Source organism: Heloderma suspectum, chromosome 4 (assembly GCF_057233095.1).
Source record: "Heloderma suspectum isolate Gila_16-S chromosome 4, 16-S_ref, whole genome shotgun sequence".
Taxonomy (NCBI): Eukaryota; Metazoa; Chordata; class Lepidosauria; order Squamata; family Helodermatidae; genus Heloderma; species Heloderma suspectum.
The window spans coordinates 187,900,835-188,045,013 of record NC_139461.1 but is presented as its reverse complement, the minus strand read 5'-3'; the positions used below and the strand labels follow the sequence as shown (position 1 = coordinate 188,045,013).

The 144,179-nt window shown below is 42.9% G+C and overlaps 2 protein-coding genes across 2 annotated transcripts; both read left to right on the top strand.

The window, feature by feature from the left end:
- Nucleotides 1–33,863: 33,863 nt before the first annotated feature.
- Nucleotides 33,864–52,147, top strand: DDX59 (DEAD-box helicase 59). The gene is made up of 8 exons (XM_084851557.1): nucleotides 33,864–34,025; nucleotides 37,280–38,106; nucleotides 40,867–41,034; nucleotides 42,420–42,509; nucleotides 44,054–44,305; nucleotides 46,302–46,454; nucleotides 47,079–47,207; nucleotides 49,240–52,147. The coding sequence occupies exons 2-8, from the start codon at nucleotides 37,291–37,293 to the stop codon at nucleotides 49,495–49,497; spliced, it is 1,866 nt and encodes a 621-aa protein (XP_084707683.1). The 5' UTR covers nucleotides 33,864–34,025; nucleotides 37,280–37,290; the 3' UTR covers nucleotides 49,498–52,147.
- Nucleotides 52,148–54,211: 2,064 nt separating this feature from the next.
- Nucleotides 54,212–108,799, top strand: KIF14 (kinesin family member 14). Its single transcript, XM_084851556.1, has 30 exons — nucleotides 54,212–54,267; nucleotides 60,162–61,406; nucleotides 62,852–63,103; nucleotides 64,391–64,481; nucleotides 66,520–66,618; nucleotides 67,621–67,673; nucleotides 70,080–70,110; nucleotides 71,846–71,953; nucleotides 74,117–74,233; nucleotides 74,622–74,740; nucleotides 77,124–77,296; nucleotides 79,652–79,799; nucleotides 81,354–81,417; nucleotides 81,579–81,763; nucleotides 82,698–82,800; nucleotides 83,510–83,670; nucleotides 85,033–85,180; nucleotides 87,090–87,242; nucleotides 88,789–88,906; nucleotides 90,845–90,938; nucleotides 91,313–91,451; nucleotides 92,727–92,827; nucleotides 93,632–93,717; nucleotides 94,422–94,643; nucleotides 94,792–94,976; nucleotides 95,187–95,345; nucleotides 99,027–99,149; nucleotides 100,424–100,498; nucleotides 100,946–101,084; nucleotides 106,417–108,799. Exons 2-30 carry the CDS (start codon nucleotides 60,286–60,288, stop codon nucleotides 106,806–106,808), a joined length of 4,959 nt encoding a protein of 1,652 aa, XP_084707682.1. The 5' UTR covers nucleotides 54,212–54,267; nucleotides 60,162–60,285; the 3' UTR covers nucleotides 106,809–108,799.
- The last annotated feature ends 35,380 nt before the right edge of the window (nucleotides 108,800–144,179 follow it).

The following is a 144,179-nucleotide window of genomic DNA, read 5'->3' as shown; positions in this document are numbered from 1 at the left end:
CTCAAGGTCTATGCCCACTTCTGCCCATTTTTCTGAGAGAGAAAAAAAACATTCAGGATGGTTCACACCAGAGCAGGGAGAAGTCCTTATTTCAGTAGATGTCAAGAAGTCATGAGTTGAGATAGAAAGTGGTCCTGGCATGCAAAATATTGTGGAAATATTACTGGAACAACAGGTCCTAGTACAGAAACATTTGGACCATTCCTCCCTGCAACTAGTTCTGACATTTGTGCTTTAACCTCGCTGGGTGTTCCTCTCCACAGTGGCACCCAGGCTTGCCTTAGTCACAGCTTAACAAAGTTGTCATGGGTGATGGGTAATAACACTTCTTTCCTGTTAACCATCATGATTTCTGGGAAGGAACCTACTGCTGTCAGGTGGGACAAGCTTTCAAATAGTGGTGGGAGGACCCTTCTCCCAAATCCATCCAAGAAATAATCTGGAGTAAAGGAGTCTATTCCAGCCATCCCTCCCTCCATGAAGGCTCCTCCTCCCTCAGCTTTCACCACCAACAGTCATTCCAGCAGGCTGCAACAGAGGAAGATGGGAAGCAGGGCCATTCTGCCAGCCCTGTTCCAAGACCACTTGCTTTCTTCCTCTTCCCTCTCCATCCTGTTTTCCTTTTCTGTTGTGTCTGTTTAGATGGAGGGCAGGGGCTGTCTTGTTTTTATTGATTATGTGTAAGAGGCTCTAGGACCCTTTTTGGCTGAGGAACAGGATGAAAATGCTTCCAATAAATAAAAAATTCCAGGCATCAGTAAAGTTAAAATGGCCATGATGTGCAGCAATACTATCAACATGTTGTAGTTGTCTGTGGGCTTTGTCAGCTTCTCTGAATGCACTTGTGCATGTGTGTCGGTATCCACCTCTCCTCCCTCCCGCCCCGCTCACTGCACAACCATGCGCATGCTGAGACCTTAACTGACAAGAACTTAATCCTTCCAGAAGTTCCCCTTTCCTCTGGGAAGTGATGCAAATAAAGTGTGTGTTGTAGTGAGGGCTCCATCTGTGATGTGCAGGAGATAAGGCTGGAGCCCTAACAGCCAAATATCGTTCCATTTTGGACCAACCCTAGTTCTTGAATGCTATGGGTGGAAGAGAGCATGTGAAATGGATCCACAGGGCAAGCTCCTCAAATCTGGATTTTAAAAATCCAGCTTTGACAGGATTAATTGGTACTAGGTCTTAGAAACTCATTGTGTAATAAGGGCTCGCTGACAGAATGTAATGAAGGGTTGAGGTTCCTGAGGTGAAGGGAGCATTTAAATCAGTACTTCACCCTGGATATACCTGTGACTGAGGTATAATGTATTATCTGGTGTGTCACCCCTCTAAGAAATGGGACTCTTGTCTCCTGACAGGAGAAGATTGAAATAGTGGAAGCAAATGAGCTCCTTGTGTTCCAGGTAAATTCAGTTTATTTTGTTGTTTGTTCTGCTACACTTGGCCCTCACAACATATGGTCTGTGAATTGATTGTGGCTTCCTCTATATATGTGTGTGTGGAGGGGGCGGGGGGGGGGAGAGAGAGAGAGAATATGAATGCACTATTGTTTATGACCCGTTGCCACATCTTTGTAGGAATATCTTAAAGGCCATATTAGCCATAATATTGGTGGACTAGTATGTCAGAAGAGGGTCTGCTGTCAATTCCTTATAAAATGGGGATCGTTCAATTTAAAGTACATTCAGGGTGAGGTGGGGGTGCTGACCCACATTTGTGCATTTTTCCATGTAATTGTTTTTTCTTAAAGTATTTTTCTTCCACTGGGGCTCCGAGTCTGGAAGTAAGCCCCACCAGGAAAAACACAACTCAAAAGTGCTTTCTACTAGAGAAAAGCACAGCCAGTAGAAAAGTTTAGCATTTCTAATGCTAAATAATCCCTCCATGTTGCCTAATGTACTTTAAATCTCCCCTGTCCCCTCCTTTATAGGGATTCAGTAAGACCTGAAGTGGGTCATGCTGCTCTTATATCTAGTTTGGCTGGAACTAGAGATGACAGATGATTAGAAATCCATTGGCTTCATCCATTTGTTAATTGGCTTTAAAATTTTACAGCAGTGCCATTGTTTGAACCAATGGAAAAGAAGGTCTCCCTTTTAAACCTCATTTTTGAAAAAGTTGCCATTTAGTTAATGTTACGTGTATCTGCGCGTAATATCTAACTTGGTCCAAAGTCCCTGCTTGAGGCAATAAAAAATAGTACACCATTAAAATGGGATACATTTTTAAAAGGATATCAATTGGACCAAGCACATCAATATAAGAAGATCACCTGGTGAGAAGAAATCTCAATTTCGTGTCCTGTTGCAATGTTTCAACGGTTTCCAAGTAACAGCTGTAGAAATGTTGGAATTTAACAATAATTAATCTTATAGAATGTACTCATTCTCTTGAAATAGTTTGCAGAGTATATTTGTCAAAAATAGAATGCATTCCATCAAGAAAGGATCGTTAATTATTTGAGAACAGAAAACACCCATTTCCCTTTTTTCCATAGAAAAACCTCAGACACATACTAGGATATGTGTTGAGAGGTGCACAATAATCAGAACTAGCACACCCCATGTTTCTGTTGTAGGCAGGATTAATTAACCATTTCCATGTGGTTCTAAATGTATTTATGTGACCTTAAATAATTAACTGACAAAGAGAAACTTGCTGTTGCTAAATTTAATTTTTCAGCCCTAGCCCTATGAAATTTTAACTCTGGGAGATTTCCATGTCAAGACTCACTGAAGCATAGTTTTGTTTCTCAAGATGAAAGGGCTGGCATAGTGAGATGGCCACCTCAGGTGGTAGATACTTAAGACATTCTGACTGAGCCTTCCCTGGTGGTGTTATCCTTTGACCATGATATCCTTCTGGGTCACCTCACTGGGGTAGAATTGGGGATCACAGTGTTATGATAGCTGCAATCCTTTCTAGAGAGGTGTAACCAGAAGGTGGTGATGGGGGATTCCCGTTCATCCTCATGGCCACTGGTGTTTGAGGTGGTTCAGGGCTCTATCTTGTCTTCCATGCTGTTCAACATCTATTTGAAGCCACTGGGAGAACTGAGAAGACATCTAAAGGTCTGGGCTAAATTGTCATCAGTATGTAAATGACATGCAGCTTTATCTTTCATTTCTTCCAGTTAGTCCTGGAAAGTCTGTACGAATCCTGAACAGGTGTCTGGAGGCAGTTTTGGGATGGATAAGGGCAAACAAGTTGAGGCTTAATCCAGGTAAGAAAGAGGTGTTGTGGGTGGGGAAACCTGCTGAACTGGATGGAAGTGTGAGGCCAATGTTAGATGAAGTTGCACTCCTCCTGAAGGACCAAGTGCACAGCTTGAGGGTTTACTAGACTTGGTTCTCCTGGACTCGGCACCATTTATGGATGCGCAGGTGAGTGCCTTTTATCAACTCTGGCTGATTCTCCAGCTGCATCACTATCTACAGAAAGCAGATTTACTATGGTCATTCGTGACCTGGATATATCCAGACTGGTCTACTGTGACGTGCTCTGCATGGGGATGCTTTTAAAGATGGTTCAGAAGCTTCAGCTGGTGCAGAATACAGCTGCCCAGTTCCTTGCAGGTGCCAGGTGATCAGAACATATAACACTGATTCTGTACCAGATGCAGTGGTTGCCACTGCATTTCTGGGAGCAATTTAAAGTGCTGGTGATTATCTTTAAATCTCTATATGCCTCGAGACCAAGTTATTAGAAGGACTGCCTGTACCCCTATGGACTTGGACCTTAAGATGGCCACAGAAGTCCTACTCATGTCACATGCCTGCCAGTAAGATCTATCAGGTTTGTGGGCACAAGAGACAAAGCCTTTCCTATGGTGGCCCCATCATTATGGAATGGCCTTCCATGGGAGGTGGTGGTGGTGGTGGTGGTGGTGTTGGTGTTGGTGGTGGTATTATTATTATTATTATTATTATTTCTATACTGCCCCATAGCCGAAGCTCTCTTGGCAGTTTACAGAAGTTAAAACATTAAATACAACATAAAAAGTTTAAAATCCATTTACATAAAAGCACACAGACACCATATAACTAAAAACAACTTTGAATTGTCAGTCATAGCTAAAGACATATCCAGGACCGATTAAAACTCATCATGTGATGCCAAATGCCTGGGAAAAGAGATAGGTGTTAACCTGGCACTGAAAAGATACTAATGTTGGCACAAGGCAGACCTCATCAGGGAGCTTTTTCCACGATGGGGGGCCATCACTGAGAAGGCCTTCTCCCTTGTTGTTGCCTTCCAAGCTTCCCTTGGAGGAGGACTTTAGATGCTGAATGTAACATACGGGTAGGTGCATTTTGGAAGAGGCTTGCCATCAGCTATTGTGGTCCCAAGCCATGTAGGGCTTTATAGGTTAAAACCAGCACCTTGAATTGAGCTCAGAAGCATACAGGCAGCCAGTGCAAGCAGACCAGAACCGGCCTTATATGTTTGGACCTTCTGGTCCCCGTTATCAACTTGGCCACTGCATTTTGCATGAGCTGCAGCTTCTGAACGATCTTCAAAGGCAGCCCCACATAGAGCGCATTGCAGTAATGTAACTTGGAGGTTACCATAGCATAGACAACTGAAGCCAGGTTATCCTTGTCTAGATAGGGGTGTAGCTGAGCCACCAACTGAAGCTGGTAGAAGGCACTCCATGCCACTGAGGCCACCTGAGCCTCAAGTGACAAAGATGGTTCCAGGAGGACCCCCAAGCTATGGACCTACTCCTTCAGGGGGAGTGCAACCCCATCCAGAGCAGGTGTAACACCCTCCATCCAGTCAGCAGAACCACCCACTAACAGCATCTCAGTCTTGTTTGGATTGAACTTCAGTTTATTAGCCCTCATCCAGTCCATTGTCGCAGCCAGGCACTGATTCAGCATGTCCACAGCCTCACCTAAAGATGAAAAGGGGAAATAGAGCTGCGTGTCATCAGCCTACTGATGACAACACACTCCAAAACTCCAGATGACTTCACTCAATGGTTTCATGTAGATGTTGAACAGCATGGGGGACACAACCAAGCCCTGTAGAACCCCATATTGGGGAATCCACCAGGCTGAGCAGTGTTCCTGAAGCACCATCTTCTGGAGCCGACCCTCCAAGTAGGAGTGAAACTACTGCAATGTAGTGCCTCCCACTCCCAGCTCAGAGAGCCATCTCAGAAGGATACTATGGTCGATGGTATTGAAAGCAGCCTACAGATGAAGGACAATCAACAGGGTCACGGTTCCCATCTGACATAGGTCATCATACAGGGTGACCAAGGCTGTTTATGTGCCAATACCTGGCCTGAACCCTGATTGAAATGGATCCAGATAATTGGTCTCATCCAAGAGTGCCTGGAGCTGGTTGGCAACCACTCGCTCAAGGACCTTGCCCAGGAATGGAACATTCGCAACCGGCCTATAATTATTAAGGTTTTCCGGGTCTACGGAGGATTTCTTCAGGAGTGGTCTCACCACCGCCTCTTTCAGGCCACCCAGGACCACTCCCTCTCGCAAGGAGGCATTAATCACCTCCCTAGCCCAGCTGGCTGTTCCCTCCCTGATAGTTTTTATTAACCAAGAGGGGCGAGAATCCAATATGGAAGTGGTTACACAAACCTGTCCAAGCACCTTGTCCATGTCCTCAAGTTGTACCAACTGAAACTCATCCAAGAAAACTGGACAAGACGGTGCTCTGGATATCTCACCAGATTCACCTGCAGTAATACGGGAGTCCAAGTCCCAGCAGATGCAAGAGATTTTATTCTGGAAGTGCCTAGCCAATGCATTACAGTGGGTCTCAGATGGTTCTATAGTGTCCTTAGGGCCAGAATGTAAAAGGCCCTGGACAACCCTAAAAAGCTCCGCTGGTGGCATATGGACAATTAAATAGAGGAAGTGAAATATTTTTATCCTTGCTGCCCTCACTGCCTTTGAATATACCTGGCTATAGGCACGCACCAGGGTTTGATTGCATCCACTAGGAGTTTTTGTCCACCTGCACTCAAGCCGTCTCCTATTTTGCTTCATCACTCTCAGCTCCGGGGTATACCACGGAGCCATATGAGCTCCACTCTGGAGGGGGCTCTCAGGAGCAATTGTGTCAACCTCCTGGGTCATTTCTGCATTCCACAGATCGACCAGGGAATCGGCAAGAACGCCAGCCTTATCAGCCAGAAACCTCCCCAGAGCCCTCTGGAAACCATCCAGATCCATTAGCCTCTGGGGGTGAACCATCTTAATAGGTCCCCCAACCCTGCAGAGGGGGAAAGCTGCTGTAAGTCTAAACCTCAGCAGGCAGTGATCTGACCATGACAAAGGGACTGATGCAAAGTCCCCAACCTTCAGATCACCATCTCCATGTCCAGTTGAGAAAACCAGGTTTAGAGTATGCCCTGCTACATGCGATAGGCCAATGACATGTTGGGACAGTCCTGTGGCTGTCATGGAGACCATGAAATCCTGAGCCACCCCAAACAAGGTGCCCTCAGCATGAATGTTGACATCCCCCAGAACCAACAGTCTCAGCAGCACACCCAAGACCACCTCCATCAGCTCACCTAGGGAGTCTATTGAGCAGTGGGTGGGCGGTACACCAACAGAATCCCTAATCTGTCCTGCTGACCCAACACAAGGTAAAAACACTCCAGACCAGTAGTCACATGGACAGGGAGCCTGCAAAAGGAGATGGAATTCCTGTAGACCACAGCAACACCCCCTCCCCGGCCCTCAAGCCTTCCCTGATGCTGGACCAAGTACGCTGGTAGGCATAGCTGGGAGAGACTGACTCCTCCCTGCTTACCCACCCAGGTCTTGGTTATACATGCCGGTTTGGCTGCCTCATGCACTATTAAATCATGGATAAAGGGGGCCTTATTCTGAACTGATCTGGCATTTAAAAGCAGCATCTGGAGACCTGAAGGCAGGCTGATAGGGCAACCACCAAACCTGCGGGTGCGGGGAGGACCAGAACACGGCACAGCCATTAACTGTCTGGGCCGCATTCCCCTTACCTGGCAAGTCCTCACAATGACATATCTCCCTCTACCCATCACTACACTGATTGCTCCCCACTCAGTTCCCCCCAATTGGCCCAATAGTCTCACTCCCAGGCACATACTCAGGCCACCAGAAAGCCAGGCAGAGGTACATCTGACTCCTTCCCTTCCTACTTTTAAATTAGTCTTAAAGACTTGGATGTTTCCATCCTCTTTTAATTGATGCTGGCCTGGATTTCATCTTTTATATTTTGTGGTTTTAATCTGTTGCTGTTATTTTTCTTAGAATATTATTTTAATGCTGCTGTTTTAGTTAATTAAATTTATATAAATATTTTACCGTGCTATATTCTAGTTTTAAAAACCACCTTAAGAAGGTATTTATCTTGAAAGGTGTCATAAAAATATATTAAATAAATATGTTTTCCCTTGTACTTCCCCCACCCATCCCCATCCTCTGGAGCTGGTACCCTGGGGGCAGCGATACCCACTTGCTGCTGGCCTGGCTGGCTGTTTCGCCTAGTTGCCGTCTCCTAACACATCATTGACGGCGCCATTGGGAAAGGTCCCTGACTGAGTGAATAGGCAGAGAGGCAGCCAACCACCCTATCCCATACAACCCAGCAGTCATCATATGTGTGCATGCTTTGCCCTGCTCCTATGAGGCATACTAGTGCCACCACTGCATTTGTTTGAGCAAGCATTGAGCAGGTGCCAGGTGGAACAGTGACTGAGTAGGGGTGAGGTGATGGAAGATAGAGCTGTTTGTGTCATGGACAGTATCCAATGCTGCCACAGAAACTAACACTAGAAGAATGGAGAACTAGCGTTTGCTGGGAGTGGAGCTCGCAGAAGGGAGCTTTGCTGACTTGTCCCATTCTGGAAATGCTAACTTGGGTTAGTGTCTGGGGCTGTATTAGCAAGTGTTAGTTTCCTGTTGTGCCAGCATTAGTTTCTGCAAGCGCAATATGCGTAGTGGCGGCAGACTGCCAGCACTGGCTACTCCCCTGTGTGATGCGCTCTGCTCTCCTTAAGCTAGCCTGTTGCGTTCAGGTGTGGTAAAGGATATTGCCACATGGCCAGTGTTGAAGCAAGGTTCAGTTGCCTGCCCAGTCAGCTTCTGTATGTGGAATTGTGGGAGTGGCATCTTGTCGTTTTCCTCAGGCAGCAAAATGTCTTGGGCTGGCCCTGAACTGTGCTCTGAAGCACAATAATCCCTATCTATGAGCAAACAGGAACATGATTTGCATACAACCACATGGGAAGCTAGTTTTCTCTGCATGTGACGAGAACCCATTCTCCCAAATTACTGACTACTTAGTGACATTCTCCATGCCAATGGAAGTTACATACCACTAGTTTCCCATGTGACTATATGTTATAATTACAGTATGGTCAAAATATATGGTCACACATGTTCACTGACTGACCATCGACTGATCTTCCAAAACACTTTATATGTTACATTCCACAGTGAACAAAAACTGAATGCGACAAGAATGGATATCTAAAAAACATCTTATAAGGCAATGGTAGGCAACCTGGTGCCCACCAGATGTTTTGGACTACGACCCCCACAATGCCTGACCATTACCCATGTTGGCTGAGGCTTGTGGAAGTTGTAGTCCCAAACATCTGGAGGGCACCACATTTTTCTCCTTGTTATATGATCTTGTTTCCAAGTTTTACTCTGGTCTGAAAAAGTACATTTCTAATCACTGCAAATGGTGTTAAGATGACCGATTTAAATACGCCCCATTTCCCACTTAGGAGTGGTTTGCTTTAAGTATATAATATATTGAATCTTTCATCCTTCACCCTACAGTGTAGTTAGCTGACAAGCCATTTGATACTTGCTATAACCTGCTTTTTTAAGTATCAGCTTATCCTGGCTTGCAGAAAACATCACTTTTGTGGTGGTGATGGTGGTGGTGGGGATAGTTCAGAATGACCTAATGCCCAAACTTGCTGAGATTTGTTAACAGAAAGCTTCAGTATTGTTAGTTGACTGACTTACAACAGCTACTTAACAGCTAGGTGTTAAACTGTTAATACACGACATAGGCAATGCCCAGAATACATTAATTCCTATGTTCAAACTTAAATGGGGTATGAATAAGAGAAAGAGTGTTTCCTCTCGCCATTTTACAGCTAACTAAGAGTGACACAGGAGGTAAGTTGAGTGACTGCTGACATTTTTAAAAACTTTAATGTAGTTGTTGAAGGCTCTAAATTTTGCATGGAGGGACTGGGTGTTTTAACTATTTCCATATGGGACATTTTTTTTTTGATAAAAATCATACACCCCATGCTTTTTCACCCATGGGGAAAGTTACTGGGTCCTCTGTAGAGAGAAAATCAGTGTGGTGGAGGGAGTTTTTAAACACACACACACACACACACACACACGTTATTGTTTATTTCAGATTTATAGGCTGCCTTTCAGGGATTAACCCTCCTAAGTGGCTCACAACATATTAAAAACATTTAAATTAATTATAATGTAGTAAAACTACAATCTATCAAACAACTAGAACATCTAAAAATGTTTTAACAGCAGCAGTTTAACAAAGTCAGCAGAAAAGCAATATTTAAAAAACCAACCAGCAAAGCATACAAGTTAAAACAGCAGAAGTCAAATATAGAACAGCTAAAATATTAATTCAAAGCAGTCTGGTACAAAAAAAGTCTTCAGGACCCATTTAAAAGTCATCTTATGGACCATACATACCTGCCTAGGGAAAGAGTTCCATATGTATGGGTCACCACTGAAAAGGCCTCGTCTCTAATGCCTGTCAGTCTAATATCTCTGGATGTTGGGCTTGTGGATACAATCTCAAAAGCTCATCTTTAAGCCCAGGCAGGTTTGTATGGGTGCAGGTGGTCTTTCAAATAACTTGGTACATTAAAAGTAATTAACAGCACTTTGAATTGGGCTCAGAAGAAAACTGGCACCCAGTGCAGCTGATACAAAACAGGTGTTAATATGCTTCAGCCTGTTTGCCCTCACCCATCCCAAACCTGCCCCCAGACACCTGATCAGGGTTTGCACAGTTTCCCTAGGACTGGAAGACAGAAACAGAGGTAAAGCTGCATGTCATCCATGTACTCATGGCACTTTAGATGATTTCTCCCAGTGGTTTCATTTCTATGTTAAACAGCATGAGAGACAAAATAGAAAATTAGGCACCCCAAGAACCATTGGCTATGGGGTAGAACAGTAGCATCTCAGCACCACCTTATGGATCCATCCTTCCAGGACGAACCATTGCCACTGTGCCTCTGAGTCCTAACCTACCTCAGTAGCCCCAAAAGATGCCATAGTTGATGGTATCAAAAGCTGATGAAATATCCAAGAGGACCAATAAGGCTGCACTCCCTGTGTTCATTCCCTGGCATATGTCATCTACCAGCATGACCAAATATGTTTCAGTTCCATAACCGGACCAGAAAACAGATTGGATTATATGTAAAGACTGCCATCCATTTTTAGCAGATAAACAGGCCTTGGGGATGGAGTTAAGCACCCTCCCTTCTGCTGCTGCTCTGGTCAAGGTTTGAGCCCCCTGTGGCTGCATTGAAAAATAGCCCCAAACAACTACAAACCATTGGCAGTGTATCTGCTGTGTCATATCTAATTTGGTTATTAGATGCCAGGGCTGTGAGATCATAGAATCATAGAATAGTAGTAGGGTTGGAAGGGGCCTATAAGACCATCGAGTCCAACCCCCTGCTCAATGCAGGAATCCAAGTCAGAGCATCCCTGACAGATGGCTGTCCAGCCTTGTCTTGAACGCCTCCAGTGTGGGAGAGCCCACCACCTCCCTAGGTCATTGGTTCCATTGTCGTATTGCTCTAACAGTCAGGATGTTTTTCCTGATGTTCAGCCGGAATCTGGCTTCCAGTAACTTGAGCCCATTATTCCGTGTCCTGCACTCTGGGATGATCAAGAAGAGATCCTGGCCTTCCTGTCTGACAACCTTTCAAGTACTTGAAGAACGCTATCCTATCTCCCCTCAGTCTTCTCTTCTCAAGGCTAAACATGCCCAGTTGTTTCAGTCTCTCCTCATAGGGCTTTGTTTCCAGTCCCCTGATCATCTTTGTTGCCCTCCTCTGAACCGTCTCCAGTTTGTCTGCATCCTTCTTAAAATGTGGTGCCCAGAACTGGACACAGTACTCCAGATGAGGCCTAACCAGTGCTGAGTAGAGGGGAACTAGTACCTCCTGGGATTTGGAAGCTATGCTTCTATTAATGCAGCCCAAAATAGCATTGGCCTTTTTTGCAGCCACATCACATTGCTGGCTCATATTCAGCTTGTGATTGACAACAATTCCAAGATCCTTCTTGCTTGTAGTGTTGTTGAGTCACATATCCCCCATGTTGTAACTGTGCATTTAGTTTCTTTTTCCTACGTGCAAAACTTGGCATTTATCCCTAATAAATGTCATTCTGTTGTTTTCTGCCCAGCGCTCCAGTCTATCCAGATCACTTTGAATTTTGTTTCTGTCTTCCAAAGTATTAGCTATCCCACCCAATTTTGTGTCATCTGCAAATTTTATCAGCATTCCCTGCACCTCATCCTCCAAATCATTAATAAAAATGTCAAAGAGCACTGGGCCAAGGACTGAGCCCTGCGGTACCCCACTCGTTACCTCTCCCCAGTTTGAGAAGGTTCCATTGATAAGCACTCTTTGAGTCCGATCCTGTAGCCTACGGTGGATCCACCGGATTGTTGTTTCATCTAGTCCACTTTGAGCTAGTTTGCTCATCAGGATATCATGGGGCACTTTCTTGAAAGCTTTGCTGAAGTCGAGGTATATGATGTGTACAGCAAGGGATCAAACAATGAGATCAGATTCGTCTGGTAGGATTTGTTCTTGACAAATCCATGTTGGCTTCGAGTTATCACTGAATTGTTTTCAAGGTGCTTACAGATGGATCGCTTTATCATCTGCTCTAGAATTTTTCCAGGGATTGATGTCAGACTGACTGGTCTGTAGTTCCCAGGTTCCTCCTTTTTGCCCTTTTTGAAGATAGGGACAACATTAGCCCTCCTCCAGTCATCTGGCACTTCACCCGTCCTCCATGATTTCTCAAAGAGAATAGACAGCGGTTCTGAGAGTTCTTCTGCCAGTTCCTTTATGACTCTAGGATGCAGTTCATCTGGCCCTGGAGATTTGAACTCATTCAAAGTAATGAGGTGTTCCCTGACAATATGCGTATCGATCTCAAGCTGCAATCCTGCTCCTGCAATCCTGAGAGATATGCTCTCTGACATTACGCATTCAACATTTGGATTGATTTGTAAAAGTTCACAAAAGTTAACTACACATTCAGGATCAGGGGGAAAGGCTTCTAAATTAAAGGGTTCTGTTTCAGAAAGAAAAAGAAAAAATGACCAAGGTCAAATGCTTTTTGAAACAGCACCCTCTGACGTAGAAGCTGCCCTGCCCCCTTTGACAGACTGATATAATTCAGATGTTTCTGCTGTTTGGAATCATAGTTCAACAAGTATGAAAGTTGTTTAAATGTGTAGTGTAATTGCATCTTTGGTTTTAAAAAAAGGATTAATTTATACTTTTTAGTTCATGGTACTTCAGAAAACAATTGCAAGATCATCCCATAGCAGCAACAAATGATGGCAGATTTCAGGCTACCTTCATCTCCAAACTGCACTGTTATTTATAATCAGTAAATAAGTCAAGAATTTTTGCAGATCAGCACCAGATGCAGCAACAGAGGCAAGTGTTATAGAGACTCAATATGCAATATTTGTCACACCAACTCCAGCCTTTAATTAAGCAGAGATTGCAGCACACTCATAAAATCAGCCACTTTTACAAGCTGAAAACAATGCTGCCAAAGAACAATTAATTTCAACTTTTTTGGCCAGGATCCAAAGAGGCACACATGGACACACAAACTGCTTCCCTGAACACATATGCATTGGGGGAGGGGATTCTCACTATGCAGTAAACACATTGGTTTTATTTTTAAATGATTTGGTCATTTTTAATATCAAACAGCTGGCTTTCAAAAGTACTAATTTCCCAAATGTTAAAATCCACAATGACGCATAAAAGCTCTGAGATCCAATTTCTTAGCCAGACTGCAATAATCTATGCCAGGTAGATAGGGATATTTGGTAGATTATACCTAGCCTTAGGTTAAAATTCAGTGTACATTGGCAACTGGATCTTATAGTGAGAAAACTGTACAGTGCCAACTGAACAGGTACACTTGGAGGGTGTACTATTTGAGTCATGAAATCTGCATTAATTGCATTGATTTTTGTGTGGTTAGTAAATCATTTTTATTACTTTTTCAGTGCATATCTACTTCATCCCCCAAAAGCTTTGATGCATGATATATGTTCAAAGTGTGGCAAAACATCATTTTAAAATGTATATTTAAAAAGGGAAGGGCATGGAATTAATTGGGGAGGGAGAGGAGTCTCATTCAATTCAGTGGGACTTACTTCCAAGTAAACATGCTTAGGATTCCACCGCATTTCTAGGACGGTGGACTTAGACAAGCCATAATGGGCTAGATATTCCATGCATAGTAAAAGGACTAGCTCCTCTGCTAATAACCAGATCCCTATGTTTAGTGGTTCTTCTAGGAAAGGCAGCTTCAGTCAAGTACATAAGAACACTGCACAGCACGCACCCTACAAAGACTGAATAAATATCTGAAAATAACAGACACAGTTAGGGAAAGATGCACAGTAACTGAAATTAATGTGACAGTCAACTGTACAGCTGCTGCTATTTAACATTTGCAAAGAAAGATAGGTACATTTAATATGCTGATATATACCTGTATTTAAAGCACTGGTTACTTCTTTCCCCTAAATTGGATGGCTATAACATTTTCCTGGCATGGAGAGTTAGAAAGCTTTACGTACTCACTTTCTTCCTATCATGCCACTGTTAAAGGCACAGCAACCAAGCTGGGGTGGTGGTGGTGGAGCGGTAACTATATGTTCCTTAGAGATAAGGAGTGGGAGGTGCGAAGCAAAGCCAGTTTGTAAGTGTTGCTCACCTTAATAACTGAAGAGAGATGACATGGTTAAACAATATATAGAGTACAGTAGCACCTTTAATTGCCTCCTTGCAGCAAGTGTGGGTTTCCTAGGCAACAATCAGCCTACTTCACCACATACATGAGCTGGATAAGGTAACACGTTATAGGACTAAACTTCTGTAGGCGAAAGAATTATGCAAGTTTTCGAGCTGTGGAGAAATCTGGTATAGGTAGAAGAAATTCTGTGTAGCTAGAAAGCCGAGTTAAAAATTACATCATATTTTCATTCATTCAGATGACCATGCAAATCCATGGTAGAATCATAGAATAGTAGGGTTGGAAGGGGCCTACAAGGCCATCGAGTCCAACCCCCTGCTCAATGCAGGAATCCAAGTCAGAGCATCCCTGACAGATGGCTGTCCAGCCTCGTCTTGAATGCCTCCAGTGTGGGAGAGCCCACCACCTCCCTAGGTCATTGGTTCCATTGTCGTATTGCTCCAACAGTCAGGAAGTTTTTCCTGATGTTCAGCTGGAATCTGGCTTCCTGTAACTTGAGCCCATTATTCCGTGTCCTGCACTCTGGGATGATCAAGAAGAGATCCTGGCCTTCCTCTCTGTGACAACCTTTCAAGTACTTGAAGAGCGCTATCATATCTCCCCTCAGTCTTCTCTTCTCAAGGCTAAACATGCCCAGTTGTTTCAGTCTCTCTTCATAGGGCTTTGTTTCCACTCCCCTGATCATCTTGGTTGCCCTCCTCTGAACCCTGTCTGGTTTGTCTGCATCCTTCTTAAAGTGTGGTGCCCAGAACTGGACACAGTACTCCAGATGAGGCCTAACCAGTGCTGAGTAGAGGGGAACTAGTACTTCCTGGGATTTGGAAGCGATGCTTCTATTAATGCAGCCCAAAATAGCATTGGCCTTTTTTGCAGCCACATCACATTGTTGGCTCATATTCAGCTTGTGATCGACAACAATTCCAAGATCCTTCTCGCTTGTAGTGTTGTTGAGCCACGTATCCCACATCTTGTAACTGCATTTTGTTTCTTTTTCCTAGGTGCAGAACTTGGCATTTATCCTTATTAAATGTCATTCTGTTGTTTTCTGTCCAGTGCTGCAGTCTATCCAGATCACTTTGAATTTTGTTTCTGTCTTCCAAAGTATTAGCTATCCCGCCAAATTTTGTGTCATCTGCAAATTTTATCAGCATTCCCTGCACCTCCGCCTCCAAGTCATTAATAAAAATGTTGCAATTGAAAACCTTAATGTTGCAGTAGAAAACCTTAGCAATTGGTAAAACTGATTGTCTGTATTGGGTCAGTATTGCTTCAACAACTGTGAATATAGGAGCACTAAGCAGGCAAGCTAATGTGCTCCCTGCTCTAAGAATGCAAAGGCAGCAACGAGTTAGAAAGTAAATGATCCTCAAACAGAAGAGGCAGGGAAGACAAACTGGAACTTTAGAGGAGAGCAGTGTGGTGAAGGGGCTAGAATGTCGGACCGGGACTCAGGAGATCAGGGTTCTAGTCCCCACTCGGGCATGAAGCTCTGGTGACTATGGGCCAGCCACTGACTCTCAGCCTAACCTACCTCACAGGGTTGTTGTGAGGATAAAATGGAGGGAGGATTGGGTTACTTGGAGGGAAAAAAGGAGAGCTATAAATGTAATCATACATAAACAAATTAATCATCATCGCCATCACGTAGTGTAGACTCATTCCCCGAGTGCCGATCTTTACAGAGCCAAAACGGCACCATCCACCCATAAGAAGGAGGCATCAGCTGGTTTGGGGAAACCCCAAAGTCTGTAGAACCTGAACAATTAGGGAGGGGAAAGGGCGGTGTGAAACCCTGAAACAGCCCAGTGAGGACTGAACCTGCCCAGTGGCCACAAAACGCTGAATGTCTTTTGGCAGGAGGACCGGGGGTGGAAGCGGGGGAGAATGTAATGGGGTATCCTTGAAAAGGGCGTGTGTAGCTGGCACCGTGGGTAGGAACACTCCACACGGCAACATTTTGCTGCTCGTGCAACTCGCAGAACTTCAAACAGCATCAAGAATTTCCTGCATCCCAGCCCAGAAGATGACCAGTGAGCGTAAAAGGCAGCCTAGAGAGACCACAGCTGTATAAAGAGCAGAGAGCCACAGAGGCCCAGAGGGTCCACAGCGTCCTTTCTCTCCTAGTGCTATCGAAGGGCAACCATCATAATGGTTTTCGAGCGAGATTTCTGCTTCCGGACTGCAGCTGGTGGAAGCGGAATTTTCCATGTGTGGAAGGACAAAACGGGGGATGGATGCACAGACATTGACCTGGGTAGGAGTACGCCCTGTTGAGCACAGTGGAGCTTAATTATGAGTAAAATGCATAGGATTGGGTCTAGTCTAGTCGAGATCCGACCGTTCCACAACCCCTTTTTCATGTTCTGACCAAGTAATCATTGCTCCTTTTGTTGTTCCTTCTAACTGTCCCATCGCAGTCTCCATTTTTTCCCCTCTTTCTGACTAATCTGAATGTTGGTTTTTAAAATCCTGCTCGTTCCAGAGCACGACTTAGATTGAGAAGAAGCAGGAACTCCCCGCTTCCAAAGGGCTTTATTCCTTGCGTTAATTGTTATACACGATTCTTTGTTTATAAACCAATGAAACGCATCTGCGGAATACGCAAGTTTAATTTTCCCCTTGCCTGCTTGCCTGTCCGTACCCAGCAACCTTTTTTCCTTTTGAAAAATTCCAGAGCCCTCTCCCCAAAGCCGGCAAGGAGCAGGCTCATCCACGGAGCAAGACATTACTTTTGGGGGGAAACAACAACGAAGAATCTTGTGGCACCTTAAAGACTAAGAAATTTATTCTGGCATAAGCTTTCGTGAGTTATAGTTGACTTCATCAGATGCATGTAAAGTCAGCAAAACCTCATGCCAAAAAATTGGTTAGGCTGCAATCCTAACCAACTCCCAGCATTTCTCAGCCAGCATAGCTGACACTTGACTTACATAAGGATGAAAAATGGGTTATTGCAAGGGCTAGAAACTTTGCACTTGCAGAATGACACTATTGGATGCAAAACATACAAAGTACAGGAGGAATAACAAACCCTACTCTGCTAGATACACAGCCCACATATGCGGTTTAAACAGGAAGTTGTCCCTTAAAAATACAGAATTGTCCCATACAGCACACTACTTCGATTCCACTCCTATTGTACTGGTAGGGGCATGTGGTAAGCTATGTGAGTAGCATGCTATGCAATCCAGACATATTTTAACCATACCAATGCAATTTGTACTCAAAGAGGAACTGCACTGGTGAGCTTGAAATGCACTGGACAGTTAGCATATATTCAGATTTGGCAGAGTGTAGCCAAAAAAGAGCATAAGTGATATTAAACTTTGTAGGATGATGAACCTGCAGCTACATTAATAGCTTTAAAATTATTGTGGTGGGGCAAAGTCCAAGAGAAATGCTGGAGGAGTAAAAATCCACTCATAAAGCAAGGTGTAGAATCAGTTTAATTTTGCCTTTGTAGTAGGTTTCCTATGTTATTGTAATGGGCTGGGAGCCATCTTCCCACTAAACAGGTCTGGCAATAGCTGCTAGCATTCTTGGGCACCTGTCAGGGTCCCAATATCGTGGTGGAACCCATTGCTGATGCTTGCCATCTTTCCACCCACTCAAATCTTTTTTCTGGCCTGGCACTCTGAGCAGCCCTGGGCAGCTGGTTCTAGCCACCTGTGACATAACACTCTCCCCCCACCTGTAATTATTATATCATCACCACTCCTCATAAATATTTTTACAACACCAAGTAGAAATACTATCTCCAGAATTTTAGTACCTCTATATTCTCCCAACCTCTTCCTTGAGATAATAACTTAGAGCGCATGGAAGGAATGCATCCATTATAACCTCAGCAACCACTATTGCTGTGTTTTTCTTTCTCTCTTTTTTACAAAAACCTTTTTATAAACCTTCATGAGGACGCTGCCACCAAATTCCTCCTCATGAGGAGAGAACCTTCAATTTGGGGGTGTGGGTGTAAATTCATAGGCAATGGCTTATTTCTTCCGTATTTTCATCTAGCCCTTTTTCTGGTAACAAGCTAGACTGAAAATGGCGTGGTTTGAAGGAACATATCAGAAAGGAAACTTTATTTACAAGGTTTAAGATGTTTCCATGCGGTTTGAGTTTTATGTAGTAAAATTCTTCTTTCAAGTTTGTATTAATTCTTTACCTACTCTACCCCTTCTAATAATAAGGCTTTAAAATAATAAATATACCTCCCTCCACCTCCCAGAGGAATCCAACCACCCCCACAGCTAGAGCCCAGTGCCCTAATCCTACCCCTCAGAAAGCTAATCCCTATATCCCCCACTAAAGAAAGCCAAGTGCCTCCAATTCCCTTGCTCTCCCAACTGAAAAAGGAACAGCCAACCAGGAGACACCATTTAAAATCTGAACATTCTAACTCCTCCCTCCCACCTACTTACCATTGCCTTTAGTAGAAAGGATATGTTAGAATACATCAATCATGCCAACAAATTTTCAAACATACAGTTAAACAACAAAACAAAATACCATTTCATCACACCACACTGTTAATTTTTCACTATGTTCCTGACCTCGTGTCCCTGTGAAGCATAAGGGAAATTTAAAGGGTTGTTGTTGTTGTTGTTCAGTCGTTAAGTCATGTCCGACTCTTGGTGACCCCATGGACCATAGCATGCCAGGCCTTTCTGTCCTCCGCTCACTCCCGGAGTGTGCTCAAGTTCATATTCATTGCATCGGTGATGCTATCTAGCCATCTCATCCTCTGCTGTCCCCTTCTCCTTTTGCCTTCAATCTTTCCCAGCATCAGGTTCTTTTCCAGGGAGTTTTCTCTTCGCATTAGGTGGCCAAAATATTGGAGCTTCAGCTTCAGTATCTGTCCTTCCAATGAGCAGTCAGGGTTGATTTCCTTTAGGATTGACTGATTTGACCTCCTTGCAGTCCAGGGGACTCGTAAGAGTCTTCTCCAGCACCACAGTTCGAAGGCATCAATTCTTCGGCACTCAGCCTTCCTTATAGTCCAGCTCTCACAGCCATACATTACTACTGGGAAAACCATAGCTTTGATTAGACGGACCTTTGTCGGCAAGGTGATGTCTCTGCTTCTTACTATGCTGTCTATGTTTGCCATAGCTTTCCTCCCAAGGAGCAAGCGTCTTTTAATTTCATGGCTATAGTCACCGTCTGCGGTGATCTTGGAGCCCAAGAAAGTAAAATCTGTCACTGCTTCCATTTCTTCCCCTTCTATATGCCAGGAAGTGATGGGGCCAGATGCCATGATCTTAGTTTTGTTAATGTTGAGTTTCAAACCAGCTTTTGCACTCTCCACTTTCACCCTCAACAAGAGGCTCTTGAGATCCTCTTCGCTTTCTGCCATTAGGGTGGTATCGTCTGTGTATCTGAGGTTGTTGATAATTCTCCCAGCAATTTTAATTCCGACCTGTGATTCATCCAACCCGGCGTTTCTCATGATGTACTCTGCATATAAATTAAATAAGCAGGGCGACAATATACAGCCTTGTTGTACTCCTTTCCCAATTTTGAACCAATCGGTTGTTCCATGTCTGGTTCTTACTGTTGCTTCTTGACCCTCGTACAGGTTTTTCAGGAAACAGGTAAGGTAGTCTGGTACTCCCATCTCTTTCAGAATTTGCCAGAGTTTGTTGTGATCCACACAATCAAAGGCTTTAGTGTAGTCAATGAAGCAGAAATAGACTTTTTCTGGAATTCTCTTGCTTTCTCCATGATCCAGCGAATGTTGGCGATTTGATCTCTAGTTCCTCTGCCTCTTCGAAACCCCGCTTGTACTTTCAGTAGTTCTTGGTTCACATGCTGCTGAAGCCTAGCTTGTAGGATTTTGAGCATAACTTTGCTGTCATGTGAAATGAGCGCAATTGTGTTGTCGTTTGAACACTCTTTGGCATTGCCCTTCTTTGGAATTGGAATGTAAACTGACCTTCTCCAGTCTTGTGGCCACTGTTGAGTGTTCCAAATTTGTTGGCATATTGAGTGCAGCACTTGAACAGCATCATCTTTTAGGATTTTAAATAGCTCAGCTGGAATACTGTCATCTCCGCTAGCTTTGTTGTTAGGAATGCTTCCTAAGGCCCACTTGACTTCACTCTCGAGGATGTCCGGCTCAAGTTCAGTGACCACACTATCATGGCTATCAGGGACATGAAGATCTTTCCTGTATAGTTCTTCTGTGTATTCTTTCCACTTCTTCTTAATCTCATCTGCGTCTGTTAGGTCCCTGCCTTCTTTGTCCTTTATCATGCCCGTCTTTGCACAAAACGTTCCCTTCAGATCTCCAATTTTCTTGAAGAGATCTCTAGTCTTTCCCATTCTATTGTTTTCCTCGATTTCTTTGCATTGTTCATTTAAGAAGGCCTTCTTGTCTCTCCTTGCTATTCTCTGGAACTCTGCATTCAGTTGGATATATCTTCCCCTTTCTCCCTTGTTTTCACTTCCCTTCTTTCCTCAGCTACTTGTAAAGCCTCATCAGACAGCCACTTTGCTTTCTTGCATTTCTTTTTCTTTGGAGTGGATTTAGTTGCTGCCTCCTGAACAGTGTTACGGACCTCCATCCATAGTTCCTCAGCCACTCTGTCTATCAGGTCTAATCCCTTAAAACTATTCCTCACCTCCACTGTATATTCATAAGGGATATGATTTAGGTCATACCTGAATGGTTTAGTGGTTTTCCCTACGTTCTTCAATTTAAGCTGAAATTTTGCAACAAGCAGCTCATGATCTGAGCTACAGTCAGCTCCAGGTCTTGTTTTTACTGACGGTATAGAGCTTCCCCATCTTTGCCTACAAAGTACATAATCAGATGTCGATATTGACCATCTGGTGATGTCCATGTGTAGAGTCGCCTCTTGTGCTGTTGGAAAAGAGTGTTTGCTATGATCAGCGTGTTCTCTTGGCAAAACTCTATTAGCCTTTGTCCTGCTTCATTTTGTACACCAAGGACATGCTTGCCTGTTATCCCGGTTATTTCTTGACTCCCTACTTTGGCATTCCAATCCCCTATGATGAAGAGGACATCTTTTTTTGGTGTTAGTTCTAGAAGGTGTTGTAGGTCTTCATAGAACCGATCAACCTCAGCTTCTTCGGCCTCAGTGGTTGGGGCATATCCTTGAATTACTGTGATGTTGAATGGTTTGCCTTGGATTCGTACTGAGATCATGCTATCGTTTTTGAGATTGTGCCCCAGTACTGCTTTTCCCACCCTTTTGTTGACTATGAGTGCTACTCCATTTCTTCTAAGTGATTCTTGCCCACAGTAGTAGATATAATGGTCACCTGAATTAAATTCGCCCATGCCTGTCCATTTTAGTTCGCTGATTCCCAAGATGTCGATGTTCATTCTTGCCATCTCATGTTTGACCACCTCCAGCTTACCTTGATTCATTGATCTGACATTCCAGGTTCCTAAACAATATTGCTCTTTACAGCATTGGATTTTCTTTTCACCACCAGACACATCCACAGCTGAGTGTCCTTTCGGCTTTGGCCCAGTCGCTTCACTCTTTCTGGTGCTACTTGGAAATACCCTCTGCTCTTCCCCAGTAGTATATTGGACACCTTCCGAACTGAGGGGCTCATCTTCCGGCATCATATCTTTTAGCCTTGTGATATGTTCCATGGGGTTTTCTTGTCAAGAATACTGGAGTGGGTTGCCATTTCCTTCTCCAGTGGACCACATTTTTGTCAGAACTCTCCACCATGATCTGTCCGTCTTGGGTGGCCCTCACAGGGTGTCCTGTGGATCAAAATGGAGGAGGAAGCTGCCTTGGTTTCCTTACAAGAGGGGGAAAAAAAAAAGAATTTAAAGGGTAACTAGACCCAATTGCCCAGTGCTGCCACAGCAGCCAGGTGAGCCTCATTCAAGGCCCACTAACAGAGGAGGAGGCTAGCTTGAGAACTCTTGGCCCATCCATAAACCTGGAGCTGGCCCTGCCACTGAGTTCCATGTTCTAATGCTGATACCTTCCCATGTCAACACACCCTTGATCGTCTCCTCCAGGGTCTCAGATAAGGATTGTGGTGTGGGGAGGTAGCTACACTGAGTTGGATCCAGGATCTGCCTCTTGCAAGAGGCAGGGCTCCACTCATGGAAGGTTCTTCCACCCAATTTTTGGGGATCCTCCTCCCTCACATGCACCACAGCTTACCCCATTCAGCAGGATCTCCTGACTGGAGCGGTTGCTAACATAAGAACATCAGAAGTAGGGAGCTGAGAAGTCCACGTCCACTAGTGCAGTTGCTCACACTTAAATCTGAATCTAATCCACTATGTCCATGGTGTCGGTATCCTTGTCGTTGGCCTGGGCTCAGGTTCTCCACAATTGTTCCCAAGGTGTTAAATGGTGTGGCAGAGAAACCCTTTGGACTCCCTTCCTATCCTGTTTTGGATGCATTCTCAGTGATTCAGTGTGAATCCCACCCTCACTCCCATCAGCGCATAGCTGGCTGCCCCATCACTGCAGTAAGCAACTCACATTTTTGAGCTGCCCCACAAAAGCTGAATTCGGGGGAAAGATTCTTAGAAGTATAAGGACTCAGTAAACACATGTGCAGAGCAGGTAGAAATTATTACAAAAGTTTTGCAATGGAAATCACATCCATCCCTTTATTCTCAAAAGCTATTAAGTAAAATGAGAAGGAGAAGCAGCACAGCAGTCTGTTGTTTGTAGGGGCAAAAATTCTATGTAATAATCAGGAAGAATGAAGCAAGTGGCAATATTGTAGAACTCCATACTCCAGGAAATTTTTGTTCTTCAAAAAATAAATTTCTCAAGGTTGCAATTGCAATAAGAGACAAATCTGTCCTAATTTCTTTTTTTTTCATGCCATTTTGATGTAACTGGGAATTTTTAACTCATTTATCTGCTTGCAAGGAGTGGAAAAATGGATTCTCAGATGGTTTTAATCTGTTGTGAGACAATCTTTTCCAGCTTGTCCAATCAGGATACTAACTAGCAAATGTCTTAAGATTGTCATTAGTTTTGCCTTCCCTATACAAACTTTCTGTTGCACAAGCCATAAACCTCAAAAAGGAGAAACCAATTTTAATTCTTGATTTCAGAATGTGTGTTTACTGTTTTCTTTCATTTCTCTGAATAAGCTAGTTTTTATATATAACTTCCGGGGGGGGGGGGGGTCATACTTCCAGTGTTGTACTCTGCCCAGTTAGTTCTCTGAACCTTTCAGCTCTACGGATAGATCATACCATGCACAATCAGTGTGGAATAACTACTAGCCTGAAGTTCCATCCTTTAAGCCAGGGGTGTCTTTCAGCCCAAGGGGCAAATTCAATTTTAGAGAAGCTCTCAGGGGCCACATTCCAGTGGTGGGTAAGGCAAAAGGAGCAGAGCAAAAATACCAGCAAACCATGAAACGATTGGTGGTTGGGGAACAGGGATTGGGCCAGGGGAAGGAGGCGTGGTCATCCAGAGAACCTCGGGGGAGGCAGATTGGGACCTCAGGTGGGCCAGATGTGGCTGGCAGGCCTAAGGTTCAACAGTCCTACTTTACGCTAAATAGAGTCCCCACTTTCATAAGTATACACTGAAATTATGTAAAGAGCCCGTAAGCCATTTTTTAACCACCTCAACTGGGAGTTTAGGCTTCTTTTAGATCCAGTCAGGGTGATCTGCATACAGAAGCAGGTTATGATCAGTGGAGCCTTTCACAGGGGCAGCCTATCATGGGAACCCCACTGCAGTAAAAGAGGGGTGTTGTTGTTTATTCGGTCAGTCGCTTCTGACTCTTTGTGACTTCATGGACCAGCCCACACCAGAGCTTTCTGTCGGCTGTCGCCACCCCCAGCTCCCCCAAGGTCGAGTCCATCACCTCCAGAATATCATCCATCCATCTTGCCCTTGGTCGGCCCCTCTTCCTTTTGCCTTCCACTTTCCCTAGCATCAGCATCTTCTCCAGGGTATCCTGTCTTCTCATGATGTGGCCAAAGGACTTCAGTTTTGCCTTTAATATCATTCCCTCAAGTGAGCAGTCTGGCTTTATTTCCTGGAGTATGGACTGGTTTGATCTTCTTGCAGTCCAAGGCACTCTCAGAATTTTCCTCCAGCACCAGAGTTCAAAAGCATCTATCTTCCTTCGCTCAGCCTTCTTTATGGTCCAGCTCTCGCAGCCATAGGTTACTGCAGGGAATACCATTGCTTGAACTATGCAGATCTTTGTTGTCAGTGTGATGTCTCTGCTCTTAACTATTTTATCAAGATTTGTCATTGCTGTCCTCCCAAGAAGTAAGCATCTTCTGATTTCCTGGCTGCAGTCAGCATCTGCAGTAATCTTTGCGCCTAGAAAGACAAAGTCTGTCACTGCCTCCACGTTTTCTCCCTCTATTTGCCAGTTATCAATCAAGCTGGTTGCCATAATCTTGGTTTTTTTGAGGCTTAACTGCAACCCAGCTTTTGCACTTTCTTCTTTCACCTTCGTCATGAGGTTCCTCAGCTCCTCCTCGCTTTCAGCCATCAAACTGGTATCATCTGCATATCGGAGATTGTTAATGTTTCTTCCAGCGATTTTAACTCCAGCCTTGGCTTCATCAAGCCCAGCACGTCGCATGATGTGTTCTGCGTACAGGTTGAATAGGTAGGGTGAGAGTATACAACCCTGCCGTACTCCTTTCCCAATCTTAAACCAGTCCGTTGTTCCGTGGTCTGTTCTTACCGTTGCTACTTGGTCGTTATACAGATTCCTCAGGAGGCACACAAGATGACTTGGTATCCCCATACCACCAAGAACTTGCCACAATGTGTTGTGATCCACACAGTCAAAGGCTTTAGAATAGTCAATAAAACAGAAATACATGTTTTTCTGAAACTCCCCGGCTTTCTCCATTATCCAGCAGATATTGGCAATTTGGTCTCTAGTTCCTCTGCCTTTTCTAAACCCAGCTTGTACATCTGGCAATTCTTGTTCCATGAATTGCTGGAGTCTACCTTGCAAGATCTTGAGCATTACCTTACTGGCATGTGAAATAAGTGCCACTGTTCGATAGTTTGAACATTCTTTGGTGCTTCCCTTTTTTGGTATGGGGATATAAGTTGATCTTTTCCAATCTGTTGGCCATTCTTGTGTTTTCCAAATTTGCTGGCATATGGCATGCATCACCTTGACAGCATCATCTTGCAAGATTTTAAACAGTTCAGCTGGGATACCGTCATCTCCTGCTGCCTTGTTATTAGCAATGCTTCTTAAGGCCCATTCAACCTCACTCGTCAGGATGTCTGGCTCTAGCTCACTGACTACACCATCAAATCTATCCCCAATATTATTATCCTTCCTATACAGATCTTCCATATATTCTTGTCACCTTTTCTTGATCTCTTCTGCTTCTGTTAGGTCCTTGCCATCTTTGTTTTTGATCATACCCATTTTTGCCTGGAATTTACCTCTGATGTTTCTAATTTTCTGGAGGAGGTCTCTTGTCCTTCCTGTTCTATTATCTTCTTCCGCTTCCATGCATTGCTTGTTTAAAAATAATTCCTTATCTCTTCTGGCTACCCTCTGGAATTTTGCATTTAATTGGGCATCTCTCCCCCTGTCACTGTTGCCTTTTGCTTTCCTTCTTTCTTGGGCTGCTTCCAGTGTCTCAGCAGACAGCCATCTTGCCTTCTTGCTTTTCTTTTTCTTTGGGACGATTTTTGTTGCCGCCTCCTGAACAATTTTGCGAACTTCTGTCCATAGTTCTTCCGGGACCCTATCTACTAAATGTAGTCCCTTAAATCTATTCTTCACCTCCACTGCATATTCATGAGGAATATTAGTGTGCTCATATCTAACTGATCTGTGGGTCTTCCCTATTCTCTTTAGTCTGATTCTAAATTGTGCAATAAGAAGTTCGTGATCTGAACTACAATCAGCTCCAGGTCTTGTTTTTACTGACTGCATAGATGTCCGCCACCTTTGGCTACAAAGGATGTAGTCAATCTGATTTCGGTGTCGACCGTCTGGTGAAGTCCATGTATAAAGTTGTCTCTTAGGTTGTTGGAAGAGAGTGTTTGTTATGCCCAGTGAGTTGTCTTGGCAAAATTCTATCAGCCTATGTCCTGCTTCATTTTGTTCTCCCAGACCATGCTTGCCTGTAATTCCAGGTGTCGTTTGACTACCCACCTTAGCATTCCAGTCTCCTGTAATGAAAATAACATCTTTGTTTGGCGTACTATCCAGTAGGTGCTGCAGATCCTCATAGAAGTGATCTACGTCTGCTTCTTCAGCATCTGTGGTTGGGGCGTATATTTGGATCACTGTGATGTTAAATGGCTTACCCTGAATTCGAATTGAGATCATTCTTTCATTTTTTGGATTGCATCCAAGCACTGTTTTAGCCACTTTATTATTAATTATGAAGGCTACTCCATTTCTTCTGTGGTCCTCTTGTCCACAGTAGTAGATCTGGTGGTCATTTGATGTGAAGTGGCCCATTCCAGTCCATTTCAGTTCACTGACACCCAAAATGTCTATATTTAATCTTGACATCTCCCCAATAACCACATCCATTTTGCCCTGGCTCATAGATCTTACATTTCAGGGGACATCACAACAAATGCTGAGGGTGACCGACTCTTTGAATTCCACTATCCCAAGACGTTTTGCTGTCTAAAGTGGAGCTCAAATCCCCCACTCACTAAAGTGGAGCTCAAATCCCCCACTCACTAAAGTGGAGCTCAAATCCCCCACTCACTAAAGTGGAGCTCAAATCCCCCACTCACTAAAGTGGAGCTCAAATCCCCCACTCACTTCAAAAAAATCCCCCATTCAATTACTGCTCCATCAGTCCCTGCTCATGGTGCTATGTGAAGCATGTTGCTTCACCCTGCTTAAAATCCCACTAAACAAATTGCGGAATAAACTTCCCACACCATTGTTCTGCAGAGCTTTAGGCACAAACTGATGTCTACCATCAGTTTGGATTTTTGCTCTGAGCTTCCTGCACATAGAGTTGAAAGATTTCTCTGATTTCTCTGGCCTGCCATATTGTACCTCACGTGGGTAGAGTATATCATTTAAGGATGCAATCCTATGCATGTTTAGACAGACCAAAGTCCTACAACTCCCAGCATGCCCCAGCCAGATATGCTCATTAGGGGATGCTGGGAGCTGAAGGCCTTTTTTTTTGTCTAAACATTCATAGGATTGCACCTTTAGCAATTTAGGAGAGAGGCTAGATAGGTAGGTTAATATTTTACATTTGACTGTGTTCCTTCATGTAGTGAATAACCTTTTATGCCTCTCTAAGCCAGCCCTTCTTTCCATACTTTAGGGCACATTTCTAAGCATGTTTAGACAGACAAAAGTCTTACAACTCCCAGTATTCCCCAGCAAGCATGAAACATGCTGCTTTACTCTGCTGAATGGTAGGGCCGGCCCACTTAACAAAAGGTTAAATAAACTTCCCACACCCTTGTTCTGGAGAGCTTTAGACACAGACTGATATCTACTGTTCATTTTTTACTTTTGCTCTGAGCATCCCACATCCAAAGTTGAAAGATTAGTCTGATTTCTTTGGCCCACCAGATTGTACCATAGGGGCTGGATCCAGGATCTGCATTCCATGAGGGGAAGGGCTCCACTTGTAAAAGGTTCATTTGCCTGATTTTTGAGGATTTACCCTTCCTTCCCCACATGACAGCTGATTCTATTAAGCAGGGTCTCCTGATTTTCTGTGAAACATTTTCAAGGGAATAGAGGGGTTGACAGCAGGGGGCAGGGAAGTCCACCTCCTTCAGCACAGTTGATCCAGCCCAAATCTGGATCCAGCCCAAATCTGGATCCAGCCCCATATGGATATATTTACACTACAACACTGAAGTGGCCTTAAAGCCAATGCCCTCCTCCCCCACTCCCAGGATCTCTTAACAGAGGAAAGAAATGAAGAGACAAGGCAATGGTGCTTTAGTTTAATAAGGACAACTACTTTATTTAACATTGGCATTTGGAGGATCTGTGCTGGGATGGTTTTACTCTATTTCTCTAACTCCTATCCCTCCGGTGTTGACGCTCTTTGGTATGAGGTAGTGGAGTCCTCCTCCTCCTACCTCAATCTGTGCTTGGCTGAGCTCCCCTGACTCAGAGCCCATGAATAGAGTTCCTCTATTCACACCTCACACATTCAGTAAGGTGATGAGAGAAGTCTGCCCACATCACCCCCCACCCCGGCCTCATAGCTTTGGGTGGGTGAATTGTGTAGACCTAAAGCAGCACTTCTGTTCCTCCTCAAGTCTTGTGCTCCTGAGGGGTAGGTCTCGGGAAGCACTCCCCTTCATCCTCTAGTGATGCCTCAGGGTGCTTGCCAAACTTTTCCTCGTCTCCCATCTTACTCATGTGATACCTATTTATGCACCTATCGATCCAATCGGGCAACATTTATTATTGGCTGCCTGCCCATGAATTGCTGCACAACCCCAGGTCAGTGTGGAGTAAATTGAATGCATAGACAAAAAGGACTTCTAAAGTGGCAAGCAAAACTCAAGGAGACAGGCAGACTTCTTACTGAAACAAAAAATGAAGGGATGGGGGAAAAGCAAACATGCTGTTCAGAAGTGCATCAGCATCAAGCAACAATTGTCTCAGACGGAGAAAGAAGGCAAGGAGCTAGAACCACCAGTTGCAGGTTCAGTTGTGGAGACCAAGAACAACAGTGGCATTGGAAAGGGAGCCACCGTTGGAAAGATCAGAGATGCCAAAGAATGGAGGCTCTGAAATTGCACCCAGACGTTGAGAAAACGCAAATTCCAGTATGCCCTGAAAGTACTGTGAATGTTACATGTATGGGGCAATGCACCAATATGAGGCTGGGGAGAGGGGTTCCAGCTCTTCTAGAACGTGGGTCAGGAGCTACATGTGATGGGCAGGAGCAATCCAAGGCACTTTGGAGTCAGGGAAGAGGAGTTAGAATAGGCTGAGAGAGAAAAGAAGGGTAAGAAAAGAGAAGGGAACCTTGGTTCTGTTTGTATTCCATTTTTCTTCCCTGATACAACACTAATTTGTCATAGCTGAACAGGAGTGTGGCTCTTTAAAAGTATGCCCCAAACCCATTTGCCCAAAATGCATTTAGTTACCTTTCATGCAGAAAACCTACAATAAAAATGTGATTATTGATCTTTTACGTGGTAAGTGGCTTGGCCTGCATGAAGGAAGTCAACCACATGTTAACACTGGAAAGAGAACTGCTTGAACATGACAGAGCTTAAAGGAATTTGCTGTCTCCAGTTTCCTTCTCTAGTGGCCTGGGACAGGGAAGGGAATGCTAAATGGGCAGGAAGCTCTTTAAAGGTTTGTTAATCTGCCCCAGACAGCATGCATTGACTTACAATAAAAAATAATTAATTTTGATCTCTTACCTGGTCCATGGCTTTGCCTGCTGGAAGGAACACGGTTAAGTGTAACATATTCACCTGACTACCTAACCTGACCACTTAGGTAACTATTCAGAGAGAGAGAGAGAGAGAGAGATACATAGATATAAATATAGATATATATTAATATATAAATGAAATGTAAAGCAAGTCATATCTGCAGATATAATTTGTAGTAAAACTATAACAGTGCAATCATGTCTGCTCAGAAGTAAGCCTCCTTAAATTCAGTGGAACTTAGTCTCCTTACATTCATTAAGGAGAATTTAAATGTGTATATAGGACTGCAGCCTAAGATGTTTAACTTCAACAAATTAAATAAATATGAATATATATATATTCATATATACCTATAGAGAGATAGATAGAAATATAGATACATATAGATATATGAATATATAAATGAAATATAAAGCAAGTCATATCTGCAAATATGATTTGTAGCGAAACTGTAACAGTGCAATCCTACACATGTCTACTGAGAAGTAAGTCCCATTAAGTTCAATGGGACTTACTCCTGGGTAGTGTGTATCGGATTGCAGCCTAAACATTTAACTTTGGCCAATTAAATAAATATGTAAATAAATTTAAATTCATCTCTCTCTCTCTCTCTCTCTCTCTCTGTATATATATATATATATATATATACACACACACACACACACACACATAGATATAAAGAGATATATGAATATATAAACAAAATATAAAGCAAATCACATCTTCAAATATAATTTGTAGCTAAACTATAAACCTAACTAAGGGAGCAATCCTATGGCCGCTAGACAGTGGCTAGATGGCCATAGGATATGGTATTTTCTAGGAACCAATCTTGGAGTCCACACTCCAAAGTCGGTTCCCAGAGAACTGACCTCCCCCCAATTGCACGCTGCCTCTAAGGCAGTGTGGAACAGCCCCATCCTCCGCGCTCGCAAGAGGAGCATGGACCGGCCAGAAAGGGGTGGAGTGGGGGTGTTGCGGGGCGGGGCAGGTGTAGCTGCCTGTATGACACATCCTATGTGTCGTACAGCAGCCTCCTTACCCGCTCCATGCTCCACGGCTAGACAGCTGCAATCGTCTGTCTACTCGAAAAAGCAGGGCAGGACGAGCGTGGAGGGAATGATCCTCTGTGCTTCTCTTGTCCTGCTTTGGATAGGCGGTTGCCTCCAAGTTCGGAGGCGGCTGCCTATCTCGATAGGATTGTGCCCTAACTAACAAATTGAAAGATGTAAATAGCAGCTTAAGAGTGTCAAAAATCATAGCTGGCTGGCTGCTGGACTGGTGATTCCCTCCAATGCCAAGGCAAGCAAGGTTAGGGGGCTGGGTATTTGTGGGGTGTGGATGACTTTATCAGCAAGACAACAACTTGAGTGATAGTAGGAATAGGCAAGCGTTGGAGTTTGCGCTGCATAGGGACAACCCCTCATGGGGACTCCAGTGAGATCAAAACTTGGGGGCAATCCATTAGTTGTCCAAGCCTCGGTCTTCTAAGGGACGAGAATTTCAGACATGTCTTCTGTTCAGTTTAGTTTTTTCTTTAAAATGCTGCACGCAAAGGGGGACGTTTTGCATCATCTCTCTCCCCCAATGTATGGGACTTGGTATGGGTATTCTATGCTACAGATTAACATAATAGTATTTGCCTCTGACCTGGGATCTGTAGTTCTATGAGGAGGGTGGGAGTCTCAACACATAAAAGAAGCCTGTGGCATTCCCTTTTCATTTTTCTTCGCTGAGGAACGTCAAGGATGCTGCAAGGGAGACACAAAGAGACAAGTGGGCTAGCTTGGCAGGGGTGGGGTGGGAAGGGAAGGGGGCTGGGCTGGGGTGGGAATGCAACTTCTCCAAAATGCACATACTTCGCATTTATGCAGAAAACCTGCAATAAAAATATGATTAGTTTTTATCTCTTACCTCGGCCTGCATAGTAAAGGAATTGTTAAATGTAACATCTCTACACAGATCAAATAAGCCATCCCTGAGAAATGTCAAGGAAAACACAAAAAGGCCAGGTGAGTTGGGGTGGGTGGGTTGAGAATCCAAGTCCTCCAAATGCTTTTATTTTCAAAAAAGCTACAATAACGCATTAGATTTGGTCTCTTAGTAGGTAAATGGCTTTGCCTACATGAAGGAATTGCGAAAACTCTCTGGAAAAGACCCTGATGCTGGGAAAGACTGAAGGCAAAAGGAGAAGGGGACGGCAGAGGATGAGATGGCTAGATAGTATCACCGATGCAATGAATATGAACTTGAGCACACTCTGGGAGAGAGCACAGGACAGGAAGGCCTGGCATGCTATGGTCCATGGGGTCACGAAGAGTCGGACACGACTGAACGACTGAACAACAACAACAACATGAAGGAACACAGTCAAATGTAAAATAATAACCTACCTATCTAGCCTCTCTCCCTAAATTACTAAAGGTGCAATCCTTTCTGCTTCCATATTAAATGCAGGATCACAATAACTCCCCTTTTCACCTACTTCCATTCCCCCCTCCCCTTCCCCCCTTCTTCTTCCCGTATCTGAGTCTTCCATTATCTTTCATTGACCTTGCTCCTCTTGTTGTCATTTTCCCTCTTTTCACGAGGGAACTCAAGCGGAACACAACGGGGTAATTTGATAGCTCATTATCTGTGATCTATTTAAAAATAGAACAAAGGGCATTTAGTGCAGGAGATGCTCTGGAGGGTCATGGCATCATGTTAAGAGCCTGCAAACTTCTGTGAAGGAGCAATCTCAATCGCAGGATAAAAGCTCCTTGTGAAGAAGGCCTCTGGGATCTCTACACCTCAAGCTTATTGCGCGTTCATGGTTGCTCACTCACTGAATTGTGTGGGTCCATTACATGACGTTGTCGTTGTCCAGTCATTGTCCGTTATGCCACTATTTCCTTCTACCTATCCAGCGTTTTCCTCAAATGGAAAAAAATGGGTATTTTTTTCCAGCCCACGGAACAGGAACGCCAAGACCTCCATGTGAAATTCTCCCATAGGGAAGAAACAGCTGTCTGCCTGCTGTGGGCGTTTGTTTTCGGTTGTTGGGGTGGGGGCAGTCAGGATGAGGAAGGCACTGAGGATGGGAGCGGGGTGTGCAGGAGCAGATTTGAGAGGCGTGAGGGCAAGAATCATCTGCCAATTGCATCTCCTGCCTCTGCATTTCTCAAATCGAGGGAGAGGAGGGTAAAATGCCTCCCTGCAATGAAGAGACACATCTGATCCCCTCAGAAGCAATGTCCTCCATTGTTTCAGAGCACCCTATTAAGTTCAAGGGGGCTTACCCGAGGGTTGCAGACTTAAGGGGTCTAGTCAGAAGTAAGTCACATTGCGTTCAAAGGGGCTTACCCCCAAGTAAGTAAGTGCCCAGGATTGGGGCTGCTGGAAGGACAGTGCTCCTTCAATTCAAACCACGTGGCTAATCCCGCAAAGAAACCGAAAGGGGGGGGGGAGGAGTGAGCGTGTGTAAAGGCAGTCAGTTGTGTTCCTGCATTTAAAACGGAAGCAGACAGCCCCGTTTTAAATGCAGGATTTTAGGCTGGTGTAGAAATGCCCTCTGTCTTCTAAAGAGCAATAATTTCAGACTGATCTATTTTACAGGGGATTTTCCCTGAAACAATCATGAGGATCCATGCCTCGGATCTCTGTTTTTATGCTGTGGAAGCACCCCGAATGGCAGATCCATAATTTGTATGGTTCCGGTCGTGGAGGCAGATGTGCTCTGTAAATTGATTGTGGTTTGAGGGGAGGGTGTCACCTTCAAAAATCATGAAATCAAGAGGACCAGTGCCTCTCCTCTATGTTTTTATGCTGTGGAGGCACCCACGAGTGGCAGATCCATTTTTTTTATGGTTCAGTTCATGGAGGCAGATGTGCTGTGTGGCTTGATTGTGGTTTGGGGGGTGTCCCCTTCAAAAATAATATGACATCAAGAGCATCCATGCCTCGGATCCGTGTTTTTGTGCCATGGCAGCGTCAATGAGTGCTGAATCCGTAATTTTTATTGTTCAGTCCATGGAGGGAGATGTGCTGTGTGATTGGTGGTTTTGTGGGCGTGCCCTTTGACAATCGTATGGAATTATCAGGCTCCATTTTTTTATTTCATGAATCCGACTTTTGCCCAGTCCCCTAAACATACATTGGACTGCGCCTTTAGTCTTTAAGGTGCCACAAGTCTCCCGGCTTTTTAATTTTTTTTTTTTGCTGCAGTAGACTAACACGGCTACCTCTGCGAATTTTCCTGCGGCGGGGGGGGGGGAGCAAGCGTGTTCACGTCAAAGTATGGTAAAGCTTAATATAGTTGCACCTTGACATTAATTGTCGTGCGCGCGTTTTCAGCGACGCTCTTGCCCCGCGGATTCGAACAGGAACCGGAAGTGAGGGCTGTATGGAACTATGTTTTCATATCGCTTCCGTCTCTAGGAGAGCGACTGGGAAGAACGAAACAAAAGGCGAAACCGGAGACGCGCCGTGGGCCTAGAGCGGCCGCAACAACTCAGAAACCCTGGCGCGTCCGAAGGAGGGCTGTGTGCTCGGCCGCCTGTAGCGAGAGGCCCCGGGAGGTTGGAGGGAAGGCATTACGGTAGGAGGATCAGCTAAAGCAGAGCCCGGAGTCGCAGGCTGCTGCTGTTGCCCCAAAGCTGGGACGAGTGTGCTGTGGCTCATCGCTGCTGTGCGCCCGAGATGGCTTTGCTTACCTTAAGCTTACATAATATCATTTGCATTTCATGCCTGTTTGGGTCCTGTTCCCCCATACCTGTGTGCGTGTGTAGATCAGCTTTCCTTACCATGGTGCCCTCCTGATGTTTTGGTCTACGCCTCTCAGGATTCCTGACCGCTGGCGATGCTTGCTGGGGCTGGTGGGAGTTGAAGTCCAGAACATCTGAAGGGTACCAGGTTAGAGAAGGCTGGCATACCCCCCCCCCCCATACACACACACACGAGCGCGCTCGCATACACTAGATAATACTTCATACATCTGATGAATGACTAGTGTATGGAAGCATATGCCGCAATCATACATACCTGTGCAAACTCCCACAAGACTTTGTTGTTGTTGTTTTGCTCCAGCAACACAGTCCTATATAGGTCTCCTCAGATGTAAGTCACATTGAGTTCAATGGGGTTTACTCCCAGGTAAGTGGGTATAGGATTGCAGCCTAACACAGCTATGCTAATAGTTGTTTTAGGGTGCCATCCTATGCATATTTCGACAGAAAAATGTCCTACAATTCTCAGCATGCTGGGAATTGTAGGATTTTTTTTCCTGCCTAAACATGCATAGGATGGCACCCTAGTGGTCCTTGTCAAGTCTAGTCTCTTTTGTCATGTCTGCCTCTCCCTCATGCAACAGTCTAGTCATGTATGCCTCTTTCCATCCTGCTCATGAGAACAGTCCTGTGGCAAATAAGTAAAAAGCAGACAAATCAACCCCCTCTCCCATATACACACATTGTATGCCAACTCTACTCATCTGTGATCCCTTAGCACTTAGATGATAATGTATTTTGTACTTTAAAAACAACCACCACCCAAGCAATATTAGTAAAGCAGCGAACTTCATAAGACTGCATAACAACCAGTTGTTTTCCGGGCCAAATTCAGGGTGTTGGTTTTGACCTTTAAAACCCTATATGGTTCCGGCCCAGCCTATCTTAAGGAGCGCCTCCAGCAGCACCAGACAGGCCGCTTAACAAGATCAGCCTCGGATGGCCTTCTCTCTGTCCCGTCAGCCAGGACAGCTAGACTGGTGAGGACGAGGGAGAGGGCCTTTTCTGTGGTGGCCCCCACTCTGTGGAATTCCCTCCCTAGGGAACTCCGCCATGCCCCTCTTTAATGAGCTTCCGTCGTGCATTAAAAACGTGGTTGTTCAGGCAGGCATTTGGGGTGGGTTAGGGTATTTTAGAATATGTTTTTATTGTAGAATTTTATTGTTTTAAACTGTTTTATTGTATGTTGTACTTCGCCCAGAGTGGCTGGGTGACCAGCCAGATGGGCAATTAATAAATTTAATAATAAATAAAAAAATAAAAATAACTTTCCCACTATCTGACCTGCTGGAAGTATGGAGTGGGCAATCTTCAGGAAACAGACTTCTTGTTTCAACTAAGCTCTTTTGAGCAGAGGTGTGTGTGTTGCCCATTTACTCTGTGCTGAATCAGGGGCCTGGATCATCTTAAGAAGAAAGGCTTGAAAATTTTGCCTTTGAGCAGTTGGGATTTTATATTTTAATAGCACAGAAAAAGGCAGCCAGTGGAGCAGGAGATAACAGAGGCAACACAGAGGTTGATTTATTTATTCAATCAAAAATGGTAGAGCCTGTCCAATTTCAAAGGTTCAATGTGGATATCATCAAATTAACTGTATTATATGATGAAATGCTACCTCCATACTATTGTCCCTTCACTAAAAGGAATCCACATGAAATGTCTGCTTCTAAGCCAAAGGTGCTTTGTAGTTTGAGGGGAAATGTATTCTCTAGACCAGCGGTCCCCAAACTTTTTTGCACCACGGGGGGGGGGGGGGGGAGGTTTCGCAGGCGGACTTCCGGCCGCTGGGATGCAAATGGCGTCCGGATAGCAGACGCCATTTGCGTCCCCGTTCTTTGCAGTAATAAGCTACGTAAAGATTTACGTAGCCTATTACTTGAAGAACGGGGACGCAAATGGCATCCGCTATGCGGACGCCATTTGCGTCCCACCGGCTGGAAGTCCGCCAGCGGCTGGGGCCGGCCAGCAGCTCTGCGGACTCACTGTGGAGCGGGGCGAGCCGGGACTGGCCAGGATTCCGGGGGGGAGGGACGGATCGCCTCCCCCCCTCCCCCACGGACCCAAGGTAAGGGGGTTTTGCACACCCCTTCACGGCTCGGTTCCTAACAGGCCACGGAGCGGTACCGGTCCGCGGCCCGGGGGTTAGGGATCCCTGCTCTAGACCATAACAACAATTTAAAAAGCCAAATTAAAAAGATGCCACCAAATGATGGCATTTTAGACAGAGAATAACTTTTTAATCTTAAACATTGGTAAACAGGAGCATTGTTGTGATGTGCTGTAGGAGAACTGCCCGTCAAGAGGTGGAGCATTGCAGCCTGTGCTAGCTGAAGGTTCTAAATAGCCATCACAGTAAATCTCACATAAACAATATTAACATAGTCTATTATTTTTCCATACTGAGGCCAGCAGAGACTGGTGGCTCCGATGTGAGTAGAGCTGTGAATCCACTCAGAACTCTAAAGGAGCTATCCAAGTTGCTGAACCTATTTTGGGGATTGGGTCAGCACCTTGAATTCTGACCTTTAGAGTTCTGACTGGTTCTAACTGAAACCCAGAGTGGATGGATAGCCCCACTGATGTCGGAGCCACCAGCCTCCACTGACTGAGGCCCTTCATAGTTGGAGCCCTTCATAGTTGTATCACAGAAACAGAAAAAATCATGTATTTTACATTTTTGAATTTGCCTGTGTTTATTTCTGGTGGTGAGAGGCTTTCTCGCGCAGAAGAATCTAGGAAAAACCACTGGTGGAGTAGGTAAAAGAGCCTAGGTGAGCTGGTTTTACTTGAAAGATTGCTTTTAAATAATCCATTCCCGCCCCATTTTTTTAACTATACAGTTCTCCAGAAGTCTCCAGATGTGCATGTCTCCTATATGTGACAGAATAAATAAGTCTAGCCACAACACATGTATTCCAGAATATGTAATAACAGTTAGTGGAGCTATTCCTGAGGAAATGGGTGGAAGTCTATTCCTTGTGCTTCTTGCTTATGCTTGCCTGAATGATTCTGAAATACAAGTTTATCAGAGATAAATAAGTCTAATTATGGTATGTATTCATGACAGGCTGTTGAAGAATGTTTGTCCCAAGATCTCTTAAAGTGAAGAGGAATGCTATCGAGGATGGGATTTGTGTAGCTAAGAAAAATAAGTCCTCTCCAGGTGAATCCTCATTTGAAAAGGCCACAGAGTCCAGAGATGCCAGGTCAGATATAAAAGACATTCCAACCTCAGAGAGTGATTTATTTAAACCAACAGAAGGATACCCTGAGCCTCAGCTCGTTCTAGATTCTGATGTGGCCTGTACTGCAGCAACCTTGGAAAAAGCAAATGATGAGGGCTGTTCTGTTGCAGAGGAGCCCATCAAATCTTTCAGTAAAACACAACGTTGGCCACAGCCTGGGGAACCTGTGTGTGCGGTCTGTGGTCGTTATGGGGAGTACATCTGCGACAAGACTGACGAAGATGTCTGTAGCTTGGAGTGTAAAGCCAAACACCTTTTATGGATCAAAGAGGAGAAGGAAAGCTCAAAACCTGCGAGCAATGAAAATGCAGAATCTCAGCCTGCTTCACATGATGGTACCTATATCTACGAAGAGAATGCCTTTCTGTTAAGCCTTCAAGATGAGCAGATTGAAAACTTAAAGCAGAAACTAGGCATAGCTGTCCAAGGTGAAGGAGTCGTGAGACCAATCGTTGAGTTTGAACACTGTGGGTTTCCTGAAATTCTAAACAGCAATTTAAAAAAGTCAGGCTATGAAGTCCCAACTCCTGTCCAGATGCAGATGATTCCGGTTGGATTGCAGGGCAGGGATATTGTGGCCACCGCTGACACAGGCTCAGGAAAAACTGCAGCTTTCCTGCTTCCTGTTATAATTAAAGCTTTAGGAGAGGTAAAGTTCAAACTGACATTCAGGAAGTTATGGGAAATGTGCAGCATGCTGCTATGCATATTTACTGAGAAGTAAGCCTCAATGCATTCAAGGAGATTACTCATGGGGAAACTCTGTATAGGATTTCAGACTTCATTACACTGAAAATTTTAGCGAGTCAGGGAGAATTCTAGAGAATTCTGCCAGTCAGTGTTGACAATCCTGGGCTAGATGAACTGATGGTCTACCTCCATATAAGGCAGCTCCTGTGTTCCTATGAGAAATTACCATCTTGTTTGTTTATTTTGTGTTTGTCAGTTGACTGGAAAGAAGTGATTAAAATGGTAGGAAAACAGTACAGTGCAAGCTGATTGGATGTCTAGTATAATTGCTAAATCTACCAATTGTCTCAGTCAACAAAAGACTCATACGCAGGGCTAGAAGAATAGAACATACCTTTAGATGCCAAATCTGTGCATGTTTAGGAGAATAAAAAATGGCAGTATTAACTTTTTGGACATCTGGGCAAGCAGAGATTTTGTCTCTACCAGCTTTGCACATCTGGATCCTGCAATTATTGCCCATTCTTGGCAAAATTGCTCAAGCTCTGTCAGATTGGGAGGGAACCATTGGTGAACAGCAATTTATTTATTTATTATTACATTTATATCCCGCCTTTTTTCCTCTTGCAAGGAACCCAAGGTGGCTTACATTATCCTCCTCCTCTCCATTTTATCCTCACAACAACAACCCTGTGAGGTAGGTTGGGCTGAGAATGTGTGACTGGCCCAAAGTCACCCAGTGAGCTTCCATGGCCGAGTGGGGACTAGAACCCGGATCTCCCAGCTCCCAGTCCAACACTCTTGCCACTACACCACACTGGCTCTCAATTTTCAAGTCTTGCCACAGATTCTCAATTGGTTTGAGGTCTGGGCTTTGACTGGGCCATTCTTAGACATTCAGGTTCTTGTTTTTAAACCACTCCAGTGTAACATTGGCTGTGTGTTTAGAGTCATTGTTCTGCTGGAAGGTGCGCTCCGCCCTAGTCCCAGGTCCCTTGCAGACTGAAACAGGTCTTCCTCTAGAATTGCCCTGTATTTGGCTACATCCATCCTGCTCTCAATTCTGAACAGTTTCCCAGTCCCTGCCAATGCAAAGCACAACATGCTGCAGCTACCACCATGCTTCCCATGGGGATGGTGTTCTCAGGCCAATGAGCACTGTTGGCTTTGTGCCACACATAGCATTTTGCAGTAAGGCCAAAAAGTTCAATTTTGGTCTCATCAGACCAGAGAACCTTTTCCTACATGTTTGTTGTGTCTCCCACATGCCTTTTGGCAAAATCCAAATGGGATTTGATATGTTTTTTTTCCGCAGCAATGGCTTTCTTCTTGCCACCCTTCCATAAAGCCCAGCTTTGTGGAGTATCTGGGTGATAGCTGTCCCATGGACAGTTTCTCCCATCTCAGCTGTGGATGTCTCCAGTTCCTTCAGAGTTACCATTGGCCCCTTGGTTGCTTCTCTGCGTAATGTCCTCCTTACCTGGTCACTGAGTTTTGGTGGACAGCCTTCTCTAGGCAGAGTCGCGGTTGTGCCCTATTCCTTCCATTTTGTAATAATGGAGTTAATGTTGCTCTGGGGGACATTCATAGTTTGGGATTTTTTTAAATAACCCAACCCTGATTGGTGTTTCTCCAGAACTTTATCCTGGACTTGTTTTGATACCTCCTTGGTCTTCGTGATGCTGTTTGTTTAGATACGCTCTCCGACAAGCTCTGGGGCCTTCCAGAAACAGGTGTCTTTACTCTGAGATCATGTGACACTTGAATTGCACACAGGTGGACTCCATTCAACTAATGATGTGACTTCTGAAGGCAATTGGTCGCACCAGAGCTTATTTAGGGGTGTCACAGCTAAGGGGGTGAATATGTAAGCAATCCAGACTTTTCAGTTTGTTACTTGTAAATCATTGTGTAAAATATGTAGATTTTCCCCCACTTTGACATTATGGACTAGTTTGTATAGATCAGTGACAAGAAATCCTAATAACATTCATTTTAATTCCAAGTTGTAACACAACAAAATGTGGAAAAGTCAAATACAGTTATGCAAGCCACTGTATATTGCAATTTTTTTTTGAGAATTCGGCTGTCTTTACAAGATCTTTATAATGGAAAGCAACGCTCTTGAAGTAATCCTTTATGAAATTCATTTTGGATTTTACTGTGCGATTCACAGTAATGATAAATGCCAGCGGAGGAATTGGTTGGTCTCACATATCTTGCAGCTTAGTTTGCACATCTTTATATGCCACACCATATAAAGTACACTACCATGTACTTGATGACTTGCAGCTGAATGTGTGAACAGACATTACAAGATTGTCCTTGATGTGTCATAGTGTGATATAAAAGATCTGTCTGTTGGGTTAGATCTGTGATGGCTCGTTCACGCATGCGTGCCGTCAGTTCATGTTACAGCCATCAAAATATGTCTGGAACACATCGCACATGGAGGCATGAACCAGTCCTTACACATTTTCTGTACCAGTTCACCCACTCACTCTTTATTTCTGTTTTCAAGGCTAAATAGCGTGGGAGTAGATTCACCAGTATCTCATGTTACCCTGTGACTGTTCTCTGTCAGCCCTATTGACATCTGGATGAAAAGGATGTTGTTGAGATGGTCTGATGTTAACTAACTGCTCTCTTTATGTTTTACTTATGAGAAATTTTTATTTGGGAATGTGGATTCATGACTTATATTTTTTTCCTTTTTTAGATAGAAACTCCATCTGCTCTTATTCTGACCCCAACAAGAGAGTTAGCCATACAGATAGAGAAGCAAGCTAAAGAGCTCATGATTGGACTACCAAACATGAGAACAGTTCTTCTAGTTGGAGGATTGCCATTACCACCTCAGCTTCATCGCCTGAAACAAAACGTTAAGGTGAAACTTGCTGCGACAATGTTTTTTTTTAAGAAAAAGAACTAGATAAATTTCAGAAATTCTATCTATGGAGTGGCATATAATCTGATTTCTTTGTTTGTTTGTTTGTTTTGTTATACACTTCCCTCGTTTCCCTGCCAAGCTCTAGCACAGCTAGCATCTGTTTTTAAAATCAGGGTTAAAAAGGGAGACAGTGTTTCCTTCTCTCCCGAATTAATCCACTCCAGATTTTTCTTCTTTCCATACAGCAGCTCCCCTTCACAACCCATGGTTCCATCCAACATCCTGCTACCAAATCTTTGCTTTTACAGCAGGATTTTGCGTTCCTTTCCTCCCACTTGCACCCCCTGTGCCCTCGCTCCTCCCAGTCTGCTCTGGAGGGACCTCAGCTCTCCAGAACAGATAAAGGAGGCTGCAGGGGGGAATAGGAATCCTTTGGTCCGGTAGTGTCCGTTCTGCTGGAGGTAGGACTCAGTTGGATACAACCCCTGGTTTTTGTTGTTGTTTCTTATCTGAATCAACCTCCAGACAACAAAACAAAACAAAGGGGGTTTGTGTTTTTTCCTTCTTTCTAGTCTGGAATGACAGAGAAGCCAGTTGCAAGTGGGGCTGGGGAATAGAAAAAGGCTGAGGGAAGTAAAAGGGAGATATGCTGGAAGAGGGATTTGAAATGGTCTTCTGCATTCTGCTGTCGTCAGTTAATTTACAAATCAAACCTTCTTTAAAAAAACAACAAAAGAACCCTGCAGTTGGAATGAAGAAGCATAGGAGCTTGTTGACTAGGCAGTATTTGGAAGGATTATATTCTCAGGGTGAGGGTTAGAGGCTGGGGTTTCAAAGGATCTTTAGCTGCTGGTGTTGCTGTCAAGTTCCAGGAAGAGGATAGTGTTATAGACAGGAGCAAAAGAGACTGTAAGCGTTAGGGAACGCAGACTCGCCTCCAAGAACGTACTCCAGGTTTTTCTGGCAACTTAGTTTAGGCACTGTCATGCAACCTCTCTCCCTGAGCATTCTTCCTTACCAAGATCAAGAGCCTTCTCACCCATGGCCTATTAGAAAGGGCCATAGGTCACTTGGTAGAGCACATGCTTTGCATGCAGAAGGTCCCGGGTTCAACCCAGGTGGGACTGGAAAAACACCTGCCTGAAACCCTGGTGAGCAGCTTCCAGTCAGTGTTGACAATACAGGGCTAGGTGGACCGATGGTCTGACTTAGTATAAGGCAGTCTTTTATGTTCCTATGGGTCTTTAAATAAATATTTTAATTGATTGCAGAGACCGATATGGTTCAAAAATTCATTTGGCAGGTGGGTTTCTTGAAGGCCGAAATGAAACCGTGTATGGATTTATTTTTCTAATATTGGTGTTTCCCCCACTTTCTGTTAGGTTATAATAGCAACGCCTGGAAGGCTCCTAGAAATTCTAAAGCAAAGCTCTGATCAACTCCATAATATCAACATTGTTGTAGTGGACGAAGTAAGTGTGCATTATGGGTCAAAACAAGCATGTTTATGTGTACTTCTTAAATTGAATCTGTACCAGCTATTACTGGAATGACTCTCTTTCTGTTTGGTGACCACATAATGTAGGCCACATACGGGTAACCTGCAAGGCGCATTCAGTCCTTGATCACTTTCTGTGCAGTCCACCAGACATGTGCCCCGCCCACTTTTCCTGCTGCCCAGCTGATCAACCATAAGCTGGGTGGTGGGGAACAGATAACTAGTGGGGAAACAGCAGACTTGATTGGGATCGCAGGGGTGGGATGGGGGCAGGGAGAGGCTTTAACCTTCCTCCCCTCCAGTGATCTTAATCAAGAACACTGTTTCCCCACTGCTATTGGCAGTGAGGAAATAGCAATCTTGACTGGGATTGGTTGGCAGGGTGGGGGTGGGGGAGCCTTTACCCTGCCTCCCCCTCCTGGCAATCCTAATCAATATTGCTGTTTCCTCACTGCCAACAGCAGTTGGAAAATGACAGTCTTCAGGATCACAGGGGGGTGGGGGGATGCGTGAGGTTTAAGGCTTTTTACTCCCCCCACTCCCACCCCAATCATGATCAGGATAATTTGAGAGAGGGGGGTAGGGTGTGCATGTGTCTGTGTCCCGCGTCCACCCACCACCACCTCACTCTCCACCAGCACTGCCCACTCATATTGCCCCTGATGGATTTTGCAGGGGCCATGCAGCCCTCAACCCCCCAAAAAAAGATTGCCCACCCCTGCTGTAGGCCATAGCAAGCAAAATAGTTACAGTTTTAATAAAACGCCTTTCATGTGATAGATTTCAGGCATATGCATACTTTCTTTGGCTAGTGCATGGTGTGCTTGGAATGTTGTTCAGTTGGTGTCTTAGGGCCCATTCATGAGTCAGCCTTATAACAGGGCAACATGTGTATGCTACTTGTTACTGAGCTCCGGAGGAAGGGAGAGGCCTTCTTTTCACTGGTCAACAGGCAGCTGAGGATTAACAGGTCTCTCATTCACGCCAGGGCCCATGCTTCTTGCAAAGTGGGAGTGCCTGCTGCCTGCCACACACACAGCTGGCACTTTGGGCTGTTGCTTTAGCGAAGAGGTATTGGCAGGGGAGAGAAAAACATAGAGCAGAATCTGAAAGCACTCGGAGTAGGTGGAATGGCAACTTTTCTCTTTTTTGCAAGGACCCTCTGTTTAATCCAGCCTTCCCCAACCTGGTGCCCTCCGGATTTTTGGACTACAGCTCCCAGCATTCCTGACCTTTGGCCATGCTGACTGGGGCTGATGGGAATTGGAAGTCCAAAACATCAACTTCAGGGAACTGGGTTGGGGAAGGCTGTTTTAATGCTTTGCTTATTAAGTTGCCCTTCTGATGTACAGGCTTTCTAGCAGTGCTGTACTAGTTCCTCAAAAGAGTAAGTTCAGTCTTTCACCTAAACACATTGGCAGTAAATGTGCAGTAATGTTTTCTCAGCTGTGCTTCTAAAAAAAAAAGAAAAATAATGCTAATGAATCCATTTCTTTTCCTTTTTTTCTTTTTCAATAGGCCGATACCATGTTAAAGATGGGTTTCCAGCAGCAAGTGCTGGATATTTGGGAAAATATCCCCCAAAATCATCAAACCATTTTGGTGTCAGCCACAATGCCTTTTGGCATCGAGCAGCTGGCAAACCAGCTCCTGCAAAATCCTGTGAAAATAACTGTCGGAGAAAAGAACCTGCCATGTTCCAATGTTCGCCAGATCATTCTGTGGGTGGAGGAACCTTCCAAAAAGAAAAAGCTTTTTGAAATATTAAATGTTAGTATACGTGGAAAGAGAACCCCTTGTTTTTCTTCCACAAATTGTGGATATTTGGAGCTTAGGGGGAAAAGAACTAGCAAATAGCTATTGATCTGTTTTGCACATGTTCTGTTTTTGGGAACTCCCACATTATGTCAGCATGACCATAATTCACTTTGGCCAACACCTCTGCTGAATAGTGTGCAGGAAGAAACCAAGGGTAGTATCCAATTGTAGTCCAACACAGAGTAGAAACACTGAAACAAATGAGACAAGTTAGTCACAACTAACTTAAGTCCCATTCATTTCAATGGGTTTACTCTACGTAGGACTAACATTGGATACTACCCAAAATGTTGATTGTTTCAATATTTTTAGTATTGGTTTGCATATTACTGCATATATAGTACTTTTGAACATGTGATGCTGAAAGGCGTTTTAAATTCATCTCAGCTCTGTTCCTTATGTATCAGTGTGAATAGAAATATTGACCAGGATTAAAAAAAACTGTGATCAGTATCCAAGGTACTTTTAGGGTGCAATCCTATGCAAGTTTAGACAGAAAAAAGCCTGCAACTCCCAGCATGTCTCAGCACAGTTGGCTGGGGCATGCTGGGAGTTGTAGGCTTTTTTCTGTTCAAACTTGCATAGGATTGCACTCTTAGGTAAGGTTTTTCTTGAATAGCAGCGCTGCCAGGTTACATGACAAACTGCTTTTGAAGCAGAGTGTTAAAGAGATTGAGTTACAGCATAGTATCTCCCTCTTTTAATAAGAAAACATGTTGAATCCACTGGGCAAGCTCAAGCAACTTGTGTTAGAGTTTTAAGCAGCTCTTTGGATCCTGGTTATAGTATTTAAATCCCTACCTCCTGTAAAAACCATATTTAATTTCTACAATAATGGAAAGTGATGACCAGTTATTGCATTTTGTTTAGCATCCTAAAAGTCGTGGTCAATTTTATTGTAATGTAGCAGTCAGCTATTATACGCCAAACACTAATACTAACAGGGAACATACAGTAGCACTTCAGGGAGAAAAAATATATCTCCTGATGTTGTTTCACATCTGTCCTTTTATCCCTTGCATGCAACTGGATGGCTAACACCAAGAATTTGGCCTTTCTAAATGTTATATATTGATTAATATCAATCAATAAAAACACAATTTGTAAGGGAAGACTTTTCCTTCATCCAGCAAGGACAAGATACTGCATAATCATGATAAACGTTGCATTCAAGGGCAAGATGAATAACATCTTCAAGACATAAAGAATTGCAAAAACAAACTGTACTCTCCTTAGGGATGTATTTGAGATGGCCTTCCTAATTTGCCAAGGGAAGGGGATTTAACTGTGTCCCCCCCCCCCCCCCAGCTATTCTCATTTTGGTAATATAAGATAGGAAGGAGTATTTGACATGTTTCCCCTCTACTTCATTGTTAATGTTGCACAAACCATAACTGACCTGGAAAGACTATGTCATTTTGCTCAGTACTGCAAAATCCCACAATTTAACATCCCACTCCCTTAGTTTAGGAAGTTTAGGAGTATGCTTAACCTTCCAACACTTGCTGTATAGAATTCTTGCTGCAGTAATCATGGGGGAACAGCAAAGTCTCCTTACCTTTAAAAAGGTTCTGTATTATAAAGTTCAACAATAACTTCTTAGGTCTAAGGACAGTCTTTCAAGATATTATTAATTACTCCTAGAACCTGTCTCCAATGTAAAAAATATTTTCAATGACTGTCTCAATTAAACAAATATAATTTAAGTTAAAACATCTGTATTTAACATTTGAAACCATTTCTTGAGTTTGATAAGATGTGATTTCAATGTGTCATTGCAAAATTGGAACATATTATTTACCAGTTTGGCATTTTTTAAAATGAAAATTGTTTCTGTAGGAAGTATATGAATTATTTTAAGAGAAAAGGAGCTGTTGTAACTGCTATGGCAATTGTGGTGATACACAAGGCTTTAAGTTATGGTCTTCTGGTGTGTTTTTTTTTTTAGGATAAAAAACTCTTCAAGCCTCCAGTACTGGTATTTGTAGAATGTAAACTGGGTGCAGATCTTCTGAGTGACGCTGTTCATAAAATCACAGGCTTGCAAACAATATCTATGCATGCTGATAAATCCCAGATGGAAAGAACTGCCATATTGCAGGTTTGTAGACATCTGTGACACAACCATGTTCTAAAAGATTAGTATTCTTAATTACTTGTGCCCCTCACCACATATTTCTGAAAGACAGTAAAATCTTTTGTGATTGCTGCTAAGGGCCCAGTCCACGACTGTCCTGTGCTTCACAACATTCTGGGGTGCTGCAGAGATGGTTCCCCCACCATCCCTAAAAACCTTAGCCATACCTGAGATTCAGAAACCTGCTGGCCTTGCTAGTTCTGGCAACTTGGCTGTGGCCTGGAGAAGTAATTTGATCTAGCCTGTGTAGAAACTACAGGGCCTATTCCAACCTTCCTCAGAGTGTACAGCTGAGAAAAATATTGTTTTTGTTTGCTTTGAAATGTGTTCAGAATGATTTCTAGCTTCACTCTAACCATTTTTGTGACTTAATTTCCTTTGCTGGAAATCCTTACTTTTGTCAACAGTCCTCATGATGTTACATAATGCAAGAGGGCAGTCCCGTCCCCCCCGTCCCCCCACACAATAGGAGAATGGTTACATTGCTTTAAAACATTTATTTCATTACTTAGGGGTTTATAGCCTGCATGGAAACAACAAGACGCTTACAAGAAAGCTGAAATAATATTTGTATGTTCTTTGTACTAGGGATTATTTCAAGAAAAATATGAAGTTGTAGTAAGCACTGGAGTCCTGGGGCGTGGCCTTGACCTTGTCAACGTTAAGCTGGTAGTGAATTTTGACATGCCGTCTAGTATGGATGAATATGTACACCAGGTAAACACACCTGTCTGTTTTAAATGTTACAGTGTACTGCTAGTGCAGCTATCCCCAATCTGGTGCCCTCCAGGTCTGCTGGACTATAACTCCCAGCATCCGCCTGTGCTGGTTGGGGGATGCTGAGAATTGTAGTCTGGTGGGTACCAGGTTGGGGAAGGCTGTGCTGGAGCTTGACAGCAGAAAATTAGAGTCACCACTCAGAGGCCTGGGCAGTGAGCTTTTACTCAACTCTCACCATCTCCCATGAGTCCTGCACAACACTTGACAATGCAGAAGATTCAAAAGTGTGAGGAACTGTTTTCAGATTAGTTCAGAAGCTCTTTCTCGGGCATGAGCCAAGGTTTGAGTGTGCCTAAAGGAGCTTTCTGGATCATGGTCCAAGAATGTACAGATTGGGAATGTACAAAACAGAGTGATGGATCCCACAAGCATGTTTCAAGAAAACATCATAGGAACAGCATATAGTCAAATAACCTTCTTTTCATTTTTATTAAGCTCATGTGCATTTAATAGAACTAGAATTATATATGAAAATGTTACAACTCCCCAGGCCAACAGAAAAGCAAACTTGTTTGTTTGGTAGTTGCATTTCTGCTTCTGACCATCTCATGAATTGGCCTTGCATTCTTGTATGGGGTCCTATTACTGAGGGCCAATTAAAATGTGTCAGTCGATTCCATTCAATTATTTATTTATTTGTTACATTTATATCCTGGCTTTCCTCCAGGGAGCCCAAGGCAGAGTACATAGTCCTCCTCCTCTCCATTTTATCCTCACAAAAACCCTGTGACATAGGTTAGGCTAAGAGTCAGTGAGCTTCATGGCTCAGTGAGGACTAGAACCCAGGACTCCCAGGTCTGAATCCAACGTTCGAATCACTACACCAAGCTGGTATATACATTGGGTATATAGATTATTTTACATATCCTGGTATAAGGAAATTTTAAATAGCATTGGCTGAGTGTTGCTAAATGCTGAGCTTTCACAGTCGATGAAAGGTAAAGAGTACAATAGTGTGGCTTTTACTGAAGGAGCAATTTGAGAACAAAGAGATACTGTATGTAGGCTATGGATTGGATCCAGATTGGTCATTCTGTGAACAGAAGAGCTTCTTCCATTCATGGAAGGCACCAGGATCCAGCAGATACTTGCTGCTGGAGGAAGAGGTTGGGAGGTGATCACCAATTTCCCCCTCCCCCTGAAGCTTCCTGTGTTGCCTCTCACACTGTCCCAGATGATCCCCAGCCCTCCACAGCAGCTTTTCAGGAGGCACGGGGGGCTGTAGCAGGAAGGAGGAATCGCAAAAGTCGCCTCCCTGCCCTCTTCCTCCAGTAAAAACGGAACTCCACTAAGCAGAACTCTGGATCCATCCTTGCATTTTTATTTGGAACTGGGTCCAATTGGAGCTTTCCAGTCTAGGTGCCCATACTTTCAAAAAGTTCGTATTTCTGTTTTTATAATTTTATCTTTTATATGCTTATTAGTTGCTTTTCAGCTTAATACATTCTGAAAACAATATAAAGATAGACTTATTAATTAATGTGGGTTAACTTTATTTGTTGCATTTTTATTCTGCCCCTTTGTCAAAAAGGCTTCCAAGTCAGCTTAGAAAGATAAAAAATAAGACAGCCCCTGCCTGCAGGCGTACAATCTAAAAGACATGACATAAATGGAAAGGGGATTGGGAGGGAGGAGGGAAAAAAGCAAATTCACGGGTCGATTTTTAGTTGCAAAGTTCAGCAGGTCATGGACACAGGTCATGGTTGCAGGTCTACTCTTCAGCAGCCTCAGGTGGAATGTCTGGCTGCTCAAGAGTCAGGAAGACCCCATCCACCTGGTTCTTCTTGAAGACGGTTGAATTAGCTACTTAAGGTAGAGAGGATGTCTCTCTCCTATTGTGCACAACTTAAACTTTGATCCTGATTTGTCACTCTCTGATTCCATTTTAAAGAATATAGCTAACCATGGTATTCTCTGTTTTATGAAATGGACATGGTCAACTTTCAATACTGTTGCTTTTCACTTTCAGGTTGGAAGAGCAGGTCGGTTGGGTCACAGTGGAACTGCAATTACTTTTGTTAATAACAACAGCAAGAGACTTTTCTGGGATGTTGTAAAGCGAGTTAAACCGACTGGTACTATTCTCCCAGCCCAGTTATTAAATTCTCCGTATCTACATGACCAAAAGAGGAAAGAACAGCAGAAAAGTAAACAATCTCAGAATGGTCTTGTAACGGGTGATAATCTTATGGACATTATTAGAAAACATGACAAAAGCACTTCTTAGAAGTAATGAGCTCTAATATATTTGTAAGCATAACAGTTTTATGTAATTTGTAATAAGTCCTGAATTTCAGTTTTTAATTATGTGGATATAATCCAACCAGAGTCAAGCACTTTGAAATCCCACTGATTTCATTTGGAGAGTTAAGCAAGTGCTTGAATCTCTTCTCTTGGAATCAGTACGACTTCAAAAAGTTTAACTTGGATTGGATTGTGCTATATGTGTAATAGATTGTCACATTTTTATCCCATCCTTTCTGTAAGAAGTCAGAGCAGCATTTTAGCATGAGAACACCCTTGTTGGGTTGATACAGTGACTTACTCGAAGTCATCTAGTGAGCTTCATAATTGAGAGCTATTTCATACTTTCTATTTTAGTCATATTTAGATGCAAAATATATCTCAGGTGAAATGGCGAAATACATGCATGGCACTAGGAATGGCACATGCACATCTCAAAATGGCTGGCTTCCCTTGCAATAACTGTAGAAGCCGTGATTAGGAATGTGGATGTATCAGTCTCAAGTAATATGCTGTGCCACATTCCACAAATATGGTTACAGGGCAGGGATATCTTTTTTGTTCAGAAAACCAAAAATGCCTCATACTTGCCCAGTATACAGCAGCAGCAGAGAGAGCTGCATGGCTTTTCATTTCTGCACAGTTAGTCTTCGTCTAGCTAAGCCATGTGCCTGACAAGCAGAGATGCTGTGAGTGTCCGAAATGCTAGTTGATTCTGAGTTTGCTGTGATAGCTGGTTTGAGAGCTGGAGAGGAAAAATAGCATTACAGGCATGGAGGAGTGACTGAGGAGGGGATATAAGAAGGATGAAACTCAGGTAGGTTTAAAGTTTAATTTTTATTGTTAGATTAGCTCAAATTCAAAAAGTGTGGAGGAATGGGCAGCTGAGCAAGTTTGGAGGAGAACACTTGTTCAGTTACCTTAATGGCTAGCAGGGATTCCAGATTGAAAAAAGGTGGGGAGAGGTAGGTGGGAGACTTGTTTTCCTCTTTTGGGGTGGGGTGGGGGTATGTAATCTCTTTTGATACGAGTTCAGACTTGCAGTTCATTGGGCAAGTACTTTCAGTTTTCACATTTCCAACTGCTAACCTGGAATAGGACTGCATATGAAATCTGAAAGGGAGGAAAAAAATCACATTGGGCTGAGTTTAGGTTCCCACGTTTCTCCTAATTGGGCCTGCTATGGTTACTAGCTCAGACTAAGTAGTTTAAAAGTGAGCATTTTGGAAGAGTAACAATTCTGTGTAAAACAGTTTAAGTTGTTGTTTTTCTAAACTAGAAATGCAAAGGTTGCAAAATAGCTGCCTGAAGAATCTTTGTTGAACAGATGCTCCGTGTACGTTAGAAGAACGGGGTGAGGAGTGAGAAAACTGTACTTCAGAGCAGTTAGGAAGTTGTGGAGAAGAGTTGTAGCTCAGTTGTAGAGCAAATGTTTAGCATGCAGATGGTCCTATCCCTGCATCACCATTTAAGGGAGAGCAGCATTGGGACCCCCCCCCCCAAAAAAAAAACACCATTGTAAAGCCACTCCCAGTCAGAGTAGATGGATCAAAGCAGCTTCATATGAAGAATTGAACATTAGGACACAACAGTTTTTCCCTCTCTAACTTGTAACAAATGCTTTATAGAAATGTTAAACTCCAGTAGCCTGCCGTCAAAGATTAAGTGGATTTCAGCTATGAAAACTCATGCTGCAAAAATATGTTAATCTTTTATGTGTCATAAGCCTTGCTTTGACAAAGAAAAACCCCCTCTCATTCTTCCTTCACTTTGTAATAAAAATTTTCAGACGGGAAATTAAAATAGGACTCTTACTTGGTCCAAATCCATGCTTTCCCTACATTTCGGTTTCTGTGCCAGAAAATGTATTCTGTCCTATTTTTACGAAAATAATAAGACATATTTGTTGAACAAGAGTCTTAGTATGAAAGGACAAAACTGACAAAACATGTACAACAAATCAGTGCTTAAGGGCGCAATCCTATGGGGATAGGTGGCTGCCTCCGAACTCGGAGGTAACTGCCTATCCAATGCAGGGCAGGGGAGAAACACAGGGGATTGGCCCCTCTGCGCTTCTCCTGTCCTGCATTTGTGGTTAGACAGCTGATTTCAGCTGTCTAGCCGCGGGAAGTTGGAGCGGGAGAGGAGGCTGCTGGACGACACATAGGATGTGTCGTTCTGGCATTTCCACCGTCCCTGCCCCGGAATGCCCCTCCGAATACCCCATTTTGGCTGCTCCGCACTCCTCTTCTGAGCATGGGGCTGTTCTGCGCTGCCTGCAAGGCAGCACGGAAGGGGGGAAGGTTGGTTCCCGGAAACCCACAGATCCTATGGCCGTCTAGCCACTTAGTGGCCATAGGATTGCTCCCTTTTTTTAATGTGTATTTATTAACTTGGATAAGGTATGACTTCTTCAGATGTAACTTGATTTTGATTGACAGATGAAATATGACCTGGATGAATGCAATTATTGTTGCAATATTATAGTGAGACTGGGCCTCACACTTGATCACTAGGAAATAGCTGGCTCTGTGGATCCTTAATGTTGTATATGTGTATTGCCATTTTAAAACATTTTGGAGAGACAGGGTGGGGTACTGTATACTACAAAAATACACTATGAATTGGTCTCTAGTTGGGATCCAAGATGGCATTCATATGAAATTGGTATATAGGTTCACTTAGGTAATCTTGGCTTTGATCATACCCTCACTTTTTAGCTGTGTCTTATACATGGGTTAAGCAGGAGAATATAATACATAATAAAGACAACAGCAGTGGGGAAACAAAGAAAAGGCTAAGGTAATGGTGGGCCTGGGGCTATACTGGAAAGGGTAAATCATGTTCGGAAGGCTCTTCCTTTGGCAGGGTTAGATATATGGCTGACCATGGATTGCAAAACAAATTTTATTATTTATTTATTATATTTCTATACTGCCCAATAGCTGAAGCTCTCTGGGCAGTTCACAACAATTAACATTCAACTTAAGTGTTTGTGCAGTCTAAATGGCAAGGTAGGTATCCAGTAGTATATACTGCTGTCTGCGGTATACAACTAGTTGAAAAAGTGAATGCAAGATTAGGGCTTCAGTCTGTCACTGTATGGAAGAAGAAAAATTGTCCTTCCTGTGCTGTAGGACCAGGAGTCTGGTAACCACCATGGCACTGAGTAGCTACTTCTGCTCCACACACCATTGGGAAATAACTTGGGTTTTCAAGACAGAAGCCTCTGTCAAATGGGAATTGTTACTGGGTATTCCCCCATTACCTGCTGGGGAAGGGTATGCAGACAAGCCACAACCTCACTGGGTCTTGGACCTTTTGGTGCATAGAGCTGAGGGCAGTGAGAAGGTCAAGCCCTAATCAGCTTGTGGCAATCCCCTTCAGCAGAGGGGATACAGACAAGCTGCTACCTCACCGAACCACAGCCCTTTCAACTCACTTATCTGAAACAGCCTGAATGAATTTGGTGGTTTGCCAGGTGCCAGCAGAGCTATCAAAGGCAGACAAAAGCATGGGAACCCACTTGAATTGCTGCAGTGGTTGCAGGAGCTGGATGGTGATGTGATAATAGGCTTTCAGTCTCCGCTGTTGCGAGGAGACTTTAAAGTACATTTTCTTAAACTGTTATAACTGCTGCGGTACCAATTCTTGTTCTACCTATTGATTATATAGTTGATGCCGTTATGGGTCTGACACTAAAATCTGCAAGTTACAAGAAATTCCCACAATGCATATTCTTAGCATATAGCTGGAAAGTACAATTATAGCTGGCATTAACTGATCAGCACTATTTACAAATGCCAAGGATTGTAGGAGTTTTGCAAACACTGACGCCAAAATGTATTCCTAAGTATTGAGATTTATTAAATAGGTCGGGGGGGGGGGCAGAATCAGTAGCAAGAAATGGGTTTTGCAGGCTATTCTACAGGGAGGAAGGCTTGTAGTAGCCCCTACGTTATTTTTTGTTGGGTGGATTATAAATACAATAAGTAAAATCATGTGATGCTATATAGGACTGTAGAACATTTCTGCGGGGACGGAAAGAAGTGGCGAGGCGGAAGGAAGAAAAGAGTCATATTTCGGTTTCTACCGCTATTTGTATGGGCAATACATCCAAAAATCTAGGAGGAAAAAATTATAATAATAGCTTTAAAAATGGTGTTTGTTTTGGGTGTGGGGTTTTGTTTTTTCTTTAAAAGAAACACGCGCGCGCGCACAAAGAAAAACCTTCGCTGCATGAACAACTCAGCTGACAACAGCTACAATTTCCATTAAGGGAGGAAAGCGGGAATCCTATTTTTATTTCTAAGAAGTCGAGAGTCGCCAAGCCCTCCAGCTCCCGTCTCCACCCGCATCTCCGGCCTGTGTCCGTCGACTCTGTGTTTAGGGCTGCTCCCACTGAGACTGGGGAGGAATGTCTCTCGGCCGTCACACACAGCCCTCATCCATGTGGCCACTGCCCTGTGCAGAGTGGGAGCATCGCTCTACACCCATACGTCTGTGGTGCCCTGCCGTACTCGTTCGCATCGGCCAGCCCGCATACGGACGGGTTCACTTGCGAACCGGAGGTGTCGCTCCAAGTATACTGCGGGGACAAGGCGGCTCCTCTTCCGCTTCGCCTCCGCCCTCTCGGGACGGCGTGTGATGTCATCGGCCTTCTCAGCCAATGGCAGGCGGCGGCGGCGCATTCGAACGGAGAGTTAGAGGTGTCACTGAAGCGGCGGTCTGTTGGCTGATTGTCGGAGGGCAGGTAAGTCGCGACGCCGTCACTTCCGAGCGGGTCTCTCTCTCCGAGGGATCAGGCCGCCACTAACTGGCCACTTTTGAAATGGGCTCTCCCGGGACGTGGGGAGCAGTTTCAGCCTCGCCTGGGCCGGGGAGAGGGCGTCGGTCTTTCGCATCGGCTGGCAGATGCTGGGAGTTGTGGTCCAGCACACCTGGAGGGCACCAGGCTGGGGAGGGCTGCTCTAGGAGGGTCTCTTCTGCTTTGGCTGCAGAGGATCCTGACGACCCTCCTCTGACAGCGCAGAGGCTGTTGTTCTTGCTGGGGCTAAAAACGAGCACCGTTAATTTCAAGTGGGTATATCTTTATCTGCTTCCCCTCCTCCCCATATGTAAAGGATCTAATCCTATTCCGCCCCAAGGCATATTCTTAATATTTATCTTACCGTGAAATATTTCCTTCCACGGATACTCTGTTCTCCCTTACTTCAGGCTACTCTTGCTACATATATATTGTGGTGTTGTTGTTTTGATTACGTATCAAATTACTTAGGGTGCAATCCCATGCATGTTTAGGCAGAAAAAAGTCCTACAATTCCCAGTATTCCCCAGCCAACTATGCTGGGAGTTGCAGGACTTTTTTTTCTTTCTGTCGAAACATGCATAGGATTGCACCCTAAACCATATTAGGGTGCAATCCTATGCATCTTTAAACAGAAAATGCTGGGAATTGTAGGACTTTTTTTCTGTCTAAACATGCATAGGAGTGTGCTCTTAGTCAGCTGGGGTGTACTCCTGAATAATATTTATTTATTTATTTATTTCATTTCTATACCGCCCAATAGCCGAAGCTCTCTGGGCGGTTCACAAAAATTAAAACCAAACAACACACAGTAAAACAATTTAAAATATATAGAACATTAAAACCACAATATAACAATACAACCACAATAAAACCTAGCAGCAGTGCAGGAGTTTAAAATACAGATTTAAAAGAACAAAGATAAAAATTTAGAAAGCTAAAATGCTAAAATGCCTGGGAAAAAAAAAGGTCTTCACCTGGCGCCGAAATGAATACAATGTAGGTGCCAGGCGAACCTCACTAGGGAGCTCATTCCAGAGCCGGGGTGCCACAGCAGAAAAAGCCCTCCTCCTAGTAGCCACCCGCCTCACTTCCTTTGGCAGGGGCTCACGGAGAAGGGCCGCTGATGATGATCTTAAGGTCCGGGCAGGCACATATGGGAGGAGGCGATCCTTCAGGTAACCTGGCCCCAAGCCATTAAGGGCTTTGAATGTTAACACCAGCACTTTGAATCGGGCCCGGAAATGGACTGGCAGCCAGTGCAGCTGAAAAAGTACTGGCGTAATATGAGCTCACAGGCCAGTCGCTGTTAACAATCTTGCTGCCCTATTTTGGACCAGCTGAAGTTTCCGGACCGTTTTCAAAGGCAGCCCCACGTATAACGCATTGCAGTAATCCAGATGAGAAGTTATCAGAGCATGGATAACTGTAGCTAGGCTATCTCTGTCCAGATAAGGGCGTAGTTGGTATAGCAGCCTAAGCTGATAAAAAGTGCTCCGTGCCACTGAGTTCACCTGTGCCTCAAGTGACAGTTCTGGATCCAAGAGCACCCCCAAACTACGAACCTGATCCTTTAGGGGGAGTGCAACCCCCTCCAGAACAGGTTGAATATCACCTAGCCGGGCAGACGAACCACCCACTAACAGTACCTTCGTCTTGTCTGGATTGAGTTTCAGTTTATTGGCCCTCATCCAGTCCATTACCGTGCCCAGGCACTGATTCAGAACAGCCACTGCCTCACCTGGTTTTGATGAGAAAGAGAGGTAGAGCTGGGTGTCATCCGCATATTGATGGCACCTCAGCCCACACCTCCGGATAACCTCCCCCAGCGGTTTCATGTAGATGTTAAACAGCATGGGGGATAAAATAGAGCCCTGTGGAACCCCATGGCATAATTGCCATGGCACAGAGCAATAATCCCCCAGCACCACCTTCTGGAATCGGCCATCCAAGTAGGAGCGGAACCACTGCAGTGCAGTGCCTCCAACTCCTAACCCAGACAACCTATCCAGAAGGATACCATGGTCGATGGTATCGAAAGCCGCTGAGAGGTCCAGGAGAATCAACAGGGTTGCACTCCCCCTGTCCCTCTCCCGGCAGAGGTCATCCCACAGGGCGACCAAGGCAGTTTCCGTTCCAAAACCAGGCCTGAAGCCCGATTGAAATGGATCTAGATAATCTGTTTCATTCAAGAGTGCCTGGAGCTGTCCTACAACCACCCGCTCAAGCACCTTGCCCAGGAAGGGGATGTTGGCCACTGGCCTATAATTGTTAACATCCTCTGGGTCCAGGTTAGGCTTTTTCAGGAGTGGTCTAATTACTGCCTCTTTTAAAGCAGCAGGCACCACTCCCTCTCTCAAGGAGGAATTTACAACCTCCTGGACCCAGCCAGACATCCCTTCCTTGTTTGATTTAATAAGCCATGAAGGGCAAGGGTCAAGCACACAAGTGGTCAATCGGACTTGGCCAAGCACCTTGTCCGCATCCTCAGGCCTCAGTAACTGAAACTCATCCAATAAAACTGGACCAGACGGTGCTCTGAATGCCTCTACCAATGGAACTGCATTAATGGTGGTGTCCAATTCATGACGAATCTGAGCGACTTTATCCTCAAAGTGCCTTGCAAACTTGTCACAGCATGCTACCGAGGGTTCCACAGTCTCTCTCCCTGGCCCAGAATGTAACAGGCCGCGAACCACTCGGAAAAGCTCCGCTGGACGACACTGAGAAGATGCAATGCTGGTGGAAAAGAACTGTCTGCCACCCTCATCGCCACAGAGTAGGCTCGATAGGGGGCTCTTACCTGTGTTCGGTCAGACTCAGCACGAGTTTTCCTCCACCTGCGTTCTAGCCATCTCCCCTCTTGCTTCATTGCCCTCAGCTCAGGTGTATACTAAGGAGCTGGCCGGGCTCTGCTCAGAAGGAGAGGGCGCTTGGGCGTGATCGTGTCAACCGCCCGAGTCATCTCTGCATTCCACAGAGCGACCTGGGCTTTGACAGGAGCACCAGCCATACCAGCAGGAAAATCCCCCAGAGCCCTCTGGAATCCATCGGAATCCATTAATCTCCGGGGGCGGACCATTTTAATAGGTCCCCCACCCTTGCAGAGGGGAAAGGCCGCCAGGAGTCTAAACCTCAGCAGGAAGTGATCTGACCATGACAAAGGGACAGATGTTAAGTCCTCCACTTTCAGATCACCATCCTCCTGCCCAGTAGAGAAAACCAGATCAAGCGCGTGTCCTTTTATATGCGTTGGGCCGATGACATGTTGGGACAGCCCCATGGTTGTCATGGCGGCCATGAAGTCCTGAGCCGCCCTGGATACAGTGGCCTCGGCATGGAAGTTGAGATCCCCCAGGACCATCATCCTGGGGGTCCTCAACACCAAGTCCAAGACCACCTCCGTCAGCTCAGGCAGGGAGTCTGATGGGCAGCACGGTGGGCGGTACACCAACAGAATCCCTAATCTGTCCCGGGTACCCAACACAAGGTACAAACACTCAAGATCTGCACTCGAATGAGCAGGAAGCCTGGAGAGGGAGATTGAATTCCTATAGACCACGGCAACCCCCCCTCCCCGACCCTCAAGTCGGTGTTGGTGCTGCACCAAGTACCCAGGAGGGCACAACTGGGAGAGAGTGACCCCTCCCAGTTCCCCCACCCAGGTCTCAGTAATACATGCCAGGTCAGCCCCCTCATCCACAATCAAATCATGGATGAGGGAGATTTTATTTTGGGCCGACCTGGCATTCAGCAGCAGCACCACCAGACCCGAGGGCAGACTGGTAAGGCTGCCAGGAACCATCAGGTTGGGGGAAGAACCAGAAGAGGGGACAGCTATAAGGTACCTAGCCCCTCTTCTCCTCAGCTGGCCTGTTAATCCCCCAACGCCATACCTCCCCCTGCCCGTGACCACAGTTATGGTGGCACCTCCCCGACCCCCTGAGTTGCCCAACAGTCCTCCCAGGCACATATTAAAATGTTAGGATATAAAATGTACAACAGTTTAAAAGAATATAAAAGATAAAAGAGATAAAAGAGAACAGCAGCTAAGAAGGAGCAGATAGTCCACGTTTGCCCCTTTCCCCTTGTCTTTAAAGCTGCTGCCCTCTGCTGCTGCTATTTGCTGCTGGTATTGTGGCTGCTGGTGTCTCTGGAGAGGCAGGTGGGTAGGTCTTCAGATCTTACACGACTCCAAGTGCGACGCTAAGTGCTCCTTCCCCAGCAGCCTCTGGCAGCCCCGCCTTAAGTACCTGTGGGCGGGGGCAGAAGCAGGCTCAGGATCCACCTGGTGCAGCTGCTGGCTGGTCCTCCTTCCCCAGGCTCCTTCCCGGGAGATGCAGATGCTGCAGATAAATGACAGGGGATTGCTTCATAATTCCCCACTTCCCCGGTTGTCAGTGCCAAGGACTATATGGCTGGAAGTTGTTAGGAGCAGAATGCCGGACTTTTTGGCTTTCTGTATGTATGCAAGGGCACTAAGAAAGATCACTAACGATCAAGAATTAGATATGCTGAATTATAGGCCACGTACTCAGAACTTTCCAAAACAAAGTTTGATAATGCCTAGCTGTAAAGACCTGAGGCCTTTTTGACCACCTCACGATCCTACTTCTAGTCACCAGGTCAGGTGCTTTGGTCAGTGTCTCTCCTCACACTGCCACCTTTAGGCTCTCACCCACAACCTTCTGTTGGTGTATTGTGATACTTCACCACTCTCTCAATTGCTGCCACTGATAATCCTTTTACAGCTGCTTTCTTTATTTTTGGTAGCCCAAACCAAGCAGCCAGCACGTGGGGATTATTCCACGAAATCCTTCTTAATAACTAAACAAGGAAACTATCTTTTAGCATTGAAACAAAGAAGGTTTATCTGGTATGACAGGATTGGAAATAGGAACTGGGTTGGGATGAGGAAAGATATCAGGAACGACGATTAAAATAAGGCAACACTATAAACTACACAATATAACTCTTGCTTTTAGTTCTATATCCAAAACCTCTCACACCTTCTCTTACTGTATTTGACACACTCTCTAACTCACAGACTATCTCACTAGATGTTCTCGCTCTTATCTCCCAATCTAATCTCAGACTTATCTGGCTGTTCCCAATCTATTTTACTTCCAGACTTATCAGACTTATCTAGCAATCACCCCACCTTTTTCTGCACACCTTTTTCTATCTATCTATATATTACATGTGGAATCGCCACACTAAGGTCACCAAGATGCAAAAGTGGACTGGTTACACTTGCTGAAATTCACTCTTCTACACCACCGTCAAGGTGCAGAAGTCCTATCCTCTTTTGCATCTGGTCACCCTAATAATGATTCGGCAAAACAGTTCTCTATGATATGAAAAGTGAATGGCCATTCTGCTCGTTTTACAGTCATAAATATGTATAATTTGCTGAAAGAATGTATACAATACCTGATAAACCCCAAATAAAATATTTTTCTTCATTTTGAAAATGTTCTATAGAAAAGCATGCTGTAATTCAGTGTGTTTGAAATTGTCATTTACAGTGCAATCCTATACATCTCTACTGAGAAGTAAGTCCCAGTGAACTCAGTGGGACTTTCTCCCAGGTAAGTGGGCATAGGATTGTGGCCTTATTTGAGTTTTAAAAGGTGTAAAATATAACATGTTTGTATTGAATTTAAACAATCTTATCTAAAATGGGATTTAAATATTTAAATCTATTAGAAGACATTATTTAAACGTTTTATCCACACTGTCAGCAAGGTTTTACTATTAGCTTAGGTATGGAAATATTACCCATCTGAGGAATACTGAGTATAATATTTGAGAATAACTGGCATTTTTTTTTTAAACAGATTCCATGGTGACATATTCAGCTTGTGATATAGACAGAATAAGGCTAGAAGTCAACTGTATCCTTCAGGAAGAGCTTATATGAGATAGTTTTACCCCTGCAGTTGCAGCTTGCTTTAAGCCTCGATGCCTATCTATACAGTTCCGAAGAGAAGCCATATTAGCGTGCTTGGTGATTCTTCACAAAAGCATCCACCAGAAATTGTCTGTGCTAGAAACAGATTTGGACAACAGTTTACACCACACGTATCAGAGAAGGAGAGAAGTAATCCATTGTCACAGCCCGTGAGTAAGACTAAAGACATAAATAGGACCTATGTGCTTTCTGCCTGTACCAAACTGGCTGATGCCTCGCCTGCAATTACAACTGAAGGCAAGTTGACCCTCCAGAGAAGAACTGTGACAAATGAAGAACAATCCAATAAGAATACAACTCATGACAGTGAAAACATACAAACGGGAAGAAGATTGACACTACAGCGCCGTACGAGAACCGGATCGACTGAGAAACATAAAGCAAATAACATTTATGAAGCTAGAGCAGAAAATGCAGTGTCTCTACCCCAGAAGAGTAACAAAACTTCATTTCCTCCAAAAGCTAACAGGAATGACCCTCCACTTGGTCTTCAGTCACTTAAAGGCTGCAGGGATGGAAAGATGAATCCTGATGAGAAAAATGGTTTGCTTTTTAAACTTAGTGGTTCAGATGGTACTGGTAGCTCCACACCTTTGAAACACAGGACAGTTATTGCTGATTCACGAAGTCAAAGTGAGGTTCCGAAATCGTCACTTTTAACGACAGCTAAACTGTATGATAGGGCATCTACAGTAAAAGTGACTGAAAAACATAATTTCAGTAATGAAAACGGAAACAGAACTCTGCTAAAAAAGTTTCTTAAAAATGAAAATTTTGAAGGACAGAAGACGACGAGGAAAGGTACAGCTGAAGAAATTAAAATTACTCCCAAATGTGGACCTGTTCAATATGCCAAGAGTCCTGCTGTCCCCACCATGAAGAATAAGACACGGTGTCTTCAAACAGTATCACAGAAGAATACCAGTACTTTGAATGAGTTCAGTCTGAGTAGTAAAAATGAAAGGGTGCAAGAAAACACCACATATATTCAACAAACTGCTTTGCTGAAAGAAGATAATCTAATGGAGGACATGTGCACAAAAGATGACCCTTTCAAAATAGAAAACAGTAAAGTGACGGTAGCTGTGAGAGTGCGCCCCTTTAGCATCAGGTATGTAACCATTATTTTTCAGGATTTATATTAGAGATGATACAAGGTATGTCCTTCTACCAAAATACTGTGTAGCTTAACTTGCGTTACAAGGTAATACAACCCAATTTGGCTCCTGTTGTCTCTGTACGTAGTCTACCACCTACAATTAATCTTCAGCTTTGCTAATATAAAGGCTACCATATTTCTCTTTACTTCTGCTTTCTGCCTTACAAGGGATCTTTGTGTTCCAATTTGGACTGGAGGCAACTGTGTAATTACTAGATCTTATTTTTTTTAAAAAAATTGGGGAACAGGTATTACTTCTTCCTTGTCCCAGTAGCCCTGAGTGCATCCTGTAATTTGTGATGCTAATCTTATTACATTTACACAACGTCTTCTGGGCTCCATTTTAAGAGTGTTAATAAAGGTGCAGCCTTTGGCAGCAACATAGTGCCCAGCTTTTTCTCCTTTTCCCTTGCTTTCTTTAACACTCATCCTAGTGAAGAGTTCTGGAGAACTTGAAAGCTTGCTTACAATTCGGTGACGTTTTGGTTGATCCTGATCAAGTTATCGTCATACCTTTTGGATTTTTTATAGCCATCTTCTGACTTCTGGGTATTAGGTCTGCTGAAGGCTAGGAAAAAATATGCTACAAATTCCTACCAGACACTAGTGCCAACTGTTAGAAAATGTTTGCTTGGTCCCCCCCGCCCCACCCTTCCCAGGCTAGTTATTTTTATTTATTTAATTTATTTAAAATATTTCTTGGCTGCCTTTCAGGGCAGAAACCCTCCCAAGACGGCTTACAACAATAAAATACATAAATACAATTACAATTAAAAGTGATAAAAATATAAAAGCAATAAAAACAACAATAAAAGCCAACAATAAAACTGACAATGATGTTAACAGCAGCAACAGCAACAATAGCAGTCAGTTGAGCCTTTGTTTATGTTGCTAGTTAGTTGTGCCTTTGATCTTTGAAAATATATGCTTTTGTCAAAAGCATAAGCAGTGTATTCTTTGGCTATATTACTATAATTCTAGGCATATAGTTAGATTGTAGCAACTCCTACTGATTTCAATTTTACTTAAACATATGTTAGAATTGGAGCATAAGCCATATACTAATGAATTACTTTGGCTTAAGTCTGTTTTATAAATCAATTCTATGAACTGCTGGTGTATGATATCAAATTTCACTACCGTTGATTAATATGTCTCACTGCTTCTTTTCCTATGTTGTTGTTTCACATATAATGAAATCTATTTTTAGGAGGAAGTTAGCGGAGAGAGAAAATCAGCATTGGGGAATGCTTATTGATTCCTGCAAGAGTATATGTTTTTCTCTTTGTACAATTATCACGTAACTCAAATTATCGCTGTTCTAAATCTAATATGTTCAGGGTCATCTCTCTTCCCATCCCACAAAAATGTAACTTTTATTTTGTGCCTCTATTCAGAGACAAAAATGAAGAAACGTTCCAGGTGGTTTCCATGACTGGGCAAGAGACTGTTGTATGCCATCCAGATACAAAACAAATATATAGTTTCACTTTTGACTTTTCATTCTGGTCTTTTGAAAAGTGTCATAACTTCGCAAGCCAAGAGATGGTGTATCATTCCTTGGCAGTACCTCTCCTAGAAAGGGCTTTTGAAGGATACAATACCTGCCTTTTTGCATATGGACAGACTGGCTCTGGAAAGTCATATACGTAAGTTGGATTGGACATGATCCATGTTTGATTTTGTGTTGCCACTGCATGTGTGCCGTCTCCTGGTGCTCTTTTTTTTAAGTGAATGAAGCTAAACAAACAATATGGAGAAAATTCTATTTAGATTTCTCTAGAGAAAACTATATTAACTGAATTAAGTTGTTACAAATACAGTCCTGTGGACTGACATTTCTGTTGACTAGTGAGCTAGAGTAACATGTGGCTAAGTGTGCAATCCTGTGGCTGCTAGGCAGCAGCTAGGTGGCCATAGGATCAGGAATTCCCTGATTCAAGCCTGACCAATGCCATTAACTAATCAGGTGGCCTCAGACAAGTGACTCTTTACGCTAGCCCTCCATCTGCAATATGGAGATAGTATTGATCTACCTGGCAGGGTAAAAATTGCTGCGATAACATATGTGAAGTGTTAGATAAATGTTAAGTATTATTATGAATAATATAGCTACAATATCTTCTGCCAGCAAGATAACATGGAGTTAGATTACCAGAAGCTACATGGTAGCCAGACCTGACCACATGGCATGGATTGTTTCAACTTCAAACCATGAAGTTAAGCACACTGTAATAACCTTTCCTGGAGTTCCAAGAGGCTGTGGCAGGCTTCACCACGTGGATGGAAGCTACAGATCAGTGACTTTCCATGTGGCTCTTGGTGCCATAGGATATGTTTCGCTTCCATTTGCCTGACTCCAGTTTGTTTTTTGCGATGTCCAAACCTGGAATTGGAGGTTGTTGGGGGAGGAACAACCCAGACTTGTAACCCAAGAACAAACCATGAGTTATAAGTTTGGGTTATTCTAACCCCAACAACTTCCAAATTCTGGGTTCTGACATCATGATGGAGTTTCTCTGAGTTGTTTAACTCAATGAGGGTGGGTGGGTGGGCAGGAACCAGCTTGTTCCTAGTCGTTCATGTCTACTCAGGGTTTGTTTAAACCCTGGGTAGCTGTGACATGTGAACCAAGACATTGTGGTCCTTCTTGGATGTGTTGCAGAAGAAATCTATAAGAAGTTCCTATTTTTGTTATTGCGCCAATTTGCATCATTGCTGAGAGAAAGTAGCTAAATTGTCCTGGCTGGTCAATGAATTTGGCTAATAATTAAAAAAAAAATGCTGTTAGACTTACAATATTCTACAGAACAGTTCCGCTGAATCAGTTTAAGGTTATTGTGGATATTACATATTGATGCTAGTTTAGGAATTACAGAAGTGTCCTTCTGCAGAGTTAAGACCTGAGCTTATAAATATAATATTTGTCATTACAGAATGATGGGATTTGATGATGAAGAACGAGGAATAATACCAAGATTCTGTGAAGATCTTTTTACTCAAATAGCAAAACCAGAAACACAACAGGTATGGTTGTAGTATGGCCCTATCTGTGCTGGACTGAATTCCATTTTTGCCTCTAGGAGGAAGAAAGTTTTTGAAGTTCATCATCAGTTTTTATCATTCAAAAGGGATTAGGATTTGTCCCCGAACTTTGTTGCAGGAGTGCAGACTTTTGCTCAGAAATAGCCTACATATGGTGAGAAGTGGGCCTTCATGAACGTACCACTGTGCCTAAAAAGTTATTTGTGTTCTGGGTGCACTTACATGCCACCTAGTTTCCACTATTTGTTCCCTTTCAAGATGGTGTAGAAAGAAAGTACAAACTGGGAAAAATGCATGTACACTGGTATATGTATATGCTGAAGTCACATTACTTCTTACAAGTGATGTTCATGTACTGTTTTATGATTCAGGGCTACATCTTAAGCTATGGATTTTCAACATCTGAACTAGTTGGTAGATTTTATGTAGTACCATAAAGTGTATGTGATCAAGTAGTCAGTATAAGAAACCTATTCTGTTCTTTCAGGCCAGTGTTTTTTTTTCATACCTCTGTGATGCTGCGCCCTTTGTCTTCCGGCTAGGGTAAATTGTGATATTTTGTGGCATTTTATATGAACAGCTAAGTTGGAGCGTGTATCCTAGGTGCCATAAAGCAGCTCTTTCTATTTGCTAGGCTAGTATTGCAGAGTAACTTGCTGTATGTAAAAGCTGGGCAAAAATATCCTTAAGCTCTGGGACGTTTAAAAATAGTGCTGGTGTGCAGAAAGGAACCTGGGGGTACCTATATCTCAACCGCCGGATTCTGGTGCAATGATCGTTGGTCACTGCTCAGCCTAGATATGTATTAGTACATTTCTGCATCAGTACCTTTAAAATGAGTTTGTGCATTACAAACAGTCCTAAGGAGCATACCAATTAACTATTATCAGATGAAGGGATCAGTAAGCAAAAAATGTCCCTTTTTAAAAAAGCTTTTGCAGCTAGTTGATGCCTATACTATTGGAGAAGGACCTTCCTTTGAGCTTTTGATTTTAGTCTGTAGGATATTTTCCCCAGCCCTTGCTATAAATTTTCTGCCTGCTGGCTGAGGGCTGCTCCACGAATGATAGCAGCCCCCACACTTGGCCTCAAATACATGGGACCATCTCCAGGGAGGCGGGTTCATGGTTGAACTTCTGTTCTGTGGAGGTAGTGTTAGTGTGATCCATCACTTCAACATAGTTGATCTTCATGTAGTCATTATGGCAGTCGCACTTTGGGAAGAAACTGCATGGAGACTGTGTGAAGTGGCTGTTAGATGCTGATGCTGCTGAGCTTATACGTTCATTGCTTTTCTTGAGGGGGTGAGGTAGGGAAGAGAATTAGTTTTTTGGCATTCTGTTTGGAGTAACCCAAGTAGGTGAGACAAGCCCATGTAATTTGCCTTATCAATGTAGCTGCTTCATTAACCTATACTCGAGCACTCTCTTTTCCTTGGTGGGGCTTTACCCAAGAAAGGCAGCTCCCACGCAGCTAGATTTATTTATTTACAATATTTGTATACCACTCCATATCCAGAACAGATTTCAGAGTGGTGAACACAAGAGATGAAACAGTAAAAGGATAAAAAGACTAAAACACCAGATTTAAAGTATGCTATTTTAAAAACAGAATGTCAATAGAAACTGTGACTGGTCAATTAAGGAATACCTCCTGGAACAGTGCTGTTTTCAGGAGGCGCCAGAAACAGCGCAGTGTTGGTGCCTGCCTGACTCCAGGGGCAGGGAATTCCAAAGAAAGTGGGCCGTCACACTGAAGGCTCTTCTCCTGGTGGAGTCCAATCTGGCCATAGGTCCACATGGAACCACCAGGAGCAAGCCCTCCGATGATCTCAGTGACCAGGCAGGTTGGTAAGGGAGAAGGTGCTCTCTCAGGTATCCTGGTCCCAAGTTGCTTAGCTTTGTATACTAGTACTAATACCTTAAACCTGGCCTGGTAGCGAATAGGCAGCCAAGCGGCAAGCTTTGTTTATCTAAAGAACTTAACTATCCATCCAAATGGTTGTATTTGTTTTTATTAGACTGCTTATCATCTTGAAATGAGCTATTTTGAAGTCTACAATGAAAAAATTCATGATTTGCTTATCCTCAAAGCTGAAAAAGGACAGAAGAAGCAGTCTGTAAGTTGCTACTTGTGTTTTGCCTGTTTGAGAAATCACCAGTGTACAGCTGGGCCAAATTCAATTTTGGAAACGAGCTTGGGGACCACATTCCAGTGGTGGGCAGGGCTGAAGGCAAAAGGGTTGGAGCCAAAATTTCCAGAAATGCCAGCATACTTTAGCTTAAAACCCTTACTGCCAGTAATTAAACTTGAGGAGAGGCATGTCAGCTTTTAGAATGGGGAGAAACACCTGCAACAGCTGGGAAACCGCCCAGCGATTGGTGGTTGGAGGAAAGAAGGTGCAGCCAAGGGAAGGGGGCGTGGTCTTCTGGGGAATCCCAGAGGACTGGATTTGGCTCCAAGGCGGGCCAATTTGGCTTGTAGGGCTGAAGTTGAAAACTCCTGGTATACAGAAGAGTAACTTTGGATATGGACTGCTCTCATCATCATAAGGTGACTGTTTCTGCTCAATGGCTGCGATTTCAGCTGTTACAAGCATGGAAACAACTGTATATCTATTCAGAGGATTGTGTTTGAGCTTCAGCAAGGATATGTAGAATGTAGACGTTGGGATGGCCAGCTTCTGTATTCTCAGGGGCTGCTCGTACCTTGGCAGCGTTTTGCTGCACACAGTACCCATGACCCACATGAGGTCTTGGAGCTGTGCGGGATCTGCTCATGGATAAGCGACTCCCACATGGTCGGGAGCCCATTTAAAAGGCACCCACTTGAACTTCAGGGTTAGCTTTTCTCTCCCCTATGTGTTCTAATATCCTGCTTTTGTTACTTTGGGGGATGTCTACCTCTGAAAGCTTTGTCTGCATCCTACTTTGCGTTGTGTGATTCTTGCAGTGAAGAGCTTTCTTCATGATTTTAAAAAAGTATTTGTAGTGTAAATGTAGATTGCCTTGTTTCAAGGGTTTTCCAGTGTTATACTGTGGCATGTAGAAATACTTTTTAAAAAAGATAGATTCATGACAGATTCTGATTTCTAATCAGCACTGTCTTTTCTGATCAACAGCTTCGTGTAAGAGAACATCCCGTCTTTGGGCCTTATGTGCAAGACTTGACTGTGTAAGTTTTCACGTTTTGAATTTTTCCACAGCTGACTATGTAGTGACCTGCAATGAGTCTCGTTAGTTAAGAACACAGTTAGACGCCTGCAGTCAAGGAATTTGTGGGTCATCTGAAATTAGTTGTGAAAGTCAGCCTTCACCCAAACTTCCTGCTGGTCCTACCAGTCTTTCTCACAGATCCCCTCTCATTGACTTTCTGCTGCATGCTGTGTTTCCCAGAAACTTCTGTTTCCTCTACCCATCATGCTCTTAGACTCTTGTTTCCCTGTTCATTGGCTGCTTTTCAGCTTTCCTTCAGCCACCCTATCTCAGCTCTCCTTAACTTCTCTACTATGTGTGGACTCTCCTCCTTTGTCTTTATTAATCCTAGCCAAACACATAGTTTCCCCTTCTCTCATTGAAGCTGGACTGCAAACATTCTGTTGAGCAGCAACAGATGGGATCAGAGATACTGTCTGTGGCTGCTGATACAGTCAGGGCCAGAAATATTGGAACAAGGATAACTGTTTTGGAAGTTGGCCTCTTTACACCACCACATTGAAGTTGAAAGGAAACACACCCAGATGGGAGCGAAGTCAGGACTTTCAGCTGTAATTCAAGGGGTTTGACAAAAGTGGGGCACTAACCATTCAGGAAGGACAGCCAGTGGCATACACACACACCCATCGTTGGTGGCTCATAAGTAATGGAACGAATGGCTGACAAGCAGCTGCATGGCCAGGTGTGGCCTGTTTCCTGGGCACCCCATGACCAATCAAGCAGGTAAAAGGCCTGGAGGTGGTTCTGAGTGTTACCTTTGCATTTGGTAGCTGTTCACTGGAACTCCCAACATGAGGTCCAAAGAAGTGTCCATGCGAGTGAAGGAGGCCATCATTAGGCTGAGGAAACAAAATAAACCCATCAGAGAGATAGCAAAAACAGTGGGAGTGGCCAACACAACAGTTTGGAACATCCTGAAAAAGAAGGAATTAACTGGCAAGCTCAGCAACAGCAAAAGGCCTGGAAGACAACTAAAGTGGATGACTGCAGAATTCTGCTCATGGTGAAGAGGAACCCTTTCACAACATCTAGCCAGGTCAAGAATGCTCTTGCGGAGGTAGGCATGTCATTGTCAACATCTACAATCAAGAGACGGCTTGATGAACGTAAATACAGAGGCTTCACAACAAGGTGCAAACCACTGGTAACGCTCAAGAACAGACAGGCCAGATTCGCCTTTGCCAGCAAACACCTAAAAAAGCCTGCCCAGTTCTGGAATAAGATTCTTTGGACTGATGAAACCAAGATTAACTTGTACCAGAATAATGGGAAGAGAAAAGTACGGAGAAGAAAAGGAACAGCTCATGATCCAAAGCATACCACATCATCTGTCAAACATGGCGGAGGCAGTGTTATGGCATGAGCATGTATGGCTGCCAATGGAACCGGGTCACTGGTGTTTATTGATGACCTGACTACTGATAAAAGCAGCAGGATGAATTCTGAAGTGTATAGGGCTATACTTTCAGCTCAGATTCAGCCAAATGCTGCCAAACTGATAGGACGCCGCTTCATATTGCAGATGGATAATGACCCAAAACGTATAGCAAAAGCTACCCAGAAGGCAAAGAAGTGGGATGTTCTTCAATGGCCAAGTCAGTCACCTGATCTCAACCCAATAGAGCATGCTTTTCACTTACTGAAGACAAGACCGAAGGCAGAAAGACCAACAAACAAGCAGCAGCTGAAGGCAGCTGCAGTAAAGGCCTGGCAAAGTATCTTGAGGGAGGAAACTCAGCATTGGGTCATGTCCATGGGTTCCAGACTTCAGGCAGTCATTGGTTGCAAAGGGTTTTCATCCAGGTATTAAAGGCGATCCTTAAGTTTGAAATGATGTTCGTTTGTTCCATTACTTATGAGCCACCAACGATGGGGGTGTGTGTATGCCACTGGCTGTCCTTCCTGAATGGTTAGTGCCCCACTTTTGTCAAACCTTTTGAATTACAGCTGAAAGTCCTGACTTTGCTCCCATCTGGGTGTGTTTCCTTTCAACTTCAATGTGGTGTTGTACAGATGCCAACTGCCAAAACAGTTATCCTTGTTCCAATATTTCTGGCCCTGACTGTACCTCTGAGATGGTATCAGAGGCCTAACGCTCACAAGCACAATAAAATATAGATTCCCATGCAAACTCTAATAAGCTTAAGAGCAGGTAATGGATTTCCATTCTTGTAGGTGTACATACTTGGGCCACGATACTGCTAGAATTGTATGGAGAATCTATCTTCATTGAGTTCTCTGCTGGCTTCACAGAAACTGCTTGGTGTTTAAATTTAAGCTGAACAATTTGTAGGATTTGGTCTGTATTTATATGTTTACTCCCCACCCACCCCAATAGATGACATTATTATTTTTTTCCTTCTAGGAATGTTGTTAGTTCTTACTCAGATATCCAGGTAAGGTTTTGTTGTTGAAGTATAAATGATGGGGCTTTCAAAGGCATATGTAAAAGGCCTATTCCAAATTTTCAGTGATCATAAAAATAATGTTATAGAATAATGTGAGGGTTGTAGTTCTGACATCTTGCCTGCATCTGTGAAAGTAAATATTAAAATAGTTGAACTGGCAATGAGTTCTGTGTAGTAGGATCCTAGTACTGATAGAAAGTTACTTGCAGCATCAGTATTTCTGTTTTTATTACTTCCCCCTGACCTCCAGTGAGAAATTATCAAAGGCTTTGCTTTTATTTATGTGTTTACTTTTATTATTTGAGGAGATGCTCTCTTAAATGCTAGAAGACACACACACGCACGCATGCACACACACAGAGCTTTATTGGCCATTTTACCAGGTAGAAATTTACCAGCCCAATTGTATGTTAAGTATCTGCTGTCACATAAAATCCCATCAGCAAAGTTGTTGCCAAATTTTTGTTGATTGTAATGAGAACAAGGAAGCAACTAGTGGTCTTGGTGGGAGGTTGTTTCTAGGGGTGGCTACCTTAGGGTATCTATTTTTGTACGGTTGTACGTTTGAGTTAATGTTATCTATGTTATTTTGTTTTCTAAACATAATTGTTTACTGCTTTTCTCTGTTGACTGCAATAAAAAGAACAGATCAAAACACAAATAAAATAGAAAAACACCAACCTCCAACAAAATCAGTACGACCAAGCCAGCTTTGGGGTTGCAGTTCAAAGGGAATTGTGGGACCTCATTTGGGTAAGCTTTTAGGATGTCATTCCACCAGTCCCACACACATACAACTGTGCGGAGTTGTCCCATCAAACTAATACAGGCCTTTGCTTCCCCATTGGCTTGTTGCCAGGCATGCAGCAACATGGGCAGCTGCTTCAAGATGCGAGCCCTGTGTGCTCCAAGGTGGGCACCCTATGTGCTCCAAGGGAAGAACTTCCACACCTCTCCTAACAGCTGCTCTTCTAAGCAGCTTGTCATTCCCTAGAAACCTGGCATGCAGGATACTGGCGGAAGAACCATATGCAGGGCCCTGGTGAAGGGAAAGTTACTGGGAGAAGTGAAGAAGGTCTCACCTCATAGTGTACAGTCCAGTCACATGCTTGACTGCACAGCAGCGACCTAGCAGAGTAGGCAAGAGCAACAGTAACTTCTAGGACAAGGGTGCAGAACCTCAGGCCTGGTGGCCAAATCTGGCTGTCTGGGTTTCCTCAGATGGCCACACCCCCTTCTCCAACCATTGATCATTTGGTGATTTCCTGGCTTTTGTGCAGTTTTCCCCCATTCTTAAAGGTTGAAATGCCTCTCCTAAAGCTTGGTTACTTACCCCTTTTGGCCTTTGGCCTGACCCATCCGAGAATGCAGCCCCTGAGAGCATCTCTGAAATAGAATTTGGCCCTCGAGCTGAAACAGGTTCTGCACCCCTGTTCTAGGAGGTGTCTCCACATGTGTGGGTCCAGCAGGATTCTACTGCACCTTTAGAGGCCACGGATGAGCAATGGCTCCTATCAATGATTTTCAAATGACATGTTGGTTTTTAATATTTGAGTGTTCCACTACATTAAAATCTACCTTATGACAGGTTGAACATCTAGAGAAATCGTAGTTACGTGTTCTTTGTAAGCCTGTGCCGTTACGATGTATTTTTTTTATGTTAAAAGATCTCATGATGGTCAACATGTTTTCTCAAAATGTCACATCCTCTCTCTTTTATCAGGGTTGGCTCCAGTTAGGAAATAAACACAGAGCTACAGCTGCTACAGGCATGAATGACAAGAGCTCTCGTTCTCATTCTGTTTTCACCCTGGTGATGACACAATCAAAGGTACTATGCGGCTTTTTTCTTTTTAAAAAAGTATACTTTTGATTAAGGTTTTTTAATCAGGTTTTATAAACTGACGAATTCAGCAAAATAACTCTTTCCCCTCTTCCTTGTATTAAAATCAATGAGATTGAAGTGGCGTGAGGACTATAATTTCTTTATTAACACTACTTCCAGTCTGCATCTTTACATATCCAGACATTTGTACTCCACCAACATTGTTCCTCCTTGGTCCCCAAATTGACGTCTATATGCCTATTTTACTTGGTTCTTCTGTCTGTTTCCACACCTGTAATTAATGTCATCTGATGTGGATACTATGGTAAATAATAATGTGAAATTGAAGTGTAGTGCTAGCAAAAAATGCTATCTACTGGTAGAAATGTTCATGCACTCATTGCAGACTTTGCAAATAAGTGATATTTTCCTCATCAACATCAGCCACCAAGAACAATCTATTTATTAAAATAAATATATATATCCCCAACTGGCAAGTGCCCTCGGGGCAGTTTACAATCATACCTATGTGATGGGGGGAGGGCAGAGTGAAAGAAAAAAAACAGCAGTCAGAACTCTGCCCCCCACACACAACGAAGTTTCCATGGTAGTATTTTCCTTAATGCTGCCAAGTCAGTGTGAAGGTGCTCAGCCTCACTGTAGTGGGTTACACCAGAAGACATGGCAAGGAGTATAGTGAGTTTCCACAGTCATGTTCTACACAGTTTGTTAAGTGCATAGAGGCCTGTTAACAAAATATAAAAGGCGGCTTCTAGGTAATTAAGTAGGCTGCCTTATGCAGGAGTGCTGGTGCCAGACAAGGCTAGTTCTATATGTCAACAAACGTGAAGCTGTTTGAATCTTGCCAGGTCGCTCTGGTCCCTCAGATAAGAGCGTAGTGTTATGTCTCCATGAAGAGCTGGGAAGCTTCCGAGGCCTGACTGGAATGTTGGGGCCTATTGCCTTGACTGTGACTCTTTATGTATCCACTAGGGCATGTAAGAGAAGGTATATAAGCATTGTTTAAATCATGCCAAATTGGTCTCGCTCCAAGGGAAATTTGTGCACATACCAACTTGGAGAACTGATTATCGGTCCACGGGAAGGTCTCCAGTGTATCTTCATTGGGACCCAGATACATGTGTGGCTGTTTGGGGAGTCGACTGCTCCGGTCAGCACAAGGGACATGTGAGGTTCTTCGCCTTGCTGGATTTCTGCATCCATTTACTATCACATGTGTAATCAATACACTGTTAAACTGATCCATTTGTGACTTTGTCTCACTTTGGCTTATGCCAAATCTATTTTGATGAGGATCCTGACAGGATCAGGACCCCAGATTAACGCACTCACCTCCAAGGATCATGCAGGACGGGAGAATGAGGCACTGAGGATGCTGGCCCTGGGAAAGCCAAATTCTTCACCCTTCCACAATCAGCATTATTTTGGCTGAGAAGGGAGATTGCCCCTTCGTTGCCAAAAGGATCACAGCAGGAGTGGGGCTCTTTATGAATGTTATAGGTCCCTGCTTTGCTTGAAAGCCAGTGTCCTCTTTTATCTATGCTGGACCTGACTATCCATACCTTTTGAAAAAACAACTTTCATTGTTAATGGACTGAGCATCAACAAAACTTATTTAATGTTCCAAAGTGAAGTAATTTCATGTAGGGTGAACACAGTGTTTCATGTACACAGTATACTTCTAGTAAGATATTTTTCCTTTTCTAATGTAAAATTAGCATTTGCTTCTTATTGATGCTATTGCTATCTTGTTTTATGAAGTTTTAAATGTTATAGAGCTACAATGGCAAGTTAAACTATAATTGTCCAGTTTTTAAGGTTATAAAAATACACATGATACAATCTCTGGAGTTAGCTTGACCTGAATTCATAAAATTATAGAATAGTGGGGTTGGAAGGGACCTATAAGACCATCGAGTCTAACCCACAGCTCAATGCAGGAATCCAAGTCAAAGCATCCCTGACTGATGCCTGTCCAATTTCATCCCGAATGCTTCCAGTGTGGGAGAACCCGCCACCTCCCTAGGGAATTGGTTCTGTTGTCGTATTGCTCTAACAGGAAGTTTTTCCTGATGTTCAGCCGGCATCTGGCTTCATAGACAACAGCTTGGACAGAGATGTGTAATTGTAGTCATTTCTTTCTTTTAGATAGATACTGTGGAAAAGGAAGAACATGAACATAGAATTATCAGTCGGGTTAATCTAATAGACCTAGCAGGCAGTGAACGTTGCTCTACAGCTCAAACCACTGGAGAAAGACTGAAGGTAAAATGTACAGATGGTACTTTGCTAGGCACGGAGCAGCTCTCCAATGGAATGAGTTGCCCTGTTGGTCCCCATGCCAAGCATGTGCACCCATGCATATTCTCTGCAATGGCAATATGGTTGGCGTGTCCCTTGTTACAGCCACAGCTTCCTGGAGTTTCTTTATCCTATTTCTAGATTAAATTTAGGGGGAAAATAAGAATCAGCTCAGACATTTGGAGATCTTTCTGCACAGAGCAGCTGAGAATGTCCCTGGAACACATGTTCCCAGGGGCTTCTACCATGGGGAGAAAGTAATGTCTGGTTTGACTCATCTCTGGTTATGTTTGCCGTAGGAAACCTTGGTTGTAATATGTTGATGAGATGGCTGTTTCTTTCCTCTATATAGGAAGGTGTGAGTATAAACAAATCCCTGTTAACTTTGGGGAAAGTTATTTCTTCACTGTCTGAGCAAAATCAGAACAGGAAGAAAGTGTTCATTCCATACCGGGAATCTGTCCTTACATGGTATGTATATATTTTATGTGCTATAAGAGAAAAAGGGGGGGTTACTTAGTTTTTGTAGTGATCCATTCCTTCCTGGTTGTATTGACTTATCACTAAGGCAGTCAGATCATGGGGGAATACAACCTGTGATATTAGATAATGGAATTCTATCCCCTCTAGGGTGCTGATTGTAGTCAAACCACTGTTCCCCCCTCTCCACACACTCATTTTGGCTCACTCTTGTTCTGTTTCCTATCCGTCGAACTGAGCTAATTCAAGGAAACCAAGAAAAAGTCAGTATTCACTATAGGCATGATGCTATGAAATGTAGCACTTTTTAGACCTATTGATATCTACTCAGAAGTAAGTCCCACTGTGTTCATTGTGCATATGATTGCAGACTAAAGCTGCAATGCTATACTCGCCAGGGAGTAAAAACAAAAAAAAAGAGTCTTGTGGTACTTTAAACACCAGCAATGTTATGCTGGCATAAGCTTTCATGGGCATTGTGCACTTCATCAGATGCAGGCCCTGTAGTATGCCAACTTCTTCATAGGTGACTTGGATCAATGCTTTCTCAGCTCCTTTCCCCAAAAGCCTCTACCTGAGATTCATTGATGAAATCTTTATTATCTGGACTCATGGACAGGAGGCCCTGACAAAGTTCCACCAGGACTTCGACAACTTCCACTCCATCATCAACCTGAGCCTAAAACAGTCCATGCACCAGGCTCACTTTCTGGATATGACAGTGCAACTACATAGTTTACTTGCATCTGATGAAGTGGACGGTGTCCATGAAAGCTTATTCCAGAATATTTTTTTTAGTCTTTAAGGTGCCACAAGACTCTTGGTTGTTCTTGCTGCAACAGACTACCCCCCTGAAAATGGTTGCCTGGGAGTAAATCCCATTGAACTCAGTGAGGCTTACTTCTGAGTAGACATGTATAGGATTACACTGTAAGTCTCTCTCATTTAAATCAGTGGGACTTAAAAATGAGTTTCGTATGATGTCATAGTGCACCATGTTTTCAAGGGAGTAATAGTTTATGGGAAAATCAGTATGTATTCATGAGTTTCTTCTGGGGGTATTGCAAATCATACAAAGTATATTGAAATGGTCCAGTTGAGACCACAGTGCTCAGATTCTTCAGCACTGAGGACTAGAGCTGATTTGTATATATTAGATACCTATAGTTAGCATAATTTTCTTAGTGATTTATTTATTTTATTTATTTCATTTCTATATCGCCCAATAGCCGAAGCTCTCTTCATTTAAATGAAGGCATATATCTACAGGTCGTAGATCATATTTAACTTATTCTGAAATGTTTATCCTGACATGTGGGTAAAACTGGGTAATACTGCAATATTGGATAGATGAACTTGGAAGCCTGTGCCCCCACCCACCCACCCCCAAACCCACAAAAGAAGCTAGTTCCATCAGCACCTTGAGCTCACAGCTGAGGTGCTGCTTTTCAGCCAGCCAGCACTCAGCCTTCCGGTTGCTGATGACTCAGCAACTTAGGCATCCTTGTTTTTACTCCCAACTTAGGGCTGGTGACCTCTGAGATAGCCCTTCCTTTAAAGCCAGGACTAGTTAGGTGTGCTTTGTCTAGCCTGGGCCATGTTGCTTCCCAAACAAGTCTTTGGGGCAGCCCAAGCTGAATGAAGTGCGTTTGATAGTTTTATTTATTTATGTATTCAGTTTATAACCCACCTATATACAAATACTCTGGGCAGTGTACAAAGTTAAAAACAGTTTAACCAAAAAAATTCTACAATAAAAACAACAAAGCATAAAATCATTATATAACAGTCAACAAAAAGGAATGAGAGTTCTAAAAAGGGAAGGCCTGCTGGAATAATAGTCTAATTCCTGCTTAAAAACCTTCAAAGATGTCAGCAGGCACATTTCAACTGGCACGTCATTCCACAGTTGCGCACCACTTCTGATCTGGGCTCTCCCCCTGCCCCCAGCTTTTCCAGTAGTGAAGGCAGTGGTATCCAGTGCGTAGCCAACAATGCATTGACCTCTGGGTGTCTGTCCATTCTGGTACTGGGAGGGATGCTGACCCAAACTTGAGAATGGTGCTTGCCCATTTCACTCAGAGAAGAAGCAGCCCCAGAAACATCTGTGTTTTCACAGAGGCTTTTGGTCCATCCCCTTTAGTGCTGATAGGATTCTTGAGTCTGGAGGGCAAGGGAAGATGAATGGTGACACTGTGGGGGGTGGGGGGAGTAGTTTGGGTGGAAAAGGTTTCACTCCACAGGTGAAGAACTTAGACATCCTTGCTTTTAAGGTATGCAATGTACTTTGTTAAAACTTCAGAAAATAGATATAGTCTTAAAAGAAATTCAGAGTGGGAAAAGTCACTTTGCCTTTATTTTCTTCCAAATGAAGGCTTCTAAAAGAGAGCCTTGGTGGAAATTCAAAAACTGCTATGATTGCCACAATAAGCCCGGCTGCCACCAACGTAGAGGAAACTCTCAGTACTCTTCGATATGCAAAGCAAGCTTGTTTCATAATCAACATTGCCAAAGTAAATGAAGACATCAGTGCTAAGTTAATCCGAGGTAAGGTTTACAGTAATTTTGTTGGTTAATGAAGGGTGCAGTCCTATGCGTGTTTAGACAGCAAAAAAGTCCTACAGCTCCCAGCATTCCGCAACCAGCCATGCTAGGAGTTGTAGGGCTTTTTGCTGTCTAAACATACATAGGATTGCACTTTAAAAAGGCTATTTCACACCCTATGCCGAGATGCACACAGATTTTTCAGGGAATGTACAGTTAAGAGGGGGCAGTCAGAAAGATGGCTGCACCAATTCACGTACAAAAACTTGTAGCTGAAACCAACAAAGGTGCAAAAGCCTTTATTATTGTATGATAATAAATTTGCCTCAGAACACTGGCTTTTTATCAAGGGGAAGACTAAAGTGCGCATTAGTAACCTGCAGTGCAGAACACTTCCTGGTAGCTCTAAGGTGACTTACAGCCAATCACAGCCATCTGTATGTGCATAGCTATATCTGTATATTACGCATGTTTGTTTCCATTCACACTGTGCATTTTTAGGCGTACACCTAAAAGACTGGATTTAAAAAAATAAAATACTTGGTTTTACTCAGTGCACTGACAGAATGTTTAAACTTCAAACATTGGGGCTCCAATCAAGTACAGATACACAAACATAGTCCAATTGAAATGAACTAATTCTATGTTTGACTGTGACCTGTATCATTATATTCTATGCCCATGAAACCCAATCCTATGCATTCTTACTTGAAAGTAATTCCCAATGAATTTATTTGGACTTAACTTCCTAGTAGGTGTGCTTAGGTTTGAAGGTTTAACGTTTGCAGGTTTAACGTTAACGAGAGTCTTTGGATGGATCTAAAATAAAAATGACTTTAAATCTTAACTTTCTAACATGATAACCATGGAGGACAAAATCCAAACAACCAGAGGCAGAAGGAAAATTGGCCATTAGCTCTGTACTTCAATAGCTTGTAGACAAGGAGATACAGTGCTATAGTAGGTTAGGTGTGTGTGTATGTGTGAGAGAGAGAGAGAGAGAGAGTCAACTGTCTAATGGGTGATGATCCAGGGTGAGAGAGAGAGCGTATGGGTGGTGATCCAGTGTGAGAGAGAAAAAGAGATTGGGGAGGAATGTGTTTGCTAGTTGAAGAAGTCGAGGAGAGGAAAAAGAGTTTGCCTTCTGTATAATAGGTTTCTGTTGGCGCTGAAAACTGGGTTCAAAAGAGTTGTTTAGTATGTTTGGGCTCAGATCGCTCTTTTGCCTTGTACTCGGCCTTTGGGGCAGGTTACTTGTCCTTTGTGACTAACCACATCTCCCATGGCAACCATTTTGTGGTGGTACCCAGGACAGTTTCTCAAATTGCCAAATATTCAAATGAGCCCCCAAAGGTTGCCTACCGCTGCACTAAACCATGGATTAGCATACGACAGACAAGCCTGTATGAGCCACAGGCTCACGTACTTCCCCTACCCTCCTATGGGGCTGTGAGAAGATTCATCTGCTTTCCTTTTTTATTTCCTTTTTTAACTTTAGCTTAGTGTTGTGTCCAGATCCTTAATCTTAATTATGCCAGCTTCATAAACCATGTTTTAAAGTTGGCTTGTTTTAGTAAACCATAGTTAAGACTAACCACAGGTTTTGGACATATCTAGGTTTGGACATAATGCTAAGCTGCAATTAGTCAAAAAATGGAAGCAGAAACTTACAAAGTGAGAGGGGGGAGTTTGTGAGCCCAAGTTTTAGTGTTATGTCTGAATGTGCCCAGTGGTTCTCATACTTTTTTGACACAATGTCTTAGTATGAGGTGTACAACAATCCTTCTGCAAACAGAAACTGCCTTCTTTTTGTTGAGGGCACCTTTTTTGTCCAACCCACTGATCTGCTCTGGTTCGCATGATGAAAGAACTCATGGTTTGTTCAGGAGCGAGCACTCGTGCTGGCTCCCAACCGCTGGCCCGTTTCTGGTGCACTAAACAACCCAGGTACAGTCCATCCCTGAGTGGTTCTCCGTGATGTCCTAACGCAGAAGAAACAACCCAAAGCTATAACCCAAGAACAAACCATGTGTTATAACTTTGGGTTGTTTCTCCCTCAGCAATCCAGAGTTCTAGGTTTGGACATCACGGAGAACAACCCAGGGACATCCCTGGATTGTTTAGTGCCCCAGAAATGGGCAAGTGGTCAGGACCCAGTTTGCTTGCTCCCAAACATACCATGATTAACAAACCATGGGTTGTTTCATTATGTGAACCAAGTCATTGATTCCTTTTAACTGTCACAATTTTTTCTTAATGTGATGAATCGTCACATAATTCTCACAGATTTCACCAAAATATTTGTTAATATAAGAGGTACTGTTTTGACTAATTGCTGAGCCCTCTTGTTAAATACAGAATTGAAAGCTGAAATTGAGAAACTGAAATTGGATCAAAGGAATGTTCAGAATGTTGACCCTGAAAAACAGAGACTTTACATACAAGAAATAACATCTCTAAGAATGAAGCTACACCAACAAGAGAGAGAGATGGGTGAAATGCAAAGGTAATACTACTTAACAATCTTCTGAATAATATGAATTGCTAAAGAAACGCATTCCCCAAATAATATTGTTGTTAGCTTACATTTTAATGGTAAAAGCAATGTGGGTAACTGGACTTAAATAGGTATAAATTACATACAATTAATAACAAATGAAATACATGGTCTTGGATCCAGACTGTTAGTTGCAATTAGATCCCACTGAAATCAGTGAGACTTCAGTTAGTCATGACTAAGTTTTCACACTGGGTAGTATCAAATACTGCCGCTCAGCCTCTGCCAGTTCTGGAACAGGATTGGTTAGCGGAGCTCACTTCTGCGAGCTCCACTGATCTGCATTCTTCCTGCACGTTTCTGCTCATTTTGGATTGCTTCAGGAACCACTGGATTCCCATTGTGCTAGAGGCAGGTCCTGCTAGTGCATGGGCGGTATTAGGTCCTGCCCATTAATTTCAATCAGACCTAATTGCAATTGACTTAAGTCTGGATCCAACCCATGGTTAACATCTATTGGTCAATATGCTTTGTTACACCAGTAATCTAGAAATGCATGCCAGTTTTTATTAAAGAAGTTACATTTCTGCCACTTTTCCTTAGAATGTAGGAAATGTAAAAATTAAGCCATGATTGTATATTCCTGTACATTGGTCTCCCATCCTTCAATCATGGAAGTTTCATCTTCCCACCAATGTTTGGTACAGAGAATTCTAGCAGTGCTTATTACATAGTATAACAATTTTTAGCACCTGTTATTGATTGGCGTCATATATTTCAAAGGTTCAAGGGGTATCGCTATTCCAGTAATTCTGTTGTTTGTTTTATGGAGATTAAACAAGAAGATCTTAATTTGTGGAAAGTCCACTATAGATTGGGATGAAGGGTGTTGTGTGTTTTAGCATAGAGCTACCTATACCTTTGTATAATCTTTCAGGAGTTATAAGTGCATCACAATTTTCTCTTTATTTCTGACATTGTATTAACTTAATACTGTATTTCCAGCTATTTTCTGAAATGTAGAAGTCCATAGAATGGCCTAGCAATTGTGTCCAAGTTATAAAATTCTTCCATGTGTTCTATTTTTATCTTTTCAAAAGGGGTTTGTTTTCTAAGTTGGAACTGTTGTTCTTGTAGTTTCTGTATGTAGCCTTTTATCTGTAGATATAGGTATTAAAACCAGATGGTGATTGATTTCCATTGACAGTGTTAACATTCTCCTAATTATTTAACTGGCTGTTATACTGTAAATCCATGTATCTGTTGTATTTCTTCCATCAATCAAATTCTCCAAGAGCTCCACAGGGGTTAAATTCAAAATAATAAATTATTGGTGATATTTGCAATGTCGTGCTCTTATATTCATTCCACATTCTTGGTATGTTTCCTGTTATGAGATGATGATGATTTTTGTTGCTTGTCCATAAAGGAAGACTGTTCTTTGTAACTCCAATCTTCTTTGGATTATATATCAATTTTGTTAGCCTCAGAATGGCACTTGCAAAAATAATACAGTTTACTGCTTGATGCTAAACCAACATTTTTTCCTCCTAATAAATAAAGGGCCTGGAAAGAAAAATTTGAACAAGCAGAAAGAAAGAAATTTGAAGAAACAATAGAGTTACAGGTACCATTCTTTAAGCAAATTCAGAAGTTGATGCAAAATCCTGGACTTTTCCAAAGTTAAATTATTTTTCTTTGCCTATATTGTGTTCCTAAAAACAGCATGTGAACATACCATTTTTGGTCCCAAAAATTAAGATCCACTTTCTGAATCTTTCATTTTAGAAAGCAGGTATTACGTTCAAGGTAGATAACAGTCTACCTAACTTGGTCAATCTCAATGAAGATCCCCAGCTCTCTGAGATGTTGCTCTACATGATTAAGGAAGGACAAACTACCGTTGGGAAATCCAAGCCATATTCACATCATGATATTCAGCTGTCTGGCGTTTTAATTGCTGATGACCATTGGTAGGTGTTTCTCTCTCTCTAAAATGTGTGTGTGTGTGTGTGTGTGTGTGTATATATATGTGTGTGTGTGTGTGTGTGTGTGTGTATATATATATATATATATATATAGAGAGAGAGAGAGAGAGAGAGAGAAATGGGCTATTCCTGTGCACAGGTATGTCTGTAAGGGGAATGCAGTTCCACTGAAATAAGTATGTGTGTGAGGCTCTATAGTTTTATGAGCCAAATTGAAATATAATTGGTTGGAGGCAAATGGGGCAGAGTTTCACACCGATGTGTTTAGGATAATGGCTAAATAGACAAATTTGTGGAAGGATAAGACAATTAATGGCTACTAGTCATGGGGTTGTCTTTAATGTTTGTCTTGCGTACAGTAGACCTATTGAAATAAATGGAATTAAGTTAGACTAACATTGGATACAACAGAAGGTTATAGGAAACTTCCATGTTCAGAGGCTATTTGCCTCTCAGGACCAGTTGCTGGGTAACAATAGGAGAGGGATATTGCTCTTATGTCCTGCTAATGGATTTCCCAGAAACATTTGTTTGGCCTGGGGGAAAGAGGAAGCTGGACTAGATGAACTACTCTCCTGATTCAGCATGGCTGCCCTTCTGTTGTTATGGTATCGTTGTAACATAACTATTTTTAAAATCTATTCGTTTCAAGTGTCTTTGCTGCTGTGCTGAAACATGAACAGCAGCTATGATCTAAAGAACTGTGAAATTCGTTATGTGAGTTCAAGGAAGCAAAAGACTCCCCTGCTCAAAGAGCAGTTCTCCATGTGGCATGGCCTTTGAAACCGTGGGTAGTTGTGAATGTGGCAAAGGAGTCAAATTCCACTGGGGTGGTAATCAGCTCTTTGGACTCTGACCTGTGTATCTAACAGTGATCAGCATCGCTTTGATATGATAACATCATGTTTCTTATTTGTAGTGTTATCGAACATACGGATGGTGCCGTGAATATTATTCCACTGGGAGAAGCAAAGACATACGTTAATGGGAAATGTGTTTCAGGGCCTACATTTCTGCATCATGTAAGTTGATTGAAGCAAGCATAACTAGAATACAAGCCTGCTTCAAGGTGCTGATTTTAACCTATAAAGCCTTACACGGCTTGGGACTGCAATACCTGCTGGAGCGCCTCTCCCGACATGAACCTACCCGTACACTATGTTCAACATCTAAGGTCCTCCTCCGGCTGCTTCCTCTGAGGGAAGCTTGGAAGACAGCAACAAGGGAGAGGGTATTCTTGGTGGTGGCACCCCAGTTATGGAATGATCTCCCCGATTAGGCTCGCATGGCGCCAACATTGCTATCTTTTCGGCACCAGGTCAAGACCTTTCTCTTCTCCCAGGCATTTGGCAGCCTATGATGAGTTTTAATCGATCCTGGATTTGTCGTATGGTTATGACTGATTTCTTGAAGTTGTTTTTAGATATATGTTGTCTTTGTGTATATTGTCTGTTCGTGTGTTTTTTATGTAAATGGCTTTTAATTTCTGTATAATGTATTTTTAATGTTTTTAATCTTTGTAAACTGCCCAGACAGCTTTGGTTATGGAGTGGTATAGACATGTAATACATAATAATAGATTAATTTATATGTGGCTTTTGAGACAGAAGTTCAAGTCCATGTGCTATCTGCTGATTTAGAGCAGGCTGTAGATGGCTAAGCTGATATTACTTGATTCCTCCCCAAATTCATTATAACATGAAGCTGTCAACTACCCTCTGCATTTTATAGGGTGATCGCATCATTCTTGGAGGAGACCACTATTTTCGGTTTAATCATCCAGTAGAAGTTCAGAAAGTAAAAAGTCAGTATTGTGGGGCTTCCCTTCCTGAGGATGGTCTAAAAGATTTTGAATTTGCAAAAAATGAATTGCTGACTGCACAAAGGGCTCAGTGAGTAATAGCAGATATTCTGGCTTAAATGGTAACTGTGTATTCTCTCTTGCATATGACAAAGCTGCATGCCAGTTTCTAGAACGGTGATATATATATATATGGACATGAAAATCAAATGACATAGTCATTTCTGAATACATAAAGAGAGACGTGCTGGATCAAACCAAGGGTCCATGTAGTCCAGCATTCTGTTCACATAGTGGCCGACCAGCTGCCCATGGGAAATCCATAAGCAGGACATGAGTGCAGCTGCACCCTCCTGCCCATGTTCCCCAGCAACTGGTGTATATAGGCTTACTGCCTCTGATACTGGAGGTAGCAGAGAGGTAGCAGCCATTGATAGCCTTATCCTGCAGGGATTTGTCTAACCTCCTTTCAAAGACATCCAAATTGGTGGCGATCACTATGCAAATTCCATAGTTTGACTATGTGCTGTGTGAAGTCCTTCCTTTTATCTGTCCTTAATCTCCCACCAATCAGCTTCATGGGATGACCCTGGGTTCTAGTATTGTGAAAGAGGGAGAAAAATGTCTCTCTATCCACATTCTCCACACCATGCATAATTTTGTACACCTCTGTCATGTCTCCCCTTACTTGCCTTTATTCCAAGCTAAACAATCCCAGCTGTTGTAACCTTCCCTCATAGGGGAGTTGCTCCAGCCTCTTGATAATTTCATTTGTCCTTTTCTGCCCTTTTCCCAGCTCCATAGTATCTTTTTTTAGGTGTGGTGACACAGTATTCTTAGTGTGGTCAAACCATAGATTTATATAAGGGCAGTATGATATTGACAGTTTTTATTTAAATTTTTTTTAATTATGTAGAAATCTTGCTGGCACGGAAAATGTAAGTGTGGGCAATGATTTAGGCCTATAGCCCATGGTTATAAGTTGAGCTAATCTGTTGTTTTCTTTGAAGATCAAGAAAAATTAGTGTTACTTATGGTCCTAACATGGGTAGTACTGAACTACAGCAAAACAGACTTGCTGTCAGTGGCAAGAGCTGTACTCTCAAAGGATCTTTCATTTATTCCTTGGATTGTGTGGGGCCCCTTATGCCAGAGAGCAATGATATTACAATTTGAAAAATGACTCCCTTACTACTTTTCCAAAAGGGGACATTTAGACTTAAATTTCAACTGTGATTAGGTGAAAGGATTGTTAAAAGTCCTGCACAGCATATTAAGAGGGTTTAAGCTCATACTTTTAGTTTATGTATGTATGGGGGTTGGAAACGATATTTAGTGACTGGGGATAATCAGAGTGGTATTCTTCTGCTTTATAAAAAAAAATGCTATAAAACAACCTTAGCTACTTGGGACTAAATTATAGTATTTACTTTGCTTTTCAAAACACCTTTAGACTTGAATCGGAAATAGAAGAAGCACGGCTAAAAGCTAAGGAAGAAATGATGCAAGGCATTCAAATTGCAAAAGAAATGGCTCAAGAAGAACTGAGTTCTCAGCAAAAAAATTATGAGAGCCAGATAAAGTCATTAGAAACACAGCTGGTAAGTCGTTACTGAATATTTTAAAGTAAATGGCCTTGATCCTCCCGTAGTTGCGTGCAACAGGACTGGGCTCTGAATGGTGGGGGGGTGTCACATCACCAGCTGCATCAAAAGACGCATCCAGTCAGTTCATGAGTCCTGGAGAAGCATTGCAATGCAGATAAAGATTCACGTTCTGCTGTGTCCACATCTACGCTGATTGTATGTGGATTTTCTTTATGGGTGGAAGAGAAGCAGTAAAGATGTATACTGTAGTGCAGCCTTCCCCAGCCTGTCATGCTGGCTGGGAATGATGGGAGTTGCAGTCCAACACATCAGGAGGGCACTGGGTTGATGAAGGCTGCTTTAATGTAGTGGTTTGTGGGCTGGGCTGCTAGGGAATGGCAACTAGGCTTTTCTTTTAAGCCTTCTTCATTAAAGTCATCCTGCTATACTGAAGGCCTCTCCTGGACAGGGATAGCTTGGCCACAATGGTACAGGCGCTTGTAACCTCAAGACTGGATTACTGCAATGCACTGTATGTGGGGCTGTTCTTAAGGCTGCTCCGGAAGCTGGAGCTAGTGCAGAACGCAGCAGCTCGACTATTGTCGGAAGCTGACCCTTTCCAAAATGCAACTCCTTTGCTGAGGGAACTGCTGTGGCTGCCTATTCGCTACCAGGCCAGGTTTAAGGTTTGGGTACTAGTGTACAAAGCCCTAAACAACTTGGGACCAGGATAGCTGAGAGAGTGCCTTCTTCCTTATCAACCTGCCCGGTCGCTGAGGTCTTCAGAGGGCATGCTTCTGGTGGTTCCACATGGGCCTATGGCCCAACTGGAATCCACCCAGAGAAGAGCCTTCAGTCTGGTGGCCCCCCTTCCTATGGAACTCCCTGCCTCTGGAGTTCAGACAGGCACCAACATTGTGTTGTTTTTGGCACCACCTGAAAACGTCTTTATTTCAAGAAGCCTTCCTTGATTGATCAGCCATGGTTTTTATTGGTATTCTGTTTTTAAAAACAAACATTTTAATATGGAGTTTTATCTTTTCTTTTATTGTTCACCACTCTGGAATTTGTTTAGATGAGGAGCAGTATATAAAGGTTGTAAATAAAATAAATACTATAGCACTTCTGCTTATACTGCTAATCTAAAAAGAATGAAGACACAAATATGATATCTTCAGCAGGGAGAAAGAAAAATGGTTTTTTTTCCCTTTCCCACCTTCCCAAACTCTCCCTACAGTGATATGTAGTTCCAAAGGGCTCATAGATATAATGTGATATAGATACAGCATGGGGGGAGGGGGAGGCAGGTTAGAGAGTGGTAAATGAAAATGATGTCCTCCCTCACCCTCCCATCCTGACACCTGTCTGTACAGTTCAGGAGGGGGAGATGTTTAACTTCATAGCACATTCCTCCCCTCCCAGGATAATATAAGCTGTTAGGAGCCTGAGGAGTCCCATCCCCCTCCCTGCCGTTTCCTCTTTCTCCCATCAAAACATGCTCCACTCCTTCCAAAGTTCCATGGTTTCTACTGTGCAATGAGCATATTCGTTTTATTGGGATGCTTTAAAGCTCCCCCCACCCTCCATTTTGACTTACAAACAATTTATTTCTGAATTCTTGAGGGATCTTCAAGTATGCAGAAATCACTACCTTAATGGTGGGTGGCCCATTTCTCTGATGAATTGATAGGCACAGGACCACTATGCAGTATTAGACAGAATGATGTGGGTTAATGGGGAAAAAAAGATAGTGAGAAAATGAGAGACCCTGCCTCAAGAATCCTTGTGAAAATTACTTGCATATGTATACATACAAATACACACACACACACGTGCGTGTGTGTGTTGTTTGTTTGGGGGCAGTGGCTTTGATAGGGTAAATAATTTTTTATTGGCACATATTATTCCTTCTTTGTTTTCTTAGGAAGAAGAATCCCGTAGGAAGCAATTGCAGGAAATGAATAATCAAATGGCCGCAAACAAAATTCAAGAGCTGGAGAAAGCCAAGCGAGGTCTTGAACTAGAGGTACACTTCAACAAGAAGCGCTTGGAAATGGAGACATTGGCTGCCAGAGAGGTAAATTATAAAACAACAATGACAAAAACCAGTATCATGTCTCATCAGTTGGACATTGTACCTGATTTAGTATTCCTTTGCTGAATCTGTACATTCTATCCAGCATGACTTCAAGAAAAGGTCTCGGGTGTCCTCTAGCTCTCCCCTTTTGTGAAGCCGGCTGATATTTGGGAAATAAGAGTTTTTGTAAGTTGGGTGCTGTGCTGATGTGGGCCACTGAAAGGCATTTCTTGAGGCTGTATTGCGTAAGCACTCAATGCCATGTTAGATATTTGGAAATCTATTGGAAGTAAGTGCGATGTCTTTAAAAATTGTTCTTTGCAAATGTAAATACAAAGGAAAATGATATCTATCTCTCCTTGTGAATGGAACATTAATTCAGCTTAGGAATGATTACAGGCTTGAGACTAGCATCCAGAACACCTGGAAAGCTGGGGGAGAGGACTTGCCACCATTGCCAGTCACCAGCATTTCCTTCTTGCTGCTGTCAGCCTCCTCTGGAGGAGAGATGAGAGAGCCAAATATGAATCATCTAGCCTGATGGAAAATACCCACTCCCCTCTGAACTGTATTTAAGCCAGGTTGCTGTGGCCCATTGTAACACAGCAAGACTAGTGCTAGCAGTGAGGGCTAGGGGATTTTTTCCCCCCTGGTCTGTTATTTTTTATTTTGCTCTATGTTTGTCATGTATTACATCTAGATTATAGTAATTAATTGATCCTGTGTTTGCTGAATTGTTTTTGTCTTATTTGAAATTACTGATGTGTTTTATAATATGCTCCCCCCCCCCCATGTGATATATTTCGATGTTGCAAGCTGCTTTAGGCACAGTCCATTGTAGAAAAATGGCATATAAGCTAAAACTAAGTTTGGTTTGAGTCACACTTCTGTAACTGTAAAGTTAGAAAATATCCGATCTACCTGGCTGAATCAGATCAAGGCCTCGGGATGGTCATATGCAAGTCATGAACATGATGGCTGTCCCTTTTTGTTGTCGTTTTGCACTCAGCATCTGGTATTTGGAGCTCCAGTGCCTCAGATTAGATCATTATAGTTTTTATTATTTATTTATTTTATTTATTTCTTACATTTCTATACCACTCAACAGCTGAAGCTCTCTGGGTGGTTCACAAAAATTAAAACCACAAGTACAGCATAAAACAATATAAAACATAAAAGCATTAAAACTACAGTATAAAAGTGTTTATTTATTTATTACATTTCTATATTTATAGAGTAAATACTATTCTATAATTATTTGTAAATCTGATTTTAAAAACAACCATTTCTGTCCTTCCACCCTTGCTGACTGGTCTGAATTACCACTGGAGCATATCATTTCACTACCATTTTTGTATTCATTTAAAGGCAGGATCCTCTAGTGTTTATGTTTTAAGTGTAATGGGTAAGACACGGTAATTAATAGAACTGATCCAATTTAGGATGGACAACTAATGTAGTGAAGTATGATATTAAATATCACTCCTCCTTTTAAAGAGCTGACCAGATTTTGCTGAAAAAGCTCCTAATCCTTGTTCTGTGTTAGGTTTTAGAAGATCATGCAATTCGTCATGCCAAGATTCTTGAAGCTCTGGAGGCTGAGAAACAGAAAATTGCTCAGGAAGTGCAAATTCTTCAGCAGAGTCAAGGAAATAGAAATAAAGGTATGGTTGTAATGCATTTACCTGAATGGTGCTTGCTCACAAATATTAATGGCTTTATGTGTCTCCTCTAATTCCTCCAACAGACAACTGGGAAGGTCCTCTCCCCTTCCGCCCCCATACTGAAAATATACCTTCCCCCCCAACAACTAGAAATAGAGGGCATACTGACTTCACATTCTTATATTTTTGCTTGGAGGGCAGCCCTTTTTTCACATTTCTTCTCCATTCACTGCAGAGCTATTGAATACACTGCGTTTCACAGTGCAATCTTATATGTGAGTTATACTCAATCGTATGCTAGCAGAAAAATTACAGTAGTTCCTGCTGTTCCACAAGCAGTTCCACAACTGTTGTCCGAACTATCACAAGTAACACCTAGACTAATGAATTTGCAATGAGTTGTGCAGCACTTTGTGCAATGCCTTGAGCAACGGTTTGCACAACAGCTTGTAAAACACCTTGTGGAACAGCTTGTGCAAGCAGAATCAAAGTACTGGATTTGACACTTGCACAAGGATAAGAACAGGGTTTCCTCAAGCTTTGAGCTAGCAGAATGATACCATTGGAGACAACCCTGTGTCTGCTCAGACATAAGCCCCACTGAGTTCAGTGGGACTTATTCACAGGTAAGTGTGTGTAGGGTTGCAGCCTTAATTTCTTTCAAAACCTATTTTGAGCATAGACTTGAGAGGGAGTTGTATTTGCGTGACATTGTGAGGGCTACTTAGTGTGCAGTTACACCAATGTTTTGAAGGGCGACAGATGTTTATCTTAGCATACACCCAATCCCTGCAGTTCATATATATTTTAAAATATTTATATACCACTTCCCATTTTACAACAAATTATAAAACAATACATCATTATAAAAGCACAATATTTAGACACTTGACTTGTTGGGAGAAGCCAGGGGAAACAAGTACATTTTTAATAATCTGTGCCTGACGTATTGTCAGTGTCTGTCAAAGCCTTGATGATGTCTCTCATTTCTAAATACAGGTAGACGCAATCACAGTATCAGTGTGGGCTACACAGTACATGGCAGGAGTTGCACTATGTGCAAGTGAAGAAGGCTCTCTCCATCTCCTTCTGCTAATCTGCAGAATAGCTGAGCTTTGATAGAGCCTCAGTGTCAAGTGTCCTAGGTCAGTGCAGAATCCAGAGGTGGTGGGAAAGAAAAAGTTTGAGGTAGCCCCAAGAAATTTACGCATACTGATGTGGTGGAATTCAAGTCTTTCTTGACAATTGAATAACACATACAAGCATTAGTAGTGTAATTGGACAGAGGTCTTTTCATCTTCAGGAATACTTTGAGTGATCCTGGAAGAGCTACAGAAGGTGCTTCTGTTATACACTGGATCTTCCCAGGCCACCCAAAAAACTGATTTCCAGAATTGGGGAACCCACCAGAGTAGCATCTAATGCAGCAGGAAAAGCTGTAGAAGAGGAAATTATGGAAGTGCCACTGTGCATGGAGGGACAACTGGGTGCTCACAGACACAGAGACCCAGTTCACACATAACAACAATCCATGGGTTGTTTAACTTATGAATTGTCAGGGCTGCGAGTGCACATGCTGCCTCCTGCCTGCTTGCAACTTCCTGGGTTATTCGTTCCTGGGTTATTAGTTGTGACATCTGAACCCAGCAATCTGGGTTGTTGAGGGATAAACAAACCATGGGTTAAAACTCTCAGTTGTTTAAGTGCCAATCGGGTCAGAGGGATATTCGGATCTCACTTTGACAGCCAAACAGATGTAATATCTGGCAGACTTCCAAGGTGGCTAATTTCTGAATGAGGTGCCATGTACTGATGATAGTGCTATTATAAATAATTACTTTTTTCATAATTTCAGGGGTTAATAATTCAGTGATTGATGTATAATTGTTAGCCAGTAATTCTTTTCTTTTTTTTAATCTCTTTGTAAAAAATATTTAGCAGAGCCAAACTGGAATTCTTTGAAACTGTCCATGATGATCAAGGAGGCCAATGCTATTAGCAGTAAATTAGAGAACCACACTGTCTTTTGCAGGTAAGTAATGGAGCTAAAGCAGTGTATGCTTTTTATGTTGCTGTGACTTGACTAAAATTAAGATGAAATTGCAGAGAAGTATCTATAGTCCTTTAGAAAAAAAAAGTAAAACCGAACCAAACTGATTTTGGATCTAGAGTTAATTAAAATTCAGTGAGATTCCCAGTGCTCTGAATTTTTCAAAAATGCTGCCATAATGCCAATTGCAAGTGTTTCATTTCAGAATTAAGCTCCTGTGTATTTTACTTTGTAAATTGTATTTAAAATACGATTTCTATTCCCCACCGCTCCAAGCTATAAATAATCAGGAGGCACATTAGATGATTATTGATCAATTGTGTTCTGGGAGTAAGTTCCTGTGTTTCTTTTCCCAGGCATGATGCAATGGATAAAGAAAATGGCACTGGCTCCTCTCTTCAAGTGCAGGTCCGTAACATCAGGCTGGGTGTTGCAACTTTCTGGAGCCTGGAGAAATTTGAAGACAAGTTGGCTGCGATGAAAGAGGTCTACGAGGTTTGTTTAGGAGTGGAAAAAACCCACTGCTTCTGAAAATAGTTATTTATTTGTGATATTTGTATACCGCTAAATATAATTATGCAGGGGACGTGGTGGCGTAGTGGTTAAGACGCTGAACTGCAGACTGGAAGGTCGGCAGGTCAGCAGTTCGAGACCCGAGTGCTGCGTGACAGAGTGAACTCCCGTCTTCAGTCCCAGCTTCTGCCAACCTAGCAGTTCGAAAGCAAGAAATTGCAAGTAGATAAATAGGTACCGCCTCGGCGGGAAAGGTAACAGCATTCCGTGCACCTCGGTGTTCAGTCATGCCGGCCACATGACCACGGAAGCGTCTTCGGACAGCGCTGGCTCTTCGGCTTAGAAACGGGGATGAGCACCGCACCCTAGAGTCGGACACGACTGGTTGGGGACACCTTTACCTTTTTAAATATAATAGAAACCCTAAGCAGTACTATAAATATTAAAATCACCTTTAAAATACAGTATTAAAAACAATTCCATTTACAATAAGAGCAATACAAGGAGCAGTAAGATGGAATAGCATGATTAATTTAATTAGAAGCTGGGGAAAGCTTGGTAGTACAAGTGCATTATTTAAAAATAATGCTTTTATGTGAAAGAGGCACTTCCGGAATTTGCCAGTGTGAGCCACCTCCTCTGGCATCGCAGCAGAAGAGGCTGGTAGGTTGCCCTTGGCCGCTGACATCCAGAAGTGATATTTAGACATGGTGCTGGTCAGCCATCAGAAGCCAGCAAGTGGTCTGGCCTTGGCAGCTCATAGACCAGCCTGAGGATGTGGGGGAGGGAGAAGGCCTGAAGACTCAAGCAGACCAGCAGGAGGAGGGAGAGAGAAGAGAAGAGGAAGGCAGAAGGGAGGAAATGGATGAAATGGAGCCAGCAGCACTGGAAAAGGGAAGGAAAAGTAGAATAAAGAGTTAGAAAAGACCAGGGGAAGGTGGAGAGAGAAGACCCTGGCAGGAAGCTTCTGGGGATCCAGCCAGAGGACCTTGGCGTGGGAGAGGAGAAGGCGTGGTTGGACAGCTTCCCTTTGGTGAACTGGTCAAGCCTGCAGTGAACTGCAGTGAACTGGTCAAGCCTGACTCCATATCCTGAAGTGCCTTTTTCTTCTTTCCCGTTTTTGGCTGAAGAGCAGATTAAAAATACTGTAAATAAAATAAAAAATAAATCATTAAATAGTTGGTTGAGTGTTGTGCTTTTCTTTTAAACTGTGGAAATGATGGCACTTTAAGAAAACATAATTTCTTTTCTTTCCAGATGAACGGTACTAACAAAGCTGATGAGATTTTTTATGATCCCACTGATGAATGGGAACCTGATTTTTCAAATGCATTGGTTTCTTCCCTTTCTACAAGGAGGTAAATAATTTCTTGTTTGAGTTTAAAGTTAAGTTCTGTCCCTGTACAAGTGTACAGGGCCAGTGTGGTATAGTGGCTACAGTGTTGGACTGGGAGCCGGGAGATCCAGGTTCTAGTCCCCACTCAGACACGGAAGCTCACTGGGTGACTTTGGGCCAGTCACAGACTCTCAGCCCAACCTACCTCGCAGGGTTGTTGTTGTGAGGATAAAATGGAGAGGAGGAGGATAATGTAAGCCGCCTTGGGTTCCTTGCAAGGGGAAAAAAGGCGGGATATAAATAAATAAATACATACATACATACATACATATATATATATATATATCGCTAAATATATGATAATTGTGAATGGAAAAGGACTATGTGGATGAACACTAAGGATAATTATAGGTAGTTCAATGTGGTACTGCCTGCCTGGCAGTACACTTGCTAAAAGAAAAGATTTTGGATATGTGATGGTAATGGGAATCTTTGCTTAAATCCCCACCCCAAAACAGAAAGAAGCAGGAAATGCATGTGAAATATGTCCCACCAAGACAGTTCTTTCCTCACCCTCTTCAGAGGACAGCCAGAGTTCTTGCTGAGGTAGACAGTACCACCACTGATTAATATATGTAGCAAGGAATGGTTTCTAGTATTCTTAGAATTGCTGTTGTGTTCATTCAATGATCTAAATGTAAATGAAAATGCTTATGTCTAGAAATACAGATGGAAATAAATGTATGGGTGAGTTTCAGAAAGTAAATGGAAGTCATGAAACTTAGAACTATTGTCCTCTTCTTTCTCAATTCTTGCTCAATGTCAGGAGAAGTAGAAGTCTAAGGAAGAGCAAACGAATTTCTGGATGTTTGTCTGAGGTAAAGATGAGACTACACAATTCATACTTACCAGGTGTGTGTATGTTTATACAACTGTGACCTTCAAAAGCTATCTTTAATGTTGCATTCATTTTTTGTGGCTTTTGATGTATCTTAAAAGGTATCTGAAGGCAGAATCCAATGGGGCACTTCTGCCCCTGCTGACTCCCTTCCTCCCCACTGATTCCCTTCCACAAGTGGTGGGTCCTGCCAATTCTCTTCTGCAAACAGGACAAACACTCACACAAGGGAAAGTTAGCACTTCCTAGAGGAAGCCCTGAAACAAGTGGAAATGCTCACTTTTGGAAGGAGACAGGTCGGCGGAGCTCCCATATGCGACCTGCATCCTTCCAGAAACAAGTGTTTCCGCTTGTTTGCGGCTGCCCCCAGAAGTGCTAAATCTGCCTTGTGTTAAGAGGTGGGCACCGCTTTTGGAAGGGAATCTGTGGGGCACAGGAAAATCAACAGGGACTTAAGTGCCTTGTTGGATACTGCCCTGAAGTTTTAAAAAATGTTAATGTTTATATTTCATATAGAGAGAGGATGGCATTCTTTGTTACATTCTTCCCTTTTAAAAGTCATATTTACTTTTTTTCAGATAGCAAACCTGATTAAAAATAGGGATCTGTTTATTAGTTATAATGATGCTCAAGTCTGTAAAAAATAGTAGGCAAGAAATACATCAGAGTATTGACTTAACCTAATATATGACTTCATGAAGCTGTTCTGTTATCACAGGCTCAACAAATTCATTGGCCAACCTGACCTCAGATCCACCTGAATCATTTCTACCTGGTATTTGTAAGGAACTGATAGGTTCAGCCCTGGATGTGTTGGTGCAGACCCATGAAGAAGAAGAGAGTGTGGCACAAAACCTTTTAACAACATTGTTCACAATATATACTGGAGTCACTGCTTTGACAAAGGCTTATGAGGAAGCTGAAGAAAGTCAAGAGAACTGTAAGTTCCATTTTATTAACCTGCCCACATTTTGAGTCTCCTTCCATTTATGTACAAATCATTGGAAGAGTATTTCTCCCAGTCCCTCCTGAACCCCTCTTGCCAAAATGAAGGGACTTCTAATTAATTATTTTTTCAATGTGTTTAGTTTTTATTGCTGATCAAGCTGCTCAGTCCTCCAGCATCAGGATTACTACTGGTTTCGAACAACTTGTGGTTCTAAGCAAGCATTGGCTGAACTGTTTCCGAAGAAATGATGAATTTGTAAAAATTTATGATGAACTAAGGGAAGATATAAAACATTTGGGAGGATATCTGCAATTGCTCTTGCAGGTAAGGGATCTCACTGCAGATGTCCTTTGAAAATGAAAGGAAATACCTGGAAGTATTGGTTTAAGCTGTATTGTCTGTAGGTGTATATCACGAATATTGCGAAATCAAGGTGCCGATGCTGAATTGTTAGTCCAGTTTATACTATTTCCACAATGTGAATCGGAATCAATGATGAAAATGCACACAACTTATCGTATTTTTGTCTCTCAGGGTGGCTGTTCGGATCTGTCGCTGGTAGTAGCAGAGGCACAGAGAAAAATAATGCAGATGTTGAAACAGATTGTAAAATACATAGGGCACTTGGCAGCTCTTACTGGCTCAGACCTACATTTTGCAGCAGAAAATAAAGGTGATGCAAGCAATCCAAAGGTAAAATAACTGTGCATGCGTGCACGTGTATGTATTATGTGTGAGAGATTCTTTATGATGATTCTATCAAACTTAGGTCCAAAAATAACTACTTACAGCGCAATCCCATACATGTCAGCTCATTAGTCCATTGAATTCCTGGGTAAGTGGGTGTAAGATTGCAGGCTCAATGTACTAAGGCATGATGCGATGATACTTCTATTAAATGGTCTTTGGATTGCCCCAGGCATGTGCTCTAAATCTAAAAACTGGAAATTTGAGAGCAACATGTCTGTGACTTTATAATTATCTCTAAAACTTTTAACAGCTGGCATATATTCTTAAAATAGATCCTGCCCCTTAACATTCCTGATAAGGTGGGGCTAGAAAGTGAGCAAAGAAATTATGACAAGGATCTACTGACAAATCTCAATATAGAATGGTTTAATGGATGGATTAATTAGCCAGAGCCTGTTTCCATAAGTGGGGCTGTGACGTGTTTTCTGAGGCTACTTGTGAGGAAGGGCAGGATATAAACCATAATAATAATAAGGCTCTGTGTTGTTGTAACAGGGAGTAAACAGAGAAAAAAAATACATGTACATTCTTTTCAGCGAGAACTTACAGTTTTACAAATACTCCTTTCATTATCTCAAAAGAACACCTATGTTGAGATTTGGATAATGCCCCCCCCCAATTTAAATTTAAGAAAATAACTATCAGTTTTGAACTGAATAAATGCCATAACCTAATTTGTGTAAGCATCTTGGGCCTCTTCATATAACATCTTATACAACCTACTTGCCTGGCACCTATGTTACAATCTCTTTGGCTGCAGGTAAAACTATTTTTATTTACCCAGGCATTTAAATTAATTGTAAATCCTAGTCTGTTTTTAAGGATCCTGTCTGCTGTTTATTGTTTGCAATATGATACTAATTTTGTTGTACACCACTCTGAAATACAAATCGGATGAAGGATAGTATAGAAATATTTTAATAAATCAATACTCTATAAAGTGCATTTGGAAGCCCACTGTTGGCATGTTGCAGAACTCAGAGTCAGAGAGACCATGGAGTGAAGGAAAAAGAGTTTTTCTTTATTTAACGTGCGGGCTTAAGGCTGGAATCACTTCCAAAGAGCCAAAAGCCCCGAGGCACATTAACACATTGCTTTTATAGACATTATGACACATATGAAATGGCTCCTCCTCTCCCTCCCGTGTGGGGTTGCAGTCCTCAACATTTCTTCTCTTAGCACCATTGTTTATAATACAAGAAATGGGTTATAGGGTAGCCATGATAAGCAGAGAACATGATATACATATCACTATGACCTTAGCCTTTGTTGACATAAGAAATTCCTGCGTCTCGTCAGCTTACAAACATATATTTCAGAGAGCAAGAGCTCAGCAAGAACATGAAGCATGAGACTGCATGAGGCTACTTAGTCTGACCCCCGATATGGCTGCTACATTCCCCCCTTAAATGCATAATTTTATTACAATTATAGCATTTCTGATAAGCGAATGCTCATAATAGTCTGCAAAGCACAATACAAAACTTTTTATAACATACATATTACTTAACCTCTTGTTGGGCTATTAGAGCGTAGAGGGCGGCAGTTTTACTAGCCGAGACATAAAACAGATTGGTTAAACAGCGCATAAGACAAGGAATGCAAAGGCATAACAGTATCTCTATGAACAACACGGGTAGAATTAGGATGAACAATGCCTTAAGCCAGCTAAGATCTGAAAGCCAAGAGGTTAACCAATCTAGCCAGTTGTTTTGTCCCATTGTTATGTCAGCCACTATATGGTGCAGATTGTTGATCTGTTCATCTACAGCATTACTGTTATCAGTTAAATTAAAACAGCAAAGCTTTTGGTGCGTCTCACAACCCAGATGATGAAGAAGGAAGAGGTAATCTATACCAGCTCGATTTTCTAGAACAGCACCTCTTAGATCACACAACTTTTTATTTAATAATGACAATGCTCGTGAGGTGGCATTTATGCTTTTGGCCAAGCTGCAAGCTAACCGGTTGATCTCTAGACCATCAGCTAAGGCTAAACCTGGAACTCCAACTAACGACACTGCTAATGCCAATTTTTCTGAGTCAGAGTATAGCTGTAGGTGGCTATTACAATTTGCAGTTAGTTGGAGTGGTCTAGGCTGCCGTCGACGGATTTTCTCTGGCCACAGGGGAAGAATTGGCACCAGGCGGCTAAGGCAACATGAGTGGTTATCAGACAAGTTGGCTGGAATGAATGACCAGGTACGGGAACCACAGATTCAAAACCATTCATGAGGCAGAAGTATATGTGCATAATTAAAAGATATGTTTTGAATTTCATTACAGTGGAAGGGGGGGCCAGGGATAGCTTTACATTTCCCAGAAGATTTTTGACAATTAATTATTTGTGCACAAGTGGCATTTCTTCCAGCTACGATGGGAGTACGTAGAGTGAACTCTGTAGGGGGTAAGATTTTTGTAACTATGCCCCAGTCAGAATTTTGGGAATAAGTCAAGTTTATATTAAAATTGCTTAATATAGTCTCGTTTTGAATTATTTCAGGATGCTTACAGACAGGTATTAGGCAAGAGCTAATAAGCCTGTTTGCAGGTATATCTTTTGGTAAACAAAAATGCTTTACTTTAGTGATGTTAGCTAAGTGAAGCCAGCGAATCACTGGGACAGATTTTCTCCTTCAGGGGCAGACCCCCCTTTTTCGCACCTTATTGAGGAACTATAATACAACACCACTAACACTACAACATGCATACTTGATCTTCTTTGGGATCTGACCGTACGCTGGGCAGCTATTCACCTGGCTAGCTGCAGTAGGGTCTAGTCCCCTTCTTCAATTTTCCCCAGTTGCAGGTCTGACCGTACGCAGGGTGGACAGTCTCCCGGTGTGCCCACAGTAAGGTCTAGCCTGAGTCTTCTTACTGCTTTTTCAGAATAATTTTTAAAGGATTTTTAGGATTTCTGGTCACAGTCCACTCCCCCCCCCCTTGCTCTCTTGACTCGTGTCCAATGTATCTAGGGTTTAACTCCAGCTACTTTCACAGCTGTGGGGGTGGAAAGTATAACAGTTTTTGGCCCTCTCTATCTGGGAGTCAAAGGGTCATTTTTTTACTTTTTAACCCATACTTTATCTTCTGGTTGGAAAGGATAAACTTCTGTGATGGGAATTGGGGGCTTATTTTCTAAGACAAAGCGACGCTGGGCTTGAAGAACTTTGCCCAGTGTTTGGACTTCTTGTTTAATGCTAACGTTTGCTTGCTCTTGATGCCACTCCAGTGTCAATCATGAAGTCAATGTCACAGCCCCTCACAGTCAATGTCATGGCCCCTCTCAAGCTGTCTTCTCTCTCGCCCGTTCTGGTTCCTTTGGTTTTCTCCTTTGTGTATTTGATTTATTTTATTTGGGCATTCATGCCACCAATGTCTATCTTGTCCACACTGGGCACACTGGTTTTTTTCTTAAGAATCTTCTGCTTCTGCTGGGTCTTCTTCTATTTCCTTGTCCACGTCTTCTTGGGCCTCTGGGTCGAGGGGGGTATATTGGCGATAGGCATCTAAAAGACGCTGCAAGTACGCTCTGAATAATATTTCAAATTATAACTGACCACTGCATTTTAAAAGAAATCTCTCCCCCCCCCTCTCTCTCACTCTCACCCCCTCTCTTATCAGAAGCAGTTCATGCCAGACATCTGTGAAGGAATAGACTCGGGATTGGAGCACCTTTTTGACTGTATAAAGAAAACATCTAGGGTGATGCAGAATGAACTCTTAAAATGGTACCCACAAAATGAGGTGATGTGGACATAATGATCACCTTCTTTAGGCATGAAGAGGAAAACATTTTTAACCATGCCACAAATTTAATCATGTTTTGACAAGATTTGCACTGATTTTATTTCTGAAATCCAGGAACATGTTGGTTGTTCTCATATACATAACTGTGTATCTATAACTTATCACTATTTGTACTTCATAGCTTATTATGACAGCTGTTGATGCCTTGTAAAAAAATCGGCACCATTTGCATATGGGATATTGAAACTCTCTACTGCATAAACTGCTCGCTTCCTTACACAGAACAGAATAGTTTGTACAAACGTGCCTGTTACAGTGGCAGCAGAAATTGTAAAAAATGATCTTGGAATACTTTCTATAGGAGTATTTCACTTTTTTTGTATTCCTAATTGGCTCTTACTGCCTTTGCAGGCACACTGTAGCATTAAGAGGAAAAAAAATGTTAATTTTTAACTGTAAAGAAGCTCTTTATTTAACTACCCCCTAAAACTAACAAGGGATCTTCTTAGTTCATTGATGGCAAAATGAGACACACCTTTCCTGTGACAGCTGTTATATATGAATTATAAAAGCTCTTTCCACAGAAGTAGTACAGTACATATATATATATATATATATATATATATATATATGCCAAAATGCAAAATCCTGCTTAAGAAGGGGGTCTGGGCACACTCAATAGAATTTGTAGCTTCTTTTTCTTTGAGCCGCTGACATCTTACCCACCCTCCCTGATGCCATATCACAAACTGCTTTAAAATCTTCTCTCAGTTTCAAACGTAGCCTGCGGGATGGCATGCAGGGAGGAGCAGGGCCACTGTTCAAGGAAAGTAGTCTTTGAATAAAATGGCTCAAACAGCACAAATCCCAGATCAATACATTGGACTTTTTTTTTTAATCGTGCAACTTTTCATTAATTTCTGCATAACTGCTTCTTGGAAATGCTCTATAAAACAATGACAGGGTTCTGACATCATGTAGCAAACTCTGATCAGCCCAATTGGGGATTGGATATTAAAAATGGCTGCTGAACATGCTTGGCACGCACCGCAGCAAGTCATAGGACATGCCGCCATTATGTGCGAAGTGGGACACAGCCTCTCCACATCGGGATGTAATATTTGTTGTGTGGTAGAGGTGTATAGGCAGTGCCCACTATACTATCACCTAAATATTGTGCTGCCTGGACCAAAGTATTTGTATATCTTGGCTTGTCTATGCGCTTATGGTTGAAAATTTAATACAATATATTTTTAAATGCCTTTTTTCAGGTTCAGAATCGGATAAAGAATAAAGCTACAGCTTTGGCTAAAGTAATTGAAAATATTGTATCTGATTGTAAAAAGGTAAACAAAAGCTCTTCTTCAATTACATTTTTCATTGAGTCCTTAGCAAGAGTAGTGTTGGTTACATGTCGCAATGAAGTATTGTTTACTATACCGTGGGAATGTAACATTTTCTCGGTATTCTTAAGCTTTGCCGCAAAGTGTACAGTCATCAAGGCAAGGTAGCCAATCCCAACGATCTGCATAATAATGCACATGCTTTCCATCATTTGTTGATACTTTCCATTTTTAGCTGTATATGCGAAGAGATCGTTACTGTAGGCACACCGCACCTTCGTAGGTCTTTAGAGACCTGTATAGCTCTTGAGTGCTTGTCTTTCAAAAGCTGTACAGGAAGCAGTGCTGGGGTGGGGAGCAGCAGCTTTATGGTAGTGCTCTGTGCTACCTCTGTTTGATAAAACTGTTTGTGTTGTCTTAACACTTCCTGAAAACCTGTTGTTAACACAGAAGGACGCAGCAAATCTATTAAGGAGAGAAGGATCTGTTGACCAGGATTTAAGGGAAGCAACATGTACAGCTGTTGAATTCTTGGCATTACATCATTGTCTAGATCAAGTCTACCAGATTGTTACGTCTTCATTACAAGGTATTTTACTAAGTTCTTACATTATGCATCCTGCAAAACCACTTTAAAAGTATGATTAAAGAGATGCAAGAGTCAGTGCTGGGGTCCTCTATTTTGTTACGTTGGAAGCTATCCATTACGATCATTTTTTCTTAACCATGTTTATTCCCTTCTTCATCAATGAGTGAGGCCAAGTTCACATATTAACTCTGTGATAGTATTGTTGCCACAGAACCGCTTTTCTGAAACCACTCCCACATCTCAATGGTTACTTTGTAAAAGTGCCACTCGCTTAACTGGCTTTGACTACGTGCTCCTTCTCATACCATTGTCATCAGTCCTGATGAAGGCATAGAATTGGTATGGGGAGTATGCATGCTGTCTGTTTACATGTTACTGATGCAAAGAAGGCCACCATGAGAAAGCAGTTTTGCAGTGACAGCCTTGCCACAGAGGGCAATGAAGCAGACGGAGAGAGATGTCTATGAGGATCTTACAGCATTCAGACCAGAGACATCACTGTTTCTCCTGTATGTAATGTGCAAAAAATTTAGATGTCTGCATTTTATTTCACTGTGTCCATGGAGTTTGCATTACTTAATATATGAATTGTCACACATGTTCCACTCAGGGTAAAATTATCTCCTTGTCCCTATGTTTAAATGCTGATGGTTGCTGCTATTGGTATGCAGAGTGCAAAATTCTCAGGGCCATTCAACATGCATGATAAGATGGCTAGTGGGTTGCGCATGATGGCTTCCTGAATTCCAGGAGCAGTGCATTCCGAAATACGTCCCACAGACTTTCTATAAAAAACTTGCATTTGGTGTTATTAATTCTTATATTAGGGATAGGTAACTTGGTGCCCTGCAGTATAAAATCACAGAACAGTAGGGTTGGAAGGGGCCTATAAGACCATCGAGTCCAACTGTGCTCAGTGCAGGAATCCAAGCCAAAGCATCCTTGACAGGTGGCTGTCCAGCCTCGTCTTGAATGCCTCCAGTGTGGGAGAGCCCACCACCTCCGTAGGTGATTGGTTCCATTCTTGTATTGCTCTAACAGTCAGGAAGTTTTTCCTGATGTTCAGCCGGAATCTGGCTTCCTGTAACTTGAGCCCATTATTCCGTGTCCTGCACTCTGGGATGATCAGGAAGAGATCCTGGCCTTCCTCTCTGTGACAACCTTTCAAGTACTTGAAGAGCGCTATCATATCTCCCCTCAGTCTTCTCTTCTCAAGGCTAAACATGCCCAGTTCTTTCAGCCTCTCCTCAAAGGGCTTTGCTTCCAGTCCCCTGATCATCCTTGTTGCCCTCCTCTGGTTTGTCTGCATCCTTCTTAAAGTGTGGTGCTCAGAACTGGACACAGTACTCAAGATGAGGCCTAACCAGTGCTGAGTAGAGGGGAACTAGTATTTCATGTGATTTGGAAGCTATGCTTCTGTTAATGCAGCCCAAAATAGCATTTGTCTTTTTTTGCAGCCACATCACATTATTGGCTCATATTCAGTTTGTGATCTACGACAATTCCAAGATCCTTCTCACTTGTACTACTGTTGAGCCAAATATCCCCCATCTTGTAACTGTGCATTTGGTTTCTTTTCCCTAGGTGCAGAACTTGACATTATCCCTGTTAAATTTCATTCTGTTGTTTTCTGCCAGCGCTCCAGCCTATCAAGATTATTTTGAATTTTGTTTCTGTCTTCCAGGGTATTAGCTATCCTGCCCAATTTTGTGTCATCTGCAAATTTGATCAGCATTCCCTGCACCTCCTTCTCCAAGTCATTAATAAAAATGTTGAAGAGCACTGGGCCCAGGACTGAGTCCTGCGGTGCCCCGCTCGTTACTTCTCCAGTTTGAGAAGATCCCATTGAGAAGCATTATTTGAGTCCGATCCTGTAGCCAACTGTGGATCCACCTGACAGTTGTTTCATCTAGCCCACTTTTAGCTAGTTTGCTAATCAGGATATCATGGGGCACTTTGTCGGAAGCGTTGCTGAAGTCAAGGTATATTATGTCCACAGCATTCCCACAGTCCACAAGGGAGGTTACCTGATCAAAAAATGAGACCAGATTCATCTGGCAGGATTTGCTCTTGACAAATCCATGTTGGCTTCAAGGAATCACTGCATTGTTTTCAAGGTGCTTACAGACTGATTGCTTTATAATCTCTCCAGAATTTTCCCAGGAGTTGATGTCAGACTGGTTTATAGTTCCCAGGTTCATCCTTTTTGCCCTTTTTGTTGGACTACAAATCCCATCAGCCATAGCCAGCATGCCGAATGGTCAGGGATTATGGGGTTTGAAGTCCAAAATACCTGGAGGGCACCAGGTTGCCTACGCCTGCTGTATAACATCTTTTAAATTTTTGTTCAGCATTCTAAAATCTAACATGGTTGGTTGACTGTTTCTCTATTTATATATTTTGTTTGTTGTTTTGTATTTTATTCTTTTACATATTTGCATCATATTTAATATTTTGTAAGTGTTTGTATTGCATCTCCATGGTGTGGAGAAAGTGAATAGAGGGACATTGTTCTCCCTCTCTCATAATACTAGAACCCAGGGCCATCCCATGAAGCTGATTGGTGGGAGATTCAGGACAGATAAAAGGAGGGACTTCTTCACTCAGAGCATAGTTAAACTATGGAATTTGCTATCACAAGATGTAGTGATGGCCACTAGGATGGCTTTAAAAGGGAAGTAGACAAATTCATGGAGGAGAAGGCTATCAATGTCTACTAGTCCTGATGACTATATGTTACCTCCAGTATCAGAGGCAGTATGCCTATGTACGCTGGTTGCTGAGGAACATGAGCGGGAGGGTGCAGTTGCACTCATGTCCTCCTTGTGGGTCTCCAGTGGGCAGCTGGTTGGCCACTGTGTGATCAGAATGCTGGACTAGATGGACCCTTGGTGAGATCCAGCATGGCTCTTCTTATATTCTTTTTTTATTCTTTTTTTATTCTTTTGTTTGTAATCCAACCAAAGAACTTTGTTATTGGGTGGATGGAAAATATAATAAATAAAGAAAATAAATATAATTCAAAAACGATCTTGGTTCCCCATGATATTTGTGTACATGACACCCTTAGAGCTGTGTTCTTTCACCTCTTCCAATTCCCCACTTCTCAGTGCTCACTGCTCATTCGCACACAGCTTTTAAATCCATGCATATAGAAATACGTACTGTGTTGGTTTGATTTGCTCAAACGACCACAAATCCTCTTCTGGCTGTACTGAGGATGCTATATTCCAGATGAATGTTGTGACCTCCTTACAAGTAATCTGGGGGCTTTTAGAGCACATCCTTTTATGTGGATGAAAGCAATGAGCCAGGATAAGAACTTCACGTTTCAGTTGGTACTGATAGCTTTGCTTTCCCAAGTTGGATTCTGCAAAGATACGCCTGCGAAAGTTGAGAACTAAGGGCTGATCAACACTTTATTTTTTGTATATTTGATTACAGATACCGCAGCAAAAAATGTGTAATGTGATATGTCCATTGTGGGTGGCATGTGTCTGCTGAAACAGATCTGTTTACCCAGAATATACACAGAACTGAGGCTGTGATCATTTCCTAACTTCTGCTTCTTTGTATGTTGTGCATGGTGTAGTTAGAAAGTTATCCCAGGACTAGGGAGAGCCAACTTCAAATCCTCATTCAGCCATGAGGCTCACTGAGGGATTTTGAGCCAGTCACTTCCTCTCAACTCAGCCTGTGTCACAGGGTTGTTGTAAGGATAACATGAGGAAGGGAGATCCTTAGAGGAAGGGCAAGATAAAAATGTAATCAATAAAATAAGTACCGCCACATGTGTATTAAATTCTGTCTGTAGCTGAGTACAAAATGCAAACAGTTTACATTTTGAAGTTTCAAACCTGATCTTCCCTGATTTAGGTGATACCGTGCATATACATCTTGACCAAATAAAAGGGTTTTTCCAGATACTCCCTCCTTTTACAGATCTCCAGCATTGCTGTTGCTCAGGTTTCTAAGGCTTCTCCCAAACTGCTAGAGTATGTGTGGTTACTTGGTGGGTGTATGGCAGGGAAGCAACCACATCTTTACATTTTAGCTGCATCAGTCCAACAGCAGAAGAAACTGTAGCGAGATAAGAGGCCAGACAATGGGCCAGTTTGCACATCATGGCGGCAAAACATGGGTTAATGAATTAATCAATGATTTGCTGAAACGTGTGCTGTGTGCTGAAATGCATGCGGTGTGCAAGCTGCTTCCATTTTCTGTAAACAACCTCCGATCGGCCCAATTGGAGGTTGTCAGCATGATGTGCGAACCTGTACTGATGGGTTGTTTAGGGGCTAAACAACCCAGCAGTTAACCCAACATCAAGCCATGGGTTAGCTGCTGGGTTACTTAGCCCCTAAACAACCCATTGGTCTGGGTTAAGTAACCCGGCTAAGTAACCCAGCAGCTTACCCATGGCTTGATGTTGGGTTAATTGCTGGGTTGTTTAGCCCCTAAACAACCCATTAGTACAGGTTCGCACATCATGCTGACAACCTCCAATTGGGCCGATCAGAGGTTGTTTACAGAAAATGGAAGCAGCCTGCACATAGCATGCATTTCAGCACACAGCACACGTTTCAGCAAATGTCATGCTCATAACTTCTGATCGGAGTTTGTTTACAGAAACCAGAAGCGGCTTCCATGCAGCATGTGTCCCCATGAATCATGGATTAAATAACCCATGATTTGCCATTGTGATACGCAAACCGGGTCAATATTTAAAATGTTTCTAGTGTTCTGTGTAACTTTGGCTGCAGTCCCCAACAAAAAAAACAACGCATTGCATACTCAACAAACTGGTTTTCCTATGAATGCTTTCCATTGTCACTGCATGTGAGTGACCTGCCTGCCATTAACAGTTTTTCTTCTTATTGGGGTTAAAAACTTATCTTTCTTTTCTCCTTAATCTCCTTAGTCTCATGCTGTTATATCAACCAGGCAATCTCCTTCTCTGTGCTTCTCCCTTCCCGAAAATATTTTCCAAAATGTTTAGAGCTGATTAGGCATTTTACTCGTCACATACTCATTGGTGTTTCTGATACAGTATAGATTCACCAAACCACTTTGGAAGCCTTCAACTTATTACATTGTACATGATGAACAAATGTTAAACAACATGTTTGCAAACCACTGAGAGGCTGCATTACGCAGACATCCAAGTAATCTACTTTCATAGTTTTTAAGATCAAACAAAAAGGAACTAAGCCAAAAGTACATAAATATTTTTTTCCTTTTTGAGTCTCTTTAAATAATATATAGACTATTCAACTGTTGCTTATTAGTTATTGAACTTATTGGACGTGGGTCTCCTTGTCTTTTTCTGCAGGTGCATATAGAAATAGAAGTCCACTCAGGTTTTTTATAGAAAAGATTTGCATCTTAGCTGGGAATATTAATGCTCTCTGCAATTCATCGTCTTCGTCCATTGACTCAGCAGACAATCCTGACCACAAGATCTCAGAGCCTCTTGTGAACCAGAGTGAATTAGATTCCGTGGCAAAGTCACTCCTTATAAGTTTTGAACTTGACCAGGGAGAGAATGCACTGAAACTTCAGGACAGTTGTATGCAAAACACTCATTCTGAAGGAAAACAACTTGAAAGAGGTGAAGCCAAAAACTATGGGAAGCAGAAAGGAGTTCCAAAACAGGAATATAAACTTTTGTCTTTATCTGAAAATTTAAGGGAATCTTCACCTTGTGGAATACATTGGGTATGAATTATTGCTTAATTTGTGGAAGAATTCAGAATAGCAAACACTGTAGTAAGGGTTATATTGGCTGCTGTGTTGGTTCATACAAACAGATATCTTGGGAGACTTGAAATGAGAAGACTTAGGACCAACTCACATGCTCACCCTTCCAAGATTGTTTTTCTGTGGTGTATGGAGTGACTGCATGTGCTTCTGCCTTCTGTGCATAGAAGGCATTGTGTGAATCAAGCATAGGTTTGTTTGTGTGGAAACCCAAATTACTGAATTCTTCCCTCTCAAGTGACAAGGGAAAAATTGCCATAGGAAGGAAGCTTGGCTCACAACTGTGTGCTGTGTGGAGGAGTGACTCGGTCTATTCTCCCTCCCATGGAATAATAATCCTTAATTGGGTGAGTGTAGGAATTGGCCTTTAGTTTTTGTAGGAACGGTATATTCACAGTTGACTAAAATCTAATCTAAGATGCATGTTTTCCGATGTGTGGCAAGCCAGAAAATGCAATGTTTAAAATTTAATTCGTTCCACATGAATACAGTAAGATTATTTTAAAGTTACGAGCCCACACTGAAGAAGCCATATTAGCTTTCCTGGTCACATTTCTTAATTCTTGGGTCCATTAATGTTTAATGAACTATACAGTTATGGTATTTTAACTAAGCCAAATATATCGAAAGGGACTTTCTTTTCTCCCCCTCCCCTTTCTTTTCTTTTGGAAATGGGAGCATTGTTGAATAGTGATGTGCCATTTGATACTAAGGAAAAAGCAACATACACTCCTGCTTTGCATCCATTCTTGGACAGCATGCTGAGTGCAGTAGAAGTTGTAGAATAAGATATTAATAAGAGCTCTCCTGCTGCTGCTGGAATCGCATGATGGTTGGCCTCCAAAGAGACCCACGTCTGCCTCCGTGCTCCAGTGCTCACGTGCACCACAGGCTGTGTGTGTCTCTCTGTCAATTTTCCCTTTTAGCCAGTAGTCCCTCATGCTTAGTGGAGAGCCACTCTGGAGGTTCCCTCAACCTCCAGGTGTGGTTTTCCAGGGCTTGCAGAGGGCTTCATCAGGAAGGGGGCTCGAAAGCCTGCACACAGCCCTTGGGGTCCCAGCTAATGTGTGGTGTAAACTGGGTATGAAGGCACAGTGATTTAGAAAGCAACAGCTTTGTGTCATCGCAGGGACTGGAAACATAAAAAAAAAACAATAGGGAGGCAGTTTTTTGACAAAACAAGCTTTTCTTTATTTTTTAATTTATATGCAGCAGTTGTTTGAAAGGGAAACAAATGCTTAGTTCTTTCTTGCAGTGTGTTTCAGTACAGTTATGGTTTGCCAAAGGGGTTGTTGACCCAGTTTGGATGACACACCAGGCTCATGGTGCTTTTTTTAACCCCTGACAAGCCATGGCACGTGCTGGGTGACATTTTGAATATGCAACCCCCATTTGGGGGTTGCCGTGTTGTGCGAACGTGGCCACTGAGGGGTATTTGGGGGTTAAACAACCCTCGCATAATCCTACAACAAATAATGGGTTACGTAATAGTTGTTCAGTCCTCAAGTAACCCTCGATGGTTGGGTTTGCACAACACATGTTGAGTCAGTTGAAAGAACGTTTAATTTAATAGTGTAGAACAACAGAACTATTTCATCGTTCACTGAAAGATTTAAAATGATCCTTGGCCTGACATAGGCTATTTAATTTGCTTGGAATTGAAACATAAATCTATTAAAACAAAAATACAGCGTTGGCTTTCACATTTTTAAAACAATATCAGATTTAAACTTGAAAATGTAACCGTGCTTATAATCATGTCTATGCTTATGTATCTACCTGCACATATACAATGCTTGTGAATATTAGAATCAAACTGTAAAATTTCTACAAATAATCAAAGCTTAAGGAAAATGCAAAGATGAGTGTTTTTAAATTATAAGCCTTGAGTTCTGTATATCATGCAGACATTTAAAATGCTGTACAAAAGTCATATTAAACTATTCCGTTGAATCAAAATCTTAAGAGTTTTTAAATGTATAGATTTTTATTCTGGAGCTTATTTCATATTGACATTATGTGTTATTTGATTTCTAGTGGTTCATTCATTTGTTGTCAGAGAGGCATTAGGATTTTGATGCTGTCTGGGATTTAAAGAGCTGTGCACCATAGAGGGTGACAGTCTGGAAATCTTCCTCTTCTGGGGCCAACTCCTCATGCTAAATGGGTAGGCCTTTCAGGGCGGCGGGGGGGACCCAAGGGGCAGCAGTAGCTCCAGAAGGGAGAGGCTGAAAAGCCCCTGTGTGCTATATTGACCATACTGGATCCTAACCATTTACTATTAAAATAATCACCCGCCCACCCACATCCAAGAAGTGTTGGATTAAATTATTGTGGGTGTTTCTAGGCGAGGCTTTGATGTACAGTCGCACTGCCCCCATTCAATAAATTCTGTGGAGGTCCAGGCAACATAATCTTCTGCTTGAAATTCTCCCATGTTTTCCCACCACTTCTTTCCAGAAAAAAATAAGTAAGAAATGGTGGAATAGCTGAACAATGCCTTTGATTAATTGTTCTAGGAGTTCTTCATCTGGAAACACGTTATGTTTCACGTTTTAAAAGTGGTGTTCCCCCCCGCCCCCCAGGCCCAGACATTCACTACTATCCTGTACACTTTTTAAGCCAGTAGATAAGATCATATTGGCAGAAGATGAGCTTGTCTCTTCATACAGGACTGCAAAATGGTTCCTTGTGACAAAAACACGAATATATGAAGTTGCCTTTATACTGAGTCAGATCACTGATTCTTCTTGCCCACTTCTACTTTGGCAGCATTTTTCAAGGTTTGCAAGCAGGGGTTTTTCTAGTCCTGCTACCTGTTAAATCCTTTTTAACTGGAGAAGCCAAGGATTGTTGTCTGAACTACTGCCCCTTCCTATAATCTGAATATCTGCTCATAGTGATTGTGTGGCCACTTTAAACAACAAATCAACAAAACGCCAAACTTTGTGCTTTCCAGACTCTGCAGTCCATTTTTTCCTACATGTCTGATGTAATGACCCTTGCCTATTCTCTTCTTTCATCTTGAACTAATGTTGACTTTTCCTGTCAATGTATCTGAGCCAATTTCCATGCCAACACTGGCTAATTTTGGTAAAAACATTTGGTAAAAACATTTCCCATTCTTTCCCCTTCAGAGAATAAGCAAGCTCTATATTAATGCTCATTTTTATACGTAAACTTAAAAGGATTCTGGAAATAGTTCCTTCCCCTCTAATAGGTTATGAGGATGTAAACTACATTTTTTAAAATTTGACTTAACATTCTCAGATCTGTGTTTATCTTGATGGGCCAGTTTTCATGGGCACATCCTGTTGACTTTCTGCCAGATGAGAAACAGATTAGATTTCACTCTCTAAGGGCACAATCCTATGCATGCTTAGACAGTAAAAGTCTTACAACTCCCAGCATTCCCAGCCAGCATTGTGCCATAAAGATTGTGGGTAATTTTATGTATTGTATTTTGTATTTCATCCATCTTATACCAGTTTATACACACACACACACACACACACACACACCAGAACCTTGTGAGGTAAATGTTTACTCCAGCGTTGCTGGCTGAGGAATGCTGGGAGTTGTAAGACTTTTTTTTTTTTCTGTCTAAACATGCATAGGATTGTGCTTTAAGAATTGTGGGTAATTTTATGTTATAGTTTGTATTTCATCTGTCTTATACCAGTTTACACACACACAACACAAGCTTGAGAGATTAGACGAGTGGTCTAATGTAATCTAGTGAGCATCACGGTTGATTTGGGTTACACCTCATGTAGCAACACTCCACACTGGCTCTCTAGACTGGGTTAGGTTGTACCATTTGGTCTGTTCAAACTGTACATGATCTTTGCTGCTGATTCTAAACCGTTTTTTAACAAGAAAAAAATAAGAACATAAGAGCCATGCTGAATCAGACCAAAGGTGCATCTTGTCTAGCATTTTGTTCACACAGTGGCCAGCCAGGGAAACCCATATGACATGAGTGCAACAGCACCCTCCCATTCATGTTGTCCAGCAACTGGAGTACATAGGCATATTGCCTTTGATACTGGAGGTAGCATATAGCTCCATATAGCCTTCTCCTCCATGAATTGGTCAAATCCCCCTTTAAAGCCATCACTACATCTTGTGGTAGAAAATTCCATAGTTTAACTATGCACTGTGTGAATTAGTACTTTTATCTGTCCTGAATCTCCCACCAATCAGCATGATGGGATGACCTCAGCTTCTAGTATTGTGAGAGAAAGGAAGAAAAAAATAATTTCATATATCTAGGTCCTTATGTTTTATGTTGGTAGTGACTCAAAAACCTATGGCTTAAAACTCCTAAGTAGATGTCTCAAATAATTTGCTTCCATTTCAATTGTTTGGAAGCATCTAATACCATAGCATTGTAAAATTAAGAGTGCTTGACCAGGGGACTTCTGGGAGCTATATACTTTATATATAATTCTAACATACAGCTTTAAAAATAAATAAAATCAAGTTAGCATTAGGGATGAGAATGTATACCTGCTCTCTCTCCAAAGACTACTCAATACGACATTAGTCATTGACTTCCAGCTTCAACTTTCACTTGGTTCAATAATGGCACCCACAGGTAAGAAAGGATATTGCAGTTATTTCAATCTCCTGAAAACAGGGTTAGGCAGTTTTGTGTTGTTAGCACATTTGGGGGCAGAAAATCTGTTTCTGTTAAGATGGATATTTGGATTTTTTAAAGGGCGGTTATGCCCATGCAGAGGTCTCGTTTGGATTTGTGGCGATGGAAAGATTTTAGATTTGGGTTTAATTTTGATCCACTTAAAACACAAAACCTTGGGTCTGAGTTTGGCTCAGGTTCAGTTGGAACCCCCCCCCCTTTTACATTCACTTTTATTTTCTGTATAATAAAGAAAAACAACATTTTTTTGAGCAGGGTGCAGATTCTTGATACAGTCATAATAGAAAACCAGGAAAACTAACTCTTTTTGTTACAGTAATATTATTACTCAGTGCTTATAAGCCTGAGGGTGGCTGTTTCTCTCTCCTCCCCCCTGCCCCCAATGCTGAAGTGCAGCTGGTATTCCTTAAAAAATTAAGTTTGCAGCCACAAAAGTTCAATCCTGGAAAAAATTACTGGGAAATGCAAGGATAGTGATGTCATGTATTTGTTTTAATGCTTATACATTCAAGGGGAAAGCATTCATCTGCTTTTATTTCAAGTCATTTTGAAGTAAAATCCATTTCCTTTTTGGCAAGCCTAGCATGAGCATTTTTAAACTTTAAAAGTGGTACTTCTAATTAATGTAGAACCACTCGATAGTTATGTTTAATGACAATTGTATGGTATTGGCCATAGCTTACAACTACATCCACCAACTTGAGCATCTTCTATGCAAGCCAAAAAGGGCCCCAAATCCAGCCACGGTGGGCAATGGAAGTTGCGGTTTTGCAGGACATAGGTGGAAGTTGTACTCTGTGGGAAAAGCTTTAGGTATTTTAATTGTCCAGCACTGGAGACGTTCAAGCGAACTGGAGACTTTCAGCTGAGACATGCTGAGCATGGTTATGTATTGTGGTAGAAGGCCAAATCCTGTCCATGACCTTTTTTTTTTGCAGTGGCTGAAAAAACTGCTCAGCTGCAGACCAGCAAACTGTGTGCGTGTGTGAAGATTTTAATTTTAAGATCAAATATTATATTTTAAAAATAAAATCCTCCCATTTGTTTGATTGCAGGAGACAGAAATGGGACTAAAGCATTAAAAACAGTACCCTGGCAGCCCCAATTTTGATTGGCATCAAAAACATACATAGTACATTTAAACAAGTATATTGGAGACAACAGAGAAGTCATTTGCTTAGCTTAGAATGTCATTTTGCTTTCAATAATTTAGAAATCAACTGAACAAACATTTAAAAAATGTAGGCAAGGGCATAATTAGAATATTCTTAACAGTTTAGCAAGACAATCTTCCTCTCCTAGAACTACCACTGTACTACAAAACTAGGTGGTGTCTTGGTAAAGCAATTGATTTTAATTAGCACCTGAAAATATCTAAGACACAGGAGAAACACCCCACCACCACCACACACCCCGTCTGCAATATGATGGAGTGTGTTTGAGATGGTTTTGAAAAAACGTGTAATGTTCAGCATTTTGCCTTTATTTTAGTAGTGCAGTCTCCACTTCTTCCACTAGATGGAAGTGTTTCACAATGCTATTACAGTCTTAAGTCTTTTGAGGAGCGTTTCATATCATCCAAGGTGCGAAAATAACCAGAGTTCAGGAAAAACAACCTTTTTTCAACACAAACTTGAAATGCAGTTTCTGTGTTGAAAGTTATTTTTTTTTCAACAAATGAAAACAAAACCCATCCGTTTCTATATTTAGCAATGGAAAGAGCCTTTTCCTGAGTTATTAATAATCGCAGGGATACATATGTCATGCAGCCCAGAGAACTGCTTTGTACCAGGTCATTCTATTTGACCATCTAACCCAATATTGCTTACTCTGACCTGCGGCAGCTCTTTAGGGTCTCGGCAGACCTGCTGACCTGCTACCTGACCCTTCTTTAAAACTAGAGATGGCAGGGACTGAACCTTCCGCACACTAAACAGATGCTCTCCCAGTGAGCTGTGGGTCCCTCTCCCCACAAAAAGTGTAACGGGGGGGAATGGTCAAAGAAAAACATAAACTTGACTAAGCTGGCCCAGTGTTAAGCATAACAGGATGATGGACTATATGCATGCATCAAAAATGTGAAGGGTTGCCAAGAATTTTTATATTAAAAAAAATTAATCCAGCCTTAGAAGCCCAGCTCACCAAATCGATTAGTCTGCAGAAATTTCTACTAGCCTGCTGGGGGTAGCCCAATGCACTTCTATGCTTGTGCAGAGGAGGAAGGAAACACCTCACCCCTTCTCTGCCAGCATCCCACTTGCTTGCTTACATCGAGCTCCATGCATTTGCCCGCATGCAATTGCTTGTCACCTATGGCTCTCAGGCAAGGGCTTAAATACAAGGCTGAATTAGGGCACAATCATATGCACGTTTAGGCAGAAAAAAGTCCTACAACTCCCAGCATTCCCCAGCCAGGTGGCTGGGGAATGCTGGGAGTTGGAGGACTTTTTTCTGTCTAAACATGCATAGGATTGCATCTTTTAACTCTTAAAAATGTGTGTGCAGATTAGTTCTGGAACCATTTCAACTGCAGTGGCAGACAAAGCTTTCTTAGTGTGCATTCTGTAGTTCGAAGCCTCTTTTTTTTGCCTCTTTCTTGTGCCTCTTTCTTGTGCTCGCATGAAAAGGAAAGCAGAGAAACAGATGGGTGAATGTTCGCTCTTCTCCTGTTTTGGGTCCTGTCCATTAAAATTAATGGCAGCTGTGCAGAAGAACCAGAATACTCTTGTGTGCGGCTCCCATTCATTTTGATGGGCCTTGCACATGAGTTGTTCCCTGTGGACAGTGTTCTCTCTTGTCTGTAAATAAATGCATTGCTATAGGACTGAAGTCCTTTTTCTTGAGTAACCTCTCCAGGCCTGTGTAAGTTTGATCAGCTCTAATTTATAGTAAGGAAAAATCTTACGATTTTGCAGAACTTCAGACTGACAAACTCTTTACCATGACCTTGATTTAAAACTAAATGCATGTCATTCCTGAGCCAATGAAGTGCTTTTAAATACATTTATCTTGCAATACTATACCAACAATGTGCAGAAACACATAGGATCTCGCTGTGCAGTGAATAGTAATTTAGGACCAAGGTATTCTTTTCTTAGGGTAAATTAGTAAAAGAAGTTGGTTGCTGTTGTTCTGTGATTTATAATTTTCAGTGTCTTAATACTTGTTTTGTGTGGGGTGTATGATTTTGACTACAGTGGTAGTGGAAATGTTTTATAATTTAATAATAGCAATAATAATTCTTGTTTATGAGTCTTAAAAGTCAATCAGATCTTTTGACAGTTGTTTCCTCTTTCTCTAGAAGCATTAGTATGGAACTGTCCATTCAGACATTCCCATTACCTTAAAATTTCTGCAAAAGAAGAACTTTTAACACTGCAATTGTATCCCTGTTTAGTCAGAAGTATGTCGGCCTGTGTCAAATGGGGCTTACTCCGTAGTAAGTGTGTTTAGGATCACAGCCTTATAGCACAATCCTATACATGTCTGATCAGCAATAAGCACCACTGAAGTGAATGGGACATACTGTCAGGTAAGTGTGTACAGGATTACAGTGTTAATGTCTAAAAGTCACAGTTGAGTCATAGCTTTGTTAGTTGGTCCTAAGATGACACTAAGTAGTGAGCAAGCTGTTAAGTTCTCCAGAAGTTGGCTTTAGGTTGGATGTTACATAAAACTAAAAACAAAACAAAAGGACTCCCCCCTCCTCCACACACGCACTGTCTGCAGTTTGTAATAATCTTAAAATGGAGTGCAGGCAGAGTTGTGTATGCTTAATTAAATTTAGCCCATACTACAATTTCAAACTACGCTAAGGGCTACTGGGCCAAAGAAAATAATAATGACTGCCTTCCCATTTTTTAAATTAAAATCTAGGAATTACTTAGATCTATTTCCAGCACTAAGCGGAACACAAGTACCCCCCTCGTTTTGCTCAAAATTTTGTAACGGTTTAGCTGGTCCTAATGAAGGTATGATCCTACCTAGGCTTTTGGATTTTTTCTTCTACTGAACCAACATGGCTGCTTAAGACTTTTGTGTGTTTTGGAGATTAAAAGTGTATTTTATTAATGAACATTATCTGCTGAGAATTTTAAAAAACAGCCAGGAGAGCGTACTCTTTCAGGGAATAGATCACTTGTATTCAATACACCAACTCTCTAGTTAAAAACAATAACTTCCATACTACCTGACCAATGTAATTTACATCATGATTATGTTGTTAGCTACACTGCTGGCCCACAATGCTTTCAAAGCTCCTAAAAAAGAGGCAGGGGTCTATGGGCTTTTCTACATGAGCCATTTTTTGTGTGCTCACCACTCCCTACTCACAGTTGTTTACAGGTTCTGTAGATGATGTTGTGACCCTTCAGTTTCACTTCTGTGTCTAATTAGCACTTTTGACAAGTTTTTTATAGAGCACAAAAAATGCGGTATTCAAATGTGAAAGTGAAATAAACTGCTTTTTTCACTTGTGTATTTGCGCTATTCCACTATAGACAGTGCTACGTAGATGTTATGTAGCAGAAAAACAGGAAAGGAAATGGTCTTCATGTAATGCTCAGATCTCAATTCTGCGACAAAATTAAAAGTAGATCCAGCGGAAAGTAGATACAGAGATTAATAGCCTTGTGCAGAAAAGCTGAGTGTTGGTGTTATCTGTTCATAGCACTCATTCTGAAAGGAAAATATATTTTTAGTTTTAGTAAGCAACCTGCATTTATTTGTACATCATTCTGTATATCCCACCCTAAAAGATGTAATGTAACCTGTCAATGAATGCATCTTCAGAAATTTGGACTGTATGGGCTATCCTTCCAAGGCAAAGGGCTGAATGTGCCTGATCTCGTCTGATCTCAGAAGCTAAGCAGGATCAGCCCTGGTTAGTACTTGGATGGGAGACTGCCTGGGAATCAGGCCTCCTGCACTGAGCAGGGGGTTGGACTTAATGGTCTTGTAGGACCTTTCCAACCTATGATTCTATGTCTATGTCTATGTCCAAACTACACCTTACCCCAGCCTTCCCCAACCCCTTTGGGTCAGTGGGCATATTTAGAATTTTGATACTATTGTGGGTGCTCTCACAAAATGGCTGCCATGGGGACTTGCCTGTTCATAAAATGACTACTATGGTGGGCATGGCCGGTTCCCAGAAGGGAAGCTAGTGAAACTAAAAGAAAAGTAACCTGTCCAAGTACCTAAATACAAGGCAGACATGGGGTCTGAGCTCCAAAACGCAAAGCCACTCTTTCGAACCCAAATAAATGGTGCTGGAGGGCAGAACTTCACTTTGCAGCATGGCAGCCTCCCAGTTAAATAAAAATAATTTTTAAAAATCTTAAATAAAATACAAATTAGGAGGGGTAGGGAGACTTGTGGGCATCAAGAGAGGTGTCTGCAGGCACGCTGGTGTCCTCAGGCACCACACTGGACACCCTGGTGTTACATACATGTTTATAAGAAAACCCCAAAGATGTATGCTTCTAAGGAAAAGCAGCGGGGTGGGGGGGATTTGTGGCAGAAGCTTCCTTCTTCATCAGAGGCAGTCCTATTGATTCTTTTAACTGGTCAGTTTTATCTCAGTCTACTATGGGTGTGTAGCATGTGCCCCCGCCACCCTCCAAATTCGTGGGGTGTCCCAAAATAAAAGTAAAAAAAAATATTTAGGAAAAAAATGGCATCCATAGCACTACAGAGGGCCAAAAGGATCACATTTAGCAAATTTAGTGCTTTGTAGCTGTGTAGACTGTATAGGTAGCTATTTTACTCCTCACAAAGTTTTCGTTTTAGCAACTTAGTGATTTGTACAGAATTTATTACCAGAGTACTGAGGGTGTTTCTGCCCATTTTGATTAATCTTTCCAAATTGCAAACTGACTCATGTCCTAGAGAGTGTCCTTCTGGACAGTAATGTTCAATGCCAAAATAGCTGAAGGCAGCATGTCCTCTTTGTAAGTGAGCCACCAGCTCGGCTGACAACTCTCATGACAAAATGTTCCATGGACTTTATATTGATGCGACCATAAGCTTACTTGCTCGGTTGAGAATATCGCCTGTGGGTAAATGAGCCTACCTGTAGCATTCTGTTAGGGGAACTTGAGCACTCCCCATTTGCACAGCTATGCTGATGGGAATGTGCATCCCGAAGCATTCCCTTATGATATGTGGATGTTGTTGCATGCAACTATATCTGCATCAGAGCTAGCGAGTGGTATTGAGGCTATTGGAGATGGGCCAGAAATTGGGGTGCAGCTTGCTCCTAAGTCAATAACATGGCACCAACATGGCCGACATCACTAAAACTCTGACTACACCTACAGGATCTTGGGGGGGGGGGTGTATCAGCTCCATCTGCAAATCTAGGCTGTTTGTCTTTAAAAGTCTCATGCTCAAAGAATCTGAACATGATTTTTAAGTAAGGTCATAACATAGTGTGCTGATTGCAGGAATCTGGCAACAGGGCAAGAAATGATTTGGTTTGACTTTAGGTTGGCTCAAACTCCCATAAAACCACTGACAGATGCAAGGAGAGCACTTTCTTCTCCCTCAGCTCTGATTGTTGGGTTTCCCTTTAAGGCTAACAGCTCCCTTCATTATCGTGTGTGAGACTGGACTTTATTCAATGCAGTTGGCTCATAGTAATGGCCCAGGAATGATGAGATTTCACACACAGGGATACAACACATGGAGCACGCTCATGGACACAGCTGTGGTATATCAGAAGCTTTATACCTGGGCTGAGCAATGTGTGCCCCTCCAGATGTTTTGGCGCATAAGTCGCATCATCCCTAATCATTGGCTATGCTAACTATGGCTGAATTTTGTCGGCACCAAATGATTGGTGATTTGGGAGAAAGAGGGTGGGGCCAAGGAAGGGGGCATGGGCATAGCCCTCAGGGGAATCCTAGGAGGCAAAATTTGGCCTGTGGGCCTGAGGTTTAACACCCCTGCTTTAGGTAGTTTCCTAGTTTGATTCAATTGTTGGACTGGCTCTGTGTGCCTCTGAGCCCGCCTATCTTCTTTTCCTAACTGCTGTTGGTGAGAGATGTACCACTACAGTCAGAAGGAGGGAGAAGCTAATAGGCTGTTTGAGAATTCTGGACCTTTTCTTTTTTTAATGTTCTGACTAGCTGTGATTGATTTAGCTGGAGACAGTCTTCAAATTACATTGATTTTATTCCAAGTACAAGATCATTGTTTGTGTTGCTGGGAACCGGCCTAGACTTCTCCCTTGTCCACAATCGGATAGATTATTTTCCCAATTATCTTTCAAAGTAGGGGTACTTCCAGACGAGGCTTTATTAAATGCAGTTGCCCTGCCTCATTCGTGGAATTGTACTGGCAGTCCAGACATGGTCATCTTCCATTTGTAGCTCTCCCATGTTCTCCCACCACTGAAAATCCATTAAGGAAGGAAAGGACGAATAGCTGCAGAATGTGTTTTGAGTGGGAATGCTAAGGGGTCTGGGAGCACCCTGGAAGAGGACTCCATAAAGCCCCTTTCCCCTAAGAACAGGCAATGGGGTGGGAAAGGCCCAAACTGTATGCCATATCACAATCTGCCTGTGAAGGACCCCTCCGTTTCAAAGCATGTGGTATAGGCTGGGCAGGGTGGGGTGGGGTGGGGGAATTGTTGGAGAAATACAGCCCCAAACCTACCTTGGACAGATGGAAATAGTGGTACTGTTCTTAGGATCCTGACCAGAGTGCCATTTGCATGCATGGTGCTTAAAGCTGCCTCATCCTATATGCAGTTTCCTGTAAATAAGTCCCACTGAACTTTTGACATATGTAGGATTGTGCTGTCAGAGACTAGCATAAGCAAAAAACAAAAGCCACCCCCCCCCCCCCGTTCTTGCTCTGGGGAGCTTGCAGTCTAAATGTGAACTGTACATGTGATCCCTTTCAATCTGGGTTCAGGCCTGGTTTTGGGACAGAAACCGCCTCGGTTGACTTGGTAAATCACCTATGCTGAGAACTGGACAAGGGCAATGTGTTCCTATTGGTTCTGCTGGACCTATCAGTGGCATTTGATACCATTAACCATGGTATCTTCCTGGGACACTCGGCTGATATGGGACTTGTTTTATGGTGGCTATGGCCCTATTTGCCTGAGCATCCTGAGAAGGTGGTGCTGGGAGACCACTGCTTGGCCTTTGGTCCATGGAGTTCCTCAGGGCTCTGTTTTATCCCCTGTGTTTTTTAACATCTGCTACAGTTTTGAGGTTGCATCTCATCAATATAATGATGATACCCAGCTCTATCTCTCCTTTTTGGTTGATGTCAAGGAGGCTGTGGAAGTCCTAAATCATTGCCTGGATGCAGCGAGGGGCTGGATGTGAGTGAGCAAACTGAGGCTCCATCCAAACAAGGTAGAAGTCCTGTTTGTTGATCAGTAAACAACCTAACCTGGGATTGGAGGAACAGCCTGTACTGGATAGGGCTGCAATGTCTTTGAAAGATCAGGTACACCGCTTGGGAGTACTCTTGAATCCATCACTGCTTCTGGAAGATCAGGTGGCAGCAATGGCCAGGAGTTCCTTTGCCCACTTTGTCTGATGGACCAGCTGTGCCCTTGCTTGGGAAAGAAAGATCTGGCCACGGTGATTCATGCCTTTATCACCTCTCGTTTAGATTACGGTAACGTAGTCTATGTGGGGCTGCCCTTGAAAAGTGCTCAGAAACTACTGCTAGTGCAAAGAGTGGTGGCTAGACTTTTGCCAGGAGTAAGCTGTGTAGACCACATTACACCTGTCTTGGAACAACTTCACTAGTTTCCAGTTTGCTTCCAGGCACAATTAAAGTGCTGATTTAGGCCTACAAAATCCTAAACAGTTTAAGGCCAGGATATCTGAAGGACCACCTTCTTTGATATGAACCAGCCCATAATTTGCAACCATCATCAGAGGCCCTGTTGTATGCCCCAGCACCCAAATGGGCTAGGTTAGTAGGTACTTCAGCAGATAGCAGCACCCTGATTGTGGAACTCTCTCCTGAGGGAGGTGAAATAGGCTTCTTCCTGATGATGTTTTAGATGGGCAGTAAAGACTGTTCTGTTCCATCAGATTTTGTAAACTCTGTATAATACTCTGTCACTCTTCAGTTTTAATTTTAACATTGCTCTCAAATTCTATGGTACGCTTGTTGATTTTTGCTTCTGTGTTCCTTAGTTTTATGAGACGTATAACCATATTGTTTATTGTATATCGTCCCAGGCACCTGGTAGGCAGATGGTGCAATTTATAAATTTAATAAATAAGTAATACATAATCTACAACTCACTAAGGGTGCAATCCTGTGCCTGTTTAGACAGAAAAAAGTCCTACAGTTCCCAGCATGCCCCTGCCAGCATGGCTGGCTGGGGGATGCTGGGAACTGTAGGACTTTTTTCTGTCTAAACAGGCACAGGATTGCACCCTAAGATACAGGTGGGTCTCCTGTGGCTTTTATGTGGAATGTAATACTGGTATAAGTGATGCAACTGTTGCTGACCTATGACTGAGTACTGTATTGGAGCACTTATTCATTCTTCTGAATGTCAGCTGAGTTGGTGGTGTGTAAACAAGAGTCTGGTGCATAGATGACCTAGTAAAGCATGTTACAAAGCACTAAAAACAGCATGAATTGGCAATACTATTTTTATAAAGTGCTAGAGCAATTCTGAGGAATGAGTAATGTCCCATAATTGCCACTACTTGAATCCACCTCTTGAGGAATGCTTTTCAAACCTACTTATTCTTCCTCAGCCCCTCACCTAAAAAGCTACAAATATGAATGTGCAAATAAGGAATGATAACTGAGCTAATAAACAGGCAGTTAACTGAATAATTATTCTGAAATTATGTTTTTAGGGGAGATATTTAATTATGCAGTTTAAAACAACAACATTGTATTCAGCAGCCTCCCCTAAACTGGTGTGAGCTGGGGATGATGGGAGTTGCATTCCAACACATCCAGAGGGCACCAGGTTGGGAAAGCGTGCTGAATACAGTTTTGAAGAAGAAGGCTATATAAAAGTAATGGGACTCATGCACCTATAATCTATTCACGTTTGAAGATTTTTTTTAGTTAAATATGTAATATATGGTTTTAGGTATTTTATGAGGAGTATTTACTTCTCCAAAGTGTGCAGCACTAGTGACCTCTAATGAAATGGCAGTAACATATGCTGGCCCAATTTAAAGTGCTGTTTTTCACCTTTAAAGCCTTAAATGGTTTGGGACCAAGTTACCTGAAGTACCGCCTTCACCCATATCAGCCTGCCTGCACTTTAAGACCAGAAAGTGAGGCCCTTCTCATTTCCCCACCCATGAGAGCAGTTAGATGGGTGACCACATGTGAGAGGGCCTTCTCTGCAGTGGCCCCACACCTCTGGAGCAAATTGCCGTGGGAGGTCCACCATGCTCCATCATTACAGGCTTTTAAGAAGGCCTTCAAAACATATTCTTTTACCATGGCCTTCTCTTAATATGACTGCTGTTGTTGCTGTTACTGCCATTGTTGTTGCTGGTTTTATTGTTGGCTTTTATTGTTTTTTTATTGGTATTTTACTGTCTTTATTGGTATTTTACTGTCTTTATGTTTTTAATATTTCAACTGTTTTTATGTATTTTATTGCTGTAAGCCACCTTGGGAGGGCTTCTGCCCTGAAAGGTGGCCAAGAAATATTTTTAAACAAATAAATAAATACGCTATTGGCATTGCGCTAGCGGTCACTCACATTAGTGCTTAGTCAGTGGTATACATGGAACAGCACTGTTTGATACTGCCCACAGTATTTAGCTATATAGTGCCATCAGTGTGCATGGGGTATTTACAAAAGGGCTACTCCCTACTTAAAGGATCAGGGAGCAAAAGTCATGGACAAGGTCAGGGATCTATCTGGATATAAGAACAGAGAAATAACCAGGGCAGCGGGGAGGCAAGGCCACAATGGCTTTGAAGGAAAGGCAAAGGAGCTTTTGCAGAAAGTCAGCTCACATGTTCAGCTGCAAGTCATCAAATGTTGAGTAATTGCAAATGCAAGAATGTGATATAAGTAATTTTATGTTCTACTTTGAGAATAACATAAGTTAGCCTCGGATGGCCTAAGTCAAACACAGAATGGATGAGGATAGGCAATGCAATAAATAGGAAGTGAAGAGGAACAAACTGTTAATTTGTTTCATTGCCAGAACTGTTGTGGTTAAACTTCTGGCTTAAAAATGTAAACTTTTGTTACCTGAATGAACCTTTAGTGTTCAAAGCCATAGGCCATCACAATTTAAACTTTTGTTAACTGAAAATAGTTTTGTAGACTCCTTTCAGGGCCACTGAGAAGATTTCATGGGCTTGGAATACTGTTTGTCTTTTGCCTCATCCCTTCCTTCTGAGCATGAGTATGCACGCTGAGTATAGATCCCACATTTTAAGAAATCCAGCAATGCAGGGCCAAACTAGACATGATGTTATTCACAGCACTACCAGTTGCATGCTAGTTACTTTGAAAGTAAATAGCAGCTGCAGGGAGCCCCAATCCAGGTCAGGAAGACTTTAAACATTTGCCCCCACCACAGCCTGGATCTAGTCCAAATAGGAGCTTTCCTCCTAATGCAAACAGCAGCCATAGGGCGCGGGAGAACTTGCAAAGGCAAAGGGTTAAAGAGCCCACCCTCTCCCACTATAGTCCCAATCTGGATTGTCCCCCACCATGGCTGCTAATTACTTAAAACACACACACACACAATCACACAATTGCTAACTTACCTGTACCCCCTTGGTCGTGTCTACAGCTCTTACTCTTTTTGGAAAGACAGATACGTTTCTTTCACATTTCACCGAGGTCATCATGTCCCCCCCACCTCCCGACCCCACCATCGACAAACCTATCAGAACAGTGCTAACTTAATAAGAATTATATACCTTGTGTTTGGCCTGGCGATCTGAATTGATCAAACTATTTTCATTTCTTTTTATATTGCTATACCACCCAATAGCCAAAGCTCTCTGGGCTGTTCACAATAATTCTATCATGTGCGGGGAGGCTGAGAGGTGCGCAGGACTGTGCATTATACTTTTGTAGATCAGGTTACTGATCTGGAACACCAATTTTGAACCTAAATTGTGCTGTGAACCCAAATAGTGCTATTTTGAACCTAAATAATGCTATGAATAGTGCTGTATCCCAAATGTTGGATCCTGGATGATCCAGAAGAGAAAATAGTTGAACATAGTTGGAGAAAGATAATGGGTTGGATCCAATGGAATCATTCCATTGTTGGAACCAGGAGGGGAGCAATTCTCCCTCTCCCTGCAGCCCCCCATCCACCCTCAAAATGTGCTCTGGAGGACTGGGAAACCCTTCAGAGGAGATTTTCAGGAAGCACAGAGGGCTCTAGAGGGGAGGTGCAAGGAAGAAAATCTCATTGTGCTAGCAGAACTCTGCTACCATGATGTTGGATTTAACCCAATATTTTGAAGAAATAATATAATAGAGGCGTCATTCTCCTTGATGTACATACACATTTCTTTTGTCCCACTGTCACCTTTACTCAAAATGTGTTGCGGGTTTTGAAACATGACAAAAACTGCAAAACCTTTTTGCTAGAGGTTTTAGTGGAATAAAATTACATACTACAAGCAATGGTGTTGCTAACATACCACCTACAACACGCTGGTAAAGGGGGGGGAACCTTATTGTCTGTCTGCAGCCCATTGTTCTGTGTATTCAGTTTCAACTGGGTTGACAATGCTTGGTGTATAATCACTGGTGTATTTTTTGTGATATTATTTTCATAGCTTGATCCCAGAGTCCTAATTAATTTCCTTACATACCCCTAGGATATATTTTTAATGACTCTCTTCATTCTGGCTAGGGTAAAGGTTAGCTTGTAATTTAGTCACAGTAAACAGATGGGATTTAGGCTGCCTACAATGAAAAGTCTGTAGCAACATGTACAACAAAGTCAGACAAGCTCCACTTGTGTGAAAATTAAACAAGACATTTTAGAAAGAAACAGGGAGTGGGGTAAAAGAGTCCTGCAAGGTAAGAGACTTGTAAATATGTCTGTTTTATTTTTTTTTAAAAGCATTACATGAATACTTCTATATTAGTGGGTAACAGTTTCACTGTCGTTTCCTCAGATGAACAGTTTTTCAAGTGGATTACAAGGCTGAGCAGTCCGTTTTTTGAGAGTTGGAGTGTGGTAGACTTGGTGGGCCTGCTGAGATTGGAATTGATTAATGGGTGTTGTGATAAGCAGGGAAACAGATCAGTAGTGGCTTATCCTGCTTTCAGCTGTCACAGCTGTGCCTCTTCACTCTTCTTCTAACCCTATCGCACTCTCCGGCAGCCTTTAAAGTACCTCTTCCCCTCTGGATTTTTTTTTTTTTTTGGTTGCAAATCATTTAATCAGATGCCAAGATACCCCAGAAACAGCTGGTTCTTTGGAAATTTGCTTCAGGCTTACATATTTGGTATGGGTAAGAACATCGCTCGCGGCACTTCCTCCTTGTGGAAACAGTGAACAGGGGGCGCTAGGACCCTGAGGATCAAGTTTTATCGGAGTGGTTTAATGCAAGGTGAAAGTCCAAAAAACAGGTGCTGGTCTTGTCTATTAGATCTCACATAATAAAATAATATTGTTGTGCATCACTCAGAAACATTAGTGACTTGCTGCTGCTCGTGAACTGCTTTCATTGGAAAGTGGTTTGAAGTGATGTAGAAGTTTGGTGGGATTTGATCTGCGACAGCATTTTCACATATGCAAGTCATCAACGGAAGCTAAGAGAGGGTTATGGCATAAAAGGGCAACAGCTTGATTTCATTCGATGCTTAATTTTGGTCATATGAATGGTCCCACTGATGTCAGTGGAGCTACTTGTAAGAACACAGTACTCAATAAATGAGTGTTTGCTGACTAAACACCCACTCTGAAACTCTTTTGCACTTGTACTTGATTGCAGTGGAATTATGCACTCAAGATTCAATAGACTGGGGAAGAGCGGAAGAGTTTCTCGACAGTGTGGTTTGTTATCTCTGAGCTCACTATGTAATGAGAGGATAGAACAGCCTTTCCCAACTTGGCTTCTGCAAAAAGTCAGGTTGGAATCCAAAGAACCAAAGAAGTGGTGGACGTGTGTTTTGCAAACAGCATCTCATCCAAAAGATACACGGGAAACCACTTTTGAAACAGAGGGACTTAGGACTTTTAAAAGTAGATTGCTATATGGCATTGGGGGCTGTGGTGGGGACATTTGTTTAAAAAAAGAGTTTAAAATGTCAGTGAATGTGTCCTGGCACATAATGTGCCCAGAGCGATAAGAGCTTTTCTACATGAGGCCATTAATCAGCTGTTAATCTGCTGTATCTACTTTAAATTTCATTGCAGAATTGAGATTAAAGCACAACATGAGGAGTTTCCTTTCCTGCTGTTTTGCTACATAATCTCTAGGTGGCACTGTGGTATAGCGGAATAGCACAAATACACAAGTAAAAAAAGCATTTTCTTTCAGTTTCACAATTAAACGTAGCATTTTCCCTGCTCTAGAAAAACTTGCTGAAAGTGCTAGTTTGAGAGAGAAGTGAAACTGGAGGGTTATGCTATTGTCTAAAGAACCCATAAACTACCATGCGTAGGGAACGAAGAGTGCACAATAAATGCCTTATGTAGAAAAGTCCTAAGAACTTTTCTACTTGAGACTGTTCTCTATATGAGAACTTTTCTACTTTCAGAATTGAAATCCAAGCTCTGTACAAAAGACTTTTCTTTTCCTGCTTTTCTATAACCTCTAGCTACTGTGCTATAGCGGAATATCTCAATTACACAAATAGGAAAATAGCTTTTCTTTTGCTTTCAGAAATAATATCCCATTTTCCCTGCTCTAAAAAGAACTGGGGAAGTGCTCTTAAAAAACAGAAGCAGAACTGGAGGATCATGTGATTGTCCAAAGAACCCATAAACAATGGTGAGTTAGGAATTATGAGTGCACAATAAATGCTTCATGCAGAAAAGCTCTAAGTCACTCCTTAGATTCTGGTGTTTGAGTAATATAAAACAAAGGGCATAATCCATTCAAAGTTTGTCACTTTGAAGTTCCATTGATTTCAGCAGAAAAGCTAAGCACATCCTTAAATCTATTCCCCTAAAATTAACAAGAACTTGATTTCCAGAGCTTCATTTTTGATGGATTGTGCCCTAAGATTTTTAATCAAACGACCAACCCCTCTCCCTGCCCCAGCACAAACTCAGCTTGAATTTGTTGCACACTCTATCACTATGGATTTTTGCTGCTGTATAAGGAGCCATGTCAGAAAGTGTGTGTGCGTGTATATATATCCCCCAAGAAGATTGCTTGTTAGCTTTTCCATAGCGTATGCTAACACTTATATATATGACAAACTCTACTTTGGTTATTTGTAGCTGAGCAAGACACGTTTGATGGAAAACTATTTCTGCATCAAACAAACGAATACATCTTGGGCTTTAAAGACATTTTAAAAAGAACACTACTTTACAAAACATATCTAAGAACCTTTGTGTTTCAAAATCAAGCTATTTATTTATTCAACTATAATACCATGTGTCAGCCATGTCTTGTAATGTCTTCTGTCATATAAAAGCAAACAAAGTCATGTTACATTAATGACTTGTCTGAGATCATATGACTGACTGGCTATAATTCCATGCCCCTTTGCTATTAAAAACATGACCCTGAATGTTAAATAGCATTAGAATAAAAGCACCTATACTTTGGACATGGTTAAGAAAGCTCATGATATTATTTATGATTTCGTTGTTTCTACTGTGTGTGTTTATTTGAATACTTTCTCATGCTTCCTATGAATGTTGCTGAAACTGGATAGAAATACATTCTTTTTCTTTTTTTAACAGATGTGCAGCATAATTGTACGCATGTTTACTCAGAATTAAGTCCCACTGAGTTCATTCTGTGTTACTCCCAAATAAATGTGCATAGGATTACAGCCTTAGGGTGTGCAGGTTTTTAAAACAATACACAATCCAGCAAACTCAGGCAAAAGTACAGCGAGTGTACACTCCCCGAGCAGTGTTCCCCCTTTCAATCTGCCTTAAACTTTCTGAAAAGAACAACTGCGTGTCGCTAGTATTAGGGCACGTTATGTAGAAGTCTGTGTCACTTTCTTCTGCAGTGAGAAAAACAGCTGTGTGTGTGGGGGATATGATTTGGAGAGGAGAAATAGCTGGCATGGGAAGGGTTAAGTACCATACTTCCATACCCAACCTTCGCCTGCAGCTTCCACTGGCTGCTTTTTATTATGGGAGGTGGGGAATCAGGAGAAAGTGACTCAGAACACTGAGTAAAGTGTAGTTTAATCCTAAGACATTCAAACTTTTTTTTAAAAAAATGTTTAAAAAAACATTCTTAGTCTCTTTCAAAGCTATATATCCACTTAAAGCCATGGCATATTTGAGAAAAACAAATGTCCACATTCTGAACAGTTAAATCAGGATTTTATTTCAGAATCCCTTCAACGCATGCAGAGAATCTCATGTTCATTCATGTGAAACATAGATGGTGGCTTTTCAGTATTTAAGTCCCTTGCAAAACAAAATATTCTTTTAAAGTTTCACTCATGGACTTTTGTCCTTCCTATTATCTCCCCTCCTCCACCGCTGCTCCAAGAGAAAGTGTCCACTTTCGGATAATTTCCTTCAGTGCAAACAAATTTTTATTCTCTTCAACAAGTGTTTATGGGAATGTGTTGATGCTTATTAATCTGTTTCTTGTCTTACAAGTGTGCTTGTGCATGATTTGGGGCAAAACTGGCATTTCTGATAGCTTTCAATGTATGCTGCATGGCGCTACAAGACTGTAACATTGAACAGATGTGGTTTGGAATTGTTGTTCTTTGTAATTACCCTCATTAAGTGAAAGCGTGTGTCAATCAACTATGTACTTTATACACACCAATCACTTCCAAGAAATGTACATTTGTGTTTTCTTATACATGTATATGTGGAGTACATCTAAAGAGTTGAAGTATTTTATTGAATTTAATAATTTGGCAAGCATATGAAAATGGGATCTGTTGAGAAGTAACTGTCAACTGGTTCCAGTTAAAAATTGGCATTTGCTTTTATTATGGGCTACAATCTTGCATCCTGCATGCACAAAGCGTATGGCTCATCTAGAAGAGAGGCTCATCTAGAAGAGAAGACACCACTAAATTTACTGAATAGGGGAATTATACACAATCCTGAATTACGGTAACACCTAATATATCCTACTGAAGTCCATACAACAGCCTACTAGCAAATCTGTGAAATCCATTTCCAAACTAGAGAATGCAGCGCAGCTACCCACATAGGTGCCATTATAACTACTCTTCAGTATGAGATATGCATGCTAATTACAGGTAGCCTTCTTATTAGGGTGTAGGGTAGCCATGTGTCATATTTTAGAGAGGACAGTCCTCATTTTGACTGTCCAAATCCAGTTTAATGATAAAGAATCATAAGAAAAGGGAGCAGGGGCCTTGAAGCTGCCCATCAGCAGCACCTAGATATCAGCCTGAGCAGGCAGGTACACAGGTCACCTGGTCACAGTCTTCCTGACTATGGTGAAAGGTATTGCACTGCTATTTAAATTATAGTAATTATTTCTTAATTTGCATAAATATACACTTTTTATGCAAATTGGGCCCTCTCTTGTCCTCTTTTTTCAGTGATACATTTCCTCCTTTTTGGCAATGTGCAAGTGACCAGCCTATTAGGGTGAGGGCTGTTCTGGGTCAGCATTAGGAAGAGTCCCCATAAAATACATGCAATTGGAACCAAAGTGGAAATCTTTATTTGTTTTTTTCTTCTTCAAAATACGTTAGGCCACCATTAAAGATACAAAACCCTCTCAAGGCTGCTCACATAATAAAGACAATACAACAATAAACATCAGAATTAATAAAGGCCAGTGAAAATAATAAAATGAACATCCCATGCCCAAAATACTAAAACTGAAAAACAATTGCAGACAAAACTGGTCTAGAGTAAAAACAATAAGAACTGCAATAAAGAAAACAAGGGCTAGGGCAGAATGACTTTCAACACTACTTAATAAAGCAACAACTACTACCCCCCCCCCCCCGCCAATGACCTTGCTTTCAGATGGCATTCCTCTAATTCCTCTGGAAGCATCTTCTCCATTTTCCTTGTTTGGCCACAGGGTCCTGAAGACAACCGTAATATCAACTGATGAACTGCACTTGTTTGATTTTCCCCCACTTAAAAGTAATCAGTGTGCGCCCACAGTTTGTGTTTTAACCCTGCTTGGTGTATCACAGCATCCCTGTTTAATAAGGACATTAATTACCTCTGGTTTTACAGTTGGTGAACCAGAAACAATGACCTGGGTAATGACAACCCAGAGTACAGGTTGAGTATGGGTTGTCATTGAATCATGGGTGGTTGCTGAATTGTGCGTTGTTAGTTAACGTGAGAACCCTGCACTATGGTTTAACTATGGGTTGTTAACCATGAACAACCCAAAGCTCACGCAGTCCAACAACAAACTATGAGTTCTCTTCCTGGGTTGTTCATGATTAACAACCCATAGTTAAACAATAGTGCAGAGTTCGCACATAATGACAACCCACGATTTAACAACAACCCATACTCAAGGTTATCATTATGTGCGAACCAGGCCAATGTCTTCCTCCAGGCTATGACAGAGACTGGATTCCAGCTCTTCCAAGGCTGTCAGACACTCTGGGTATACCTACATAAGACATAAACTAACTTAACAGTTCAATCTCCCTAAGAAGTCCGGGGAAATGTAGTTCTAAGACAGGGGTGCAGAACCTCTTTCTGCCCAAGAGCCAAATTCCATTTTGGAGAAGCTCTCAGGGGGTGGGCATTCCAGTGGTGGTAGGTGGGATGAAAGGCAAAAGGCACGGAGCCAAAATATTAAAAAATGCTACTGTATTTTACCTTAAAGCTCTTCCTGCTGATAATTAAACCTTAGGAGAAGTCTTTTGGAATGGGGAAGAACTGCACAAAAGCCAGGAAACTATCGCAAGGTTGGGGGAGAGGAGGTGGGGCCAGGGGAAGGGACACTGACTTCTGGGGAACATCATCAAAAATCTGCCATTTTGGGGCAAGGTGATTGAGCGGGTGGTGGCGATGCAGTTGAAGGCACACTTGGAAGAAACTGATTATCTAGACCCATTTCAGTTGGGCTTCAGGCTTGGGCATGGGACAGAAATGGCCTTGGTCGCCTTGGTAGATGATATGAGGAGAGCTCTGGATAGGGGTGAATGCTCCTTCCTTGTTCTCCTTGACCTCTCAGAGGCTTTTGATACCGTTGATCACGGTATCCTCCTGAACCGCCTGGAGGGGTTGGGCATTGGAGACACCGTATTGCGGTGGTTCCGGTCCTTCCTCTCCGGCAGGTACCAGAGGGTAGCACTGGGAGAGGAGGTTTCGGACCCATGGCCACTTACTTGTGGGGCGCCACAGGGTTCCATCCTGTCCCCGATGCTATTTAACATCTATGTGAAGCCACTGGGGGCTATCATCAGGAGGTTTGGGGTGCAGTGTCATCAATATGCGGATGACACGTAGCTCTACCTCTCGTTTAAATCTTCACCAAGGTTGGCTGTAGAATCCCTGTCCAAATGTCTGGAGACGGTGAGTGGCTGGATGGGGAGGAATAAGCTGAAGCTGAACCCTGACAAGACTGAGGTACTTTTGGTGGGAGACAAGAGGAGGTTGGGGGATGTTGACCTGGTGTTGAATGGGGTACGGCTACCCTTGAAAGACCAGGTCCGCAGCCTGGGGGTCATTTTGGACTTCCAGCTGTCCATGGAGGCTCAGGTGTCAGCTGTGAGCCGGACAGCGCTGTATCAACTCCATCTGATACGGCGGCTGCGCCCCTTCCTTCCCGACCATCTGCTCCCATCGGTAGTACATGCCTTGGTCTCCTCTCGTTTAGACTACTGTAATGAGCTCTACGTGGGGTTACCCTTGAAGATGGTTTGGAAACTGCAGCTGGTACAGAATGCGGCGGCTCGCCTGATTAAAGGCAGCCACCGGCGAGATCCCATCACTCCAGTGCTGAAGGAGTTGCACTGGTTACCAGTTGTTTTCCGGGCCAAATTCAAGGTGTTGGTTTTGACTTTTAAAACCCTATATGGTTCCGGCCCAGCCTATCTTAAGGAGCACCTCCAGCAGCACCGGACAGGCCGCTTAACAAGATCAGCCTCAGATGGCCTTCTCTCTGTCCCATCAGCCAGGACAGCTAGACTGGTGGGGATGAGGGACAGGGCCTTTTCTGTGGTGGCCCCCACTCTGTGGAACTCCCTCCCTAGGGAACTCTGTCATGCCCCCTCTTTAATGAGCTTCCGTCGTGCATTAAAAACGTGGTTGTTCAGGCAGGCATTTGGGGTGGGTTAGGGTATTTTAGAAAATGTTTTTATTGTAGAATTGTATTGTTTTAAACTGTTTTATTGTATGTTGTACATCGCCCAGAGTGGCTGGGTGACCAGCCAGATGGGCGATTAATAAATTTAATAATAATAATAATAATAATAATAATAATCCATCCTCCTCATTATTATTAACATTTCTGTACTGCCCCATAGCTGAAGCTCTCTGGGGGGGTTTACAGAAGTTAAAACATTAGAATACAATATACAAAGTTTAAAAGCTAATTACATAAAAGCACACAGACAATATACACAAACAACATATAACTAAGAACAACTTTGAACTGTCAGTCATAACTAAAGACACATCCAGGACTGATTAAAACTCATCATATGCTGCCCAATGCCTGGGAAAAGAGATAGGTCTTAACCTGGCGCTGAAAAGATAATAATGTTGGTGTCAGGCGGATGTCATTGGGGAGGGGGCTGGATTTGGCCCCTAGGCCTAAAAGGTAGGCTAGGCCAAAGGATCTCTACAAGCATTATCAGCACCTCCACCAAATTAGTGCCCATGATTTGGGGATGGGGGGATGGGGGGGATGTGTCCTCTTTTACAGAGGCAGCCCTCTATTTGAAGTGTTGCCAGAGGACTGTCCTTTATTTTGAAGGTTTCCTCTGTTTGAAGGGCTGTCCAGTCCAAGTGCAGTATAAAGATGAAGAACCATAAGAAGAAAGAGCTGGGCCTTGAAATTGCCCATCGACACCACCTGGCCAGCAGACTGAGGATGGCACACAGGTCACCTACTCACAGTCTTCCACACTATGGTGAGATGTACTGTATTTCTTTTAAATCTTTATAATTATTTCTAAATTTTCATCTACACATCTACATTAACACATGCAATTTTCATGTAAATTGGCACCATCTTTTATCTTCCTTCTGGTGGTGCATGTCCTCTTTTTTGGCGATTCACAAGTGGCCACCTTAGGCTGGGGTGGTGGTGGGGTGGAATCCATGATAGTTAAATGGGGATAAAACTGGTGTAAGCTCATAGTTTGGATATGTCCTCTGTGTGAATGCATCCTTCGCTGTCCTTTACTGACATTCGTTTTGTTACAGATGAATACATGGGGCAGGGGAAGGGGTTAGAGAGCGCACCTGTTGCCCCTGTCCCTGATCTTCATGAGTTCAAAGGAACTGTTTGCATGCAATCTAGGACCCTCAGTTTTCCAGGATGCTGGTTTGTGTATACAGGAGCCTATGCCTGTTTGAATGTACACATGTAAGCTCCATACAAATTATAATTTGGAAAGTGTGAGGCTTAGGGATGGGGCCAGTAGAACAACCGTGATCAACCACTTCTATGCATTCCTTCGTAGTGAAATGAACATTGTAGTGCTGCATAAGATTTGTTATTTGTTGTGCTGCATGTTTGTGTTAACTGAAGATTCTTCAGGTTGCTCATCTGAATACAGATGGTAGATATGAAGGTGAATGAGCTGCTATGTGCAGGAGGCAATTTGCTTTTGCAGCTCATCCCAGTGTTTGGTGCAGATGGGCAGAGATGAGCACGTTGAATCTGAGTGCATTTGAGCCTAAAGTAAAGCACTGAAAGAGAAACATTGCAGCAGATTCATGATTGGATCTTTTAATGTTTTTAAAATTTTAAAGCAGTCACAGCAGACTCTGATTTTGATGAGAGTGACAGAGCTGGGGGAAGGTGTGTGTAATTCTTTTCTCTGCACTGCTTTCCTGATCTAAATTACTCCCAGTAAGTTACAGCATCAGGGGAAATCTCCAATGCATTATTTGCTCAGACGCATAACTGCTACTGTCCTGCCACCATTTGGCAAGCGGAGCTGTGTCTCCAAGTGAAGCTCAAAACTTCTCTTGCCAAATGATAAATGGAAGGTAGTACTTCCATGTTTGAGTAAATAACGCTTTGGATATTTACCCTGACAAAGGCAATTCAGAAATGCACTGGGAACTGTCCTATAATATTGGACACTACTTAACAGTATAAAAAAAAACTTTTTTGTCGACCCATTGGCTTAGCTGTTGTGTTCTGTTTTGTCATACTGGGCATGTCACTCGTGTTTGTTTTTTTGTACAAGGTACAGATGTTTGTATCACCTGGCCCATGAACCATACATAAACTCATTACCACTATTAAGGTTCACAAGTGGAATCATGGTTTACTAGCTCCTTGCAGTTCTTCCCCTATGGCTGAGAAGAGGTTTGAACATGGGCCACTTCAGACTTTTTCTGAGCTAAAAAGCATGGGAGTGGGGAAGGGTAGACTTTACCCAGGCCAGGAGAACTGGGGTCCCCTAGGCCAGGTGGAATCCCATTACCATGAGAAAAAAGACTGAGGCTCAGTTAGGCCATTCTTGAGGATATTTATGGAAACATATTTATATTGTTCAGATTTTGTGAGATATGCTGGAATAAGTCAGAACAAGCAAAACAAGAAGTTAGAGCAAAACAATCACCATTCTGAACAGTGGGTTGCTGACCCAGACCTTTCTCCAGAAAAAGAGAGCGTACTTGTGCAGTTAAACTAGGACTTGACATTTGAGAGACAGATAGCTTTGTGCTTCCCTATAGGGCATGCTGTCTCAAGAACTACCAATCCCAGAGTTCCTTCTGAAGAGGCAGGAAGCTTGGGATGGGTGGTAGGAGGGACAAAGCATCATAACAATCAGGGGCATTGATCCCAGGGGCAGTGGGAGTCAGTGCTGCTCAAAGGATTTGCAGACTCAAAATACGTGTGAGTAAATGTCTAATACACACACACACGGACCATACTGCCATGTCTGGCTGGCTATAAATGCAAATAATAAGATTTTATGTATGGAATGGGACTGTGGTATGTGTACGGGAGGGAAGATATTATTACTGGGGCTTTATTGCAAGTTTCTACTGCCCCCACGGCCCCAGTGATGCTTGGGCCCTGCTCAGTCAGTTGAAGACTTCATGTGTTAAGTCTTTGATTTTGTTCCCAAGATTGCCTACATTGCAACTATTCCAGTAAAATCAATTAAAAAATAAGATGGGCGAAAGAATAAGAGAGAAATATTTATTCATCATCACAAGGCATGTGCCAGATTGAGACCCAACATACGTATCGGAGAGAATGTTAGCAATAAACAGTGTTGCTACCCTCGAGCCCTTCCACAGTAATAACTATTACATTAATTAGATATAAGGCCCAGAATTATTAATATCTATCCTTTCCTGAACCTCTTTCTCCTTATTTTGTTTCTCTAGTGCAGAGCCACAGAGAAATTCATTTGGAATGTTGCATTTACTCAGATAGGATCAGCTCGAAATATGTACCGGATATATTGTGTAAAGAATAGCAAATACATTGTAAAAATCAACACAGTGGGACCACTGTCCCCTCCTGGGGTGCATATGTAACTCCCATTAATGTTAATGAGAATAATGGAAATACAGAGAAAGGAGAATATAGCTCTATATATGTTTTATGTACTGGATATTAATAGTTTTTGCCAGATGTACATATGTTCTTGGACATGGCATAGAATATAAAGATGCACAAAGGACTTACCCAGGGCAGTGACATTTCTTTTGTTGTGTCTAATATTATTCTCCTCAGAGTACAATTAGTTCCTTTTGACAATCCGTTTTCTTCTTTTCTTTTTTGTGGTAGCATTTAGATGTGTATCAGCACATAATCAAGAGTAGTTGCTAAAAATAACCTGAGAGTCAAAGGAAAATTAAATAACAGTTTTACTTTTAGTATGTTAAACATTTTTGCTTGGGCTGGCAATCAGGTTTTTTTTTCTTCCTCAAAAACTGAACACAACCATTTGTGTGTGTGTCTCTCTCTGTGTTTGCTCGCTTATGTGCAGAGTACTGTTATTATCTTCAGGGATCAATCAAGAACTTGTCTACTATTTTAAAATCTTGCTTCAGGAAAGATGGTCACTTAGGCAACTAGGATGTTTAAGATGTGTTTCAAAATTAGAAGGATGCTTCTCCCTGCTGCCCTAACCTAGCTCCCCTCCCCTCTCAAAGGATAACAGCATTTGACAATAACAGAACCACACACAGGAAGAGATGAAATCCTATATTTAGAATTTTTTTTAACATGTTCTGTTTAAATGTGTGCACATCCTCCAGCCTGGAACATCTGTTTCTAACTCGTTGTTCCTCTTGGCTGATTTTCAATTGGATTTCCTCGAGCAGGTCCAAAGCTTGTCACCTTAGCCAGGGTCTGTTAGCTATCACCACTGGTCCCACATTAAGTAGGAGGTTCAGGGCTAAGCTAATAACTCTTCTGCCTTTCTGACTGATCACAGCATTTCTTGCTGTGGCTACTTATCATGCTAGGCTCCTCAGGGAGGTTATCTTCTTTGTCTATACCTCTGGGAAGAACCCCCCCCCCCGCCCCCGTCATTCCTAAGGTTGCATGTAGAAATATTGAGAGCATTGTTGCTTGCACGAAGCCACTGTTTGATCCTTGACTGCTTTTTGCATGCCACTCGAGCCCAAATAGTGCTACCTTTTACATCTAAATTGCTTGTGTACCTGTTCCCCCCTTCCCCTTCTCCCTCCATGGTTCCTTATTTCTTGAGGACAGCATATATCCAAAGAAAATGGAGTAGCTTTGCAAACAGCACGGCTTTCAATTCACCCAATCCTTGTCAGTGTAATACTGACTGCTGCTTAAATAGGTTTTTGTTTTACTGAACTGTTTGATTTGGTACTGATTCTCTCCCCCAGCTTCCTTTTCTTCCTTGCATTCTATTCTTGCTTTGCTTCCAGAACTTCAAAGTGAGTTATGGATACCTCACGAAGGCAATTATGAAATATTTGTATCTTTGACATTTCCACTACGTCCTCTGAATGCCACTGCCATGCCTGCCCCTCCAACACAGCTCTCTAGACTTTTATGCCACTTTTCCTCATTTGAAAACACAGGGTGCTTCCAGACAGAGGACTCCTAGTGCTGCCAATCAAAAGGCATTGTGCAGCTATCCTATTCTTCCCTCCTTTATGGATTTTTGCAGTGAATAAAGACTTATCTGGACTCACTCACAGAGGCAAGAGAAGCACAGAGTTTCTCCCTGCTAATACCAGTGTTAAAAGTACAGGAACTTCAAGGGTGGGGAAAATGTGGCCTTCCTAATGTTGTTGGAATGCAACTCCCAGCAGCCCTAGCCAACATAGCCAATGGTGGGGGATGATGGTAGTTGCAGTCCAATAACATCTGGCCACACATTTCCTATTCCTATTTCTCTTCTAGACGGATGGCTCCTAGCACTACTGATCAAAAGGCATTGTGCAGCTATTCCATCTTTCCTTAACTGATTTTTTTTGGTGGAGAGAAAAAGGACAGAAGAAGTGGTGGAAAACACAGGAGGGTTAAAAGTGGAAGACATCATCATCTGGGCCTCCCATGAATTTCTGTGAATTGCACGATAACAGTCTTGTCTGGTGCTCCCCAGGTCTGAAGTTGACATAATTAGGATAACAGATGTAAAAGAGGACTGGGGTGGGCTCCTGCAAGTTTAAGATTCCACTGAAAGGTGGGATCAAATGCACCCCAACAGGACTGGAAAAATTCTCCATGTTCCAGGTAGTCCTCAACCATGACAAGGTGTGAATTGCCATGTAAGGGGTGTGTGCGTGTGTTGGTGGTGGGGAGCTCCTTAATTGGGGGTCAGTTCTACCCCTATTGGAATGATTGGGTTAACTGAAAAACCCTGCATATCAGGTGCTGGGGTCAATGTAACCCCACCAAATGCTGTTCCAAGTTATTGGTTACTTGTCTTGTCTACAAATGTTGAGCCCAGAACCTGTTTTGAACATTTTGTGTGGTAAAAGGGTGTAGAGGGTGTTAGAAAAAAGGAGACTCCATAACCGCTGGCGTCTCAAGTTACGTAAGAGCCCGAGTGGCGGGAAAATATAGGCGGAGCAAAAAGGGAATCATACTGACGCGCTCATGACTAACGGCTTGGTAAGCTGATAGTGACTGTTTATTGGATATTAACTTAGTGAGCCGATGTACTAACTGTTTCATTGGTTACTGGTAAGAACAATAGAAGCGATATGATATAAAGGGCTTTTGCACACGTGTCTCGGGGTCCAGACTGCTCTGCACCCGTTTTGCAAAACGTTCAATAAAATAGTGTTGGATCCACTGCTGCCTGCCTGGCATTCTTTTCTTCTAAACCGAAAGCAAGGACTTTTTATCTAACAATTTGGTGCCGTGACTCGGATCCTGCTTCGGGGTGCGTCCCCTTCGCGCTGAGCCGAGGGGCCGCGGAGGAGAAGTGGCCACAGGCGGTTGTTTTATACTGCCTTCTCCTCACGACGGTGGCGGCAGAAGCGTCTGGGGACCAACGCCAGAGGAAGAGGGAGACGTGATCACACCTTTTAGGCACCGGCAGTGGATCAATAAGCAGCTGGACGCAGCTGCGGGCGGGACAGAAGAGGCTTTTGGGGTAAGTGAAACAGCTTACATTAGGGGATAAACGCGGGACGGTGGTGTGTTTGTGATTGTGTGAGACGCCTACGGGCGAAGCGAGTGAGGAGCCCCGATCTGCATTTCCTTACCCCGGAGACGGGCTAGGTCAGAGGAGGGCGAAGCGCAAGAATTGCTGACTGAAATTCCCACCGTCATGGGCGGGTCCCAATCTAAGTCTGCGAAGAAGTCCCATACGCCCTTGGAGTATTGTTTGCGCAATTGGTCACATTTTAAGCAGGATTATGGAACTAAGATGACAAAGGATCGTCTTGTCTTTTTTTGCACCCGGGAATGGCCAATATTAGAACCCAAATGGCCACCCGAGGGGTCTTTTGACCCAACCTTGGTATCTGATGTGTGAACAATAGTAGCACAGAGGGGAAGTTGGGACCAGTTCCCTTATATTGATTCGTGGGCAACTTGTGTGCCCCTTGGCGGCAGGCCTGCTCCGTGGGTTGTTAAATGCATGTCCCTTGCCCTTCCCATGGTGGTCAAAAGGAAACCACCAAAAGAAGGACCACCCAGGGTCGTGGCCACGGCACCGGAGGACCTACTGCTTCCTCCTCCCTATGGGACAGCCGTTGCAGGGCGCTCGTTGCAACCACCACCCTCTCCTGAGGGGCCCGCCCAGCGGTTAGATGCCCCCAAGAAGGACCCCTCTCATGAAATAGTACCAGAGGACCCCACCCCTCTAGTTGAATGCCAGGACACTCTCCAAGATCGTCTATATTCCCTAGAGGAAAGATTGGAGGTCCTACAGAGAGAGGCAAAAGGGGGACCTAACTACAACCTGCGAAAGGACCCCCAACCACCGGTGAAGTTCACCTTCCCCATCAGAGAAGTCCCCGACCCTACCGCCCAACATCCTCAAGGGACGATGTTTGTTTATGTCCCATTCACAACATCTGATTTGTATAATTGGAAACAATTTAACCCCTTCTTTGAAGAGGATCCCGGGCCACTCCTGTCTCTGATGGAGAATGTGAGGCTTACTCACAACCCCACATGGGACGATACACAAATGCTATTGAACACCTGTTTTCTCATCCAAAAGCCAACCATCCTTGCGGGGGCACGAGCCAAGTATAGGGAGGAAAATCCCCAGGCAACTGAGGAGGAGACGGCGGAGGTTCTGCCCACAGGGCGACCCAATTGGGGGGTGGCCACAGCGGCACATAGACGCTTACATGCTGACTATTTTTGACTCATTTTAGCAGGCATGAAGCAAGCCGCGAGAAGGGCCCCCAATTTGCAAAAAGTCCTGACTCTAAAGCAAGACAAAAACGAACCTCCTGCTGTGTTCCTCCAAAGGCTGAGGGAAGCCTTCGCTAAATATACTGACATTGACTTGAATGATCCAAATAATTTAAGGATCCTCACGACTCAGTTCATGGGAAATAGCTACCAGGACATCAGAAAGAAGTTGCAAAAAGTTGAAGGAGGGTTGGCAGCTGACCTAGGAGTTTTAGTTGAAGTAGCTCAAAAGGTTTATGAGAGGCGAGAAGAAGAAGAAGGAAAAGAAAAAGACAAGAGGCAGGCCAAGCTCCTTGCTGCAGTTCTTAAACCTGACAAGGAGGGAGCTAGGAAGGGGAGAAAAGGGGGAAGGAAAGGATCTCCCCTGGGGAAAGATCAATGTGCCTTTTGTAAGAAAATGGGGCACTGGAAGCGTGACTGTGAGGCTTTGAAGCAGAAAGAGAGAGGGGAAAATACGGGAGAAGTGCAGAGAGTTCTGTATGAACAGGAAAGAGATTAGGACAGACCAGGGCCCGGCCCCCTCTTAGCCGTCTCTGAGGCAAGACGGGACCCCATGGTCAAAATAAAGGTTGGGGGCCGCTCCTACAAAGCCCTTGTGGACACAGGGGCCGCCCTGTCCGTCCTCCCCCTCAGTGAGCCCCCAACGGGAGGTGGGGGGTTCACCACCATAATGGGGGTCGAGGGAAGGGCAACCCAGGTGCCCCTCTCTCGTCCCCTGTTCACCAAGGTTGGGAAAACACACCTAGAACATGCATTTGTCTGTACCCCCTCCTGTCCGGTGGCATTGCTAGGGAGGGACTTATTGACTAAACTCCAAATTGAGATTGCTTTTACTCCTGACGGAAGGATGGAGATACGGCTCCCTAAACAGCAGAGTAGTAACTACCAAATGGCCCTTTTGAAGGTTGCAGAAGAATCCATCCCAGAGGCCACTGAGGACTGGAGCTTAATAGAAAACAGAGTCAACCCTCTAGCTTGGGCCGGGATTGGAGGGGCCTCTCGTGCCAAGTCGGCAGCACCATACAAAATTCCCCTCAAGGAGGGAGCAAGGCCTGTTCATGTGAAACAGTATCCCCTTTCCCGCCAAGGAAAGGAGGGCCTACAACCAGTAATAACAAAGCTCCGAGAAGAAGGCCGGCTCATTGAGATAATGTCCCCCTATAACACGCCCATCATCGCTGTGCCAAAAAGGGGAGGGGGGGGCAAGGGCTTTCGCTTAGTGCAAGACCTCTGGCTCATTAATCAGCAGATCGAGGCCCCCCATCCTGTGGTCCCCAACCCACACACCCTCCTTGTAGGAATTCCGGAAGAGCACGCCTGGTTCACTGTCATAGACCTAAAAGACGCCTTTTTCAGCATCCCCCTCCACCCTGATTCAAGGGCTTTGTTCGCCTTTGAATGGGAAAGCCCGGGGGGGGGGGTCAAAAGTTCAATTAGCATGGACAGTCATCCCTCAGGGGCTGAATCTCTCACCGGTGGTCTTTGGCCAGCAGCTCCAAAAGGATCTCGAACCCTGGGTCCAGCAGCACTCAGAGGTGCATCTCCTCCAGTACTGTGACGACCTCCTGATTTCAGCCAAGGCCAAGAATGCGTGCCTGAGTGGGACGGTTTCCCTCCTCAACTATCTAGCGGCGGGGGGGGGGTATAAAGTGTCAAAAGAAAAAGTACAGTTGGCCCAACCAACTGTAAAATTCCTAGGCTACCACATAACTAAAGGGACTCGGAGCCTAGGGCAAGAAAGAGTTGAAGTCATCCGTGACACTCCTGTCCCTAAGTCCCCCCGCGAATTGAGGGCCTACCTGGGGTTGACCGGATTCTGCCGACTATGGATAGCAAACTATGGGGAGACAGCGCGGCCGCTGTATGAGGCGCTGCAGAAAGATAGACTGGATAAATGGAAATGGACTAAGGAAATGAATAAGTCTTTTCTCAGTCTTAAAGCTGCTCTTGTGTCACCACCTGCTCTAGCCATACCAAATCCCAGCCGGCCATTTAGACTATATGTGCATGAAAATAAGGGCATAGCTTCGGGAGTGCTTTGCCAGCGAAAAGGGCCCTCTTGGAGACCAGTGGGATATTACTCCAAGGTCCTAGATGTCGTAGCACGAGGATGGCCAAGTTGCCTGAGGGCAGTAGCGGCAACAGCTCTGGTTTGTGCTGAAGCCAAGAAAATGACAATGGGAGGACCCATTGAAGTTTGGGTGCCGCATGGAGTGCCGCAAATTTTGGGATCAGGAGGAGGAAGCAAATTTCTCAACCCAGCCCGGCATTCCCGATATGAAATAGGTTTACTAACAAACGAAAACCTCACTTTTAAGGCTTGCTCCAGCTTTAATATCGCCACACTACTGCCAACATTACTGGGCACAAACGGATCAGGACTCCCAGATCATGACTGCCTTGAAGTATTAGACCTAGACACCAAAGGCCGACCGGACCTTGAGGATGAACCAATAGAGGGAGCCAGAGATCTGTTTGTAGATGGATCTAGCTATATGCTGGATGGAAGGCGCTACACAGGCGCGGCTGTCATTACTCTAGAGGAGAATGTGCGTGAGGAAAGGCTGCCTCCTCATTTCTCCGCCCAATCCGCTGAACTGGTAGCCCTGACAAGAGCCCTGCAAGCCAGCAGGGGAAAGCGAGTAAATATTTATACTGATAGCAAAAATGCCTTCGCCGTTGCGCATGCTCATGGGCAACTGTGGAAAGAGAGGGGATTCCTTACAGCAAATGGATCTCCAGTGGCTAATGGCGGCCTAATAGTGGATCTTCTGGATGCCCTCCAGCTACCCTCACAAGTAGCTGTTGTCCACGTCCGAGCCCATGGGACAGAAAAAGAGGAAAAATGGAGACAGGGAAACCAGAAGGCAGATGAGGCCGCAAAAAGAGCAGCCAGAGAGGGAATCCAAGGAACATTCCTCATTCTACCCAAAAGAAAAGAGCGCCCCACATACTCCCCTGCTGAGTTACGGATGGCACAAGAACACGGAATAAGTCCCTGCAATGACGGATGGATCCAGATGACAGATGGAAGACTGCTTCTTCCACAGACCCTGCAGAGGGTTGTTCTAGAGCAAGTTCACCATTCTCTTGGACACCCTGGAGCATCAGCCATGATCGACTATTGCAAGAGGCTGTTTGTCTCCCCTGGCTTAACTGTATGCGCCCACCGACTAGCCGCAACCTGTGAAGTCTGCCAGAAAACCAACCCTCCCAGGGCACCCCCTCCTCCAAAAGGAGGGCGACCATGGGCCTACTATCCTTTCCAGAGGGCGCAGATTGATTTTGCTGAGATGCCACCATGTAGGGGTTACAGGTATTTGCTTGTAATAGTATGTCAAATGATAGGGTGGGTAGAGGCGTTTCCATGTAGGAACTGCCAAGCTAAAACTGTTGTTGCTAAATTGTTACAGGAGGTGGTGCCCCGGTTCTCCCTGCCCGAAGTTATAGAGTCCGATCAGGGCTCACATTTCACCTCAGTTATTACACGGGGGATGGCACAAGCTCTGGGAGTAGAGTGGCATTTACATTGCCCCTGGAGGCCCCAGGCAAGTGGACAGGTTGAAAGAATCAATCGGAGCCTCAAGGAGACTTTAACCAAACTCCAACGAGGGGTGAAGCTCACTTGGGTTGAGGCTCTGCCAATAGCTTTAACGAAGCTTCGAAGGATGCCAAGAAAGGACATAAAATTGTCCCCCTTTGAACTGATGTTTGGGTTCCCGCCTCGGGTACACTGCGGAAGGAGGGAGGAAGTCAAGTGGGAGGTGGGTGATCAGATGCTAAGGGATCAGTTGACTTCTCTACAGTCTGTTCTTTCACAGCTACGAGCTTATTCCGTTTCGTTTCAGAGACTGCCGTTAGATGCACCTATCCATCTCTTCCAGACGGGAGTCGAGGTGTTGCTGAAAAAGTGGAATAAAGAAGCTTTAAAGGAAGGGTGGGAGGGGCCTTATTTGGTGGGACCAACCAGCCACTCGTGTGTAAAGCTTGTGGGTTCTAGTAAATGGACACATTGCAGCCGGATAAAGCCATTTAAGCGACCCTCGCTTCCTTCTGTCACTTGGAAAGAACAGGAGGACACAGGCAACGGTCCTTTGCTCCCTGGCACCCCTCTGGAAGCTGCCAAGGACACAGGCGAAGAAGCCATCCAGGAGCCACAATCGCCTGTAATATACAAGTCACAACATCTGGGAAAAGCTCGGGTTCGAATTACAAAAAACTTGTAATATGAAGCAAGTATTGTGGGTGGTGTTGGTAATGTTAGTTAAAGAAATATTAACGTGGATGGTGATACCTCAAGGACTTGGGCTTGACAGCTTTAAGATAAAACCCCGAAATGTCACACCAACACCCCTCAGACCACTTCTGGTACAGATCCCTGAGAAAGAGAGGTGTCCCTGGAGAACCAGGTTAGTGATCCCAATAACAGAGGAAACTGATAATGTGTGGTTAGAGTGGATAAAGTATACAGCCAAGTCTTTAAATAAGTCTGACTGTTTTGTTTGTGCCACAGGGAGATCTGTAGCAAAGGTGCTGCC

Coding starts and splice junctions, on each gene's coding strand:
- DDX59 (XM_084851557.1), top strand. CDS start 37,291: ATGTTTGTCCCAAGATCTCTTAAAGTGAAGAGGAATGCTATCGAGGAT. Junction 46,455..47,078: donor AAAGAACTGCCATATTGCAG/GTTTGTAGACAT, acceptor TCTTTGTACTAG/GGATTATTTCAAGAAAAATA. Junction 47,208..49,239: donor TGGATGAATATGTACACCAG/GTAAACACACCT, acceptor TTTCACTTTCAG/GTTGGAAGAGCAGGTCGGTT.
- KIF14 (XM_084851556.1), top strand. CDS start 60,286: ATGCCTATCTATACAGTTCCGAAGAGAAGCCATATTAGCGTGCTTGGT. Junction 87,243..88,788: donor AGACATTGGCTGCCAGAGAG/GTAAATTATAAA, acceptor GTTCTGTGTTAG/GTTTTAGAAGATCATGCAAT. Junction 94,977..95,186: donor ATCTGCAATTGCTCTTGCAG/GTAAGGGATCTC, acceptor TTTGTCTCTCAG/GGTGGCTGTTCGGATCTGTC.